The sequence below is a fragment of the Dendropsophus ebraccatus genome, chromosome 13 (genome assembly GCF_027789765.1).
Source record: "Dendropsophus ebraccatus isolate aDenEbr1 chromosome 13, aDenEbr1.pat, whole genome shotgun sequence".
Classification (NCBI taxonomy): domain Eukaryota; kingdom Metazoa; phylum Chordata; class Amphibia; order Anura; family Hylidae; genus Dendropsophus; species Dendropsophus ebraccatus.
This window is the reverse complement of record NC_091466.1, coordinates 72631197-72775375: the sequence shown is the minus strand read 5'-3', so window position 1 is coordinate 72775375 and position 144179 is coordinate 72631197. Positions and strand designations below refer to the sequence as shown.

Here is a 144179-nt window from a genome sequence, read left to right as displayed (position 1 = left end):
CGGGGAGGATGCTGTATACAGTGTATGGGGATGCTGTATACCGGGGCAGTGTACGGGGAGGATTCTGTATACAGTGTATGGGGATGCTGTATACCGGGGCAGTGTACGGGGAGGATGCTGTATACAGTGTATGGGGATGCTGTATACCGGGGCAGTCTATGGGGAGGAGGCTGTATACAGTGTATAGGGATGCTGTATACCGGGGCAGTGTACGGGGAGGATGCTGTATACAGTGTATAGGGACGCTGTATACCGGGGCAGTGTACGGGGAGGATGCTGTATACAGTGTATGGGGATGCTGTATACCGGGGCAGTGTACGGGGAGGATGCTGTATACAGTGTATCGGGATGCTGTATACCGGGGCAGTCTATGGGGAGGAGGCTGTATACAGTGTATAGGGATGCTGTATACCGGGGCAGTGTACGGGGAGGAGGCTGTATACAGTGTATAGGGACGCTGTATACCGGGGCAGTGTACGGGGAGGATGCTGTATACAGTGTATAGGGACGCTGTATACCGGGGCAGTGTACGGGGAGGATGCTGTATACAGTGTATAGGGACGCTGTATACCGGGGCAGTGTACGGGGAGGAGGCTGTATACAGTGTATCGGGATGCTGTATACCGGGGCAGTCTATGGGGAGGAGGCTGTATACAGTGTATGGGGATGCTGTATACCGGGGCAGTGTACGGGGAGGAGGCTGTATACAGTGTATGGGGATGCTGTATACAGTGTATGGGGATGCTGTATACAGTGTATGGGGATGCTGTATACAGTGTATGGGGATGCTGTATACCGGGGCAGTGTACGGGGAGGATGCTGTATACAGTGTATCGGGATGCTGTATACCGGGGCAGTCTATGGGGAGGAGGCTGTATACAGTGTATAGGGATGCTGTATACCGGGGCAGTGTACGGGGAGGATGCTGTATACAGTGTATAGGGACGCTGTATACCGGGGCAGTGTACGGGGAGGATGCTGTATACAGTGTATGGGGATGCTGTATACCGGGGCAGTGTACGGGGAGGATGCTGTATACAGTGTATGGGGATGCTGTATACTGGGGCAGTGTAGGGGAGGATGCTGTATACTGGGTCAGTGTATGCAGTATACAGGGTACGGAAAGGATGCTATATACTGGGTCAGTGTATGCTGTATACAGTGTATGGGGAGGATGCTATATACTGGGTCAGTGTATGCTGTATACAGGGTGGAAGGATGCTATATACTGGGTCAGTGTATGCTGTATACAGTGTACGGGGTGGATGCTATATACTGGGTCAGTGTATGCTGTATACAGTGTACGGGGAGGATGCTATATACAGTGTATGAGGATGCTGTATACTGGGTCAGTCTGTGCTGTATACAGTGTCCGGGGAGGATGCAGTATATAGTGTATCATGATGCTTTATACTGGGTCAGTCTATGCTGTATACAGTGTCCAGGGATGCGGTATATAGTGTATGATGATGCCGTATACTCGGTCAGTGTATGCTGTATACAGTGTCTGGGGATGTGGTATATAGTGTATGATGCTGCTGTATACAGTGTCCGGGGATGCTATATACTGGGTCAGTCTATGCTGTATACAGTGTCCAGGGATGCAGTATATAGTGTATGATGCTGCTGTATACAGTGTCCAGGGATGCAGTATACAGTGTATGATGCTGCTGTATACAGTGTCCGGGATGCCATAAACTGGGTCAGTCTATGCTGTATACAGTGTCTGGGGATGCAGTATATAGGTATGATGATGCTATATACTGGGTCAGTGTATGTTGTATACAGTGTCCGGGGATGCAGTATATAGTGTATGATGCTGCTGTATACAGTGTCCGGGGATGCAGTATATAGTGTATGATGCTGCTGTATACAGTGTCCGGGGATGGAGTATATAGTGTATGATGCTGCTGTATACTGGGTCAGTCTATGCTGTATACAGTGTATGATGCTGCTATATACTCGGTCAGTCTATGCTGTATACAGTGTCCGGGGATGCAGTATATAGTGTATGATGATGCCGTATACTCGGTCAGTGCTGTATCCAGTGTATGATGCTGCTGTATACTCGGTCAGTCTATGCTGTATACAGTGTCCGGGGATGCAGTATATAGTGTATGATGCTGCTGTATACTCGGTCAGTCTATGCTGTATACAGTGTATGATGCTGCTGTATACTCGGTCAGTCTATGCTGTATACAGTGTCCGGGGATGCAGTATATAGTGTATGATGCTGCTATATACTCGGTCAGTGTATGCTGTATACAGTGTCCGGGGATGCGGTATACAGTGTATGATGCTGCTGTATACAGTGTCCGGGGATGCAGTATATAGGTATGATGCTGCTGTATACTGGGTCAGTCTATGCTGTATCCAGTGTCGGGGGATGCGGTGCTGCAGGCTGCTGGGGCTCCGCTCCTCCGTGCTCTCTCCGTGCTCTCCCGGTGCCGCAGCTCTCTGTTACCTTTGGCTCCTGTGGTGGCGGCGGCTGCTCCTCCTGCAGGCTGCGCTCCCGTGCACACAATAATCCAGCAGGGGGCAGCACACGTCCCGCAGCCCACCCTCAGCAATCCTGGGGCGCTCCCGGAGCCCCGATACACCGCGCGGCCTCTCCCTCCCCAGCCGCTCTCCGCTCTCCGATCACACAAGTTGAGAACAAAGTTACTCCCCGCCCGCTCGCGCTGGGAGCCCCTGCGGCTGATTCTCGCGAGACTTCCCATTGGCCCAAAATGGCGACGGGCGGTACCGGGGGCGGCGCGGGTTACCATGGCAACAGCGCACGCCTCCTCGCTCTCATCACCGTGGAAGGAGCAACTTCTGCCTCTTACTTCCCAAGGAGAGACGGACCTCTGGCGACCCCGGAGCCTGCTCAGGCATCGTGCATGCAAAAAATCCTCTGTGCTGCTGTCACTGCCCCATTAACTGCTGCAGAACCATAACTCCCAGCATGCTCTAAAAGCCGGGACCGGCACCGGTTGGGTAATGTGAATATGGTCACATTGCAGCACTTAAAGGGAATCTGTCACTAGGTTTATTCCATCTAAATGAGAGCAGTATAAACTAGTGACAGAAATGCTGAACAGATCAGTGTATTACTTATATCATTCTGTTCAGCCGTTCTCCTAATATGCAGGAGAATAGGATTCTTGCCACACCCCTCCCCCCCCGCCCTCCAGCTGCTGATTGACAGGTGACTGCTTATACACAGCATGGATAGATAACTGCCAATCAGTAGCTGGTGGGTGGAGTTTTCTGCTGCTCATGAATATCCAGGACTACTGAGCTCATGCACACAGTGGAGAGGACTACTTATTGTCCATGTTATACAGGAGGAGATCTCTGGATCAGCTGCACAGAACAGTGTAGGTGATATATCATTCTGTTCAGCTTCTCTGCTGCCCTGAGATAGGACGCCATAAACCTACCGATAGAGTCTCTTTAAGATTCAGGCTACATGGCTGCTTTTGTCTCAATATCACACTATGACATCACAGAATAACACGACGGTGACACGACAGTCACCCACAATCGATATCTGATATTTTTTCAGTCATAAATCCAGTACTTATCAGCTGCTGTATGTGCTGCAGGAAGAGGTGTATTCTGTCCAGTCTGACACAGTGCTCTCTGCTGCCACCTCTGTCCATGTCAGGAACTGTCCAGAGCAGCAGCAAATCCTGGACAGTAGTCCTGGATATTCATGAGAAGTAGAAAACTCCGCCCACCAGCTGCTGATTGGCAGTTATCTATCCATGCTGTGTATAGGCAGTCACTTGTCAATCAGCAGCTGGAGGGCGGGGAAAGGGGTGTGGCAAGAATCCTATTCTCCTGCATATTAGGAGAACGGCTGAACATAATGATGTAAGTAATACACCGATCTGTTTAGCATTTCTATCACCCTTTTTCAGATTGACATTGATGACCTAATGACCTAGTCATTAAATGTGAGGATCAGCACCTGTGATCAGAGTAAGGGTCTAATTAAATAAAGGATGCTTTCTCCTCGTTCCCCGCTCGCTGCCTGTGCTATTACACTCGCTAACAGCAAGTGGGGGGGGGCACAGGTATCTGCGGGAGGGCCGGATGATCTCTAGTCTTACTGTATAGATACTCCACCAGACCCCGTTATAAGTCCATCACTACTGTCACGGCTTCCTCAGTCGTCTGGTGACGGACCCCGTGTGTCTGAATGTGACGTTAATAAGAAGTGCATGATGAGATCCAACGCTTATCTGACGTTTCACGAATTTGAGCACGCCGCTGACATTTCCCGTCCGATCACACGTAGATCATACATCTCATCCCACTCATCCTAGGCAGCTATCTGACGTATCCGCCACATACAAGCCTACTAGTCATCCAGCAATTCTGGGCATACATCCCACCTAGAGAGAGGGGGAAAGAATCCTCCTCCTTAGCATTGCAAATAGTCCGTCAGTTCTTAGCGCGTTGCTGAGAGGCGCTGTATGCAGCAGGAGATGGCTGGAAGTTTCTTACTTTCTGTCATCCGCAGCTCGGGCTCATTACACATCGTGTTGCTCTTGGGCCAATTCTGAAGAACTGGGAGATGGATGTGCAGGATTACAGTACAGGGGGACGCCGAGTCAGACCACCCTGACTGCAAGTGCCGGACTGGGCCACCGGAGAACCGGAAGATCCTCCTGTGGGCCCCCAGCTCAGAACCTGCAGTAACACTGACTGACAGGTTGTTTCTTACTGGCTCTTCAATGGTGGGCCCTCCAGGATCATTTCCTCTAGTGGGCCCCAGACAGGGCTGGTTCCAGTTCTTTGTGGGCCCTCGGGAAACAGAGCCTCAGCAGGCCCCTCATCCATCCACTATGCACCCATCATCCATCCACTATGCACCCATCATCCATACACTATACACCCATCATCCATACACTATGCACCCATCATCTATACACTATGCACCCATCATCCATACACTATGCACCCATCATCTATACACTATACACAATCACTTCAGACATCACTAATATACACAAACACACATTACTGACACAGACACTGACTGACACACACATTATTGATACAGACACAGAATTACTGACTGACACAGACACTGATAGACTGACACAGGCACTGACTGACACTGATAGACTGAACCAAACACTGACTGACTGACATTGACACACTCAGACACTAAGGGTGGTATTACACGAAGCGATTATCGTTCGAATAATCGTTCAATCGGTCGTATTTGAACGATTATCTTTAAGTGTAATAGTAGACAACGATTAAACGACGAACGATTGGTCGTTGGTCGTTTAATAGGTTTTGAATCTATTTTTATCGTTTGTCTTTTACACATCGTTCGCACATCGTTCGTTTGAATAAGATGTCGTTAGCCGTTCCCTGTTCATTCGCAAATTGAAAGGGGAGTGTTCTTGAATTTTGTTGCTCCAATATAACCGATAATCTTTCCGTGTAGTAAAACGAACGATTATTAGGCAACCGCTATTGCGATCGTTGGAGATCGTTTATCGTTAATTGAAAAAAATCGCTTCGTGTAATACCACCCTAACACACAGCACTTACAGCTCAGTCTTCTCCCTCTTACTCTCTGTCGGGCTGCTCTCCACATTGTAAGGTTGAGGACCTGTGGGTCATGTGATCAGGTCCTTCACCCTTTTTTTTCCTCTCTCCATCTGCAGGTCCTGCTCCATCCCCTGTGTCTTCCGATGTTCACCCCAGTCACCCTGCACTACAGCGAGCAGGCTGAACATTAGAACACCGGGCCCCTCTCCCTCTCTGGGCCCCTAGAGGTGCTGTGGGCCCCGCACAAGTTTTGACACCTGTGAATTAAAAGTCAAAGGTAGCAGGGCCGGTATTCTATCATCATGAGTAATTTGAGTAGTCAGAACTTTTCACTTTTACTTGAATGAGGTGTCACGTTTCCTCCAAATATGAGAGTGTTTCGCAGTCTTCCTGTATGACTGTGTTCAGACTTCTTCCTCTATATAACACCAGGCACTTCATAGATATGTAATTAGTGACACGTTCCAGACGCCAACACCCAAACCCACCTGGCTTCCTCTTTTCTATTCCACTTCCTTTTACTATTTCTTTTCTCTTCTTTCGGCAAATCTTATTGCTTTATGTTGAATTGGCCATTGGATAGCTAAAGGGGTTGTCCCATTGAGATGAATAGGTTCGAACCAATACAATATGAGAAATAAAGGAGGGTTGTGGGAAAGTGTGTGCGCTGTCATATGGCACAGTTCAGAAAGGATCAAAAAAGTGATTCATGGGGGAGAAAAACGGTACAGCGATGTATGTAATTTTGCTTGAAAACAACACATCCGTGCTCCTATCTATATATGTATGTGGTACATATCTGATTTTTATAAAATTGTGCTTTGTGGGACAACCCCTTTAAGGATCACAAATATTTAGTATTAAAGATATAGGATGGGTTCCCATTTTTGAAGTGAAGGGAAAAAATGCACTAGTTTACCATAGTATAGTACAATAGCGTAGACAGGAGGACATTGCTGTCAATAATATATTACTATTAGCTTTCCTTTCTTAAAGGGCTTGGAAAAACATGGCCGCTTTCTTCCAGAAACAGCACTTCTCCTGTCCCCAGTTTGGGTGTGGTTTTGCACGTTACTTAATACTGTAATGTTTTTTCTTCCCTGCTAATAGGACTTAGAAATCGACTTATTACACCATGATGCTGATCGTTTCACATCCGGTTTCCTATAAAAATATTTCTGGCTGCTGACGCCACACTCAGAGCATTTCCCGTGCCGGTATGTTGGATGTCACCTAGCGCTGTGTTATCTGTCATGTCACCTATGTATGTGGGATGAGGCAGCTATGGGGTTAGGATGCACAATAAGAGAAATCCAATACAAGTTTATAGAGTTATAGTAGACAGGGGCGTAGCTAGGATTCACGGGGTCCCAAAGCAAAAAACTGTAAGGGCCCCATAGCAGCTGCCTACCCTGCCCTACCACTGATAGTAGATTTGACCTCTGAAATTGATCCCAGTACTTGACTTGGCAGCAGTCAGTGACTTTCTGAACTTTAATGGAAATAAAATGTACTCACCCAGTTGTGGGATTTCTGTTCTCGGTTCCTGATACATGCCATGGAAACATCCTATGCAAACAACGATATAACGCTACAGATGCCAGGATGTTCGCCATACTGCAAAGCAACAGTGCCATCTATATGATGATCGGGTCATTTTACATAGTCCTGATAGTAATTCTAGTTACCAAAGCAGGCAGAAAATCAGGCATATCCCTATCCGCCCTGTTTTTTTTACTTTTCTAAATAAATATATATATATATAGTATATGCATTTTTTAAACTTTGTTTTTTTTGTTGGGAGTTGAGGCTTTTAGTAAGTGGAGAACCCCTTTAAGTACAACATGCATTGTGCCAGTATTCTTACATAAGAACACACACACATGCTTCTGTAATGAAGCACGCCATTACAGAGAACAATTTACAATATGGCTCTTTATATAGAAAAATAAGTTATGCTTTAGTGTCTTAGGGGCCTATTTAACAGGAGCAATAATCGGTCCCATTTGGCCGATTATCGCTCGGTGGAATAGAGAGAACGATCAGCCAGTGATCGTGTCATCAGCTGATTGTTCATTTAGGTTTAAACCTAAAATCATCGTTCGCCAACAGTGCATCGCTACGTGGAATAGCAGGTGCGGCGGGCAACTTTACCTGTTCAGGCTGCAGGTCTTCTTCGCGCGGCAGCAGCTCCGGAGCGGCCTGTCTGAACTGACAGACCGCTCAGCCAATCACTGGCCGTAGCGATGCACGGGGGCAACCAACGATTCAAGCAGAGCAGCATACATTACCTCCGCTCCGTCTTCCTCCCCGGGTCCCACGTGCAGCATCAGCAGCTCCGGAGCGGCCTGACTGAGTGGTCTGACAGCTCAGTCAGGCCGCACCGAAGCTGATGCTGCGAGCAGGACCCGGGGAGGAAGACGGAGCGGAGGAGAAGCCCAGACAGGTAATGTATTGCTGCAAGAGCTGCAAGGACATCAGTAATGATGTCCCTGCAGCCCTCGCTTAACGATCATCTGGGCCGTGGAATAGGCCCAGTAAACATCATTGCTTGGCCCATGGAATAGGGCCCTTAGAGGCAGGCCAGGCAGCTGCTATGGGGCCTGTGCAGCAGGGGGGCCCGTGGGAGAAGGTAAGAGCCGCCCGATGTCCTTCTGCTAAACCCCTTATGTACTGCAGTGTGTAAGTGACCCAATGTTCACTTACATGCTGCAGCACAATAAAAAAAAGGTTAAAAGCAAAAGACAAGGCGAACTCTGCTTCAATGCTCTGATAACCCCTGACCTCTGTTCTCCCGCTTCCGCAATCAAGTAGTAAAATGTGCAAAGCTCCGTGCAGAGGTCGAGGGTTATCAGTGCAGAAGTAGCGACGCAGAGATTTCCTTGTCTTCTGCTTTTTAACCCTTTTTGTGTTGCAGCATGTAAATGAACTTTGGGACACTTACACACCGCAGTATGTAAGGGGTTAAGCAAAAGGTAGTCTGCTCCTGCACCTATGTATTTAACTATAAGGGCTCCTAATGGGCCCTTTTGGTAAATACAGTGGACTGACAGAGCGAGCAGCCATTGGCTCTCTGCTCTGCCAGTCACTCTTAAGAAATTTAGTTTTATAGCCACATTTGGACGCTGTGCTGTAGGGACTAGAAGAGACTTACTTCACATATCTCAGGAAGGTATCTCTCACCCAGTCTATTCATGGACACCTGGAATAACTATATATATATATATATATATATATATATATATATATATATATATATATATATATATATAACCTTGTCCCTTTGAAATAAACTTCATTGGTTTGAGAAATCTGAAGTGTAGCTTTCCTGTGAGGTGAAAATACAGGAAGCTAAACAATCACCCACACACAATACAGCTAGGACTATAGCATCAAACATCCTGCGTGTTATTATACTGGAGACTGTATAGCACTGCCCCCAAAAAATATATGTTTCAATTACATATTTACATATTGCATGTTCACACATCACTTATGTGACTTATAGCTATGAGAATGCAATGCAGTACAATAATAATAAAAAATACAATAAGACCAGCATACAACTATGCCAGTGTTCACAAATGTCCTCCGATGTGTTTAGTTTCTTTTTTTTTAACCAGCACAAGACCAAAAAGCCGCCTTCAGGAGACTGGGCCTGGATACAGTAAGTATAGCTGGTATATAGCAGCCTTCAGGAGACTGGACCAGGATACAGTAAGTATAGCTGTTATATAGCTGCCTTCAGGAGACTGGACCTGGATACAGTAAGTATAACTGTTATATAGCAGCCTTCAGTAGACTGGACCTGGATACAGTAAGTATAGCTGTTATATAGCAGCCTTCAGGAGACTGGACCTGGATACAGTAAGTATAGCTGTTATATAGCAGCCTTCAGGAGACTGGACCTGGATACAAGTTAGTATAGCTGTTATATAGCTGCTTTCAGGAGACTGGACCTGGATACAGTAGGTATAGCTGTTATATAGCAGCCTTCAGGAGACTGGACCAGGATACAGTAAGTATAACTGTTATATAGCTGCCTTCAGGAGACTGGACTTGGATACAGTAAGTATAGCTGTTATATAGCTGCCTTTAGGAGACTGGACCTGGATACAGTAAGTATAGCTGTTATATAGCTTTCTTCAGGAGACTGGACCAGGATACAGTAAGTATAACTTATATAGCAGCCTTCAGGAGACTGGACCAGGATACAGTAAGTATAGCTGTTATATAGCTGCCTTCAGGAGACTGGACCAGGATACAGTAAGTATAGCGGTTATATAGCAACCTTCAGGAGACTGGACCTGGATACAGTAAGTATAGCGGTTATATAGCAACCTTCAGGAGACTGGACCTGGATACAGTAAGTATAGCTGTTATATAGCTGCCTTCAGGAGACTGGACCTGGATACAGTAAGTATAACTTATATAGCAGCCTTCAGGAGACTGGACCAGGATACAGTAAGTATAGCTGTTATATAGCTGCCTTCAGAAGACTGGACTTGGATAGAGTAAGTATAGCTGTTATATAGCTGCCTTCAGGAGACTGGACCAGGATACAGTAAGTATAGCGGTTATATAGCAACCTTCAGGAGACTGGACCTGGATACAGTAAGTATAGCTGTTATATAGCTGCCTTCAGGAGACTGGACCTGTATACAGTAAGTATAGCTGTTATATAGCTGGATACAGTAAGTATAGGTGTTATATAGCTGCCTTCCAGAGACTGATCCTGGATACAAGTAAGTATAGCGAATGGCCTTTCCTATGTACAGTGACACAAAATCTGCAGTTGCCATATGGATCTAAAATTTTTAATAAAAAACCTTGTACAATGTTGTTTTTTTTTAAATTGTAAAAACATTCATTGCAATTGTCGCTAATTTTGAAGAGTTTATTTACGTAAATGAGATCGGTTGTCACTGAATATCTACAGTCTATTACAAGTGAATACATTTATGGAACTAGAAAGGGCAGCATGTATTGTTTGTAGTCCCTAGAGAGTCCTTAGAGGAAAGGAGGAAAGATTGGATGTAAAGGGCAGGCACACGTCATGTAGCCATCTGTCATCTGATTTTAACGGTCAATAATTGAATCATTATTGTGGATTCACAAGTCGCTAGTTAAAGGGGAACTATCAGCAGGTTAGAAGAATTGAGTGCTGAGGATGAAGCTATATCATGGTGGAGGTCATAATGTAAGTTTTCAGAAGTCTCTTATTATAGTACACAACAACTAGAACACCCTCAAGGTGAACTCTTCCTGACTCCCCACCACCACCACCATTACCAGTGCTTCCCCCTTCCCTGCTTTAGCCGTGCATTGACTTTCTGTCTGTAGATGTCCTTGGATGTTGTTTCCTATAAGCTAAGGATATATATATATATATATATATATATATATATATATATATATATATATATTTATATCCCATACCTTAGCTTTTCTGTGTGTTTTCCCAGTTCTGCTCCCACACGCCTTTGGTAAGCCAATAAACCACGTCACTTATTACTAGCACAGGTCTCCTTCTTTGTTTATAGCACATTTATTGACATTCCTAATAGCACAAAATTGCCTAATAGATTTCCTGAATATATAGTTATGGGATCTAAGAGAGACGTCCGCACCCAGCCATTATAACGTGTGTGCAGACGTGAAGATTCATTCTTTTTCCCTAAGGGAAAACAACATGGCAGACAGGTCGGGTACACACATTAACATTTATTCAATGTCTTACAAATCTTCCCATAGACCTTGTCAGATGACATAAAGGTGTTGTGGCAGATCTATTCAGTGTATGCCAGCATGTCCACCCCAGATCATCATGGGCACGGCTGTCTGGGCATGATGGGAATTGTAGTTTTGCAACAGCTGGAGGGCCAAGGGTTCATCACCCCTATTTTAAGGGCTCAATGACCCGTACCGAGTGACTAGCTGTTGGTGTTTGAACCACTGACGTCATTGAGGCCCATGCCCATATGTGCACATATACATTGGCATCACGTTTTGACAGGTTGCCAACATGCACTTGCAATGTGTTGGCAAACAGTGATGTGAACACTGCCTTAAGCACAAGACCAATTATATAATGGCTGAAAGGATGCCCAAACATTTGCTCAATAAATACTATAGATATATATGGCTCTGACTCCTGACACCCTCACCGGACAGCTGTTTGAAGGGGCTTCTCTTACGGACCATGACAACTGAAAACTGTCTGTGGTTGTAAGACTGCACACGTACTGAAAATGTAGGGTCGCGTAGGAGTAAGAGCAAACTTCCTAAGCCAATATGGGAGACCCCTTCTTCTTAAAGGGGGATTGGTTCTATATGGGAGACCCTTTTTCTAACACCATCCTATGGCACATGGGAAGGATGATTCTTCCATATTCTAGGAACATTTAAAGGGGTATTCTGCTCAAACATAACTTTTCATAGGCTGCTGCCCATGGTGAGACTAATAATTCCTTCCATACTTATTATCTATTACTATCTGTTATTATCTATTTAGTCTCCTTCCCCCAGTTCTCTGCTGCTTTCTCCTTAAAGGGGAAATCCAGGTAGAGGTTAAAAAAAAAGAAACGCAATACTTACCTGTCTATTCCAGTTTTGAAACTATAAAAAAATCCATTTGTTTGGGGGGGGGGGGGGGTTGTTCTGTATTGTGTTTTTGTCCTTCCTGGCTGAGCAGTTCCCAGAATGCAATGCTTTCCCTCAGCTGATCATCACAGTCCCCCACCCATCACAATCAGTAAAATCAGTGCTGCACCTGCTTCTGGCTGGTCAGAGATGGTGAATCACTCAGGGGATTGGGGGATCCAGCCCCGCCTCCTGTGACATCACGCCCTGCCCCCTGTCTGCATCATCAGCCAAACAAACACAAAGTGAATTGGTACAGAGGCCATTTTTTTCACTTGCTGGATTTCTATCAGCTACCAGTGTACAGATACGGTAATACATTGTATAGACACATTTATATAACTTTTAATGTACTTCTAAAAGAAAACAAGTTTTTCTTATCCAGAGTTCCCCTTTAAGACACAAAAAGTGTGTGTGCGTGACCTTTTCTCTCTCTCCCCCCCCTTTCTGAGCCAGCTGATGTAAACAAGTCCCTATCTGCAACTTTTGTAACAACGTTCGTTGTTAATCACAGTGAATTCATCAGCAACTTGACCTCAGAATAACCCTCTCAGCATTACACAAAAGCTACAAAGTTTCAGATACAGCCTGCCAGTGACTTGTTTACATCAGCCGTCTCAGAAGGGAGGGGGAGACAGAGAGAAAAGCTCACATATAATTTTTTGTGTCTTCAGCAGAAAGCAGGAGCTCAGAACTGAGGGAAGTAGACTGAATAGATAATAACAAGTATGGAAGGAATTGTCAGTCTCACCATGGGCAGAAACATATCAAAAGTAATCTTTCAGTGAAATACCCCTTTAACACTTAATGCAAATATCTCATATCTGCTATCTCATGCAGAGTTACATAACCATCCCCAGTTTGTGACAAATGGCGTGGAGAGTACACGGATGTCTCTTTTGCTGACTTGGCCTCTTCTCTGACACCTGACAATGCCGAAGCTTTCTACATTCCGGAGATGAAAATAGAGATAAACATATTCAGAAAATAAGGTTCGGAACGCAGTGTGGGAGGGATGTTGCTAAGCAACCAGAATATGTGAATGAAAAGGACACTGGCATCATTGAAAGACTCTTCATCGACCAGGAAGCAGGATCTGCTGGGAACAGGAATGGTCTGTGTACACTCGGGTCCCACAGGGAAACAAGACTCCAGCGGCACAGAATGCCCGCTCACTAGTCACTAAAGCAGTGTTTAGGAGGACTAGACGGAGTGCTACATGGCACGTGTAGGAGGACATATCTCCGGCTAAATACGGGAACTTCACATCACTGTTCTAGCTAATACACGCAGGCATCCACTGACTTCCTATTGGGTTTCCTACCTCAAGTCTGCATGGCTGCTTGGAGGGGAAAAAGTTGTAAAGTTTTAAAAGTTTAAAATGTTTAAAAAAAAATGCAACTTTCTTTTAAGCCAGTTTTCTAGTTTAAAGCGATTTAACCATTTCCTAAGTGAATAATTTGTTTTCCACTACCTGGTCGGCGTTGGCGCGGTCCATTTTCTGGCACTCAGCAGCTCTCTCTTTTGTGCACTTCTGCCCGCACTGTGCACCGGAGGTGGGCAGTGCACATGAAGAGACCGGCCTTGAGCGCGGAAACTGGGCGGCAATCTAAAAAATGGACCGCACCGGCAGCATCTCTGTGCCATCCCCACCCCCCATTGTCTCCAAAGTCAGCTCCAGATGGGGCCACCTTAGGTCCTAGGTTCCTTGGACCAGGGTTTAGGTCTAGTAATTATGATGCAAGGAGAAGAAAAGATTCCCATCCAAGCCAAAACAAAATATTTCCATCTACTGGGACGTTGACATTGTGTTTGATGACTAGAATTTTCCAGAACTAAGAGGAATCCCTTTAAATTATTTTGATCCGAACCCGAACGTTTGGTATTTGATTAGCTGGGGCTGCTGAACTTGGATAAAGCTCCAAGGTTGTCTGGAAAACATGGATACAACCAATGACTATATCCATGTTTTCCACATCGCCTTAGGGCTTTATCCAAGGTCAGCAGCCACCGCTAATCAAATGTCGAAAGTTCGGGTTCGGATCGACTCCAGCATGCTCCAGGTTCGCTCATCTCCTATCAGGATGTTTTTTCCGGTTCTGAAAGGAGCAGATCTGATGGTAGAAACAGATGACTTTTCTCGTGGCATTAGACGTGACCGCCAATGCTGAGAGCCAAATTACAAATTACATTTGTCTTATCGTTGGCCATTTTAATTAATATTAGTGGCTAAAGGAGTTGGATGCAACCCTAGGGAGTCCTGGAAGACATGTATATAGCCATAGGCCATAGGCTGTATCCATATTTTCTCGGGCTGCATACAGCTGCTTCAGCCAATAATATTCAGATGGCGAACGATCGGTGTAACGACTTTAGTCGTGTATCCACTGTACCACCACTAGTGATGATGTAACCCGCACCAGGGAGTGGAGTCTAAGGAGCCACTGGTCTTCACCAGTGCCCACTGCAAGGCGGAATGGACTTTGTAGGCAGGCGACCCCCACTTGCTAGCGGCGGTGGGCGAGGTGCAGCTGGAGACAGGTAGGCACAAGGAGAAGGTGCGGCGGCTCGCAGCCAATGCAGCCCTAACAATAGGACTCGAATGCTTGAGTTGCGCTAATTTTTTGTTTATAATATATATATATATATATATATATATATATATATATATATATTTACACTATTTAGATTAGAAAAAAAAAATAGAGAAAACAAAAATGAAAATATTGCAGCTGTTACTCTGGTCTCTGAACCCGATAATATACTGCCATTTCCCTCCCTGCTGAGATCACATTTCAGGGGTCATAGTAAAACTATTGCTACTCACAATCCAGGTCAATCTTAAATATCCATTTTTTCCCTATGACTCATGTGAAGATTAGAATGTGAGCTCAGCGGTCTGGACTAATGGGGGGATATGGCATTAATCACTGAAAACCATTCCTCATCTGATACTTTCCCATTGCTGGGGCCACTGGCCTCAGGGCTCTTGTGTTGTACCGCGCTGAGGCCAGCCATTGGCTACAGCAGTCACGTGGGTAAATGGGCATATCATTGGTGCAACCAAGTACACAAAGATAAGCAAGATGGGTTGAAGAAGTAGCACTGGAGTGGTGGGGGTAGTTACCAACTGAGAATTTTAGGATATTATTGCAGTTTCTTTCTTTATTTTTTTTTAACTTGGAATTTTTATTCTACATCTCTTTAATAAAGTTATACTACTTTGTAATATAACATTATTGATAATATTTTTTTTTACATTTTTATATTGAGTCGCAGCAGTAAGCGGCTGGTTGGAGAACTGCAGGACTGCTGAAGCCCTGATCCCAGCCCAGTTACATATTACTAACTGTATGCAGCATTAGCAATACTGAGCCTACCCTAATTACTATTCTAATGTCCAGCTTTCTCGGCTCTTCCTGGTGGCTCCACCCTCGGCTGTATTCATCAACAAAGAAGTCAACGGGGGCAGATACAGAGATCGGCGGGGGGTGGGGTATGTGATGTTGCGGGGGGTTGGGGTACGGCGGTTGGACCCCCGCAATCTCTTACTTGTTTCCTATCTTCTGGATAGGGGACAAGTTAATTTTGCACAGACAACCTCTTTAAAGAGACTCTTTCAGCAGGTTTATGGTGTCCTATCTCAGGGTAGCATAAACTAGTGACAGAGAAGCTGAACAGAATGATCTATCACTTACATTGTACTGTGCAGCTGATCCAGAGATCTCCTGAATAACATGGATAATAAGTAGTCCTCTCCATTATGTGCATGAGCTCAATAGTCCTGGATATTCATGAGAAGCAGAAAACTCCACCCACCAGCTGCTGATTGGCAGTTATCTATCCATGCTGTGTATAGGCAGTCAACTGTCAATCAGCAGCTGAGGGGGGAGAGAGGGGTGTGGCAAGAATCCCATTCTCCTGCATATTAGGAGAACGGCTGAACATCATGATGTAAGTAATACATTGATCTGTTCAGCATTTCTGTCACTAGTTTCTGCTGACCACATTTAAGGAGGGATAAACCTAGTGACAGATTCCCTTTAAGTGTATTTTTTATTTTAATGCATCAGGGGAGGCTCGGGATTTCTAGCACTGCATGTAGCTAGCAATATGTAACTTTGCTGGGATCTGGGCTTGAGCAGCCCTGCAGTTCCTGACACAGCCATCTTACTGCTGCTTTTCAATATTAAAACAAAACAAAAAAGTCTAAAAATATTTTTAGAATAGAAAATGTAAAATATATAGTTATATATTTCCACCAAGATATCCATTCAATGATTTCATTTCTGTATCAAATTCACACTATAGATTCAACCTAGAAACGTTTGATGCTGTTAGTCAATCTGATCAGACCCACAGTCAGTCTGGGCTTTTATGGCTGAAATATGGGTACAGAAATTACTGTAGGATACTGGATGAAGGCTGGGCCAGGCACCAGAGTATTCAGCACTACTAATTTGTTACTTAAAGAGAACCTGTCAACATGAAACATTCTACCTAAGCTATTGACATCCTGTTATAGAGCAGAAGGAGCTGAGCGGATTGATATATATCTTTAAAGGAAAAGATTCAGTATAACTTGTAATTTATTATTTGAAATCTCTGATGTTTCCATGACAAAGAGTCCAGTACATTGAGTAACTCCGCCCACTGGACTCCTTATCACAGAATGAGCAGGGATTTCCATTAACATGTAACAAGTTATACTAAATCTTTCCCTATAAAGATATATATCAATCCGATCAGTTCTTCCTGCTCTATAACATGACGCCGATAGATTAGACAGCATTGTCTTGGTGAGAAATTCCCTTTAAGCCATCAACTGGCTTGCTTCAGATGTCCGCAATGCATCTGTATACTGTAGCTGCAATACAGATGCAAAAATATGGCTGTATTCCAGCTGTGTGCAACCGACCTTATTGTAATCACGATTTGTGAAAGAATATTATGTTTTTTTTCTTCTTCAAATTTCGGATAAAAAGTCGAGTTAACCGAAATTGTGTGCACACAGGCATACAGGAACCTGCCCTTCATGCCCTTTCTGCTAACGTTCTTAAATGGATTGTGCTCTCAGATGAGTAACTGAGGATACGTTAAGACACCGCATTAGCTGCCTAGTGGACTGGAGATTGGGAAAGATCTATTCTGAACTTAAAGTTTCTGCCTGAGGAGTTCTGCTCTGTAAGTTTTGACCTTTGAGAGAGTGTTGGCAATGGGATCGCTGAAACCCACAAATAAGCGGTAAGATGTTCATTCCCACTGAATGACATTGTAATTATTCTGCTCATAAATCTCATTAGAACTTTATTAAACCGCCGACTGACGTTGATCTTTTTGCTGCCAAGATCCCCTTCTGTCGTTTCTCTTCTTCATGGTATTAGATTGTTTTGCCATGTATCCCGAAGTGGACTCTGAATGCCGCCGCAAACTCTCTCTATTCAACCCTCTTTTTTTTTTTCCAGACAACCCCTTTAAGTCAAAGAAAACCACTATAAAAAAATTGCCTATACTTCAGTGTGCCAAAAATAAAAATAATAATAATAAAGCCACATCCCTATGGGAATCTATAATTTCCAGTTTACTCACACGTAACGTCTAACCGCTGCAGCAAAAACAGACGTTCATCTGGCTAAAGACCCTTTAAGACATAATGATAGCAGATCTCAGTGATCAAGGCTTGAGAGGGCTCAACAAATAAAAACTGATCGATCGTGTACGAAAGTTGTGATCAGCCAATGAACAGGTGTTTTGCCTGATCGCTGGCAGTTTTACATTATCGCCAATGAGCATTCCTACGACCGTCTATTTACCCAATTATCAGCTTGTGTATGTCGCTCTTAAAGGGGTAGTCTGGGGAGCAGAAGACGGCTGAAGCCTTCTGCTCCCCGGCACTCACTTTCTGAGATTTCATGTCTCGGAGGTAAGCCTTCCGAGATGTGGAGGGATGGGGCTAAGTCACAACCATCGTATACGGGCACAACTACGCACAGTGGTTCCAATGCTCCAATACACCCCCACATGTTGATTGTGACCCTTTAGGGCCCTATTACATGGAGCAATAATCGCCTGAATTATCGATCATCGACCGCTGATCGCTAATGATTGAATAAACTGTTATACATTACCTCTCCAAGCTCCCGGTCTTCTCCTGCCTTCTGCTCTCTCTCTATATATATATATACAGCCCTTGCTAAATGACCATCGAGCTGTGTAATAGGCTCAACAGAGCGCTGATCTAGCAGATTGTCCCTTGTTTACATTATTGATCGGGCCCTCATCGGAATACCCCTTTAAGTTTGCGCCTCTGCTATACATTTACATTGTTCTTCTCCATCACTGGAGTAGAACAATGAAAAAACTGTGTTGGATCCTCTCTAAGCCAAAGGTGAGCGTAACAGACTCCATTGACTTAAATGGTTCCTGTCATGGTGTCCAGCAATTTACCAAAAAGAATAGTTATCTGGCCTAGCGTAATAGAGATGGAATAAATTATAAGATTATAGGTGGTATACTATAATAACCACCTCCATAGAACATACTCCATAGAAAATCATGCAATACATAAATAATTGTGAGAATAATTTGAAGTTTCTCTGGAAGCTGCAGGAGCACCTGGTGATCCCATCAGTACATTGCAGACTGTGTCTCACTCACGACATCAGGTCCGATAGGATCTGGGAACGCTGTCTGCACTGTCTCCAGAACGTATCTGCCGGAAACTGACGGGTTTGTAGAGTTAACACTTCCCACCACACGCCGGCCCACCCACGCCATTGTCATCGACTACCTTTACAGTAAATGCCACGTAAAATCACAATAGCTGCCAGGGCCAGAATTGCCGGTAGGTAGGCACAAATACTCCGAACAGTGTATGATCCAACACCGGGACACAGTGCCAGGTCTACTGTGAGTAAGAAAAAGCATTTTATTAATAGCCAAAAAATGTATCCTGACCAATTCCAAAGAATTTCTTACAGGAGCTTTTACCTGGCGAGTTAAATGAAAGACTAATTCTCCAATTACTGTTTTCGAGATAAGGAGCTATCCACTAGGATGTGCTTCATGAACCGTGAAGTATGCCCTGATAGTCTAGTCAGGGTGTTTAGGAAAGGGTAACCGCTCCTCAGGTTATCTGCGTCAGCATCTTCACTTTCACTCCATCATAGGGGTGAGAGACAGAAGAGCTATCAGTAATCGTATGGGTCTGGGGCTCTGTGTCCACATGAACATTGTACTATTGAATGGTTTCCATTAAAGGAACGGGAAGCATAGAAAATAAATAACATTTAAGTATAAAATCCATCTTCCGCTATACCATTTTGTCTCCAACTGCAAATACAACCAAGAAATATTCAGTATGATGATCTGATATCCTGAGGATTTGCCTCTTCTGACCATTTTGCTGTTAGAAAACCTCATTTAGCAGAAGCCCCCCCCCTTCTCATTTCATAGCCACAACCACTCCGACTTTTGCCAAAAATGGAAGAGAACAGAAGGGAATTGGACCCATTCACATTAGACAAAGTGAGCCAGATCCAAAACACGGACCAGAGGGGCTACCGATGATAGATTTCAGGAAAAGAAGGACTGATCATGTTAGAATTTCTGCACCTCTGCTCCCACGGAAGATAAGATGCTGCCAGACACAACTTATTTCTTTCATCCCACGGATGTAAAAGTTTTAAGGAAGGAATTTAATTTCAGAATCGGAACAACAAAACTGCTTGTACATGGTCTCATTATCTCCCGCTTGGACTACTGCAACATTCTCCTCTCTGGCTTCCATCTAATGTCCCCGCTAAGCTCCAGTCTGTGCTAATCCACCTCTCCCCTCGCTTTGCCTCTCCCGTCTGCCAGTCCCTTCACTGGCTCTCCATGCCCAACATATTCACTTTAAATTGTTGACCATGACATACAAGGGCATCCACAACCTGACCCCTGACCTGATAGCCTTCTACCGTCCGTTACGCAACCTCTGTTTGTGCTCCCTTCTTGTTTGTACCTCACACAATCGCCTCCAAGATTTTGACTCACCCTCCACCACACTGTGGAACTCACATCCGGCTCTAATCCACCTTCAATAGCAACCTGAGAACCCATCTCTTTAAACTAGGCTACAACCTCTATTATTTCTGCATGACACTTTGACTAGCTGCCCTCTACCTTCTGTCTCCATCCCCTTACCTTGTAGATGGTAAGCCCTCGCGGGCAGGATCTTCTTTTTCCATGTGCTAGTCTGCCCGTTATCGTTTGTATAGCGCTCTGGAATCAAGCATAACTTTCCTTCCCCTTCATGTACAGTGACCTTTGCACTGATCACAAAGCATGCCTAAAAAATTCTCCAGCAGGCCTAGTAAGTCCAGAAAGATTTACTATTGCAAAAGTGCCAGAATTCTGGTGAAATCTGCACCGGAAAACTCACTTGATTCTTTCATGAAGAATGTGACTTAGGATGTGCCAAAAAAACTGTCAGAATCCTGGAGCAAGGCTCTGGTCCAATTTAAGCCAACTAACGGTCTAAACTTAGACTAGACAGTCCAAGAATGTGACTGATTCATCAAATAGCCAAAGCTACTGCGATAAATCTGGTGCATTCTTAGACTGTCTAGTCTAAGTTTAAACTGTCTAAAAATTAGACAGTGATAGGAAGCAAGGGTATGAAGCTGATTCATTGGCAAAGTGCAGGAATAAGAATGACCTTGTTAGAAACATACAACCAAAGTGAATAGGTAGGGAAGACACGACAGTGAGCCCTAGATCTAGGCCCCCGACTACTTGCCCATTCGACCATAGGTGGTCAATCACAACTAGTCGGCATTCCCTTCCTACGCCAAAGTGTACACTTGGACAAGTCAAGACAAACACTTAGGAATGAGTCCGAAAATCAAGCGGACAAATACAATTTGGTTGGAAATGGGAAGTCAGAGAAGGGTAAGCCATAGATCAGAAGATCCAAAATAGCAATACAGGTAAACGACATCCAAATCAGACTTATAGCAAGTCTTAAAGGATGTTAGAGTCCCGGTCCAGGGCATGATTGGACCAGCCCTCTGACATCCAGGCCACATAGATCACAGACTGGTAAAGAAGAAGTATTAATGGTGAAGGAACTGTCAAACATAACTAGCTTAACCGTTTGATACCCAGCACAAAGTCAGCAGGAGAAATAGACGGGTTTGATGAAATTCAATGTTACAGACCTGATGAAGACGCTACTTGCAGCAGAACAGTAAAACATGGCGGAACACTTTAATGGTCCAGTTGTACCCATGATATAGTGTTATTACAGCATCCCTCATTTCCCTTATACAGCATAAGGAGTTCTGTTATAGCCATAGAATGTAAGGTTATAAGGGTAAAAGCTTTGTTATCTTTCTGATGTCATCTTCACATGTTTTGTTAGACGGCATGATGACAGATGATGAGGAATGAATGGTTTCACCAGTGCTATGTAGATGACTTATAATGTACCTATTGTATAAGAAAGCTCTAAGCATAAACATACCTGCTCATTTCCTGTTCTTCTTTTACAGTAGCCCTAAGGTGAGATGTATACATTACTGACGTATAGGTCACGTCTGCTTCTTTGAATGGATGTCGCCACCTTACTATACACCACTGGCGCCTTGTTGTAGTAGTAGTGTAACAGCATACGGCATGAACAGGCAGAATATGTCACGCGTGTCCGTGTTAACCAAGTGAAATGCTTAGCAGATGTTAGATGAAATAAGCTATAAGCCTAATAGATGTGGTTAGTAGTTAAATGACCTGGAACTGTGGATGCGTCCTGATGACTTTCTAGAGATGAATCCTTGTGGGAGTCTTGGGTTATCGCAGTCTTCCAAATATAGCAATCCATCTATTCCCGCTAAAAGGCTTTGCAAGTGTTCCCAGTATGTCAGGGCAAGAGCCAAACAGCCTTCAGCCACATGGCATAGTGGGGTCACCGCAGGTTTCCTCTAGTAATTGGATTCAGAGGAAGGCTCCCCCCCTTGTTGTCAGAAGAATTCCCCCATAGGATCTAACAGCGTCCTATTTAACACAATCTTGGACATTAAAGTAATAGACGAAAATGTGTATGTGTGTAGAACCAAAGGGATGATGTATCTCCTTGAGGAAAGACACGTGAAGGCCATTAATGCTCCATTGGAAATTAAAGGATGAAGCATACGCATCTGATGCCACCTTTTGGATTTAGCTTTACCTTCAAGTCTGTTTCTGACTCCCATAGGAAGCCTTAGACTGGGAATGTAAGCCGAGTTTACTCACATGTAGAGAGCAGTTTTGGGGTTATTGCCCTTCGTCAGTACAAAGCAGGGTGCTTGCCGGCTGCCCATTTGTCATCCTCAAGGAAAACATCATAAAGATATGTGGAGACTTATAGTTTGATCATGCTTTACTGCTTCAGTGTTTGACTACAATAATAAGCCTTAGGACATGACTGGGAATGTAAGCCAAGCCAGACAACTATCTAGAAGGAAAGTTTGCTTATATGTAGAGAACTGTTATGGGGTTATTGCCCCTCGTCAGAAGCCTTTTGTTGTGGAACCAAAGGTGTAATGTTTCTCCTTGAGGAAGACATGTGGAGACTTATAGGCCATTTATGCTTTACTGGAAGCAGATCCGAAGCAGCTAATGCCACTTTTTTGGGGTAGCTTTCCCTTCAAATCAATGTATGACTCCAAAAAGAAGCCTTAGGAAATGACCGGAAACTTAAGCCAAGCCATACAACTCTCCAGAAGGAAAGTTTACTCATTGATAGACCGTTGTTTTGGGCTTATTACCCCTCATCAGTACAAAAAAGTGCTTGCTGGCTGCATAGAGGCCTCTTGGATTAAAGGGGTAATTTTTCTACTCAAAGGGGTTCTCCAGCGTTAGAAAAATATGGCCACTTTCTTCCAGAGACAGCACAACTCTTGTCTCCAGGTCAGGTGTGGTTTGCAATTAAACTTCAGTCACTTCAATGGAACTGAGTTTCAATACCTGCCCCCAAACTGAAGACAAGTGGCCATGTTTTTTTTAATGCTGGAGAACCCATTTAAGGAGAGCATCATAATGATATGTGGACTTGTATAGACAAATTACATCCTGGGTTCTGGAGGAGTGGGATGTTTTACTGTAGCTTTAGCTCTGGCTGTCCAGGCATGATGGGAATTGTAGTTTTGCAACAGCTGGTGGGCCAAAGGTTCCCCATCCCTGATCTATAGCATGCAGACTGGCCCAGCTTGCAAGTACACAGTCCAGGCTCTCTACTGCACATAGCACATAGTAAACCCAACCCTTTGTTACTAATCTGTCTTGTTCTAGCTGCTGCTAGAGACAGATTTCCCCTAACGATTGGCAGTGGACAGCAGATTGCAGAAAATGCTTTAGCTTTGGCTATCCAGGCATGATGAGAATTGTAGTTTCGCAACAGCTGGAGTGCCGAAGGATCCCCATCCTTGGTTTACAGAATCTTTTGGCATCACTACTGTCTGTACGGTAACTGAAGTCCATACAATAACACCTATAAAGACTTCTCTCCAGATGTGCATTCACTTCCTATACAAGTCAGGAGCTCGGTGGGTGTTCTCTGTGTAAACGGTAAGGAAACTGTTATTTGTCATAATAAACAGAAAGTGACTTTTACATTGATAGCGCCGCTAACTATTCCAGAGATATATCTGAGCTCCAAGACTGTGACAGCTGAAGGTTTCTGGAAATGGTACAACTGAATCCCCGGGAGGCTGGCGGCTGCTTAGATACTCATGGTGTTAGCACTGAAAGCAAGCCTACATTCTGGTTACTAAGGCTCTTTTTTCCCTCATTTTCCTAAAAATACTAAAAAAAAAAGTATCTATGCAAACTCTAGACAGCTGGCACTTCAGAGTTTCATGTTTTTGGACTGAATGTATTAAAAGCCAAAAGGAGTGAATAAAAGGACTTTCCATGAAAATGATAAAAATCTGCATTGGGATACAAGTATATTTGCATTCAGTTGTTCAAACTTTTTGTTAGCGGTGACAGAAATTCTCGGGGGTTTGTATTGTTATTGGGTTTTTGTATGTTTCGACCATGTTGATGTCATGGACAGATTGGCCCCATTCAGTAGAGCTATTCAGCACCCAGCTATTCCAGGAGACATTTTTAATAGGGATTTGCTACTGCTCTGGACAGTTACTGACATGGACAGAGGTGGCGGCAGAGAGCACTGTGTCAGACTGGGAAAAATATACCACTTCCTGCAGGACATACAGCAGCTGATAAGTACTGGATCAATATCATATGATAAGTACAAATCAATATAACTTGCTGACCCCAGTTGATCCAACTATATCCTTTTTCCCAAATACTATGTCAGGAACAAGGAGTTATCAGCTCCCTTTCTATGATACATTCTCATAATGTGCCGGAAAAGTGAAAAGCCAAAGATATCTGGGTGGAAAAGTCTGCGGAGGCCAGTTGGAGGCTGGGGGAATACATAATGGCGGTTTAAGACAAATAAATAAGAAAAGGGACAGTGAATAACTGTTATCAGAGAAGACGTGGCCTGTAGTCACTGAATGTAACTGCACTGTAATCACTAATCAGGAAAACATACAGTACCTGGACTGGAGGCCCACTAAGGCCTTGGATGTACACAGTACTGAACCCACCCACAACAGAGGTCTCAAAAGGCAGCTCTATACTTCTTCTTCTTTACCAGTCTCCCTTAAACTTTAAAGACGCTCCTGTAAAAGCTGCACACTTTCTAGGCAAAAAACCTGAGCAGTAAATCTGCAACGTCTCCATTCTGTGTAGATGGGCCCCAAGGGTTCATTGCTATAATGTGGCAATTAAGAAGAGCTGCAAGGGTCACTGCTCCTACCCCTTACATTCTTGCATCTTGGATGGGTCTTTTAATAGAGATTTACATCATTTCCAAACCGGTACTAGCTATTTATGGTGCAGAAAAAAAAAAAAAGAAAAAGGTTTTTATGGTTTCTATTAACAGCTTGGAAGAAACCTTCTACCGCAGCCTTGTAAAAATATGTAGCAGGTTTACCACTGCTAAAAATATATAGTCTCTTTAAGTATTAAGAGACTGTGGCAGCTCAGGGCAGCAGTTTAGAGGATGGGAGGTTAAAGGGGTAGTTAAAAAAAATTCTTACGGATCATCTGGTCCCAACAAGAGATTTGTAATTTACTTCTATTAAATAAATCTCCAGTCTTCCAGTACTTATCAGCTGCTGTATGTCCTGAAGGAAGTGGTGTATTCATCCCAGTCTGGAGCAGTGCTCTCTGCTGCAACCTCTGTCCATGTCAGGAACTGTCCAGAGCATTAGCAAATCTGCATAGAAAACCTGATATGGACAGAGGTGGCAGCAGAGAGCACTGTGTCAGACTGGAAAGAATACACCACTTCTTGCAGGACATACAGCAGCTGATAAGTACTGGAAAACTGGAGATTTTTTTTTTAATAGAAGTAAATTACAAATCTCAGGCACTTTCTGGCACCAGTTCATTTAAAAGATTTTTTTTTTTTTTTTCCGTGAACTACCCCTTTAAGGAGGCCATTCTATGAGAACTCATCTGCCAGGACATAATTATGTCTTATACACAGAGCTCAGGGAAAAAAAAAGACACCAGATCAGATTACAAGTCTTCCCAGTAATTACACATCCCTTAAGTGATTTACCGCACATAACATCTGAATAAAGACCTGATCCTTCTGATTGCAATTTAAAGGAAAACCTAGGAGAAGAGAATGTAGGAGCCCTAACCCGTCTTTATCCCGTTTCCCCACCCAGCGGCTGATTACTAGAACAATCTGTGTGCGTTCTGCTCATCAGCTATTCTGAGAGGTCCGTGTATAGGTAGACTATGCCTCCCCCTCCCTCTAATCGCAGCGTGTCAACGCCGAAGATGTAAGCTGTCCTAGCCGCACGTCGCTTTAGTAACCTTCATCGCCTTCTCTCCACTTCTAGGACATATTGTTGTGACATGTTGTCCACAAACTGAGCTGCACGGTCAAGTTTAATCCAACATAATGTTCAGTGACAAGATTAAGACTCCGATGCTGCTATAAAAATCTCTACTGTGGAGAAGCACTTGATTGTCTAGGGATGGGGAACCTTCCAAAACTACAATTCCCATCATGCCTGGACAGCCAAAGCTAAAGCAATCTCTGAAATCTGCTGTCCACTGCCAATCGTTGGGGGAAATCTGTCTCTAGCAGCAGCTAGAACAAGACAGATTAGTAAAAGAGGGTTGGGAATTGTAGTTTTGCACCAGCCGTGTGTGGAGAGGTACGTGTAAACGTTATTAATTTCTTTACACCCTAATAGCCGCGTATTGCTATAAGGGCGTGTTCACACTACGGAATCTGCGCAAATAACATCCTGTGGATTCCGCTGCTCGCCCCCACATGACCCTCCGCCCATGTCATAGACTCCATTCTATGCTTGGTCAGACCTTTGTAACCCCTGCCAATAAAGCTGTACGCACGGCGCCTGACCCGCGGCTCTATTCATTTCTATGGAGCGACGGAAAAAGCTGAGTAAGCTGGAAGAGCACTGTACTCGGCTCTTTCCGTCGGCTCCATAGAGAATGAATGAAGCCAACAGTGGCAGCCAGATACAGAGATTGGCAGGGATTACAGAGGTCGGACATGAAAAGTTATTTTTTCCTGTAATACTTCTTTAAAGAAGCATTCCATCTTTATTTTTTTAATTGTCCCCCGGCAACAGACAGGTTCGTATACATATACAATGATGATCGGTGTCCGGCACGCAGCACGTCACAGCTCTTCTGACCCCTCTTCTGTCTCCAGGGCTATTGAAGGCCATAAGACACCCTGTCCCATACATCTCTATGAGAGAGCTCTGGGAGGGTAGGTTCACACTACGGAATCGGCGCAGATAAGTTCCTGCGGATTCTGAGGCTCGTACCCGTTCTTGGCGGCGCGCATATAGATACCACTCTATGACCAGGCGGATTCCACTGTCCGCCGAAAAGAATAGACATGTCAGTTCTCTCAGCGAAAGGCAGAATCTGCCAGTCCATAGAATGGTGTCTATGGCATGGATGGATAGGCGCACCGCCGCGAACAGGTACGAGCCACGGAATCCACCGGAACTTATCCGCGCGGATTCCGTAGTGTGAACCTACCCATAGAGATGCATTAGAGATCCTGACTTTCATGTTCCTTCGCTTCAGGGCAGTTGGCGAATAGGTCTCGCGGGCACCTGTGTATTTTGAATGGCCATGCAGGACCGGAATGAAACTGAACCACAGGACACCTATCATCATGTAATTTTTAGTTAGTACAGACGACTTTAAGAAACTTTGTAATTGGGTTTATTAGCCAAAAAATTTTTTATCATGAAAAAGCAGTTTGAAGCTCTCCCTCCTGTCTTCATGGTTCTCTATGGAGAGGGGAGGGGTGGAGGGAGATGAGGCACCAAAACAGGAAGACAAAGAGTTAATTTACAGCTACATCACCGGGCTATCTCCTCTGAAGTCAGCACTGACCTCTCTGACCTCTGAATACCGGCTTTTACACAGGTTCCGCTGTGTAATCCTTTGTTCTCTGCTGGCGACTAATCTCCCTCCTCCCCTCTCCATAGATTACACAGGGCTCGACTAATGTAAAAGAGTCGAGATTTCCTGATAATGAGCAGTGATTGAGAGAGAGGAGAGGGGGGGGGGGGACCTGGAAAAGTCTTTTTGAATGCAGATAATGGCATATTTGCTTAATAAACCCACTTACAAAGTTTCTTAAAATCGCCTGGACTATTGATTTCTGCAAAAAAAAAAAAAAGAAAGATAAAATAAAATAATAAAATACAACAGTGACAGTTTAAACTATGATTAAAAAAATGTTAAAAATGGCACTATGCTTGGCTGCTGTGAGTAGCAAGGTCAGTCTCACTATTTGAATATTCTGCAGTGTGAACGTAGTCCAAGTATTTGTCTAGTTTATCCTCTCCTATCACTCCCTCCTAAAGAAGCAGACCTTGGCCTTTCTCCTCTTATCTCCGCAGCTTAATCCCCCATGTCAAAACAGTTTATAAATTCAGAGCTGGCAGAACATTTTCTTCATGTCGTCTATAGGAGAACTCGTCAACAGTGCCGTGAATATTTCGACATCTACAAGCGAGGCCGTCACAAGGTAAACCGGCAAGAACGAGAATAATAATAAAAAAAAAAAAAAACAAATCAATTCTTCCTTTAGGCAAAATAAATAAATGCATATGAAGCAGAATCACAGGCGGCTTTCATGTGTTTGGCGTTTATCCTGCTCAGTGATTCGTGCTGGACTCTCCGCGTTCTCTCCGTAAGAGGAGCCCGGCGGGAGGTATCACCGTTACGCTCCACGTTTTGATATTCACATCTGCAATTAGAAGTCCAGAGTCTTTTTTTATCTCAAGGATGTTATTCTTTGAATAGAAACTTGTCAATGGTTTCCCACACACAGCGCCTCCTGGAAGGATTTTATCTTGGAAGCATTCGCCTCTTTCTGCCAAAGTGCTTTTAACTCGAAAAAAAAAAAAAAATCCCAACCAGCCCCCCCCCGGTCATGATACCATGGCATACTTTAAATTCCCCCATGCACATACAGCAAAACACTGGCAGTATTATAGACAGCGACGTTCTACCCTGAGGTGGAGTAGGCGCATTTGGTGCTAGCGTTCTGAGTCGTTACCCTAATCCCATTATAAGCAGATATATGATCATTTATGGGGCTACTAAATCTAAGTTTAAAGGGAATCTGTCACCAAGACAATGGTATCTAATCTATCAGCATCATGTTATAGAGCAGGAAGAGCTGAGCGGATTGATATATATCATTGTGAGAAAAGATTCAGTATAACCTGATTAAAATTCCTGCTCATTCTGTGATAAGGAGTCCAGTGGGCGGAGTTAGTCAATGCACTGGACTCTTTAGCCTGGAAACATCAGATTACTATCAATAAATTATAAGTTATACTGAATCTTTTCCCATAAAGATATATATCAATCCGCTCAGCTCTTCCTGCTCTATAACATGGCAGTGATAGATTAGGTAGCATTTTATGGTGACGGGTTCCCTTTAAGGTAGACATTTATTATGTCACTGATACATGTGTAATTTTCTACTTTTTTTTTTAATTTAAAATGGATCCACAAAATTGTAAAGGCTGTTTACGTGTCAGGTTTGGCCTTTACATTGGAGATATATGTCTAAATACTAATAAAAAAGGTATGCCCGCGTTTACCATAATGGGTTTGGCTCTTTCCGGTGGCTCCATAGACAATGAATAGAGTCATGGTGACAGTATTCATAACAAAGGAGCTGGGGGCCGATATGCAGATTGGCGGGGGGTATGGCGGTAACACACCCTCTTGCAATCTCTTACTGTCCCCTAACCAAGTTAGTTTTATCTTGGAATACCCCTTTAATGTCCTCCACATCAGCTCAGGCTGTCTGCTGACCAGACTGCAAAATATCCAAGATCTTTATGTCATTTAAAGGGGTTGTTTACCCAAATTTTTGTCTTCCAGTACTTATCAGCTGCTGTATGTACTGCAAGATGTGGTGTATTCTCTTCAGTCTGACACAGCGCTCTCTGCTGCCACCTCTGTCCATGTCAGGAACTGTCCAGAGCAGCAGCTAATCCACATAGAAAACCTCTCTTGCTCTGCACAGTTCCTGGCATGGACAGAGGTGGCAGCAGAGAGCACTGTGTCAGACCGGAAAAATTACACCACTTCCTGCAGGACACACAGCAGCTGATAAGTACTAGAGACTTGAGATTTTATAGAAGTAAATTACAAACCTCTGGCACTTTCTGGCGTCAGTTAATTTAAAATAAGCTGGAATACAGGAATTTTCACACTTTCTCCAATTCACATTGAGATCAAACCAGGCAGGGAGGTTAAGGTCAGCCCATTGATATCACTGTATTAATGATTAGACGTTCCCCATGCTGACCCCCCACCTCACTCCATTCCCCCCCACCCGGACTCTCTCGCACCTCCACCTACGTGTCGCTCGCTGATCGGCTTTATGTAAGTGTTTGTAATTATTTTAGAAAGGCTTAAAATTAAAACAAGTGAGAAGCGACACATCCTACCCTGCTGCTATGCATCACAATGTGAAGCCAGAGGTGAATCTCATCACACTAAGATAAGCTAACGCTAGGCAATAATGCATTCTGCACGGCCGAATTAACGTCCTTCAGCCAGTCAAGCAGGAAATACATTCACAATGAATTCCATTTCTTTTCGGACCGGGTAGGTACCAACACTGGATTTCTGCCAAAAAAAAAAAATCCCTGTTAGCTCATGCACCAAACCAGAGCCAGCAAGAAGCCGAGCAATTGAAATTCTTGGGACGGACTGGGGACGTTGCGTTGCTTGACACCGTCCTCTCAGCTGCAGACTACCCCGTCATTCCATTCATGTACTTGATCTAGTCGTGTGCATTCCTTCCCAGGAAATCATCAGAGGAGCTTTGTTCCAAAATGACTGTATGTAAATGAAGCCGTACATATAATACACGTGAACGGACAGGAAAGCATTTAAGGGGAACTCCGGACAAAGAGAACTGTATTCAAATCAACTGGTGTCAGAGTTATATAGATTTGTAGACTACTTCTAGATAAGAAACTCAAGTCGTCCAGGACTTATCAGCAGCTGTATGCCCTGCAGGAAGTGGTGTATTCTTTCTAGCTTGACACAGTGCTCTCTGCTGCCACCTCTGTCCATGTCAGGAACTGCCCAGAGCAGCAGCAAATCCCCACAGAAAACCTTTCCTTTTCAGGACAGTTCCTGTCTCGGACAGAGGTGGCAGCAGAGAGTACTTTGTCAGGCCGCACAGCGGACTGTTGCTGTCGTTATCCTGATTTTTCAAACGATTATTAGCTGCAATGGCCATGTACGGCTGATAATCGTTTCGGGTAATAGGGTCTTTAGTGTAAACATCACCTATTAAATCCCTACTGGAAGCTAGCAGATTACTCCCTACCCAGCTTCACTACTCTTGTTTCTCCATGTTCCTCCATCCATAGAGTGCTGATGAAGGAGATTTCTGCCTTAAGAGACCAGGACTGCAGTGGTGTAGTAGAGGAGTCCCTACAGTTATAAAACTCTCCTGACTTACAATGCTTGTCCCTTCTGTGTGCAGATAATCTTCTGTGTCCTATGAGATACAGCTTAACCAGTTGTGGTACTGAACATAAAGGTAACAGGTGTAGACCTGCTGTGCCATCTGCCCATTTTGGCCTCTCCCAAAGGCATTGTCTTAGTAGCCCCCTGATTTTCACCCTTTAATCCTCTATTAAGATGATCCAGTCTTTGCTGCAGATGGCTACTAGGTTGCTATTTGGATGTTTTCAACACTGTGAAAGTGTTTTCTGGCCCAACCAACCTGCAACCTGGAGCATCCATCTCCCTCCAGCCTCTTTAGAGACAAGATGAGGGGGTGGGGGGGCACTATATTCTTATCATTACATGGTGGCAAAACCATACTGGCAGGAGGATAACAATAGGCACAATGTAGCCACAGGATCGTGTAGCTATTGGACATTGCATACAGCTGTGGTTTGCCTCCATGCCATGATGGAGATATGTAGCCTGTCCCCTTTTGTCTTATAAGATATATTTAAGATGAGCAGAGTGAGTACAGTACAACCTTTTTTGTTACCCCTTTACAGTATATTTACATGGTGCATTCAAATGACATTTGTGTATTCATTAAAACATCCAAGACAACAAGGCATTGTATAACATATGCTTAAAGGAATTTCAAGGTAAATCCTAAAGCACCACAGTATGCCTCCCAATCTATAAAAGGCCCCTGTATATTATTAACCACAAGTCCCAAACATTTCCCTCCCCATACTGCTCACACTGAATAGGTTTCATTATCATTGGAGGACGACTATCTGTCTGAGTGATGCTGCCACCTGCTGGCCATCTTAGTGATGTCTGCACTAGACGCAGTGAACATAACTAGTTTTATCGTTGGTGGAAGGACTAAGATCTGATGGTTTTCCTGACACTGAAGACCACTGAGACTTGGGGTCAGGTCCTCTGGAACTGTACTAGAAATACCCTCCCCCCCTCTTACCTCTGTTTGCATGTACTGTATGCGCCATGAAATAAACTTGGTGAATGCCGCTATCTTTTATACCTAGTGTTTCTCCAACTCTGGATCCATTTAGAAGATAAAAACTTGGCTTCCATTACAAAATCTGTTAAAATATAGGTAAAGGTAATCCCTATTATTTAGTGTTCAATGCTTTCCAATTGTAAAATAAGAATATAAAAAAATAAAAAGTAATTTAATGCCATACTACCACCTGGTGGAAAATACTGGGAAACAGTAAAAATAAATATATACCGTATATGTTATCAAGTTATATCAATCACGTAAATTATGAGAGGTGTGGTCTGGGCAGACACAGTATCCTTCCACAAGAGGGCGTAAAAGTGCTCCCCCCTCCCTATAAAAAGGCTCTCGGAGGCTACTTTTGCATAGTGTTGGTAAGAGAGGTGGCAGACTTTGAGAGAGGAGGGGTAGGACTGGAGAAACAGAACTGCCTACCATCTAGTCTGTTCTGACCAAGCTGTTGGGAGCGGTGGTTGTGTGAGGACACATGTGAACCGGCTCTGGAAGACCTAGACAGATCACCAGGAGGATCAGTTTCCTTGTCCAGTATCCAGACACACACTCTTCTCCGCCAGGACCATTTCGAGATCCTTACCGTTTCGTCTGATCTCGGCTGATCGTGCTCTTTTAACATGCTGAAACAAAACGATCAGCACAGTGACGGTCTGCTGCATGTCACCCTGTGCAATAGGATCGGCGGCCACAGACCAACGCCCTCCCCATCTGCGCCCAATTTTACGTGTATTCTGCTTGAAATTCAACCTATAAAATATCTACAGAGCAATGTCCTACTGTGTTCAATGGGATTTCCGCTCTGTTGCTCACATGGCGGAATTTACGTGCAGAATATTCCGCCGTGGATCCGCTTTCCAACCAAAGAATCGACATGTCATTTTTATGGGCGGATTCCACTAGAGAAATCTCATAGAAGTCATTTCAACTTTCCACTCTAAGGGTGGGTTCAGACTATGGAATTTGCGTGGATAAATTCTGGCGGATTCCGTCGCTAGTACACACTCGCGGCTGCGTGCTTTTCCACCGACTCCATAGACACCATTCTTTTGGTGGAATGCGGAATCTGCCAATGCATGGTTGCGCGTCCGTGAGCGCGCACTAGCACCGGAATACGACGGAATTTATCCATACGGATTCCGTAGTCTGAACCCACCCAAATTCCGCCAGAGCTGAAGAGGAGGAAATGAAAGGGTCTGTGGCGCCTTAGTAGCCAGAATAGCCTCCTAGTGGGGGCAACCCTTAAAGGGATTATCCAGCGCTACAAAAACATGGCCACTTTTTCCTCTCTCTTACTGTATCTCCAGTTCAAGCGCGGTTTGCAATTAAGCTCCATTTACTTCAATGGAACAGAGTTTGAAACCCTACCCAATCTGGAGACAAGAGAGGGGGAAAAGTGGCCATGTTTTTGTTGAGACTCGCAACTGAGGCGCCACAGACCCTGTTTTTATATGTTCAAATTTTATAGGGGGCAATTTATCAATGATGACTCCTGGGTGAGTACACATTGGATTTTTTTTGCTATGATTATTATGTAATTTCAAGCAGAAAACTTTCCTCTTTAATTCCACAGTGTGAACATACCCTAAAAGTCTTCTTTAGAGTACATTCACACTTACCGGATCCGCAGCAGATTTCATTTAATTAACTGAACACAGCATCAAATCTGCTGCGGATCCTGTAGGTGTGAACGCACCCTTAAAATGAGCAAAGAGTGCGAGCCTTCCCACAGACGCAGGCGGTATTTTGCCAAATTTGCTCAGTGTGAACTGGCCCTAAAAAGTCATATTTATCCTTTTTTTTGTACCATTATTCTAGTGTATATTGTGTTTTTGCGCCGGCAGTAAAATTTTACGCATCATTTTTATCAGTTTGGGCTATTTTTAGGCAGTTACGCAATACTCCAGTAATCCTGGCATAGTTTTCTTATTTGTTTTTTTTTTTGCCAATTTTTAAGCCAAAGAAACTGCTAAAAAAAGGCACGCATCTGTGAGTCTGTGATCACGCTCTGTGAGTTTTTGCAAAACACAAAAAAAATGTGCAAATAATAAATAGGCCCCTAAGTTTATACAAAACAGTGAGACACACACTAAAGCATAGAATATTGATATGATCACAACTCAATGTATACGGCCTATGGCTGTATCCTTGTTTTCCCAGACTCCCTAGGGCTGCATCCAACTTCTTCAGCCATCGGTAATGAAATAACAAACAAACGGACTCGAGCGTGCTTGGGTTGTGCTCATCTCTAGTAAATTGGTGTTAGCTTACATTCATTTTAACCCAGTCATCAGTGTGGTCCCCAAAAGCTTCTCCCCACCCCATCATTGTTCTCTACACACAAACAGGAAGAGAGCTATCAGTGAAGAGCATAGGAAGAAAAGCGTCAATCAGAGGCAGCATGACACAGATCACAAGTTCCCATTGCAAATAACATTGAGTAGATTCCAGGCCATGCCTTTGTTATATTTTTTTCACTTTTGAAGGCAATTTTGGGTGGGAAGATGTTAAATTATGTACAGAACAGAGTGTTGAACTATGGACTTGACTGGTTCATTAACACCACAGCACCCCCTGCCATCTGGGAAATTAGCACATCAATACCTCTGGGTGGATATTGTTTTTGCATGAGCTCTATCTATATTTATAGCCAAAGAGAAGATCAAATCTAAAAAAAATCTTAGGTTTGATTTAAAGGAGAACTCCAGTGAATTTTTTTTAAATTAAAGTATTGGATTGCCCCCCAAATCCCCAATATACACTTATTACAGGAAATGTTTCTAAAGTGCTTTTTCCCTGCACTTACTACTGCATCAACGCTTCACTTCCGTCACTTCCTGGATAACCTGGTGATGTCACTTCCTGGATAACCTGGTGATGTCACTTCCTGGATAACATGGTGATGTCACTTCCTTGATAACATGGTGATGTCACAATCCGATTCCCAGAGCTGTGCGGGCTGTGGCTGCTAGAGAGGATGATGGCAGAGGGACAAAGGGCACTGGAGGGACACTGAGCATCCCTCTGCCATCATCCTCTCCAGCAGCCACGGCCCGCACAGCTCTGGGAATCGGATTGTGACATCACCATGTAATCCCGGAAGTGACATCACCATGTTATCCCGGAAGTGACATCACCATGTTATCCAGGAAGTGACATCACCATGTTATCCAGGAAGTGACCTCACCATGTTATCCAGGAAGTGAAGCCATGATGCAGTAGTAAGTGCAGGGAAAAAGCACTTTATAAGCATTGCCCGTAATAAGTCTATATTGGTTATTTGTATGACTTTTGAGGGGCAATACATTACTTCGATAACATTTTTCGCTGGGCTTCTCCTTTAAGGGATCTTGCAGCATATGTAGGGATCACATTACAGGTCATTGCAGATTATTTCATTTGTGATGAACTAAAGGAGGTTGTCAGGCCATTAACAATTATCCCCAGGATATGTGTATCATTGGTGTGTGTCTGACTGATGGGACCCAGACTGTAACCTTTATAACAGGAATGGAGCCATGGATGTGTGTTTGCACTGCTGCTCCATTAAGAGTCTATAGAAGTTGCTGGAGACAGCGGAGGACAGCTCTGAGATCCTACAACTAGAGAAGGGCAAACTTACCGCAAGATTGGGTTTGTGCAAACATGAACACTCGGCCTTTGTATCGCAGTGGCTGGAGAAGATGGATGCCGCCCTACAGCGGGCTGGAAAACATAGTCCTAACTATAGGTGCACAAACCTGAACTTACTGTAAGTCTGCTCATAACTATCACAGCTACTGGGACTCCCGTATGGATAGAGAATAAGTGTTACAACCCTTTTTGTCTGGACAACCTGTGTGTATGAATAGAGATTACAAGGGAGTTTGCTTCCATGGTTTAGAGCCATATTCATAGTAACCACCCTCTTAAAGGGCGACTCAGGCAAAATTCTTTAAAATCAACTGGTTTCAGAAAGGTTTAGAGATTTGTAAGTTACTTCTATTTAAAAATCTTCAGTCTTCCAGTACTCATGAGCTGCTGTATGTCCTGCAGGAAGTGGTGTATTTGCTCTCCAGTCTGACACACTACTCTCTGCTGCCACCTCTGTCCATGTCAGGAACAGTCCAGAGCAGGAGATGTTTTCTATGGGGATTTGCTGCTGCTCTGGACAATTCCTGACATGAACAGAGGTGGCAGCAGAGAGCACTGTGTCAGACTGGAAAGAATACACCACTTCCTGCAGTACATACAGCAGCTGATAAGTACTGGAAGACTGGAGTTTTTTTTTAAATAGAAGTAAATTACAAATCTCGTTTTTTTATTTTTAAATATTAGTAATTTGAATATATATATAACTTTCTGACACTAGTTAATTTTAATGAAATTTTACATAACGCCCTATATAAACAGGGCAGGTGAGCCCATACATAGAGTGTCCCCTATACATGAATGGGCTGATATATGTAAGACAGTCTCCTGCAACAGATCACACTCCAACAAATACCAGATCTTTTAAAGGATGCTTTATACGGTATAGATATGTTGCAGATTTGACCCAGTGTTCAGCTATTGATTTACACAGGACAAAGGCTGCGGCAGATACGCTGTGTGTGAATCTACCCATATGTAATTATACCCATGCACTGCAGATAATCACCTATAGGATAATTCATGGTTACCATCAGGGACAATTGTTTTGAACCCGCTAGGAATACTACGGCAAAAATCTTAGGTTTTTTTTTTCCAGATCGACAGGTTTCACAAAGTTATATAGATTTGTAATTTACTTCTATTTGAAAATCTTCAGTCTTCCAGTACTTATCATCTGCTGTATGTCCTACAGGAAGTGGTGTATTCTCTCCAGTCTGACACACTGCTCTCTGCTGCCACCTCTGTCCATGTCAGGAACTGTCCAGAGCAGGAGAGGTTTTCTATGGGGATTTGCTGCTGCTCTGGACAGTTCCTGACATGGACAGAGGTGGCAGCAGAGAGCACTGTGTCAGACTGAAAAAAATATACCACTTCCTGCAGGACAAACAACAGCTGCTAAGTACTGGAAGACTTGAGATTTTTAAATAGAAGTAAATTACGAATCTATATAACTTTTTAACATTAGTTTATTTAAAAGAAATATTTTCTCCAGAAAACCCCTTTAAAAAGGGTTTGTCCATGAATACAAGCTATGCCTTATCCTTGGGATCTGATTGTGACGGAATCCAACTACTAGGACCCCTGTAATATCCAGAACAGTAAAACAAGCCTCCTCCGAGAGTGGTGGCCATGACAGTGTATCCCATTTCCATTCATTCTTTTTTGGGAGCTGCGGAGTGCAGCATTTAATCCAAACCATCAACACTATGTAACAAGTCTGAACCTCTGCCGGCTCGGTAACGATATCATCCAGGCAATGTGATGTCATCAGGTAACAGAGGTCACGGTTCATGGCAGATTTCAATGGCAATATAATTTTGTATCTATAGCACTTTGAACAAATTTAAAACAGATTTATAAAATTATATAAAAAAAAAAAAAAAACAATAAAAAACACAAGCATGAAATTAAATAAATATTAAACTCACGGTTTGTTCAGGTTTTTTTTTTTTGTTTGCTTTTTTTTTTAAATTAAATTATTTTGTAATCAACTGATAACATTCCAATATTCGGCAATGTCGCCCAAGTTTCTAAACAGCACAAGAAACATATAGCAAAATGATCAATACACACAGCTTTTCCTGAGCTTCTATACCTAATTGAATACAAAATGAAAATGGTTCAAATAAATAAGAATAATATTTCCAGAAATTTTTTTTTTTTTAAAGGAAAGTAAAGGCAATGCAAAAGAAACAAAAAAAAATAATTTTTTTTTGGAAAAAAATCCAGAACATTCATATTAAAATGGGCTGTTCTTGCAAGTGTCCATCACACTTCCTAGAGGCCAGGTAACTCAAATAATGCATCAATTTCTAAAGAAAAATTGAGGCGGGCGTGGGGGAATCGTATTAAAAGACACAGCTACAAGGTATTCTCACATCCTGAAAATGCATCGATATCAATCTAATAAACCAACATATTGGACAACACATATGTATAATTCATTGTCACAGTTATAAATACTCAAAACGTCCATTTTATATAGAAGGGAGTTACAAGGAGGAGGGGGATGGGGAAGGGGAAATCGTCTGGATAGGATTACACTGCCACAGAAGCTTTCATCTATTTTTAGGTAAATCCCTATATTTTTTTAAAAAAATTTGTTTTTATCAGGAACCGATGCGCCTGGTGTCAAAATACTATAGAATGCTAGGAATAGATGAACATTAACAAGCGTGGAGGAATGGAATCATTTGCTGTTTTTATGATATACCCAAGAAAGTGAGAATAAAATATAAAAATCTGACAATGACCTGACTTAAAGGGGTTCTCAAGCGTTAGTAAAACATGGCTGCTTTCTTCCAGAAACAGCTGGTCTCCACTTCAATGGAACTCAAAACTGCAATCAAACTGGAGACGAGAGAGGTGCTGTTTCTGGAAGAAAGCGGATGTGTTTTTCTAAGCCTGGATAAGCCCTAACTCCATATAACCTAAACCAAGATGTAAATTCTAGGTCATACCCACAGGGGTTCGGGATGCTTAGGCATTAGGGAGAGGATCCTCACTGGGATAGACTGAACAAAATACAGCAGTGCTGCACCATTCACATGAATGGGACAGCACTGCAATATGCTGCACCTCACTTTTAACACCACTTGAAAGTATGAGCGTATCTAACAGGCTGCAATGCTCGCACAAGTGTCACAGCCCCTTAAAACTGCTGACTGGATGAGAGTTGGACCCCACCAATCTAATATTGATAACAATTTTGGACAAATCCTTTAAAGCCATGTTCACACACGGTCTTGTTTTTTTCCTCCTATGTTTAAATGAACATTATACATTCGGCCATGCTGATACCAGGAGACAATGCTCTGTGTTATGTAACAATTCAGTCACTGTGTGGTTACAGAGGTTATGGTCAGGAGAGCTGACCGTACAATGCGAGCACCCCCAGGGTTCTCTGCTACTGAATGTGAACGCGCAGCAACTGTAAACATGCGCAGTGAAGGGAGAAACCTAGTGGCCAAATGTATAACATTGACCTAAACATGGAAAACAGGGAATTTATTGCAAAAAAATGTTTGTTATCACAACCTGTGGACTTATTTTTAAAAAGTGACAGTGTCTTTAACAGTGACTGTCATCTTTCCAGTGGGATCATCCTTCCCAACTACTCCCCATCTCCCCCTAATATGGAGAAATCAGCACATCAGGGTTATATAGCACTTTTGGGATTTAGAGGATGACTGTATACGGGACACACGGATATGTAATATGTGAACGCTTTCCAGAAAGTAAGATACACACATACAATGTGATGCAGGAGATTACGAGCAGGCATTGTCTGGGGAATACTGCATTTTATTTGTTAGGAAATCTGAATGAATGGCTACCTCTCTATAGACCGGGGATAGGAAGGGGGTCGAGGGAATGAAAGGGGGGAGGGGATTTTTAAATTCCATAAAAATCAATTTAAATTATGTTATTTCTGTATATTTATATATATTTATATATTTATAAATAAACACTCTGACCAATATCAGATTTTTTTTTTTCTCTTAGTGCACTGTTGTAGGAAAAATGGTTTAGTGCCATTTCCTAAATAAAAAAAAAAACAATGGGGAAAAACATAAATAAAAAAAAAAAAAGAAATACAATGCAGCGTATAAAATAAATTGAAAACAATCTGAAGGAAATGTAATGAGAAAAAAAAAAAAATAGACAACATGCTACAGTAGGACATGGCAACTGTTTTTGGCAAATAAATTAGAAAAATATGAAGATCATATTGTGCATGGAGAAATTCAATAGGTTTTCCGTCTTAAAGCATATGAAATGCATAGCATTATTTCATTGTACATATAAGATAATGGTCTTATAGGTTTTTTTTTTTCGGTTTATACTCTGTATGTAGGTGAACATATGTAGATTATTAAAACAAACGCAGAAAAATAATAAATTTTACAGGTTTTGGGGCTACGGCGGAGCCCTGTCTCCGTCTTGAACTCTGTCCCCAAATACAGATAAAAGTTCATTCCTGTCTGAAAGCTTCATAAAGGACGACTCAACTGCAGAAATCACACTTCGGCCCCAAGCTCAAGCACCCCAGTCTCAATCACAGCAACATATTTGTCCTCAATCTTAATCAGCAGGATAGTTTTGTCAATGTGGGACCTATTACAAGGGTCTCTGCTGCAAGGCACCCAGCGGTGAATTACCTGTGGAGAGCGACACAAAAAGAGCAGAGCGAGAGAGAAGAGAGAGGGGGAGGGAAGAGATCAAGAGAGAGAGACTAGCGTTAGATGTCTGGCTTGTCAAGTTGCTCGCATTTTATTTGGTCCTTCTGACACGGCGGTGACTTCAACATCATTCTCTTATTGTACATTGCTAGCTATACATTGTTATAGGGGTACTCCGGAGGTAAAAAACAAACAAACTGGTGTCAGATTTGTAAGGTACTTCTATTTAAAAAACTAAAAATCTCCAGTCTTCCAGTACTTATCAGCTGCTGTATGTCCTGCAGGAAGTGGTTTATTTTTTTCAGTCTGCCACCTCTGTCCATGTCAGGAACTGTCCAGAGCAGTAGCAAAACCATAGAAAACTTCTACTGTTCTGGACAGAGGTGGCAGCAGAGAGCATTGTGTCAGACTGAAAAGATAACACCACTTCCTGCAGGGCACACATCAGCTGATAAGTAATGGAAGATTTAAATTGTCACTGTCGAAACCTTAATCAATGGGAGATGTGATATAAAGCATATTTGCAATTTTCTTACATTATTTTTTTAAGTTATCATGTTAAACCCAAAACTAAAAATTTTAAGGAGACTGGACCTGGATACAGTAAGTATAGCTGGTATATAGCTGCCTTCAGGAGACTGGACCAGGATACAGTAAGTATAGCTGGTATATAGCTGCCTTCAGGCGACTGGACCTGGATACAGTAAGTATAGCTGTTATATAGCTGCCTTCAGGAGACTGGGCCTGGATACAGCAAGTATAGCTGTTATATAGCAGCCTTCAGGAGACTGGACCTGGATACAGTAAGTATAGCTGTTATATAGCTGCCTTCAGGAGACTGGAGCTGGATACAGTAAGTATAGCTGTTATATAGCAGCCTTCAGGAGACTGGACCAGGATACAGTAAGTATAGCTGTTATATAGCTGCCTTCAGGAGACTGGAGCTGGATACAGTAAGTATAGCTGTTATGTAGCAGCATTCAGGAGACTGGACCTGGATTTCTGGTAAGTATAGCTGCTATATAGCTGCCTTCAGGAGACTGGACCTGGATACAGTAAGTATAGCTGATATATAGAAGCCTTCAGGAGACTGGACCTGGATACAGTAAGTATAGCTGTTATATGGCAGCATTAAGGAGACTGGACCTGGATTTCTGGTAAGTATAGCTTTTTAACAGCATGAGAACAAGAATAAATAATGAAAGTAAATTGCAAACTCACTTTATATCACATGATGATTGATTTAGACTTTGAAAGTTATAACGACAGCGACACCAAGATTATTTAGTAGTAGTAATGTACATCTGTATAACTTTCTGCCACCAATTGATTTGAAACTTTTAAGAGTACCCCTTAAATAACATAAAATACTGGAATAAATGTAATACTAATAATAGGATTTAAAAAAAAAAAAAGGAAGAAAAAAAAAAGTCAAAAACAGGCACTGTAATGGGGTGCCTCACAGGGAGACGCAGATCCACAATGTACACATTGCCTTTACTTTCCCTTTTCTAACCTAAATTGGGAGATAGCAGTTATGAAACCAAAATGGTGTCAAAAGTTTATGCAAATTATAGGGACCGAGGTCAAAGTGTGGCTTTAGGAGGAGGATGTATTTGCACAGGGCGGATGGTGTGTAATACAGCTGCCGTAATACTACCGCACCCTGGCAATACTAATAACTGTTAATGCTTTTGTGGGCAATGGTGGTATATGCACTCTCCCATTTACATGTGGTGTTGCCAGGGTGCAGAACCCCAAGGGAATACATCCCTAAGGGTATCCACACACAATGCTGTATCCACATGCAGTAACTCTGTGCTTTATCGGTACTTGTTAACTATGAGGCCTTATAGAGTCAATGTATAATGATTCCAAGTTCCCATATACAGTGTTAAAGTGTAAATTTCTTTGCAGAAATCAATAGCACAGACGATTTTAAGAAACTTTGCAATTGGGTTTATTAGCAGAAAAATGCATTTTTATCATGAAAAAGCAGTTTGAAGCTCTCCCCCGGTCTTCATTGTTTTCTATGGAGAGGGGAGGGGTGGAGGGAGATGAGGCACCAAAACAGGACAGCAAAGAGTTAATTTATAGCTACATCACAGGGCTATCTCCTCTGAAGTCATCACTGACCTCTCTGACCTCTGAATACTGGCTTTCACACAGCTCCCGCTGTGTAATCCTTTGTTCTCTGCTGGTGACTAATCTCCCCCCCCCCCCTCTCCATAGATTACACAGGGCCCGACTAATGTAAAAGAGTCGAGATTTCCTGATAATGAGCAGTGAATGAGAGAGAGGAGGGGGGGGGGGACCTGGGGAAAGTCTTTTTGAATGCAGATAATGGCATATTTGCCTAATAAACCCAATTACAAAGTTTTTTTAAACTTGCCTGTACTATTGATTTCTGCAAAATGGCAGGCAACCATAAATGTGTACATACACACACACACACACACACACACACACACACAAAACCTTGACCAGCAAAGACATAGGATTTTAGTATATATGACGGACAGAAACAGAAATGGCGGAGGGACATGGAGGAACACATGGACCACCATCAACCGCAGTCACACGATGTATGATGAGGGGAACAGACAAAACCCAGAGGTAGAGATTGACAAGTACAGATGGTCCCATTCAAGTGACACCAAGAGACAAGGGGCAGGGTCAATGCTGATAGATTTTTCTTGGAATGCAAAAAGAAAAAAAAAAAAATTTTTAAATATTTTAAAGAAATTCATTGTCCTTCTACAACAATTTGGTGCAAAACAAAAATATTTAATTTTTTAATGAGCATTTTACATTTGGAGGAATAATGGACTTAATTTTATGCAGTTTACCAAGAATTGCCGGTCATTCATGGCAAGTACAGAGCAAGCAGAGTTATTGCATGCAGAGCCCGCAACGTGTACGAGCACCCTAAAAATAGGGGACTAGAGTAATGTCTGACCTGTTTAAATCTTGTATACACAAGAATGATGGTATCATGACCCTCCAGCTGTTGCAAAACTACAATTCCCATCATGCCTGGACAGCCAAAGCTTTAGCTTTGGCTGTCCAGGCATGATGGGAATTGTAGTTTTGCAACAGCTGGAGGGCCGCAATGCCGCCATTCTAGTGTATACAAGATTTCTAGCAGCCTGTAAACAATATAATGGGACCATACCAATAGATAAAATAAAAATAAAAAAAACGGAAAACTCATAGGTAGAAGTAATCCCTGTTTATTAAAGCAGCAGTGCAACAATCTGTCCCACCAGAGACAGATATAAGTGATACCCAGTATATGTGGAACAGGAATTAAGTGTTTGATGAGCAAAAACTTGCGTCCTTAGCGACGACCATCAACAAACAAAAAAGAAAAAAAAATACTTTATTAATTTAAAATATCCCAACAGATGGAACAATGTAAATTTGTCATGGAGGATAAGGACAAAAAGAAAAAAAAAAAGTATATATATAAGCGTTTCTCCCTTGGAGATATTAATAGTAATCACAATGACTGCAGCAACCTACATGGCCTTCCATGCCTTCCTGAGGGCTCCAGTCTTTCCAGCTGTTTTTCCCGGCTTTTAGCCGCACTAGCTCATCTGGCCATTGCAGCTCTTTTCTTTTGGATATATTAACCCCTTCAAGCACCTGGCTTGGATCCACAATCTAGGAAGGGTAAAAACAGAGATGTTAATTTTACGTTTGTAAACAGTAAATTGGAAAAAGCAATAGACAACGGTGGCTCTAAAAGTAAAAATGGCAAATATGGTGGACGGTTCATAGGGACGGTGCCATGCATCCATTAGAGCCTATGGGGCAATGGATGTAAAAGATGCAGCCTGTGGCATCCAGCATCCCCGGATAACTAGATATACACCAAACCTAAGAAATACAGAGGTTGGAGGAGGCAAGTGGCCAATACTCCACTAACCTAATGGCCCTATTACATGGAGCAATAATCGGCTGAAGCAGGACGATTATCACGGAAAGATTATCTGACAGATTATCTGCCAAAGATTTGAAGCCAAAGCCAGGAATGGATTTGAAAAGAGGAGAAATCTCAGTCTTTCCTTTATGACCTGTTCTCTGTGTATAGCCTGTTTCGGACTTTGGCTTCAAATCTTTAGCAGATAATCTTTCTGTGTAAATGGACCACAATAGACAACGATCAGCCGATGAAACGGTCATCAGCTGATTGTTTCTTTAAAGTGTCACTGTCATTTTTTTCTGCAGAAATCAATAGTCCAGGCGATTTTAAGAAGCTTTGTAATTGGGTTTATTACCTGAAAAATGCATTTTTTTTCATTAAAAAGCAGTTTGAAGCTCTCCCCTCGTCTTCATGGTTCTCTATGGAGAGGGGAGAGATGAGGCACCAAAACAGGACAACAAAGAGTTAAATTTACAGCTACATCACCGGGCTCTCTCCTCTGACATCAGCACTGACCTCTCTGACCTCTGAATACTGGTTCTCAGCGGCTCCCTGTTGTGTAATCCTTTGTTCTCTGCTGCCGACTAATCTCCCTCCTCCCCTCTCCATAGCACAGACAGGATACGACTGATGTAAAACAGTCAAGATTTCCTGATAATGAGCAGTGAATGAGAGAGAGGAGGGAGGGGGGGGGCCTGGGGAAAGTCTTTTTAAATGCAGATAATGGCATATTTGCCTAATAAACCCAATTACAAGGTTTCTTAAAATCGCCTGTACTATTGATTTCTGCAAAAACAAATTTAACGGCAGTGACACTTTAAGTCCAGGCCTAAAATCATCCAGCGCGCATTGCCTTTAATTGGCTGGGCGGCCCTGTTAGCTTAGAAAAAACTGCAGCGCGCAGTGCCAAGAAGCAAGCAGAGGGCAGGAGAAAGCTAGGAGTGTGGAGAGGTAATGTATGAATAGTTTAGGGCAAGGGCTGCACGGACATCCCTAACAATGTCCAGGTAGCATTGCTAAACGATAATTGTGCCATGTAAAGCTGGGTTCACACTACGTTTATTTCATCCGTTTAAAAAAAAAAAAAAAAAAAAAAAAAAACTGATAGAAAAAACAGATGCATGTGTGCGCATCCACTTTGATACGTTTTTCCATTGAATTCCATTATAATTTAAAAAAAAAAGGATCTTTTTTTTTTTTAAACGGACACAAAAATTAAACTGACCACGTTTTTGTGCAAGTTAAAAAAAAATTATCCGTTTTGATCCTTCTTTTTTATAATGGAATTCAATGGAAAAACTGATCAAAACAGATGCACACACACGCATCCGTTTTTTGCAAAGAAGGATGAAAAAAAAAACGGATTGCAAAAATGTAGCGTGAACCCGGTAGAAAAAAGCACTGATCTAGCAAATCAGCAAACGTTTAGATTATTGATCGGGCCCGTCTAATAGGACCTTAAAAGTCATCACAGACTTTAATAGCTGCACCCTCCGCATTTGATTTCCAGTGGCTAAAGTTGTTGGATACAGCCCTAAGGCTGTATCCATGTTTTCCAGGACTCCCTATGGCCGCATACAACTTCTTCAGCCACCTGTAATCAAATTTGTTCGGGTTTGGACGAACAGAAGCATGCTCAAGATTCACTCATCTCTACTAACAGTGCACTAACACTCTGGTTAGGTTGGAGAGATATTTAGGGGTCCCATCGATATTACACTAAAAATTAAAAGGAGTTATCTAGGATTAGAAAAAAAAACACAGCTACTTTCTTTCTAAAACAGCGCCACTGTTGTCCTCAGGCTGTGTGTGGCATTAAAATTCAGCTCACTTCAATGGAACTGAGCTGCAAAAATGCCGCACCTGAACTAAGGAACAGGTAGAGGTGATGTTTCTGGAAGAAAGCGGCCATGTTTTTCTAAGCGTGGACAACCTCTTAAAGACACATTTAAGTTACAGTAGTAATGTACTTCAGGAATTCTCCACTTGTTAACAGGAAAAATGTCACAGGGTTACAAAAATATACAAAAAAAAAAAAACACTTAAAGTGTACCTGTCCTTTAATTTTTTTGCAGAATAGTACAGGTGATTTTAAAGGGGTATTCCCCCCAAAATTATTTTTGCATTAATACGCTGCCCACCCGTAGCTTTTCATCTTTCCAATATACAGTTATTATGGATTCTGCACAGTTTTGCTGTTATCCAGCTGCCTTCACCCCCACGGATTGCAGAGAATCATCAGACCTCAGTCCACACCGACACGCTCCCTGCTCCTGGCCCCCACCCTCCGTGTCGGCATCACGTGTCCTCGGTCCCAGCACAGTGAAGTGACTGGGAACACTGATGCGGTGGCTGCTGTTACAGAGGGAGACGGTGATCAGCGCAGCTGTGACTGCATCCCTCTCTAACAGCAGCCGCCCGGTCACCCCCAGCCCAGAGCTCACCCTGTGTCCAGAGCCTCCCGGCAGCACAGTCCAGCACTCACCCACAGCACACAGCCCCCCGCCCCACAAACGACCGCCCCCCCATCACCCGTGGCATCCCTCAATCGCCCGCGGCAAGCTCCGCCCCCCACAATCGCGCCGTCACCGCCAACTCAGCTCTGCTACGCCGTCACCGCCAACTCAGCTCTGCTACGCCGTCACCGCCAACTCAGCTCTGCTACGCCGTCACCGCCAACTCAGCTCTGCTACGCCGTCACCGCCAACTCAGCTCTGCTACGCCGTCACCGCCAACTCAGCTCTGCTACGCCGTCACCGCCAACTCAGCTCTGCTACGCCGTCACCGCCAACTCAGCTCTGCTACGCCGTCACCGCCAACTCAGCTCTGCTACGCCGTCAGCGCCAACGCAGCTCTGCTACGCCGTCACCGACAACGCAGCTCTGCTACGCCGTCACCGACAACGCAGCTCTGCTACGCCGTCACCGCCAACTCAGCTCTGCTACGCCGTCATCCCCAACTCAGCTCTGCTACGCCGTCATCCCCAACTCAGCTCTGCTACGCCGTCATCCCCAACTCAGCTCTGCTACGCCGTCATCCCCAACTCAGCTCTGCTACGCCGTCATCCCCAACTCAGCTCTGCTACGCCGTCATCCCCAACTCAGCTCTGCTACGCCGTCATCCCCAACTCAGCTCTGCTACGCCGTCATCCCCAACTCAGCTCTGCTACGCCGTCATCCCCAACTCAGCTCTGCTACGCCGACACCGTCATCTCAGCTCTGCTACACTGTCATCATCTCCTTCATTGTCTCAGCTCTGCTACTTCACCATCATCAGGCAGAAGCATTGCATGATGGGAAATGTAGTTTCCTATCTTGGATATAGATCGGCTTTTAGAAAAACTTGTAACTCAGGAACGGCAGCAGCTAGAAAGATGGGAGACATATCAAAATACTCAGGGGGACATGTTGAGTAAGGCCAGCTAGGTTTGGGAGCATTTCATTTTTTTAGCTCTTGGGGGGAATACCCCTTTAAGAAACTTTGTAATTGAGTTTATTAGCAGAAAAATGCATTTTTATCATGAAAAAGCAGTTTGAGGCTCTCCCCCCTGTCTTCATGGTTGTCTACAGAGGGGAGGGGTGGAGGGAGATTAGGCACCAAAACCGGACAACAAAAAAGTTAATTTACAGCTACATTACCGGGCTATCTCCTCTGAAGTCAGCACTGACCTCTCTGACCTCTGAATACCGGCTTTCACACAGGTCCTGCTGTGTAATCCTTTGTTCTCTGCTGGCGACTAATCTCCCTTCCCTTACGTCCACAGCGGCACAATTGGGGTTTATTGCCCCTGTGAGGCTTGGCAGGACAAAATAATATTTAATAGTAAAATAACTTTAATAACATAACTGAGTTGGCCCCTCCTCCCTCAGGTATAAGAGGAGGCCGGCCCTCAACGCCCGTGAGTTATTTTTTGTCCTGAGACAAGGCAGGACGCGCTCCCCCTTCACCCTTACCCCCCTCCAATCTTACCTTAGCCTGCTGCGCGGGCATCGGTCAGTTCGGCGGTGGAACGCAAGTGCGTTCCACGGACCGCGCGACCGGAAGTGACGCGCATTTCGTCACTTCCGCTTTCGGCGGCACCGGTCTCTGTCTGGGAGCCGTGCTCCGTTCTGTCAGGCAGGATCAACCAGGTATGTGGGTGGCTGTAGAGCAGAGATGCTCTGGTCCACGGCAGGACTGACCGGGTTTCTGTGCGCGCGGGTGGAGGGGGGAGGGCGGAGGGTGGGCGGACCATTGGTTTGGCGCCGTTTACCATTTAAAAGGAGCTCAGAGACACCACAGTCTTGCTGTCTCTCTTGGGAGCCAGCTTCTGTCTCTCTGGGGCATATTTTTATTTCCCTTAGATTCAGTATGGAGCCTGCAGGGGGAAAATCATCTGCTAAAAGACACCACCTGACTTGCAGGCATTGTGGTGTGTATGTTTATTTCCTCTACTAGTATAGTTTATATACTAAACTACAATTAATTTTCCAGATATTCCCTTGCCTGATGACAGCGAGTTTACTACTTGCCTAGCTTGCAGACCTAGGATCCAGGATAAGGAGGAACCCTCCATCCAGGACGTTGTGATTTGGGTCAGTGATTTAGTGAAGTCCTCAGTGGATGACCTCAGGGATTCCCTCACTCAATCAAGGTAGTGTGGCTCCTGCAGAGGTACGGTTTCCCTCTTCATAGTACTGATAACCCTCTTTTCCTTAGGAAAAGACCCAGGAGGGAGGAGGGCGCTTCCCCTTCACTGACTGAGGAGGGCTACAGGATCCTGGACGAAGTATATTCTTCGGATTCTGAAGCTGAGAAAAAGAAAAAAGAGAAATTTCTCTTTAATCCAGATAGGATCTCCAAACTTGTGAAATATGTGCAGACAGTTACACAACCGTCTGAGGCTTCCTCTAGCGAGACTAGAGCATTTAAGATGGACGACTTTATTTCGGACCTAATAAAGTCCGAATGGAAGAAACCAGACAAAGCCCCGGCCATAGGTAAAAGATTCTGGGCCCTGTTTCCCATTGATGAGGAACAGTCCTGTTCCTGGATGGAACCACCCAAGGTGGATGTTGCCATCTCTAAGTTGTCAAGAAACATACTGGTCCCAGGAGATGACGGATCAAGCTTAAAAGATCCGATGGATCGCCGCATTGAGGCAACTTTAAAAAGAAGTTACACTACTGCGGCTGGACAAAGCGCAATTGCTATTGCTAATCATGAAGTCTCAATAGCCCTCAGGAAATGGCTACAGAAAATCCAAGAGGATATTGATTCAGGAGTCAACCGTGATGAGATCCTTGACTCCTTTAAGGAGGTAAATCTAGCCATGCAATATGTCGCGGACTCAGCCACTCACCAGGCCAGATTAGCAGCCAGATCTATAGCGCTGTCCACTGCCGCTAGAAGAGCCTTATGGCTCCGTCCATGGTCGGCGGATAACCCGTCTAAATTTAACTTATGCAACATCCAGTATTCTCCAGGCAAATTATTCGGTCCAGAATTGGACTCCTTAATGGAAGAACTCTCAGATCGTAAAGGCAAGTCTTTGCCTACTACTAAGAAGTCTTCCTTTCGAAGATATCGGGACAGGTCCCCTCCAAGGGGCAGACAGTACCGATACAGAGGAAGAGGAAGAGGGTCCGGTTACTCCAGACGAGGAGGTACTTCCAGGGGGAATAAGTCTCCCCCTAGGAAGAAAGACTTCTGACGCCAGTCTACCGGTCGGAGGCCGCCTCTCCTATTTCCTTCCAGCCTGGGAAAGGTTGATCAGGGACAATTGGGTCCTAAACATAATCAGGAGAGGATATGCCCTATCCTTAGAGCCACTGCCACCAGGAAGGTTCGTGATTTCATCGCGACTTTCTCCAGACAAACAGAAAATAATGCAGGACTCCATATTAGACCTCATAAGGAATTCTGCATTAGAACCGGTTCCTATGGAGGAAAGAGGGCAGGGGGTATACTCTCCAGTATTCCTCGTCCCGAAACCTTCAGGGGAAAACAGACTGATCATAGATCTACGGTTTCTCAACCATTACATGCCCAAAAACAGATTCCGTATGGAAACAATAAAATCGGTGAAATCCGTCTTGAACAGGGGAGACTTTCTAGCATCCTTGGATCTAAAGGATGCTTACTTCCATATTCCAATTTTTCAGGATCACAGGAAGTACCTGCGCATAGCGGTCCAGGTGGGGAAGAGGACGTTACATCTTCAGTTCAAAGTTCTCCCCTTCGGAATTTCGTCGGCACCATTTGTTTTCACAAAAGTCATAGCTTCGGTGGTAGCGGTCCTCAGGCTGCAGGGCATTACAATCGTCCCATATCTGGACGATTGGCTGTTGATGGCCAAATCCCAAGACCTTCTCAGCCGGAACGTCTCTCAGACTCTAGATCTCCTCTCCAACCTAGGCTGGCTGGTAAATTGGGAGAAATCAGACTTGACTCCCTCTACCCAGAAGACCTACCTGGGGTTTATCATAAACACCCAGGAGATGAAATTATTCCTCACTCCAGAGAGGAAAACAAGAATCCTAGAAGGATACCGCTTTCTGAGAGCTCCCCGACAGGTCTCTCTGAGGACCCTGATGAAGTATTTGGGACTTCTAACATCTACAGCGGAGGCTGTGCCTTGGGCATTATTTCACATGAGGGCTCTCCAGATGGAGGTACTACAGCGGTGGAACAGATCAACTATGGACCTAGACAGAAGGATCAGACTTCCGCTGCCTATAAGGCAGTCTCTAAGATGGTGGTCGAATATAAGAGACGGAGCAGACATAGAAGAACTAGACTGGGTAGTCTTGACCACAGACGCATCCGGCCTCGGCTGGGGAGCCCATCTAGCTCAGAGGACAGCGCAGGGCAGGTGGTCCTCATCAGAAAGAACCCTCTCTTCCAACGAGCTGGAGTTAAGGGCCATATTCAATGCGCTCAGACATTTCGCACCACTTCTTCAGGGTCAAGCGGTGAAGGTAAGAACAGACAACATTGCTTCTGTATATTACCTAAGAAAACAGGGTGGCACCCGGTCCAGACCTCTCCTCCACGAAGTGGAGAAAATCCTACGCTGGGCAGAACAGAATCTCTCCAACATCACAGCAGTCCACATCAGGGGAACTCTGAATGTCCTGGCAGATCATCTAAGCCGGGATATGACGACTCCGGGGGAATGGTCCCTGAACCGGGTGATTTTCAGCCAGATCACAGCCAGATGGGGCCAACCGGAGATAGATCTCATGGCGACACGCCAGAACGCGAAGCTGCAGAGATTTTGCTCGCTTTACCAGGAGGACGACCCAGAGATAGTGGATGCGATGTCCATCACTTGGAACTACAACCTAGCATATATATTCCCACCAGTAGCCATGATTCCAAAGGTCCTAATCAAGATCAGACAAGACAAAGTCCCGGTCATCGCAATAATCCCATTCTGGCCAAAGAGGTCGTGGTTCTCCCAGTTAATGACCATGAGTCGGGGAGATTATTGGAGGTTGCCACCCTGGCAGAACCTGGTGTCTCAGGGCACGCAGCACTGCCAGAACCTGGGGTCTCTACATCTGACTGCCTGGAACCTAACCAGTCCCTATTGAAAGCCAAAGGCTTCTCTACCAGGGTCATGGATACACTTACTCATTCAAGAAGTGAGGCCACTAATAAATCGTATGCCAGGATCAGAAGAATCTTCCACACTTGGTGTTGCTCTCAGAAGGTAGACCCCAGTAATCCAGCTGTTCCCCAAATCTTGGAGTTCTTGCAAGACGGCTTTGATAAAGGTCTATCACCCAGCACGCTTAAGGTTCAACTAGCCACCTTATCAGCCTCCCTTCATCAGAGACTTCTTCAGATTCCAGAGATAAAGGACTTCATAAGAGCAGTCTCCAGACTCCGACCTAGGAGATGCCGGCCAGCGAGCCCATGGGATCTCTCCTTAGTTTTGAAATCCTTAAGTAAGGAGCCCTTTGAACCAATTTCTCAGATTTCTTTGAAATTGTTGACATTAAAAACAACCTTTTTACTGGCCATAACCTCGGCCAAGCGAGTAGGTGAGTTGCAGGCCTTATCATCAAAGGAACCATACACCACCTTTTTACAAGATAAGGTCCTGATGAGATTTCTTCCGATGTTTTCTCCCAAGTGTCCTACATTCTCTAACCTAAACCAACTAATAACCATTCCAGTTCTCGCCCCAGAACTTACTGCAGAAGATCCGGAACTTGGGAGCCTGGATGTGGTAAGATGCCTAAGGACCTACCTCTTGAGGACTCAGGATTTCAGGAAATCAGAGAACCTGTTTGTTTTGTTTTCTGGACAAAACAGGGGTTTAAAAGCATCCAAACCCTCAATCTCCAGGTGGATTTCTGAGTGCATCAACTACTGTTATCAGCTGGAGGAGAAGGATCCACCCGAGTTCACTAAGGCCCACTCAACTAGAGCAGTGGCAACATCGTGGGCTGAGAAGGCTCTCATCCCGCTTGAACAGATATGTCAGTCAGCGTCTTGGTCCACTCCAAGAACATTTTTTAAAAATTACAGAATAGGGGGATCTGCATCCTCCATGGACTTCTCCTCTACAGTTGTTAGCCAGGCCTTTAAGTTACCCAACCCTAGGGATTAATGTACTTGCTAAATCCCCAATTGTGCCGCTGTGGACGTAAGGGAAGCTTACATTTGATTGATAATGTGTTTTCCCTTAGTCCAACAGCGGCACAACGCTCCCTCCCTTTGTTATATTGATATTTGTTGTCTTTATAATTAACTCACGGGCGTTGAGGGCCGGCCTCCTCTTATACCCGAGGGAGGAGGGGCCAACTCAGTTATGTTATTAAAGTTATTTTACTATTAAATATTCTTTTGTCCTGCCAAGCCTCACAGGGGCAATAAACCCCAATTGTGCCGCTGTTGGACTAAGGGAAAACACATTATCAATCAAATGTAAGCTTCTCCCCTCTCCATAGGTTACACAGGGCTCGACTAATGTAAAAGAGTCGAGATTTTGTGATAATGAGCAGTGATTGAGAGAGAGGAGAAGGGGGGGGGGGACCTGGGAAAAGTCTTTTTGAATGCAGATAATGGCATATTTGCCTAAGAAGCCCAATTACAAAGTTTCTTAAAATCGCCTGGACTAATGGTTTCTGCAAAAAAATAAAACGAGGTTGACACTTTAAGTGTAACTTCAGCTATATAGAAAAACTATCCATCGTAATGAGCAGCGCGACAGTGCCCTGTGCTGCTGCCGCTTCTTACGGATAGGGTAGGAGACTGCTTTATGGCAGCTAGCCCTGAAGCATGTAATGTGCCATTGGAAGCAGCCGCCCGCAGCGTGGATCAAGGCCAGTTCTGCTCATTAGAAGGCTCATCAAGTTTTATAGAAAAACAATTATTATGGCAATAGTATTTCTCCATGATAATTATGTCCAACATCTTCTAGTTAAAAATTCATGCAGTCCTGGAATAGCTAAGACAATGTACCATGCTAGAAAAATTGTCAGGGAAATAATTCCAGAGAAAAGTGCCAGACTCTGGTGTAAGGACCAGCACAGGGTGAGGGAATATTGGCCTTCCAGCTGTTGCAAAACTACAACTCCCATCATGCCTGGACAGCCAAAGCTTCGCTTTGGCTGTCCAGGCATGATGGGAGTAGTAGTTTTGCAACAGCTGGAGAGCCAATGTTCCTTACCTCTGGACCGGCAGGAGACCCGGAGGCTCCCACCACTGAAGGCAGCACGATATATATACATATGGGAGTATTGTATACAGCAGACATACTACACCAAGAGTGTCCTAACCTGTACTCTGTACATGACGTCTTCCTTTTTGGCTCTTGAGTGTGTTGCTGGACTAGAATTGCCACATGACTGCGTTTCAATGAGATTTCCCCCTTCAGTTCCCAAAAACCCCACTAAAGTGTGCCGCTTGCATGCAGGTATACTCTGGCTGGAGCTGCTAGAGGAAGGAAGGCCAATCACTACGGACTGGCTGGTGGGGTCTGCTTGGTTTGCCATGGACAAACGGGACTGGATGGATGTTGGGAGATTTCGGAGAGAGATCTGGCTGGTAGAGGATCGCCTGCAAGGCACAAATCCTGTGTTGGACGTCCGGAGGGATGAGTGACGGCTGTTGTAGCAATAAGATGATTGACTGGCTACAGAGCCACGAGCGGGGGAATGTCTGACAAGGCTTGATTGCATGGAGTGAGAACTGTGGCTGGTTCCTAAAATGAGAAAGAGACCAGGTGTAAATACAAACTTCTTCCGAGAGCGATATACAATTTACAATGTCCACTGCAAAACCATACGTGATATATCGTATATCTCAATAACTAAAAGTGCATGTAAAAAGAAAAGCAATATCCTCAGAAATGGGCCTACACAACTCATGCCTCTTAAAGTGTCACTGTCTTTGTTTTTTTTGCAGAAATCAATAGTCCAGGCGATTGTAAGAAACTTTGTAGTTAGGTTTATTAGGCAAATATGCCATTATCTGCATTCAAAAAGACTTTCCCCAGGTGCCCCCCCCCCCTCCTCTCTCTCATTCACTGCTCATCAGGAAATCTTGACTCTTTTACATCAGTCGAGCCCTGTCTGTTCTATAGAGAGGGGAGGGGGGGGAGGGAGATTAGTCAGCAGCAGAGAACAAAGGATTACACAGTGGGAGCTGTGTGAAAGCCGATATTCAGAGGTCAGAGCTGATGTCAGAGGAGACAGCCCGGTGATGTATCTGTAAATTAACCTCTTTGTTGTCCTGTTTTGGTGCCTCATCTCTCTCCACCCCTCCCTTCTCCATAATCTTGAAGACAGGGGGGAGAGCTTGAAACTGCTTTTTCATGATAAAAATGCATATTTCGGCTAATAAACCCCAAATACAAAGTTTCTTAAAATCGCCTGGACTATTGATTTCTGCAAAAAAACACTTTAATAAATATGCCACATTATAGTCTGTTATAAAACCAGGAAATGAAATCTTGCCCTACTATGTGCATGTCTACTAAAACTCGCACAATTTTTTGGACTCCAGATTTTGCAAATACTTTAGAAAGTTGTCGATCATCATCCATCGCACTTTTGAATATGGGCAAATATTGGAAAAGTTGTACTGTCTCCCTGCCCTAGGCCTGTAAGCAAAAAGGTCTGTGGTGCCTTAGTTACGAGTCTCAAAAGACGGGACTAGCCAGATTTCCCCTTCAGGGAAGGACCTAGCAAAGGGACGGCTCCTGTTTGGAAACCACCAATATCATATTAAGTGACCCTTCTGTCAATATCCAACTCAATTACTAGTCTGATGATATGACCAGGGAAATACCAAAGCCAGGTGTCCATCCACAGACAGCTGTTTTGGGGTGTTGCCCCTCATCAGTGTGGAGCAGGACTGTGGCTAGGTGGGAGCTATGCCTAGTAGACCAATACAGCAGATTCCTGATCTCAGGGACACCAGCCAAAAAAGACATTGCCGACAGGGTTTTCTTTGACTGGTCTCCCTGAGATCAGTGATCTGTTTGCCGTACTAGACCTGTAAGCGCACATTTTCACGTTCCGTGAATACAGCCAGTGCACGGAAGATGTGCAACAGATAGTATTCATGAACTTCTGGTTACGTCCCAGGGGCTTGGAGGGCAGATAACAAGAAGAGAGGCGCAGCAGGCTTACAGCATACATGCTCTACTGTGCAGACAAAAGAAAAGTTTTTTTTCCCCAGGAATAAAGGCACGAAGAGGCACACGGATCCCAGCACCAGGAGTGGAGTCATGCTGTGGAACGGTACCAACGAGTTGGCAAGACAGGGACAGATTTGCTTTAAACAAGCTGGTAAAGCATCTTTATCTTGTATCGTCACAGAGTAAGAATTGACTTCTGGCACTGTCATACGGGACACTTGCTCTCTTAAATATATGAATAGAAATGTAATGCTGGCCATTTATTTCTTCTTTTCTTTCAATATGGAACGGCATAAAATGAACGTACATTAACTAGGCAAAGGATATAAAAGGGACTGGATGCACTGACCTGTGTCACAGTCATACTAAAATGGTGTTGCTCCTTACCTAGTGTTGATAGATGAGGGACTCCTGGAGGTTGGAGGCGTGAAGTCTGTACATGTCCTGTACCCCCAGGAATTCCCCCCTGTGATACACTGATCTGAGCTTCGTTTGCATTAGAAGGGTTGTTGCTGTTTATGGAGGTCCCGCCTCCAGCGTCAGAGTCCTCGATGTTTCCACCACTATTACATCCTGCTCCACAGCCTTTCCTTAACCTAGAAGTCAATAAAAACATAGGAGTCAGGAGAAAAGAAACCAAACGTGCTTAAAGGGGAACATGCTGGCTCTATGGCATGGTCCGAGCTCAAGTGTCAAGAAGGTGCTGCCGAGCCTCAGCATGTGTGACTATTTCATAGACTAAGGTCAGGTCAGCGCTCGCTTGCTCCTCATTCCTTGCTTGCTGCCTGTGCTATTACACGTGCAGACAGCGAGAGGGTAAGAGCTGGGGGAGCCGCGGGTATGGAAGCTGCCCGTGTGATAGCTTGATTGCCCGGGCAGCCCAAGGAAGATAGCGGCGGTCTACTGTATATGTTAATCATATACTGATTCCCCCCCCCCCCCCCCCTTTCAAATCAACTGCTGTTAGAAAGTTATGTAGATTTGTAATTTACTGCTATTTAAAAGTCTCCAGTCTTCCAGTACTTATCAGCTGCTGTATGTCCTGCAGGAAGTGGTGTATTCTTTCCAGTCAGACACAGTGTTCTCTCTGCCACCTCTGTCCATGTCAGGAACTGTCCGGAGCAGGAGAGGTTTTCTATTAGAATTTGCTGCTGCTCTGGACAGTTCCTGACATGGACAGAGGCGGCAGCAGAGAGCACTGGAAAGAATACACCACTTCCTGCAGGACATAAAGCAGCTGATAAGTATTGGAAGACTGGAGAATATTATATAGAAGTAAATTACAAATCTATATAAAACTTTCTGACACCAGTTGATTAGAGATGAGCGAACCTGGAGCATGCTCGAGTCGATCCGAACCCAAACGTTTGGCATTTGATTAGCGGTGGCTGCTGAACTTGGATAAAGCCCTAAGGCTATGTGGAAAACATGGATATAGTCATTGGCTGTATCCATATTTTCCAGACAACCTTAGAGCTTTATCCAAGTTCAGCAGCCGCCGCTAATCAAATACCAAACGTTCGGGTTCGGATGGACGAACCCGGTTCGCTCATCTCTACAGCTGATTTGAAAGAAAAAAAAAAAAAATCCTTTCTCCAGAGCACTTCTTTAAGAAAAATTCTAAGACAATAAGCTTAAAGAGACTAGTCATCTAAAATACTATGCTTTCTCTGGATTAAGCCCATAAAGCAGACTCTCTTTACCTGTGCCATGTAGAGACAATAAAATTCCTGATATTTGCCAAACTTATTGGCCCTCCAAGAATTTCCTTGAGCTGATCATGGCTGTCAGAGTAAGAAGTGGTTAGTGGAGACACGTAGATGGGATATCCAATGGGCTGGTCACAAGAAGAGTTGATCATGTTCCTGAGAGCCTGTTTAGCATTTTGTATGCTTCCTCTCTCTGGATTTCGGTTCCGGAGGAAAACTAGTTCCTGTTGTTGACCAGCCCACAATCCACGGACACATTCTTTGTTTACCTATAAGAAAAAAAATACACCAAATAAGTTATTCTTTTTGTTTTCTGCTGAAAAGGGGTATAGAAGAAAAAAAAAAAAAAAACAGCTGGTCACCTTGATAACCCGGAAGCTAAGATAACGCTTATTTAGCATAATAATCTTGTACTCGTTGGTTCCGTCATCCATGACATGGCGCAGGGCCAGCAGTGAAGGAGAGTTGGAGAGGACCGCACTTCTCCATGCTGGATCACCTTCATGGGCAATGACTAAATTTTGCTCATGGGACATGATGGCTTCATACAACACCGCAGGGTCATCATACTCGTCCGGAGACGTAAAATGATCCTAAAGTGGAGAGTTGGAGGCGACAATATAAAATGGCAGCAGTGAGCAAAAGACAACAGACCTACCTTGGAGTGAGGATGGGGGAACCTTTGGCTCTCCAGCTGCTGCAAAACTACAATTCCCATCATGCCTGGACAGCCAAAGCTTTAGCTGTAGTTTTGCTACAGCTGGATGGCCGAAGGTTTCCAATGGGGGCCTATGGATATATTCAATATACACGCATATAGCAATGGTACACAGCGGGACAGAGGCTTTATTCCAGCGCTTTCAATACATTACAGAATATTGTGAACAAACCTGGTGAAGCTTTAGTGACATCCGGATTCCAGGGACTACTACTTTTCTAAGTAATTCCATATCTGCAAAAATCCACTCGTCACGAATGGAGGAGATGCGGAAATCTCCTTTGAACAAGGCATGCAGACCATAGAGAAAAGACTCCAGGTTACTAAAAAATAGATATATAAAAAAAAAAAAAAATCATCAATCCCAAGTTCACAGCAAATAATAGCCTAAAATTGTAGCTATCCAGTAGTCTTTATACAATACAGCAATAAGGCTTTAAAGGGGTCGTTCACCAAAATTCTTTAAAATCAACTGGTGGCAGAAAGTGCCAGAGATTAGTAATTTGCTTCTATTAAAAAATCTCAAGTTTTTCAGTACTTATCCGCTGCTGTATGTCCCGCAGTAAGTGGTGTATTACAGTGCTTCTCAATTCCAGCCCTCAGGCCTCACCAACAGGTCATGTTTTGAGGATTTCCCATACAAAGAACAGCTGTGCTAATACCTGATGCACTGAGTATAATTATATCATCTGTGAAATATCCTCAAAACATGGCCTGTTGGTGAGGCCTGAGGACTGGAATTGAGAAGCACTGGTGTATTCTATACAGTCTGACACAGTGCTCTCTGCTGCCACCTCTGTCCATGTCAGGAACTGTCCAGAGCAGCAGCAAATCCCCATAGAAAACCTCTTCAGCTCTCCAGTCTGGAAATACTACCACTTCCTGCAGGACATACAGCAGCTGATAAGTACTAGAAGATTTGAATTTTTTAATAGAAGTAAATAACAAATCTTTGACACTTCCTGCCACCAGTTGATCTGAGAGTGTTTTATTTTTTGGTGAACTACCTCTTTAATACAGCGCCAGCAACAATGAACTTGGAAAAGAGCCAACCAAGCCAGTGACTAAACCACATAAGAAAGACATACCAAGCTGTTCTAGGAAATAAAGCAGCATAGGAACAAGGGGAAAGCAGACTTAATATGTAACAATGACATCATACACTAAACTAAAAATCACCAATTATGGGTAAGTAACACAGCAAGTCTGGAATCTGCACAATACTATAGTAACCGGCCCCTTTGTACCTTGACATATGATGGGAAGCCGTCCCCAGTGCTCTTCTCCCCAAAATACAAAGTCCATAGCACAGTGTTACCAGAGGGGAATCTTTCTCTGCTTCGATAGGCTGTAAGAAAAAAAAAAAAAAAGGTTCAGGTACTCCAGTAACCATAAAAATGGGGGCTGCTGCACCTGTAAGCTACTGCTCCATACAAGGTCCAGGCTGTGTCCATCATTCCTAGACGCTGAATGAAGAGCCAAGCACATGCATGCTCCCCAACTCTCCTGAAAACGGAGGGAACATGGCACCACCAAATGAACAGACCCTTCCATCTTCTAGATTTGGAGAAAACACTTTTAGGCTATGTTCACACTACGTAAGTTACGTCATAATCACTGCCGTTGTCGCCGATTTGTAACAACGGACGTGATTACTACGTACCTTACGTAGCGCTGCCTTCTATGGAATCCCAGCAGGAGTGTATACACATAGTATACCAGCCGGGTTGCAAAGAACTGACATGTCAGCTTTCTGTGGCCGCTATCCATTGAATAGTGAATGCAGAAAACCTGTCAGTACAAACAATAGAGCGTGCGGCTCCATTGTGAGCAGCGGGGAATTCGGATGCAGGCGCTCACTGATGTGCCCGCATCCGAATTCAGCGGAAGTGAAGATCCTCTGGCCGGTACTGTAGTCTGCCGGGTCACGGAACGGCCATTGTCTTACTACATGGAAACATGGCCTCAGGGTGCGTTCACACGTACAGGATCCACAGATGATTTGATGTGAATGCACTCTTAGGGTTGGTTCACACATACCGTATCTATAGCGGATTTCACACTGCGCGTTTGTAAAGAAATCCACTGTGGATACCTTCACTGTCACTTCAGTGAGATTCCATACTGACAGCAGAATTGTCATAAAAGTCTGCCCCCTTAGCCTGGTACATACATTACCGGGTCCACGCTCTGGCTTGCTTCGGGGCTCCCGGCGCTCAGCCAATCAGTGCTCTGTGGCAGGGCAGCGCACTGATTGGCTGAGTGCTGGAGCCCCCAAAGCAAGCCAGGGCACGGACCTGGTAATGTATACACCGGGCTGCGGGGGGTTAAGAGGGCTGACTTTTACATACTCGCATAGGGATGACAATTCCGCTGTGAGTATGCAATCTGACTGAAGAGACAGTGAAGGTATCTGATTTTTTCACGAACTTGCAGCATCAAATCCGCTGTGGATACGGCATGGGTGAAACAACCCTAATCTCAGTAAAATGTTGTTTTTTTTAATATCCTATAGATATACAACTGTAAAAGGATAGTCAGCAAACTAAGGACTAAAGTAATAATGGACTCTAAGTTATCATGGCGGTGGTTGGGAGTGTTTATCCGCACTCACTTTCTCTCTGCGGGAGGAGCAGTACTTGATCCAGTTCAGATAGCTTGCACAGAAGCTCTCTCTGGAAATGCCAGCTAAGCGGAGGTCATAGTCTTCATCAATGTTTGGGTTAAATGTAGGGTCCACATCCACATAGCAGTGATCTGAACATGGTCGGAGTCCTTCCTGCATAGTTTCATTGGCCAACCACTCCTCCAGTTTAGCAGAGGTTGTCACATAGTAGATAATGCCCTGGTAAGAGATACACACACCGCTTATTAGAAATAACTGTATGAGAGGCAAAAACAGACAATGCTCTATAAACATAGACAGTCCAGGACATAGCTACATATTAAGGAAACGGCAAGACAATAAGATTGGAATAGTAATCAGATGCTTGCATCACTATTATAAACTTATAACAATACACATTCAGGGGTGAAATGTCCTATCCCTTAAAGAGACTATGTCAGTAGGTTTATGTACTATAAACTAGTGATAAAGCTGGCTACAGTAATGTATAATGTTGTTGTGTGTAACTGAAAAGCAAAGACTAAGCACCGCATACCAGTCCTCTCCATTATGTGCAGGTGCTCAGTAGTCCTCCATATTTGTGAGCACCAGCTCCTTCTGCTCACCAGCCGCTGATTGGCAGTTGTCTGTATATACACACACAGTACAGACAGACAGCTGTCAATCAGCAGCCAAAGGGTGGACAGAGTGCGGTGGCACAAAGCCCATTGTACACATCAGGAAAAAGCCCCAAGAGAATAATGTAATACTCTGATCTGTTCAGCATATCTGTCACTACTTTATATTCTGCCGTTATTTTAGGCAGCATAAATCTAGTGGCAGCTTACTTTAAATTAAGTGGAATGGCGACAGCGTTCACCTAGTCCTCGTTCTATACATCACAATAGTCACTAATAAAGTCCATGTCCCTTTTAGTGAGTTTTTTTCAATGAAGTGAAGCTATACATTTCACCACCATCTACATACTCCATACCTTAACATAGTAGGTGGTTAGAATCCGACGAAGGTCAAAAACCTGAAGCATGGAGGCGGCGCTGTTATCCGTAATGCTGTAGCCCTCTAAAACATACTTGGTCACCAAGACTTCCCAAGCAAGCCACCGCTGTCCAAAGGCGGCATTGAAAGACAGCATATGGGGGACATGTCCAGGTTCGCAGCAACAAAATCCTTCATCCTCTTCAACCCCCTCTGTGATGGCCTCTACTTCACGTTGCTGACAGTAGGTGCCTGATTTTTAAGTTGAAGAAAGAAACAGTAAATGCATGTGTTTATTGTAGAACACCCCCCATTAGGTCACTGTAATGTTAAGCGAACACAGACACTTTTCGGCACAGGCATATGGATGAAAGCCAACAGTAACAGGATCATGGCAATGCTGCAACCAGAAATTGGCAAGAAATCTGCGTACCTCTGAATTCTAAGCCTCGAAGCTGAAAGGTGACAAGTCCGTTGCCAATTTCTATAAGGTGGACGAGAGCATTGAGATAATCGGAGGCGAGGATAAAACAGTCCCCTGTATTGTAATTGCCCCAGCGGCCAAGCAGGAGGTCCCCACAAAGACTGTGCTGTAGTGAGCGAGTCAGGTGCTCATAAAAGATGGAGTTCAGGTTGTTGTCATCTGACCCTATAAAGCAAGAAGAAAAAAAATATATAACACAAAGCCATAAATTAACAGATAATTCATTTTTTTGCCTGAATTTATTAGTAGCACTTTTTGGAAGGAGCCGATTCAGAAGGCATGAGAAGCTTTTCTTAATATTGTATTTATGGCACAGATGTGTGAAGGCTTTATAGTGGCCTTAGTATATAGCCCCTATTATACGGGGCGATCTCCCGGAGCAAGCGATGTCAGCTGATCATGGCCTTTTATTACACGAAGAGAATATCGTAATGTCTGATAATTGGCCAAATACGTCCGATAATAGCTTCGTGTAACAGGGCCTTAACAGCTTTTAGGGGATTAAAAAGCGAAGCACAAAACTTTGGTAAACCTAGGCCACTGTTCGCATAATTACTTTTACTGTGATATATTAGGACTAGCTATGAGCAAACTTGCAGAACTTTTGGGTTTGTCCAAATGCTCAGCATTTGGCAGCGGAAGTCAAATGCCAAACATTGGACGAACCTGAATGTGTCACTGTGTACTATGCCGGTATTGTAAGGTCACTGTGTACTATCCCGGTATTGTGAGGTCACTGTGTACTATGCCGGTATTGTGAGGTCACTGTGTACTATCCCGGTATTGTGAGGTCACTGTGTACTATGCCGGTATTGTGAGGTCACTGTGTACTATCCCGGTATTGTGAGGTCACTGTGTACTATGCCGGTATTGTGAGGTCACTGTGTACTATGCCGGTATTGTGAGGTCACTGTGTACTATGCCGGTATTGTGAGGTCACTGTGTACTATGCCGGTATTGTGAGGTCACTGTGTACTATGCCGGTATTGTGAGGTCACTGTGTACTATGCCGGTATTGTGAGGTCACTGTGTACTATGCCGGTATTGTGAGGTCACTGTGTACTATGCCGGTATTGTGAGGTCACTGTGTACTATGCCGGTATTGTGAGGTCACTGTGTACTATGCCGGTATTGTGAGGTCACTGTGTACTATGCCGGTATTGTGAGGTCACTGTGTACTATGCCGGTATTGTGAGGTCACTGTGTACTATGCCGGTATTGTGAGGTCACTGTGTACTATGCCGGTATTGTGAGGTCACTGTGTACTATCCCGGTATTGTGACGTCACTGTGTACTATGCCGGTATCGAGACGTCACTGTGTACCATACAGGTTCTGTGAGGTCACTGTGTACTATGCCGGTATTGTGAGGTCACTGTGTACTATCCAGTATTGTGAGGTCACTGTGTACTATGCCGGTATCGAGACATCACTGTGTACTATGCCGGTTCTGTGAGGTTACTGTGTACTATCCCGGTATTGTGAGGTCACTGTGTACTATCCCGGTATTGTGATGTCACTGTGTACTATGCCGGTATTGTGACGTCTAGTATTTTATGTACATGCTTTATTTCAATGTCCATGTGCTGCTACATCATTGTGGGCACTCATCCTTGCGTGCAGATATATCAGTATGCATTTTGACTGGCATATGAGTTGCAATAGAATCTGGAACCTGTGTCTGGGGAGACCCAATGAGGAACTGAGTACTGCATGGAACATGTAAAATAGTGGAATTGTGTCGCACTGTGTTACACCCCTTCTTTACCCATTTAGCTTTGATTTAGTTATGTCTGTGATATGGAAGTGCATACCTGGATTTCGATCGAGTTGAGAGGCTAGCCTTGTATTTGAGTGATCCACACGCTTTGTGCTGAAGAAAAAAAAAAACATACATTACTTATGAATCATGACTAGAATATATGATAATATATTTGGGCTTCATTCACTCTATAATATAGTGCTATCACACCTAACCATATCAGGGGTAGGGAAGCTCGGCTCTTCAGCTGTTGCAAAACTACAACTCCCATCATGCCTGGACAGCCAAAGTGTTAAGCTTTGACTGTCCAGGCATGATGGGAGTTGTAGTTTTGCAACAGCTAGAGAGCCAAGGTTCTCCACCGCGGCACTATATTCTACAAAAACAACAGGATAGGATCCCTTTCCGAAGATGATACTACTATGCTACTTTCAAAAGCAACTAGCAAAGTATTATACATTAAGTGACATTGTGACATTAGCCAACGATTATTAAAGTGTAATAGAGCATATTCTTCCATTACTTACTTGTAGTCTCTCTCCCAGAACTTTACAGGCCTGACATATGAAGTGATGAATATTGCACTACCAAGGAACGGGTTCAAAGGGGTTGAAAATAAAGCAGACACAATTGCCTGGACAAACAGCATAGCAGAATCTGAAGACGATGGTTAAGGAAGCAGATACTTTCTTGAGATATTGGGACCCCATATGGGACTAAGGGCCCTATTACACTGAGCAATAAACGGCCGATTCAGTAGATTATTGCTCTGTGTAATAGAGAAGGATCATCAGATGATTGTTTCTTTAGGTCCAGACCTAAAAACGTTGGGCGTGCATCGCTATGTGTAATAGCAATGTGAGGCTGACAGCTGGTGATTGTAGTATAAAATAAGACTTTACTTACCTTATCACGTTCCCTGGTGTCGTCTGACCTTGCCGGGTCTCTGCAACTCTGCCTTCTGTTCCAGTCTCTGCTCAGCCAATCACTGGGCGAGAAAGGACCGCGGACAGTGATTGGCTGAGTTGCCTGTCAGTGCAGAGACCAGAACAGAAAGCAGAGCTGCAGCTGCAGAGACCGGGGAAGGCCTGAGGGCACTGTGGACCATGGTAAGGCAAGTAAATACTTTATTGTTTTACATTAAAGTCAAGGGCTGCACGGACATCACTAACGACGTCCACGCAGCCCTTGATGCCTGATAGTTGGTCCGTGTAATTGCTCAGTAAACGAGTGCTGATCTAGCAGAATGGCGCTTGTTTACAAATTATGATCAGGCCGTGTAATATTCCACGGGCCAAAGGGGGCTCGATTAACAATGTAAACGAGCGCCGATCTGTTAGGCGGCCCAATAATCGTTTAGCGAGGGCTGCAGGGACATTGTTACCTATGTCCTTGCAGCCCTTGTTTAAACACCATACTTTACCTAAGCATGTTGCAGGTCTTCTCCTGCACGCTTTCTTCCTCCCGTTCCCGCGCGCAGCAGCTTCAGTCCTGGCCAGTGATTGGTCGAGCGGCCTATCAGATCAGACAGGCCGCACCGAAGCTGCTGCTGCCCGCGGGACCGGGAGGAAGAAGGAGCGCAGGAGAAGACCTGCAACATGCTTAGGTAAAGTATGGTGCTTGTGAAATCGGCGGTCGCCCGCCACGTATCGCTATTCCACACAGCGATGCGCAGTCTGTGCCCGATGATTTTAGGTTTGAATCTAAATAAACGATCAGCCGATGACACAATCATCAGCTGATCGTTGTCTCTATTCCACGGAGCGATAAATAGCCCGAATCGGGCCGATTTGGCCAATTATCGCTTCGTTGAATAGGCCCCTAAGAATGACGGGGATGACTAATGCAGATTAAGGCAACACGAGACAAAAAAAAAAAGAAGTTTGGTGCAAATTGTAACATCTTAAGGACTGTTAAAAGCCATAAAAGGATACGAGGTACGGCGAAGGGCTGGGCAAAGGCATGGAATGCTGATCCCCATGTAATCTGCCATGGAGCAATGTATGTGTAGACAAAGCGTAACTTGTAAAACAGCTCCCAAAGCTGAAACAAAAGTAAAGAAGTCATTATATTTTGTGAACAAGAAGTAGTGGACACTAACAGGCATGATGTGTTCTCATATTACTACAGACTATAGACCCACTGCTAGAAGATGCAGCGTGACAAGCGTACAAAAGCTAAGTCGTCACCATGAGGCTATGTTCAAACACCGATTTATAAAGTGAAAAATGATGATCCATGATGTACAGAGGCTATTACTAAAGAAAAAAAAAATGCAGTTTTTTCCCTTGTGAACATAGCCTTAAATGGCTTATTAAACATAGAAAAAGGCTGGGTGTTCCCCTTCTAGAAAATAACCCAGTAAGAAATTACAGGATCGTCCTCAGCTAATATATTGTGGGTGACAATTTTGCTTTACACTTAGGTTATGTTATACACATCCACGCAAACCTTGATAAGACATGCTGTATACATAGAGGATGTAACCATTGTAACATGTAGTGGATAGGATAAAACGTACCTTGCTGAAGAGGATGGACATAAAGAACAGGTCTAGTAGGAGTTTCTCTGAGCAATCCTTATAATCAAATGTGAAGAAGAGTACAGTGAAGATGAAGGTGGCATACTGACAGGTAGGGCTACTGTAAGACGACCTTAGCAGCTTCATTCCAGCAATAGTGATTAACAATGCCCCGACCCTGTTGATGAAAATACATAGTGTGTTAGACTTTAAGTGTCACTGTCGTATTTTTTTTCCAGGAATCAATAGTACAGGCGATTTTAAGAAACTTTGTAATTGTGTATATCAGGCAAATCTGCCATTATCTGCATTCAAAAAGACTTTTCCCAGGTCCCCCCCCCCCTTCTCTCTCTCATTCACTGCTCATTATCAGGAAATCATGTCTTGTTGCATCAGACGTGCCCTGTCTGTTCTATGGAGAGGGGAGGGGGGATGGGGGAGATAAGTCGCCAGCAGAGAGCAGAGAACAAAGGATTACACAGCGTGACCTGTGTGAAATCAGTATTCAGAGGTCAGTGCTGACTTCAGGAGGAGATAGCCTGGTGATGTAGCTGTAAATTAACTCTTTGTTATCCTGTTTTGGTGCCTCATCTCCCTCCACCTCTCCATAGACAACCATGAAGACAGTGGGGAACTTTTTCATGAGAAAAATGCATTTTTCAGCTAATAAACCCAATTACAAAGTTTCTTACAATCGCCTGTACTATTGATTTCTGAAAAAAAAAAAAAAAAAAATTAAACAGTGACACTTTAACATAAAGAGAAAAGCAAAAACCAGGCAGAGCGCCTGATCGGGTAGTACGCTCAAGACCACGGTAAGGCAATAATGTGACACCAATTGAAGGCTCACCTGATGAGGTTGTGTATAGCCACAACCACTTCAGCACATATATGTGAGTCGAGTGAAGTATAGATACAAGCCGCCACTCCACAGTAGTACATCCACGCATGGGGGGAATGTCAAGACAATCCAAACTTCAAAAACACATCAACCGTAAGCGCAGGCTTAGTATCCAAGCCTGCGCTTACGGTTGATGTGTCTTTGAAGTTTAGAAATTTTAAGGGCCATCAATTATGCCAGCCACACCAAATTCATCTGGTCAGGAGACATGAACCTTTCTGATTATCCATTTCCTTATCCATATGAATACATTTATATACTGTTTATTTATAAAATACAGCGTTTCAGTATACTCACTCTGCACCCAGTTTCTTAGGGCTACCGATATCCTTGGCACCATTGCTGAGTTCATTAAGAACTATGAGTGGGTAAATAACATTCTTTTCCACAAAGAGCAGCCAGACGTGAGCCTTTTCAAACCACATCATATGAGCAGCATCTATGATTTGGGGGGGGGGGGGGGACAAGAAAGAGTTATTTTTAATAGATACGCTTCACTGAGAACAAACCTGAACACACCATTCATGTAGTTCAATAACTGGGCAAACCTTATAATGATCAGGCTGCCTATAATGATCTTTTTTCCAGGCCATACAGAAATACAATCTGATGCGACTGCGTGATATCATGCTTACAATAAAGCCACTGGTTGTATGTATGTGCTAAGGTAAATACATGAACATAAAATGTCACAAAGACATCCCCAGCTACAATGCGATTTTCATCACCCGACCCTATTGTTCTCAGAGAAATAAGCCTGGGCCCAAGCTGTATGGCTGGTTATTACCCCCGCCCCTTATAAGAACATGTTAACGTTCGACCATGCGAAACCTTTATGCATATGGAGAAACTGGGAGAGAATGATCGTTCGGATGACAGTTACTGAAAACGTTTGTCCGTCTTAAGTGACATCTTTAAAGTTACATTCCCTTTAAATGACTTACTTCGAACTTCAAACTGATAATATTCCTTTGTTTTTAGCAGCGGGTGTGAGAAGCAGTGCCAGGGAAGCTGTTTGCGTACTTGTGGTAAAACGTAGTGAGTAAGGAAACCGACTGAACCGACTACTGCATAGAGAACGTAACTCAGAACAGGCTGCAAGACACAATGAGTTAAACGCATCAGAAGAGAGTCAATACAAAGCAGAGAGCAGCACTTAGCTATTGCTTAAAGGAAACATATCACTAGCTTCATGCCACCCAAGGCAGGGGGCAGCATATAACACTGACAGTATTCCCTATTACAACCGTCTCCAATTCACTCTAAACAGCAATGCCCTTTCAGATTAGTCATAGTTATATCTTCAGAACAGGACTCCGAGTCATTGAGGTGGTCCCCAGCCCCGACTGTAAATCTCTACCTAGTCTAAGTTCCCCTTAAAGTTAAAGATTTTTTTTCCTTTCAAATCAACTTGTTTCAGAAAGTTCTATAGATTTGTAAATTAAATCAATTTAAAAATTCTCAAACTCTCAAGACTTTTAGTACTAATCAGCTGCTGTATGTCCTGCAGGAAGTGGTGTATTCTTTCCAGTCTGACCCAGTGCAGTCAAAGCGTTCGACAGTGTGGAGTGGCAGTACCTATGGAATGTACTGAGTAAATTCGGTGTGGGGGAGAGTTTTGTGAACTGGGTTAAGTTAATATATTTAAAACCACGGGCAAGGGTGTGTCTTAATGGGGAGTATTTTGCGTTACAGAGGGGCACAAGGCAGGGGTGTCCTCTCTCCCCCTTACTCTTTGCCCTGGCGGTGGAACCTTTGGCCCATAAGATTAGGAAGAACTCAATGATAGAGGGGTTTGGAGCAAGGGGGACAGAGGACAAAATCACTCTTTATGCAGATGATTTGCTTTTATTTTTAAAGGAAACGGTGGTGGCGGTAAGAGAGGTCATAAAAGAAATTGACCAGATTGGATCATACTCAGGGTTCAGTATAAACTGGAATAAATCGTCTTGTCTGGCATTGAATAAGCAGGAAGAGGGTATACAGGGAGTGCCAGTGGTGGAGGAAGGGGGCGCTATGAAATATTTAGGAATCTGGATATCTGCAGACCCTAAGAGATATGCAGAACTGAATATTTCTCCATTATTGAGTAAAATGAAGCAACAAATTAATATCTGGAATAAACTTTCTATTAATCGGGCAGATAAGATTAGGTTAATAAAAATGATATTACTACCGCAGGTGCTCTATGTAATTACTAATTCCCCAATATGGATTGCGGAGGGTATTTTTAAAAAAATGGATAGACTCTTAAATGAACTGGTGTGGAATCGAAAAAGGGTCAGAATGAAACTGGAAATTCTCACACTACCCCCAGAAAAGGGTGGGTTATCTATACCAAATTTGTTTGGTTATTTCCTTGCAAATGGCCTGGCATGGATGGTTAAATGGAGGGATTCAGATTATTTGAAGTATGTGGTGGAAATGCAGAAAGGAGGAATAAAGGACATCTTTGAGTTAATGGAGTTAAGAAAGGCGGATAATATCCCAGGGGACTCGTTGCTGGGGAGGTTGGTAAGAGGTTGGAGGCGGATAAGGAAAATAATGGGAGTGATTGGGGCCCTAGAACGTACACCATTAATACAGAATGCCAACCTGCCGGAAGTCCAGAAGATAGAGGAGTTGGAATATTGGATAAGTGTGGGATTGACAAAAATCTCTCAAGTTTGTGAGGCTGGAAGTATTAAAAAAACTGGAAGAATTAAATGAAATAGCAGGAAAAGAGATCATGTGGTTGAGATACAGACAGCTGAGGACAGCACTAGATGCCTCCAGAGGAAGCCAGGAGTTAGTGGTGGAGCAATCATATGCACTTTCACGGGTTATGAATATGAATATTCCCTTAAGGTCTAGTTTAAGGGAATTAAGAAGTCAGAAGGTATATGGACAAAGGAATTAAAGCAAGGTTAAAGTGATAGATGTGAACAGAAGGCAGGATTGGTGGAACCGGATTTATATTAATACAAATGATGGGAAATTAATTAGGAGACATAAGCCCCAGAAAATAGTAGGAAGTAGCAATAGGTAGGCAAGGGAAAGAGAGGGCCGGAGTGGTGAACAGGGTAGAATGTGAATGACAGGATGTATGAATGATGGATGGTAGTATCTGATGATGATTAAGAGTGGGTACGCAATAACCTAATCTAAAAACAAAGATAGGGAAGCCTCAGAATGTATGGACTGGGGGACCTGCTCAGCTCATGGGGTTCCATTATATATGGACCTATAGAGTCGAATGGGAATTCCAGTTAGGTACCCTACGCGGGCCGCAATTAGGCGGAGAACGGTGGGGTCCTTTTGGATGTGGACTGGGAAGAGTTGGGGGTACTCATCATGATTGCCCGTCGATAGGTCGAGGAGGGTCCAGGTGGGAGGCCTGTAACTTTGACCTGGGTCAAGAATGTGAAATATGAATGGGAGGCTAAAAGTTATATAGGAAAAAGGGAAGAAAATTAAAAAAAAGTATATAACTATATCATACACACACACACACATATATATACATACATACACATATTATATATATATATATATATATATATATATATATATATATATATATATATATATATATATATGTTTATATATATATATGTATATGTATGTGTATATAATGGGATGCGGAGGAATGAATCTATAGAATGGATGGTGATGACTCTGTTTTGGTAATTTCGTTTCTTCCCTTCTTGTAATCTGATAGATAAAAAGGGGCTCCCTTTAAGAGTTAAAGTAGAATATGGCAAGGTGCAGGGTGGCAGAATAAAGTTGGTATAGAGTCCAGTAATATAATAAAGGGTGGGTAGGACCGGTGAAACCAGACCTGCCTTCTGGGAACTGTTGAATGGAAATTGTTGGATAGCTTTGCCTAGGTTCTCAAACAAATGAATATACTGAAAAGGAGGTAACACCAACTAGAGAGGGTGTGGATGATAGTATATGTTACTTCCTCTGACTTCTTTATTTAATGTGTTAATGTATTTGTGGGTGATTTTGATTTTGGAAAAATAAAAGAAATTTGAACAATAAAAAAAAAAAAAAATCTCAAAATCTCAAGACTTTTAGTACTTATTAGCTGCTGTATGTCCTGCAGGAAGTGGTGTATTCTTTCCAGTCTGACCCAGTGCTCTCTGCAGTAGCAAATCCCCATAGAAAACCTCTACTGCTCTGGACAGTTCCTGACATGGACAGAGGTGTCAGCAGGGAGCACTGTGTTAGACTGGAGATTTTTAAATAGAAGTAAATTACAAATCTCTGGCACTTTTTGATATCACTTGGTTTAAAGAAATAAAAAATCACTGGAGTACCCTTTTAGGGAATGTGCACACGGAACCCTGGCAGATCACCATAGACTCCATTCTATGCACAGGCAGATTCTGTCGTACGTGCGAAGAATGAATCCGGTCATTCTTCAGGCAAACGGCGGAATCTGCCTGACCATAGAGTGGAGTCTATGGCACAGGCGGAGATGCCTGTGGGGGCGAGCTTGCAGAGTCCGCTGCAGGTGATCCACCCGGGTTCCGTAGTGTGCACATACCCCAAAGCATATCTGTCAATATAAAAAAAAAAACTTTTGGCACGTGAAAAGTTTTGATCAGTGCCGCTCCACCCTGGATGCTGGGAAAAGCTGAATCCAGTTCTGGGAAACTGGGAGAAGTTCCCCAGGAGTGGATCTGAGCACTCTGAGCGGATCTGCAGTCAGCCGGCTGATGAGCGGATTACTATAAATTCATCTCACATGCATACATAAGGCAAAACACTCAAAATACCGGGTAACTATATTACCTGTAATGCTGTAAACACAGTGCTGACATGAATTGCAAAATAGAGAACCGCTATGACCACACAGACAACTAGGTCAGACTGAAGCCGTTCGTTCTGGGAAAAAGGAAAGAAAAAAAGTTTATTCAAAAGCAGTGCTGCATTTAAGACTGGTAAGTGTACTATAGAAAAAGGGAAAGGCTTAAGTTAAAAAGTCACTGTCGTTAAATTTTTGGCAGAAACTTTGTAATTCGGTTTGTTAGCCGGAAAATGCATTTTTAATCATGAAAAAGCAGTTTGAAGCTCTCCCCCCAGTCTTCCTGGTTTTCTATGGAGAGGGGAGGGGTGGAGGGAGATGATGCACCAAAACAGGACAACAAAGAAGTTAATTTAAAGCTACATCACTGGGCTATCTCCTCTGACAACAGCACGGACCTCTCTGACCTCTGAATACCGGCTTTCACACAGCTCTCACTGTGTAATCCTTTGTTCTCTGCTCTCTACTGGTGACTAATCTCCCTCCTCCCCTCTTCATAGAACAGACAGGGGCATGTCTGATGTAAACAAGATGAGATCTCCTGATAATGAGCAGTGAAGGAGAGAGAGGAGGGAGGGGAGGAACCTGGGAAAAGGCTTTTTGAATGCAGATAATGGCATATTTGCCTTAAAATACAATTACAAGGTTTCTTAAAATCGCCAGGACTATTGATTTCTGCAAAAAAAAAAAAAAAAAAAAAAAAAAAAACCCATATAAATAAATAAAAACGACAGTGACACTAACCCCTTAGCGACACATGACGTATCTGATATGTCATGGTGCCTAAGGGGGTTTTCAGAGAGGGGTCCCGCTGGGACCCCGCTCTGAACGGTGCCGCTCCCGGCTGATATGTGCAGCCGGGCAGTGGCTCTATTAGCTGGCGCGGGTCCAAAGTGTAAAATTGCGCATTTTTGGTCGCATCAAATCCAGAGAAAAAGTAATAAAAAGCGATTAAAAAGTTGCATATGCGCAATCAAGGTACCGATAGAAAGAACACATCATGGCGCAAAAAATGACACCTGACACAGCCCCATAGACCAAAGGATAAAAGCGCTATAAGCCTGGGAATGGAGCGGTTTTAAGGAACATATATTTGTTAAAAATGGTTTGAATTTTTTAAAAGCCATCAGGTAATATAAAAGTTATACATGTTACATATCGTTGTAATCTTAACGACTTGAGGGGTTAAAGAGGATATTTTCAACCTCTGTGACTTGTTCCAATAAGGGGGGTAGAGGGTCCTATAAATTAACACCTTTCTATGTGAATTCAGGAGACACATGTGTCTCAGGTGCTCTAGGTGCTGGTCCTAGATTTGGGCCTGTGGATATGCAGTAAATAGCCCTTTTAACACGCCACAAACTCTGAGAAGTCTAACATGATTTGTCCGGGGGAACACTCCTATACCGTGCAATTTACTTAAAACAAGAATTAAAATCCACTTACAACAGAGTTTCTTAGTTTCTCAGGAAGAGGGTCTTTCACTTCTGACAGAGGGTCCTCTGGATTTTTATCCTCATTGTTTGGAAAAAGTTTTGATTGCACCAATGAGCTAAAAAGGCCAAGACAATACAGCATGAGAATGCATAAGAATACATCAGGAAAATCACACTTCTTCCATCAGCATGCCTCCTACCTATACTGCATCCTGGTCTCTGTCCCAAGTGCTCAGGCACCTGGGCTATTCTCTTGAGAAAGGAAGCCGCAGCTTATCCCTCTACAGACATGCTAGTAGCGCTGTGACGTCACACCCTACCTGAACTGTTCAAACTTACAGAGCAAGCGGTGTCCACTCTACCAGTGGGAGCTCACACCTTGCAGAAAAAGGATTACCACCATCATCCACTCCTGACCATCTGGAAGATCTCGCCCACTACCTTGAGGACGGACTTCTGCTGAAAGACTAACGGTATGGACACAGCTCCAGTGAGGCTCTATTGGATACTAGATCCCAGTGCAGTTGCCCATACCGCAAGCTGTTGTTCTGCCGTCATTCAGATCTGTTTCTATAGGGGTGTATTGTCCAGTTAATCAATATAGCTGAGTACTAAAGTACAAATTTTACAAAGCTAAGGATTTCTGCTGGAATAGAGTACAGCAGTGCCCCTACTAGTCACAAATAATGGCAATAGCACGGACTGGGAACACATTGTATATACATTTAAGTTGAGACCAGCAGGTGGTCTTTCTTGTTTTGCTTTCTTCCCCAGTACGCTGCTCAGCCATAGGTAACACTTAGGGTATATTCACACGAACGGACTCGCAGGGAGACTCTCGCTGCGAGTCCGGCAGGTCCTGGCAGTTCCCACACACTATATACTCGCTTCGGTCTGAACGACCGCAGCGAGTATGTAATTCTACCGCCCTTAACCCCTTCTGTTCCCGCCTGGCTCCCCCGCTGTAAGCATACATTACCTCTCTCCTTGCTGCATGGGTCCGGCGTCCTGCTCTTCCGTCCAGCCAATCAGTGGTTGCGGCTGGGAAACACACTGATTGGCCGGACAGGAGAGCAGGGCGCTGGACCCGTGCATCGAGGAGAAGTAATGTATGCTTACAGAGGGGGAGCCGGCCGGGAGCAGAAGGGGTTAAGGGCGGTGGAATTACATACTCTGAACGACCGCAGCGAGTATATAGTGTGTACGAACTGCCAGGACCTGCCGGACTCGCAGCAAGTCCGTTCGTGTGAATATACCCTAAGAGATACCATTCATATTGTGAGTGGTTATGTATCCCATAACCTGCTCTCCGTGTGTAATCACACTAGATACTGCTTAGCTTGCATATGGTAGTCTTTAAGGGGTTGTCCAGGCTTTAAAAAACAAGGCTGCTTTCTTCCAGAAACATCACCTCTCTTGTCCTCATATTAGGTGTAGGGGTTTTGCACCTTAGTTCCATTGACGTGAACAGCGCTGAATAGCAATAACACACACAACTTGAGGACAGGAGTTTTCTAATTCTAGATAACGTCTTTAGCAAATATTAAGATTAAAATCACAGCCATTTGTCTTCTTGACCTGTATACAGTGTAAACAATACGTTCACTAACTTACATGAGGACAGAGGGATCGCTGCTCTGTCTGCTGAGATGGTAAGAAACTGCCACTAGTACGCCACAAAAAATGGAGAACAATACAGGAACATGCGGGGCGTCCCAGGGATCCTAAAAAGGAATAGAATACAGCAATGTGTACTGGTGATATACCTACATACATGTAATACAGTCTCACAGTTCTATACACCATAACATAAGCAGCTCAAAGAAATACCTGACGAAAGGTGATAAATGAAGGCAAAAAAAAAGCCAATGGCGATAGAAACCATAGATGAAATGCTATACTGACAGACAAGGTGTAGAAATCTGAAGCACATCAGCCATTTAATATTTATTATGTGCCTTCCGAAAGGATCACTTAACCACTGAGGCCCCAAAGGGAGGAAGGTCTAACAAATGTAAAGAGATGGCACCTGACTTGCTGTAAAATGAGGAGTTCTTTTTAAAATACATTAACTTTTGAGATCACACCAGGTCTCAATCCCGACATCTAACCAGGTGAAGAGCAAAGCAGCAGCACTTCACTCCCCGACTATCAAATCAGATTTTTTCTCTCGGGGGTTTCCTCCCACTGGGGGCAGCCCAGCCCACCTCCAGAGCTTAAGCCCCGGCTCGGTACCCGTAGATAGAACGGCGCTGTACACGGGAATCGGCACGCGGTTCAAAAAACATACTGCGGCACCGGCTTCCCCGTGACAGCGCCGTTCTATCCGTGGGTTATATTAAAGAGAAAGTACCTGATGGTACATCCTCTTTAAAAGAAAACTATCACCAGGTTAGAAGACACTAACCTGCTGATATTTTGTACTGTGCGCAGGGAACTCAAGATGAAGTTAAGTTTCCATTCTGTTTGGCTCAGTTTCCGTGCTATTAGGAGTTTAATTCCTATGCTAATTAGACAGTTTTGTGCACTGGGACTACCACCCGCAGTGCACTGATCCACCCCCTGGCCACTTTGCTGATAGCCCTTCTGATTTTCATTAGAGGAAGAGAATTGGTGCAATGGGGGAGATAGACCCACCCCCCAGCACCAAACCACCTAATTAGCATAGGGATTAAACTCCTAATATCCCAGAAACTGTGCAGAGGATGAAGATATGAAACATACCTTCACCCTGAGTGCCCTGTGCGCTACTGGAAAATATCAGCAGGTTAGATTCTTGTAACCTGCTGATAATTTAAAGGGAAATCAACTTTTTTCTTCCTTTGCTGACTGACGTCATCTGATAAGTAGTGCCTTAGGTTGTGCCGCTCATCTTAGGGTCCATTTACACAGAAAGATTATCTACAAAAGATCTGAAGCCAATGCCAGAAATAGACTAAAAATCGAGCTCAGGAAAGCCTGAGATTTTTCCTCTTTTCAAATCCATTCCTGGCTTTGGCTTCAAATCTTTGGCAGATAATGTCAGATAATCTTTCTGTGTAAATGGACCCTTAGTGATGTTTCTGACTTCGGACTTTGCCAATTTTATATCCATGGCAAAGACAATGGTTCTTGTTTTGAGTTATAATGATGTTTAGAAAGTAACCATGGGTGGACAGATCACCTGATAAACGGATAACCATTTGCTAGAACAGGGATAGGGAATCTTGGCTCTTCAGCTGTTGCAAAACTACAACTCCTATCATGCCTGGACAGCCAAAGCTTTAGCTTTGGCTGCCCAGGCATGATGGGAGTTGTAGTTTTGCAACAGCTGTAGAGCCAAGGTTCTCTATCTCTGTGCTAGAACAATCACTCCTGACTGCATAAAAAAGGACATATTGAGGTCTCACATATTGGTTGATTCATTTTATTGCACATGAAACAAGACCATCTTCATGCACTTACCTTAAGAGCACCATAACACAGTCCATAGAGTAAAGCTACTGCCACAATGCTACGAATAAAGCTGTAAAGTGCTGCAAGCAGGCTGGTGGTAGCTGGAAAACAACAGTCAAAGTTTAACATTTTGTAACATGTAGAAACGTTCCCTAAGTCATTTTATGACCATGAGAAGAACGGAGATCCAACGCTGGCTTCACACAGACGTATCTTGGTCAGGTATACACCTCTGTATTACAGCAGCAATAACTTTCACTATGATACAAGCTGTTAGGGCCCCACAGCTGACTGCACAGGGATTCCCTAGCTATAATTTGTTTCAGTCCCATCATACTTGACAAAGCTATAGTTGTGTCCACATTTTGCATTAACTGGCCGTTTAACCCTTTAGACCACAGGTCTCAAACCCATGGCCCTTCAGCCATTGCAAAACTACAATACCCACTATGCCTGTCCAGGCATGATGGGAATTGTAGTTTTGCCACAGCTGAAGGGCCATGACTTTGACAATGCAATAGGTGGATACAATCATATTCAAGTATGATCGGAACTTCCACCTTCGTTCTTGGTGACATGAGTTATGTAAACATACCATAAAACGGGGAAAAAAATGTGACTTTTACAGATAAGAGATAACACTAAGCTGCGTAACAGTCACAAATAAGCGACTCTTACCATTTCCACCAAATACATGTATATCCACTTGTTCACATAGGTACATAACGAATGTGTTCACCTGAGGCAGAAGACCAATAAAAAACACAACTGGGAAACAGAGAGTGAACACTGTGGAGAGAAGAAAAAAAAGTGAAGGAAAATCAACACAAGCATATTAATAGTGCCATAAATAAACAGCATAAGCATGTCCAATCTGAGGGAGGAGAACAAGTATAAAAGCTTTAGCAAAAGGCATAGCACATAGCAACTATATTTGAGCTTCCCTTTAAAGAGCCCTCGACCTCCACTTAAGAATTGTTGGTTTATATGTCTGAACAGAACCCAACGCCCCACACAATCACTGACTGGCACACTTACCAATGACTAAGTCCCTTGCTGAGATGAGGAGCACAGGATTGGTGAAGGCCATTCCATATAATTTGTATTTGGTGGCAGACAGGTTTTTGCTTCCATAGTCCAGTAACCAAATAAGGCCACAACAGGCACAGAAGTAAACAGGCCTACTATAGGCTATGATACGGTTATGGCCCTGGAATAAAACGACAATGCTGACTTTGCAAGAAAATTATTCTTCTTTTTTTTTCATGCTATCAATAAGGACCACTGTGGTCTAAAACAGCCTAGGTTTTATATTTTACTTATTTTTTTATCTGACAGCTGAATACTTACATGTCTAGGGGAAGAAGAATCAGGTTGAACGCTCTAAAATAAAAACAGAGGGGAAAATAAAAAAATCAACAGGAGAAAAAAAAGAAATCACATTAGGGTAGTTTCACACACACCGTATCACAGCAGATTTTCTGCTGCGGATCCGCAGCAGATTTGATCCAAATAGCTGAACACAGCACCAAATCTGCACCATCAAATCTGTACAGATCCTGTACATGTGAATGAACCCTTAAAGGGGATCTGTCACTACGTTTATGCCGCCTTAAATGAGGGGAGCACAAACTAGTCAGAGAAATGCTGAACAGAACAATTACTTATATCATTTTGTTTAGCCATTCTTCTAATATGCAGGAGAATAGGATTCTGGCCACACCCCTCCCCGCCCTCCAGCTGCTGAGTGACAGGTGACACAGCATGGATAGATAACTGCCAATCAGCAGCTGGTGGGCGGAGTTTTCGGTTTCTCATAAATAATGAGGACTACTAACGCACATAATGGAGAGGACTACATGTTGTCCATGTTATACAGGAGGATATCTCTGGATCAGCTACACAGAGCAGTGTAAGGGATACATAATTCTGTTTAGCTTCTCTGTCACTAGTTTATGCTTTAGGACGGCATAAACCTACTGAGTCTTTTTGTGTATACTATTGTATAATAGTTGCAGCCCTGGGGTTATATTGTCTGACACAAACTAAATTGAATGAAAGTGCTTTGAAAGGATTATAGCCGGCAACTTTTATATGGGCCGATTATCAGCAACGACTATAGTCAGCGACCAGCTGAGGAGGAGAGGGAAATGCCCCCGACAAAGCCTAATGATCTCTCCCTTCTTTTGTCTTGTGCAAGCCATAAGGAACAGCCCATGTGACTGTAAGTCTCTGTAACTACAATAGATGTCGTCGGCCTAAATTTGCAAACAATTTAAAAGAAAAGAAAAAATTTAGGTTATCACTTACCTTGAGGAGGGAGTACTGACAGCTGGCAATAACAAGACAAAACTGGAAGACCCAGATATCTTTGAAGAAGCCTTCTGTGAGAAGAATGGAGCCCAAAAAGGCAACGAGAATTGCAAGGATGATGGACAGGACGTTTTCTAGGATCTCTCTATTCCTGAAAGGTATTAGAACGTAAGAGCGTTACTAGATTATACCTTAAATGTCACGGACAATGTCGGCTAGTCGTTGTCTTTCAACCTGTTTTATTAAAACAATAATGATAGCAACGGCCTGCTGCTCGCCGCTCTGTGTAATAGGAGCAACGGCAGCAGACCACCATTCTCTTCAATATCAGGCCGATTATCGTTCCGTGGAATAGGACCCCAAGTCTATGGAGCCTGTCCCCTGTCCGAGCAACAGGCCAAGGAGTAAACGGCTCAGTCTTTCAATGTATCGTTGCTATTCTACTGCTACTACCGGTATACAGTCGAGAAGAACAGTTATACGACCATTGTCCCATGCACCACCCTGCTGCTCTTACCTGTCAAACAAGGCCAAGAGTGTCAACCTGTCAAAGTTGATGCCAACCCAGAGATTGGGCAGTACCCAGAAGCGGTAGTAGTGTTTTACTTTGTGGGACGCCTGCTCCTGGGGCTGCATCTGGTCCTGCAGGTCGGGGCTTAGATCTATATCGGGCTGCTCTAACAAGTCTGTGTCTATGGTCAGCAGCCGGTTTAATCGAATCTGAGGAAGAGAGAGCTACCAGAGTGTTAGGAGGAGACACCTCACGTGCAAACATCACAAAGACATAAGGAGACCAATAATACAAGAATAGCTAAGTCTGGCACCGAACAAGGGAAGAGATTTCTGCTGTCACTTTAAGCAGCGAGGTCGGAAGACATTTCCTCGGAGCCTCGGTTTTATTGCACTGTATAAATCTTAGTCAGGGGAAAGTATTTTCCATGTAACGGTGCAAAAGATTACATATAAATAATTGATGCCCTTTGTTACTACTTATACGTGCTAACAGCAAACAATGTTTGTCATCATAAATCATCTGCTTGGCTCCAGAGCTCGGCCATTATGCAGGAAGGCCAGAAAGTATAAATACACAGGGTGGAGAACACGGCTACCCTACTGTAACCGAACAAGCGCCTTCTGATGGGCACAAGCGGCTTGGCCGGACAGATCAAGGCTGTCAAACTCAGGCTAAAGCTAAAGCTTTGGCTGTCCAGGCATGATGGGAATTGTAGTTTTGCAACAGCTGGAGGGCCACAAGTTTGACACCTACGATGACAGAGCTGTGGAGCAGAACAGAACTGGAAAATGTTACAGATGGGAAAGAACCGCAAATAATCTTACTAGATCATGTGGGTAGAATCGAACTGAGGTAGAACTTGATACATGGGAATCTGTGTCACTGTAAAAGAAACAAAGCGTACATTTATAATAAAATACTAAGAGCTAATCTTAAATCTAGTGAATATAAAAAGGTCAATTCCTATTAAAATGAAACAACATGGCACACTGTACAGAAATCGGCATCAGAATTATCCCAAGAATAAAAGTTAAAGGGGTATTTCAGAGAAAGAAATAGTGTTCAAATCAGTTAGTGCAATAAAGCTATACAGATTTGAAAATTACTTCTATTTAAAAATCTCCAGTCTTCCAGCTGCTGTATGTCCTGCAGGAAGTAGTGTATTCTTTCCAGTCTGACATAATGCTCTCTGCTGCCACCTCTGTCAATGTCAGGAACTGTCCAGAGCAGGAGAGGTTTTCTATGGGGATTTGGTGCTGCTCTGGGGGGAGGTGGCAGCAAAAAGCACTGCGTCAGACTGGAAAGAGTACACCACTTCCTGCAGGACATACAGCAGCTCATAAATACTGGAAGACGAGATTTTTAAATACAAAATTTGTCTAACTTTATTGCACCAGTTAGTTTGAATTTTTTTCCCCTCCAGAGAACCCAATTAGCACCTATTCCCAGGATAGGGGGGGGGGGGTTTAAAGGTAATGTATCACCTCAAAGACAGGGACTGAAAGACATTTTTTTTTTATATGATTTTTCTTTTAATTTAGGTTTAGTGCATTATTATGGGGAGCCGTTTTCACGACATTTAGAGATTTGCTTTACATCAAGCCCCATAGACAAATAGACAGGACCTGGGAAAGGCTTGTGGGCATGCTCGGTGACCTTTATAGAGGTCATTCTACAGGGAGCAGCTATTGTGTGTACTTCTATTATCTACAGAACTGATAGACATAAGTAACTTTGTAGGTACATTAAGTCTATGTTCACATTCTGTATAAACAACTGCCGCCGTATGACATGTTCGTGTGGCCGATACTACCATAATGGCAACAGAAACTTTTTTTTTTTTTAGTTGCCGGCACCTTTGGGTGTCTGCAATTCAGTTAATCATTGAACTCTAAGCAATGTATGGCCGACAGTCAGAGCAGAACAACGGCTGTCGTTCGCACTCTAGCAGCCGGAAACAACTGACGTCAATTATTTCCGCAGCCCTACCGAACAACAGCCCTTGTTCAATACGGTGTGTAAACAACGGCCGTTGTTCCCATAGAGTTCAATGCAGTGAATTACTATAAGGCAAGAACGGCCGTTGTTTTAATTGCCAACAACGGCTGCTTCTGTCTTCGAAAATACTCTGTGTGGACATGGCCTTAATCTGTATCGCTACAGTACGGATCCAAAATCCCCATGCACTTTATAATTTTGTCAGCTGTATCCAACGCCAGTAGTATAAGGTGTAGGGGGTTCTCCCGACAGATGTCGTTGGTGGAGAAAACAGCACCCCAACCTCTTTGTTCTCAGAGAGATAAACCACCACCAAAGCAGTCTGGCTGCAGCTTCCCCCTTCCCCCTAAATAAATACAGAAAATTCTAATACAAACCAGAGGTTATTGGATGTTCTCCTTGCAGCTGGCTCAAAGTTCACCAGTGACATGTCACAGCCGCCTGTTTCATAGAGGGATGGGGTGAATTTACCTGGAGGTGATGGAGAAAGTGAGAGCAGACCGGACTGGTTAAACAACCTGACACCATTCAACACAGGAATAATGCAGCCAATAATGACATCTACTAATGCACAAATCCCACCTTAGGTTATGCTACGAGATGCCCTCAGACACAAAGACCAATAGACAGACTAGGTGAATGCGCTCTTATAGCGGCCATGACGGTATTAGAGAGCCAAACTGAAGACACCCATTGACCAAACAAGAGCCGCATGAAAAGCATACAGTCTATTATTCTGTCTATGGCTTAGTGAGTGTGGGCACCTTTACATGTAAAAATAACACAAGCACTGAAATCTTACAATGTGAGGAAGGAACAGAGTCATTCTTAAAGTGTCACTGTTGTTTAAATTTTTTTGCAGAAATGAATAGTCCAGGCGATTTTAAGGAACTTTGTAATTGGGTTTATTAGCCGAAAAAAGCATTTTTATTATGAAAAAGCAGTTTGAAGCTCTCCCCCCTGTCTCCATGGTTGTCTATGGAGAGGGGAGGGGTGGAGGAAGAACCAAAACAGGGCAACAAAGAGTTAATTTACAGCTACATCACCGGGCTATCTTTCTGACATCTGAATACCGGCTTTCACACAGCTCCCACTGTGTAATCCTTTGTTCTCTGCTGGCGACTAATCTCCCTTCTTCCCCCCTCCCCTCTCCATAGGTTACACAGGGCCCGACTGATGTAAAAGAGTGGAGATTTCCTGATAATGAGCAGTGAATGAGAGAGAGGAGGAGGGGAGGGGGGGCCACCTGGAGAAAGGCTTTTCGAGTGCACATAATGGCATATTTGCCTAATAAACCCAATTACAAAATTTCTTAAAATCGCCTGGACTATTAATCTCTGGGGGGGGGGGGGGGGGGGGGGAATACGACAGTGACACTTTAACCTTTCCAGGACTGTCATACTTCATGGTAAATATCACATACAGAACACGACAAAGCAGAAGGTACAGGAGGAAGTGGGAGAGAAGCTGCAGTGCACATGTTATGGATTACTCAGAAGGAACTAAGGTGATATCTAGGAGGAGGAAGGGGGCAGGAAGTAGGAGTTGCTAGAAATCAATCCGCTAGGGCAGATGTATAGGCTGCACCCCTGGCTAAACACTCAGACCCCAACCAGGCCACACTTTAGACTCTGCTTCTCTCCGAGCTGTCAAAGCTGAGCTACAAAGCAACATAAAACACGATGCCGAGCTGCACACAGACTATGGTTGTGCCGTTCTTCGGTCACGTTTTTATAACTTGGGTGAAAATTACTTCCATTATCACTTCATATAGCATTAACCTGCCCATAGAATAAAGTCAGATCAGCCCATGCATTTCAGTAGGATCATCTAATGCAAGGAGGGGGGGGGGGGGTCTAACGCATGATGCTTCGGCCGTCCAGGCATGATGGGAACTGTAGTTTTGCAACAGCTGGAGGGCTGTGAGTTTGATGTAATGTATATGGCGGCCTCCTCATCCTTCTCTGACAACAGGTGTAAGGCATGTATTCTGATATTTAACAAGATACAAGGAACCAGCGTTTGCAGGTGAATCAGAATTTATTCCAAGACCCATAAGACCATGGAGACATCAGCGTACTTCTCACAAAAGCCTCTACGGGTTTCTGGTGCTAGCCGCTCCCTTGATCACGACAAATACTGTTTCCCATGAGCCAACATGTAAACATCTTGCTTCTCCTACTGATGACATCATAATATGGTTCACCTTACAGGTGACATGTGATTATAATAACACCAAAGTTTCGCTCAGTTAAAAACAATGCACGGGGTATATACATTCTATGCAAGTTACAGAGTATAGGCAGATTCACTATTGTTATATAGTATTATTATTCCTGAATGGAGAGGACATGAATACAATGATGGTAAAGCATCTCATAAGTGTGAGCACATTGGTGTCTGTGCACACTGTTTACAACCTAATCGTATTGGTGCTTATATACACTATGTTTACAACCTAATCGCATTGGTGCTTGTGCACACTATGTTTACAACCTAATCGCATTGGTGCTTATATACACTATGTTTACAACCTAATCGCATTGGTGCTTATATACACTATGTTTACAACCTAATCGCATTGGTACTTGTGCACACTATGTTTACAATCTAATCGCATTGGTACTTGTGCACACTATGTTTACAACCTAATAGCATTGGTGTTTATATACACTGTTTACAACCTAATCGCATTGGTGCTTATATACACTATGTTTACAACCTAATCGCATTGGTACTTGTGCATACTATGTTTACAACCTAATCGCATTGGTACTTGTGCACACTATGTTTACAACCTAATCGCATTGGTGCTTATATACACTATGTTTACAACCTAATCGCATTGGTACTTGTGCACACTATGTTTACAATCTAATCGCATTGGTGCTTGTATACACTGTTTACAACATAAAAGCATTGGTGGCTGTGCACACTATGTTTACAATCTAATCGCATTGGTGCTTGTATACACTATGTTTACAACATAAAAGCATTGGTGCCTGTGCACACTATGTTTACAACCTAATCGCATTGGTGCTTGTGCACACTATGTTTACAACCTAATCGCATTGGTGCCTGTGCACACTATGTTTACAACATAAAAGCATTGGTGCCTGTGCACACTATGTTTACAATCTAATTGCATTGGTACTTGTGCACACTGGTTACAACATATTCGCATTGGTGCTTGTGCACACTATGTTACTTGTGCACACTATGTTTACAACACAATCGCATTGGTGCCCTTACACAGTTTTTAACCGAGCAAAACTTTGGTGTTATTATAATCACATGTCACCTGTAAGGTGGACCATATTATGATGTCATCATCATCAGAAGGAGCAAGATTTTTAAATGTTGGCTCATGTAAAACAGTATTTGTCGCGATCAAGGGAGCGGTTGTCACTAGAAACCCGTAGACGTTTTGTGAGACGTATGCTGATGTGTCAATGGTATCTTGTAGGACTATTGGAGCACCTGTTGGAGTAGCGGACCGAGTGTAGCATCATTAACTCATGAAAGCAGAAACCCCTCTGTCCAGAAAAGTCCTAACCTTACCTTAAAGTTAAAGGGGCACTGTATGTCGATTTTTTTATTTTTTTTTTAAACAATCAACAGGGGTTGTGACCACAAACAGTTTTGCAATATATTCTATCATGTTTTCTACATTTATATCAACATTATACAAATGGCCACTAGGTGTCTCCCTCCAATGTGCATGTGTACAGCTGCTGCATGTTCACATTCAGTAGCAGAGGGTGCTCACATTGTACGGTCATCTCTCCTGTCACACAGCACCAAAACCTCTGCAACCACACAGCGACATGTGGTGACAGGTTCACTTTAAATACATTTTAGGGTTAGTAGAAATAATCCATATATAGTATATTTAATTGTATGTGCACTAAAAAGTTTAGAAAAAGGACCAGATCCAAAGAGGGCACAGATGACAGACATACAGCATTACAGAAGAAATACATGAATTCCATTCCTATTTCCCCAACCAGATTTTCTCTCATCATTACAATGATATTTAGGTAATACACGCATTCTGCAAATGTTTATATGGCACCAACATAGTTAGCAAGACATGAAATGAAGCCAAAAAAAGACGACTATGTACTGTAAATACGGAAAACTAGTGACTTTTTAGGCTGAGGAAAAATGATGGCATTAAGTAGAGGTTAAAATAGCCAATAAAGGGTAAAACTGTTAAGAGTATATAATATACAAAGAACCTGTAAACTAAGAAGATCTGTAATGTATTATTGTTAGAAACAAACAGTAATTCCAAATCTGTTAGAATAAAATACGCAGGGGGATCAGTCAGTCCTGTGGGGATAAAATTGATTAAGTGTACAATCCTGCCAATTGGCGGCAAGATAAACTGAGAAGAAAGCCGATGTATATAGATAAGAAGCAGGGTGAGTATAGATTTGGAAAAAATCTATATATATGGGAAAGCAAGTTTAAAGGCATTATCCAAAATTAGATAAAGCACCGCGACTTTCTAGCAAAAACAGCGCCGCCCCTGTCCTTAGGTTGTATGTGGTATTACAATTCAGCTCTAACAGAGCCAAATACACACCTAAAGTGAGCGTAGGAGAGGTGCTGATTCTGGAAAAAAGCAGCCATGTTTTTCTAGAACTGGACAACTCTGTTAAGTGTAAAACTAAATAGGGGTCATGTATAAAAGAACAAAAAAAATAAATAAATAAATATATATATATATATATATTTTTTTTTTTTTTTTACTTTTGCTAATAAATATAATATGTAAATTAACTTGTGCTAATTCTTAAGTTTAAAATATAAATATATATATTTTACATATTACCTTTTTTGTCTCAGAATATTGCAAATCGATATAATCCGTGCAACTATGGCGTCTACAATGCTGCAGAAGGCTATAACGTTTCTGATTCCTTTGTAATGTATGTACAATGACGGACTCTGCTTTAAGCCTTGGGGTACGTTCACACCGAAGAATAGTCTGCACTTACATTTACATGTATTCGACTAGAAATTCTGCCTGTAAGATATGTACGGGGCAACATCCTATTGTGTTCAATGGGATTTAAACCCCGATGGCAGAATTTACGTGTCGAATGTTTTGCACCGGATCCGCTTTCCGCCCAATGTCAATTCTTTGGGCAGATTCATTGGAGCTTTGAATTTCCGCTTTCTGCTCTAATTCCGCAACAACTCAAAGGGAGGAAATTCCACATTGTGAACATACCCTTGATGTCATTCGAAGAATTTTTTATTTTTTAAAGGTCAAAAGTTTTGATCGATCAAGGATCCCAGTGCTGAGACCTCCATGGCATTGTATATACAGCCAGGAGAAGGACGTGGCTGTGCGCTTCACTCTCCAGCTTATGGCTACACAGCAGAGGTGTATAGTGCATAGCCACCTACTTCATGGGCTGGAGTTTAGCACTGGAACTGGGTTATCCCACCATTAACACTTCTCCCCTATCCACATTTATTGCGATCTTGACAACAAGTGTCCTGTGGGAATAACGTAGCGGACACACATGCTCACTGCTGCTCTTATGATGGAATAACTTGGGAATGTCCCTTTAAGAGTTTTGACCTATGGCCAACATGCATTAAGTTAACACTTTTATACATGATCCCCATGGTATATGTTAGTAGAGGTGCACTTAAGATCAATGAGCTGTCAGGAGAGAGATAATCAGTAAATATTATTATATATATATATATATATTATAATAATAATAATAAAAAAAATCAAGTTATCAACAAGAAAATCTCCACATTCACACAGGGTTCTGGAATGGAAAAAAGAATAGAAGTGAACTGCATCATTACCCAAAATGTGCTGCATTAAAACTTCCATGTCCCCAAGGTTACATAAGGCCTGCATACCAAGTTCATCGTGCAAACTGCTATTGCCTACGGCAGATGCATTGTCATGTGATGCCTCTAAGTGGACACTCCCATTTCTCACCAGCAAGGAGGCGCTAGCGCTGAGCACTGCAGCCTGGGAAGGGGGACGGGACTGGACTTGGACCTGGGTTGATGGCTGCTGGCCTTGATGACCATCTTGAAGGCTACAAGAAAACAGTCATTGGGTAGACATTAAAGGGGGAAGTGAAACAAGTGAAACCTATGCGAAAAGTTACCTGACCAGATCCTAAGATTACCATGAAGATGTATAACCAATGAGGAACTCTATTTTGTCGTCTATTTCCCACATCTGTGGATGGAACCAGAGGCTAAAAAACAAACCTAGTACTAATACGGGTGAGCTAAGGTCAGATGTCATGGTACAGCCACATGTGGCAAAGCTAAAAAATACAATGCGAATCGTGTGGATTTACTGCTGCAAAAACTGGAAAAAAAAAAAAAATTCTGGTCGCTATTTTTCCTAAATAAAAAAAAAAATCCTTCCTCCCCGCCACCACTGTTCTCACAGAGGGGCTCCCGCTAGTGCCTGGGATTCTGCTGTCAGTACAAGGAACTGACCCCGCCCCCAGTCAGTGATTGGCTGGGCAGGCAAATCCTTGTACTGACTCGGGTGGCAAGAATTTAAAAAAAAAAAAAAGTAAAAAATGACCATAATGCATTTCTGCAAAAATAGGATTGTAAGATAATTAAAAAAAAAAAAAAAAAAAAACCTAAAGAGATTTTTGAAAGAGATTTTTGAAACATTTATAACCTCTCTTGCCAATCTATTTTATGTGGCAGGGGTAGGGAACCTTGGCTCTCCAGCGGTTGCAAAACTACAACTCCCATCATGCCTGGACAGCCAAAGCTAAAGCTTTGGCTGTCCAGGCATGATGGGAGTTGTAGTTTTGCAACCACTGGAGAGATAAGGTTCCCTACTCCAGCAGTATGGTAAAATACCAACCAAAAGGGACTGCAGTCATAGCACCACTAATATGCTTTGCTGGATCAGTATTGACTCCCACACATTTACCTTTCTCAAAAAAAAATTTTTTTACGCCTCTGGATGTAATCAATTAAAAAAAACAAAAAAAAAACCACTTACATAATAGAGGCCTACACAGTGACAAAATCTTTGGTTGTGAACAATAGAGGTAGTCCATGCTCCTCTTCTGCCATCTTTTCACGTTTATGAACAATTACTGAAATTTGAGCTATAACTGAAATAAAATCTTAAAAAAAAACAAAAAACCAACCTAGCACCCGCTATTAGAGCCGTGCTGGCGGTCAGTGATGTCACTGCTATATATATATATATATATATATATATATATATATATATATATATATATATATATATATATATATATAATTATTTGTTATTGCCTCCTGTAAATAGCGGCTGGTGTGGATGTGTATGACTGTGATCCCAGCTCCCCATTACTATGGATCAGTGCTATGTATTAGGTTTTAGTCCACAGGGGAGAAAACTTATACGTCTTACTATCCCGGATGGACCATGAGGTGGGGTTGTGGTAGTCTGACCCGAACACTTACTTCAGTGGCTCAATATAATAATAGTTCTTGAAAAACTGTGCTGTCTAATCCTAAAAAAGCCAATGTCTAGATATAAGAGGAAACATTTCATCAGCTGCTAAAACTCTTATTTCTAGCAAAGAGAACAGCCCAGAAGTGCAGAAAAATGCGTTTAGGGTGCGTCCGGGAATCTGTCAGCTGTATAGCGTAATAACGGCAGATCACGGACAGGTAGAGAAAACAAAATGATACCTGTCTTTTAGGAAGGTTATAAAATTATGTTTCCGTCTCAGGCTCAAGTGTCATAGGCCGGGCTAAGCTGCAGCATCCACGACATCTCACTCTGCCTGCTCTGGATGATTGGAAGCCAAGCACGGAGGAAGGAGGTATGCATGCAGCAGCTCAGCCCGGCCTCTCTGATTCCCGAGCTTAGAAGTAAAACATAATTTTATAGCTTTGCAAACAGTTATCAGCTGAGAGACAGGTGTGATTTGCTCTCTCTCTCTCTCTCCCTAACAGCCCGTTTCTGCAGCTCTGAGCATGATATAGAGCTGACAGATTCCCTTTAACTTTAGCACAGCATGAATAATTTAACAATGGCAAAACTGCAAGTGGTGCAAAGCTAGACATGGATAAGAAGAGGAGCAGCAGAGCTCTGCACATATAATGTAATGTGAGACACCGGCTGAAGCAGGCTGGAGATTATTTACCATTCTGGGGACTGCTTGTTAGTGTTAAAAAGGTTATCCTGCTCACAAAAATGTATATATATATATATATATATATATATATATATATATATATATATATATATATTATATATATTATATATAGTGTGTGTGTATAAGCATGTAAATAAATACATATAAAAATATGGGCCTGGATAACCCCTTTAAATTGTGTATCTGTTTTATTAGTCTAGTATTGAAAGTCTGCACTAAAAAAAAAAAAATTTATTAAATATTACAGCGGATTTGTCAGCTAAATATGTTGCCAGATGCAAATGCAGGTTATTACAGCTAAAGGCCCATACTGCTAGTGGCCAAAGTGGCCATTGACATAGTACAAACCCATATACATGAGTCCGCTATATTCCCCCAGCACGCCAATTACCCAATTTGCACAATTTTTTGGGCAATGTTCTGCCTACAAAGGGTACGGACCTGTAACTGCAATATGCTGCCCTTACATAGCACATTCAGCCGACAGATCCGCTCTGGGCCGGGTTCACACCAATGTGTGTTTATCTTACGGCTGCAGATCAGATGACCCTCAGATCAGCTCAGGTCACCAGACTTGCGGTCGTATTATAGACACATAAATGTGCCCAAATTATGCTGGTTTATGGTCTTTATTGTAAGGCCAACTGGAAGAGAAACCATCACTATTGCCCCACCACTAGAATAAAGTGGAAGTGATGCAAGGACCTATGGCCAACCACTGACTATGGAATAAGCCAAGTAAAGACAGGGTACTAGCACTAGCACCAATTGGTAGAAATCTCAGTGATCAGGATTACCAAATGATGGGATACTAGCCATATACCTGCAATATCTATACTAAAAGGAAAGAGCACCTTATCAAGGGTTGAGCAAACCACAAAGCAGCTAAAATCTTTACCAGCTAAACAGGAATGATTTTTTCTTTTATTTGTGATTTTTTTTTTAGGAAGAAACTGTAAAGTACTATATAGGTGTTTGACTACTTCTGCCTTGCAGCAGACCCATGCAGATCACATGCTGACAGTGTCATGCAGAGAAAGCCAATAGAGAGAGGGAGAAGGGATCAAAGCAAGACATAGATGTATTTTACTGTATTAGGATGACAGGTACGGGGAGTGGGAGGGATGGTTAGAAGCCTGCAGCATGCCATATGATGGAACTTGGAATACCATACCTGAGGGGTGATCCAATGAGCGATGCGGGAGGAGTGGGATTACTCCCTGCATTGTGCCTGCGCCGTACAGCCTGGCGCCTAAATGTGCTGCGTTCACGCCGAAATGTTACAGTCTCCTCACTGGTGTGCGCTGCAGCAGCAAGACAGAGACTTCAGGTGAAAAATGAGACAACTAGCCGATATAACTATCCAATATATTCAGTCTAGGACCCCCCCCCCCCACCTCCCCGATTTCAGAGACTCTTCCGTGTTGTGCACTACAGATAAAATGACACATATCATAAGAAATAAATAAAAATGAAGGGACAAAAACCATGAATGGCACCTATAGCGGAGACTTAGCAAATAAAGAAACCTCAGCTGATCAAACGTGCAGCGATACAAGACACATTATGACTGGTATACAGTAGGGGTGCAAAGCAAGCAGGGTGGTCATGTGGGGGTCTTCTACTGAAAGGCTTCCCATCTTATAAAGCAGAAGCGGCCCTCCAGCTGTTGCAAAACTACAATTCCCATCATGCCTGGACAGCCAAGGCTTTAGCCTTGGCTGTCCAGGCATGATGGGAATTGTAGTTTTGCAACAGCTGGAGAGCCAAGGTTCCCCATCCCTGCTTTATACAGTCTTTCCTTACAATGTGGAACTTCATACAAATCCAATGGGTCTGGGAATGGGGCTCCATGTCATCAGGACGGTCCCCTGAAGCTGCCCCCCACCCCACCAGTCCTCAGTGATAGGTCTGCGATTCCTCTGAAATGCCATAGTGTTTCTGGGCACGTCATACATCACTGTAATAATTAAGCCTGCCCTTGGTTTAATGCTGTCCATAACTCTGTCAGTGTGAAACTGATGACAGGTATCATTTAAAGGCAAAGTCCCTTTAAATGGGAATAACCACTTAGTAATGACATAGGGGAAGGATCAGACATATAGGATTATAACACACTCAATACACATAAGCTTGAAGGGGTTCTTCAGCATTGGAAAAACATGGGCACTTTCTACCAGAGACAGCACCACTCTTATCTCCAGTTTGGATACAGGTTTCGCAACTCAGTTCAAAATATGCGTTTCATTGCAGACAACACCTGAACCGGAGACAAGAGCGGTGCTGTCTCTGGAAGAAAGCGGACTTGTTTTTCTAAAGCTGGAGAACCCCTTTAAACACTATGTTGTTCAGTATTACATAATTCTGTGCAGATTTTTTTCATAACATATACTTGGATTGGCTAAAGCTCAGTTTTGCTCCAGCTATAGCTAGTGGAAGCATAGGAGATTAATTAAGATATAGACATGATTTCTAGGGGTCCAAACACTATCCCCCCCCCCACTCCTGGACACCTCAAGAATTGTGTCAAAATGTTTAGCGTTCAGCAATGTTAAACGAACCTGTATTCTCTGCGTTGACTCCGCGCAGGTGCCGAAGTTGGATGTAGCCCTTTGGCTGCCAGGAAAACATTGACACAGCCTATGGCCTTGGGCTGCATCCAACTTTGGCAGCTGCGGGGAGTCAAAGGCAGAGAATACAAGTTTAGTTAACGTTCCTGAACCCGAACATTTCTACAGGTTTACGTGCCCCTCGTGAACGAAGCGGCAGTGTACTTGCACGACCACCGTAGCATTTCATTGCTATGGTACTGATGGAGATCATAGTCCGCAATCTTGGTTAATCCTATGGCAGTAAGTGGAGCAGTGGTCACACAGGCACACAAGGAGGACTACTGGGAGGAACCAATAACTGGGACCTGTGGATGGGTGTTAAATGGTTGTATTGATAAATCACCTTTAAAAAACAAAAACAAAAAAAAAACAGAAGATGCTTTACGTGTCATTTTAGTGAAAGGACCCATTCACTGTAACCCACTGCAGAACGCAGCAAAGAACAAAGAACTACCTGACCACAAGGAAAGTATAGAAAGCAAATAGAGTAATGACAATGCGGAGTACTCAGTAATAAAAAAAAAAAAAATAATATATACATAAATATAATATAATATATATATATATATATATATATATATATATATATATATATAATTATTTTTTTCACATGTATATAAGTTGCCGTTTTCTCACGAGGAAATCGACAATGTAGATCAGCGAGTTTCTCTGAATCTGTACCCAATGCTCTGTTATTTAAGTGGTGTCCAATGACTGAAAGGCTTAAAGGGATTATTCAGAATTAAAGCATGGCAACTTTCTGTAGTCCGGTTGTGTGTGGTATTACAATTCAGCTCCATTTAAAGAAGCAGTTCACCAAAAATTATTATTGGCCTCGCCCAGTAGAAGCTGGCACGTTCCGTCAAATCCGGCACGCGCTAACGTCAGCCTCTGCTGTGACTCCTCTTCTGTGTCCTGTGATTGAATGCCGGAAGTCACACGCTTCCATAGAGAATGCAGTAAAGCGCCTGAGTCCCGGCATACAATCACAGGAGAGGCTGACGTGAGCGCACGCCGGATTTGAATGGCACCACAGGACCGGAACAAAGCCGCGCTGTGGGACACCGATCAGCTGTGGTGAGTATATGTGCCAGCGCCCACCAAGGGGGCAATAATAATTTTTTGTTAACTGCTTCTTTAAGCCCCTATAACACGGTCAGCGCTGTCAGCTGTCACTTGCTCCTCGTTTCCCGCTTGCTGCTGGCGTTCTTAAACATGAGCAGGGACTGCACGGCTGATGGCTAGATTGTGCAGGCAGCCCATGGGAGATAGCAGCAGTCTGCTGCCGCCGCTCCTGTTTTACGGAGCGACGATCTAAGTCATTTGGCTTTCAACAAAGAGAAAGATCAGCCGACATTGTTCATGTCGGCTAATCGTTGTCTTCTATTATGACGATTATGGGCTGTAACGGCCGATAATAGTTTTGTGTAATAGGGCCTTTACTTTAATGGAACAGAGTTGCAAACCCAACACCCAAACCGAGGACAAGAGAGATGGCAATTCTGGAAGAAAGCAGACATTTTTTTTTTAAGTCTGGATGATCCCTTTAAGTGAATATAAAACTTGCTGAAGATTTTATCTACGGATTGCCTTATGTGAGATCTGCAGTGTATACACTACCCGAGTATGAAACCAGGGTCAGGCTATGTTCACACACAGATTTTCTACGGCTGTTATCTACGGCCAGGTATTCAAAAAGCAGATGGAAAAAAAGTCACTTCAATGAGAGGCTTCTCATTCTGCTGCGAGTATGTTTAAGGGTGGTATTACACGAAGCGATTATCGTTCGAATAATCGTTCAATCGGTCGTATTTGAACGATTATCTTTAAGTGTAATAGTAGACAACGATTAAACGACGAACGATTGGTCGCTGGTCGTTTAATAGGTTTTGAATCTATTTTTATCGTTTGTCTTTTACACATCGTTCGCACATCGTTCGTTTGAATAAGATGTCGTTAGCCGTTCCCTGTTCATTCGCAAATTGAAAGGGGAGTGTTCTTGAATTTTGTTGCTCCAATATAACCGATAATCTTTCCGTGTAGTAAAACGAACGATTATTAGGCAACCGCTATTGCGATTGTTGGAGATCGTTTATCGTTAATCGTTAATTGAAAAAAATCGCTTCGTGTAATACCACCCTAAGTCAGCCCCCTTAACCCGGGAACATACATTGCCAGGTCCGCGCTCTGCCTTGCTTTGGGCCTTCCGTCGCTCAGCCAATCAGTGTGCTGCGGTGGGACTGTGAAGCAAGCTGATTGCGCACCCAGTAATGTTTGTACCCGGGACGCGGGGGGTTAAGGGGGCAGACTTTAAGTGACTGTGAAGGTATGCGCAGCGGATTTTACTGCGGATACAGTATGTGTGAACCCACCCTTAGGCTTTGTTCACACAGGATTTTTTTCTTTTTTTGGCAGTGTTTTTTCAAGAAAATCAAGAGGGGAACTGACAGCGCAAAATTATAAAATGGGAAGATTTGCTCAGTTTCCTGGTTTTGGTTGAAAAAAAGACTGACGGAAATACTATGTGCGAACATGGATTTAAAGAGATGGCAATATTACTCAAGCTCAGGGCAGAAGGAAACCAAGCAAGCAAAACTTCAGATTGGGCAAATCTCCAGAAAACGCACCTACACCTTATACAGACATCTTTGATTATTCTAATGAATATTATGGCTTTAATATGTTAAATAATTTTTATAGTACTGCTGCTGATTTAATTCTACTAAAATATCTGTAATACTAGTGCATTTAAAGGGATATTCCTATCTCAACTAATATAGGTGAACTTTAGTCTTTAGTGGACTTGTCAAATTGTTCGGGTTCAGCAACGTTCTTTAAACCGACTCTGTACCCGCAATTTGACCCCCCTCCAAACCACTTGTACCTTCAGATAGCTGCTTTAAATCCAAGATCTGTCCTGGGGTTCGTTCGGCAGGTGATGCAGTGATTATGCTAAAAAAAGACTTTTAAACTTGCAGCCCTATGTCAAATTGGCGTGGCCTAGAGTACCCATGCCCTAGGCTTGCACCGCCCCTCCTCATCATTAGGAATGCCCCTGGAACATTTTCTCCTATTTATCACCTGTGTGAACACTGCACATGAGCTGGATCGTTAAGAAACCTGTGCAGTGTTCAGACAGGTGAGGAATAGGAAAAATGGTGAAGAGGGACAGATGGGCGTCGCAATCCTAGGGCATGGGTACTCTAAGTCACGGTTGTTTGGCACAGGGCTGCAAGTTTAAAAGTTGTTTTTCAGGACAATAACTGCAGCACCTGCCGAACGGACCCCAGGACAGATCTTGGATTAAAAAAAAGCTATCCGAAGGTACAAGTGATTTTGGGGGGGGACTGATTGTGGGTACTGTCGCTTTAAACCTGAATGCTCAGAATCTGATTCCCAGTAGCTGCAAAAGTTGGATGCCGTTGCCTCCTGGCCCTGGCCCCCATGTTATCCTGGCAGTCCTTGGGCTGCATCAAACTTCTGCCGCCACAGGGAATCAAATGGGGAGCATTCAGGTTTGGAGAACGTCGCTGAACCAGAACAGTTTGAAAGGTCCGTAAATAAACATTTCTGCTAAACACTTGCCTCCTTCTCCTGATATGCTGCTCTTTCGCTCTCATTGTTAAGAGTTTATTGTGTATATAGACAGTATAATCTCACACACATAAGGTCCCTTTTACACGGCCTAATATTAAGAGGCAGGCTGTCAGGCCAGTGCTCCCTTGCTCCTCATTCCCTGCTCGCTGTTGGAGCTATTACACACACACAGACAGCAAGCGGGGCGGAGTGGGGAGCAGCTGGAGGGTCTGCCCGCATGATCTTTAGATCGTCCAGGTGGCCCGCATGAAGATAGCTACGGTCTGCTGCCGCCGCTCTAACGGCCCTATTCCACAGTAACAATAATTGGCCGGATCGGCCCCATTTGGCCCGATTCGGCCGATTATCGTTCGGTGAAATAGAGAGAAGGATCAGCCCATGATCGTGCCATCGGCAGATCTTTCATTTAGAGCCAGACCTAAAATCGATTTGACAAGCAGCAGCATCATACATTACCTGTCCAGGTTTACATCGTTGATCGGGCCCTCCTCGGCCCGTGGAATAGGACCCTTAAGTTGTGGCTCCTTCTGAACATGTTCAAAGACAAGGATCAGTCACCATCGTGCATGACCGCTGATCAATGCCTTTGAACATAAGCAGTTACTCCAAATGAATATCGGCTGGAGCTGCTGGTAAGCGGCCAAATACAGCCGATAATCGCCATCTAGGCCCCTGGGGCCTAGACCTCTAAGCGGCCCATTCCAAAGGTGGTATTCGTATCACTTTAAGATAGAGAGGTAGGTCAGGTGAGAAGAGTCAACAATAAGAAAGAGCCGCATATCAGTAGAAGGAAAGTAGCCGCAGGGTACGTTCACATGTATATAATCTGCTGCAGATCATTTATACGGTTTAAACTTACGGCATCAAATCCACAAAATAATCTGCAGATTGGCGCAGATTCTAAGTATACGTGACTGTACCCCGGGCCGGCTTCAGCCCTCTGTTCCTGCTTATGGTTTGTTTGGTACAATCTGAGATAATCCCATCGATTACTAAGAGACACATCAAATCCAGCTTGGCTCTACTCTGTTCACAGGCCCAAAAGCTCGGACGAAGACGTTCCCCCTCACCTAAGAGAACCTTCTAGAAAATAATAATCACTGATCCCAAGAAAAAGAGGATTGCAGATGGAAACATACAAGCTGAATGATTTACAGAATCCTCGGGGTAAACCACGTACAAATAATACGAACGGGACTGAGAGGGGACACCCACCAAGCATGCGACCATCAGAGAGACAAAAACTACAATCACAGTCCATCAATAAGTCTATGTTGGTGCCATGTAAACAGAACATATAATTTAATCTGAAAAAATACAGTACGTGCCACGCTTTTCTTTCCCAATGTGCTACAGGCTTTTTTTTTCTTCTTCTAGAAGCGTTTAAGATGTGGTCACCACCGTCACATGGTGGATTTGCTGACCGCCAGCAGAACGGAGGAAGTGCCGTTGTTCCATACACACACACTTTCCATTTGTTTCTATACGGACCTGGTTGTTTGTGGTAAACCGAAGTAGGATGACACATATCCCGTGGGGAAATAGAAATTGTTTCACAAAATTTTTTATAAAGAAAAAAAAAAAAAAAAAACCTGCTGCACATCATAGCATTAAATTACAATGCAAAGGTAAGAGGTCCTAAGCGAATGAATGCAAAGCGTCACGTGGACATAATTACAATCTTAAAGGGGTTGTCCAGGCTTAGAAAAACATGGCTGCTTTCTTCTAGAAACAGCACCAGTCCTGTTCTCAGTTTTTGCAGGTCAATCCCATTGAAGTGAATGGAGCTGAATTAGAATACTACACACAACCAGAGGGCAGGGGTGGTGCTGTTTTTGCAAAAAAAAGAAAAAGGTAGCCGTATTTTTTCTAATCCTGGAGAACCCCCTTAATAAGATACAACTGCTACAGTGTATGAAACCTAAGGAGTGCTCTCCTCTACTTTGGAAATCCTATTTAAAGTCATTCCCTAAAATGATCTGTAGCAGAACGATTTTTCCTGAAAGCAACCTCAGGAAAAGGCAACATGCGCCCCACAGGCTGCCGCACACCGTTCTGTGTCAGTCTGGACTCCAAAGATACTTGATGGACATCTATATACAGCAGACTAGTTTGGGGGGGGGGGGCATGAGGAATCCATTTTCCCTGCAGTAGCAGTTCTCCTACAGAAAGTAAGTAGGGAATGACAGCAATGCAAATACTAAACATAACAAACCCATCATAGCTGTTCATATGGAATAGAGCAAGAGCAACTCATTCATGATCAAGTCTGATCGTTTGGCATTTGATTACCGGTGGCTGAAAAAGTTGGATGAATCCCAAGGAAGTCAGGGAAAACATGGATGCTGCCATAGGCCGTAAGTTGTGTCCATGTGTTCCCAGACTCCCTAGGACCGCATCCAACTTCTTCAACCACAGGTAATCAAACGCCCAACGTTGGGACTAGAGCTTGCTCAAGTTACGCTCATCTCTACTGGTAACTCACAACCCATGGTAGCTGTTCATTCCGACAAAACAAACCAATGAGGATTTTATAGAGTGTGACACATACCTGCAACGGCAGATTCTCTTTCTTCTACGTCCTGAAACGTAACCTGACTGGGCAAACTATTTCTGGAACGAGTGACAGATTCTAATTGTGAGGCCCGACCTAGCAAAGACAACTGATCTAGAACTTCCCCCTCTTTGGCCTCTAGATCTGACTTTGAAGTGGTTAATGGTTTGATACTCTCAGGGGCTGCCAGTCTGTTTGGGTCACCCAAGCTAACTACAGTGCCACTGTCCAGACTTAATACCCTGGCACGACTTTTTGTACCGCTCGTACTTGAAGTCCTACGGTTGGAGCGCTTTTTGCCACTTCCTTCACAGCTTAAGTGAGTTCGATGGGAATCGGCTCCTTTTTCTTTGATGTGATATTTTGTCCTTAGAGCGGTGTATCGGGCCTCGGGAGACTGGCAAGAGTGCGAAGTAGTGCTGGAAGAGCTATCGCTACTAAAACGGTGGGCCGACTGCACGCTTGAGGTCCTGCTCAAGTCGCTTTGGTCGCTAGAATCCTCGTCGTGACAAAAACCAGTGCTGTGAGGTTTGGTATCAGCTATGCCTTGAAACGAGACGTATTCTTTGTGTCTACTGGCGTCAAAACTGCTGGCTCTTTTTTTACCTGTCCGCCTCCTGCACGATTTATGAGAGGAGGACGTTCTGTGTATTAAACTGGATGATTTGGGTCGCACATCGCTATCCCGATGCTTCATACCCGTTTCCTTAAAGGATCTTAAGTCTACTAGAATCACTGGTTTCTCGCCCGGGTCGTCGTGATTAACCGAAAGCTTCCCAGGCAGCCAGTCTACTTGCGCGGTTAGTTCATTTGCATGGGGGTTCTTGTTTGTTTCTTCAGATGCCGACGAGCTAAGACCCCTTGGACTTTGCACATCATCGGATGTGTTGGCATCCTTGGCTTCCTGAGCTGAATTTCGTTCTACAGCAGTCCTTACACTACTAGTCCTTTTATCAGTAGCTGAACTATGCTCCTCCTCGGGGTCACTACAAAGGCCTCTCTTTACAGCACTTGCCTCCTCATGTTCAGATAAGATGCTCTCTACATGAGTTGAGCTGGTCTGCTCACTTTTATAGCTGCTCACGGTGCTATTTGTGTCCCTGTCTGTCCCGCTACAGTAGCTTTCTGTAGAACCGCTACTCCTCGTGCTAAGGCTCCTCAAGCTATCCATGCTCTTGTCGGACTTCATGTGTTTCACGCTACCGTTCCTTGAAAGCTGCTGGGCTCCTTTGCTTTTGAGACAGTCTAATTGAAAAATCCCTGAAGCGCAAGCGTTTTCTACGAGAGAATCTTTGGACCCAGAATGTGGTTTGGAAGCTTCAAGTTCACTAACAGGATCCAGCCCGCGCCTTTGTTGATAGAGTGGAAAGTCGGTGAGGGAAGTGTCTGGAAAAGCGACAGCGGAGCTTGAAGTCCTCGGGACACCTCTTGGTCTATGTTCTTTTCTATATGAATGCGAATGCAATGGAACGAGTGAAGCCATTTCTGTGTCACATGCGTTAGACAGAGACAGGTCCACGTGGTGATGGTGGCTGTGTGTTGCGATTGAACCTTTGTCGCTGAAGTCCCTATTTAAGTCCTTGCCTCCAGATGATATAGAAGGCTGGATGGAGACAAAGGAGTCGTTGGAGACCAGACGAAAAAGTTTCTGATCCACGGTTAGATCTGCAAAAAAAAAAAAAAAACATGAAAATTTTGCAAAAGTATAGATAGGAAACAGAGAGTAAGCAGCTGTCTACAAAGAACACTCTTCAGTATGCATGTTCTGTAGTAGTGCCGAAGTGGACAGCATATGACTCCCGGCGACTGGAGAAGTTGGATACAGCCCTAGGGAATCCTGGAATACATGATACAGCCCAAGGAGTCCTGGAATAGATGATACAGCCATAGGCTATGTGCACACATTGTAAGAGACTGGCCTGGTCATGGAACGGCCGGTCTCTGAAAAGATCTTCCCAACAGGTACTCTTTAGCCCTGCAGAGTTCTGATGCGGGCGCATCCCTGCGCGCCTGCATCAGAACTCTCCACTGCTCCGTCCGCTTGCTCCATAGTGTGCACTGACATGGTTTTCTGTGGCTGCTATTCAATGAATAGCAGCCGCAGAAAACTGACATGTCAGTTGTTTTTGGTGCCGCTGGGGGTCCCAGGTGGAGCATATACTATGTGTATACGCTCAAGTTGCGATCCCATACATGGCAAGGTAACGTATCTTTTCGTAATAATCATGGCCGACTGTGGTTTTACAAAAAGATACATTGTCTGAACATAGCCATAAGCCGTATCCAGGTTTTCCTGTCAGTCTTAAAGTGTCACTGTCGTGAAATTTTTTTTTTGCAGAAATCAATAGTCCAGGCGATTTTAAGAAACTTTGTAATTGGGTTTATTATCCGAAAAATGCATTTTTATCATGAAAAAGCAGTTTGAAGCTCTCCCCCCTGTCTTCATTGTTCTCCTATGGAGAGAGCTAAAGAAAAGACCAAAACAGGACAACAAAGAGTTAATCTACAAATCCCTCACCAGTTATCTGTTCTGACCATCACCAGTGACCTGTCTGAGCTCGGATTACAGCTGTCACCCAGCTCTGTGCCTGTAATCCTCTGTTATCTGCTTTCTGCTGCCGGCTAACTCCCTCCTTCCTCCTCCCCCCTCCCCTCTCCCTAGAACAGACAGGGTACGACTCCTGCAACAAGTCACAATTTTCAGATTTTTTGGAGTGGATGAAAAAGAGGAAGGAGGGGGGGACCTGGGAAAAGGCTTTTTACATGCAGATAATGGCAGATTTGGCTAATAAACCCAATTACAAAGTTTCTTAAAATCGCCTGGACTATTGATTTCTGCAAAAAAAATAAAAAAAATACGACATTGACTCTTTAAGGCTGCATGCAATTTTTCCAGCCGCCGGGTGTCATTTGCCAAACATTCGGGTTTGCAGAACGTTTACAAACCTCAACAGTCCTAATACTGAATTAAATTGTAGATAAAATATATTGTATTTCTATGAAGGTGACCCTTGAAGGGGAACTCCAGGTAGAGGTAAAAAAAAAAAAAAAAAAAAAAAAGAAAGAAAGAAACCTGCTGCAGAAGCATATAACATCCCTTACCTATCTATCTACAAAACACAACAAATCACTGAACTCAGGGACAACAGCAAAAAAAAAAAAAAAAAAAAAAATCTATCTATCCCAGTTTTGAAACTACCAAAAATCCATTTGCTTTGTGCGGCTGCACTTCCTGGTTGAGCAGTTGTACACAGTACTACAGGTTACAGAATGCATTGCTTTCCCTCAGCTATTTCATCACAGTCCCCCACACTGCCCATTACCCGCCCAAATCAATTGCAGAACATCTAGGTTGTGTTCACACATTGCAGTGTGCCGGCTCTGATCCTCTGTGTCGGTTACCATGATTTTTGTAAAGACGCTGCAGTACTGCAATGAAACTCCAACATGTGTGAACACAGCCTTAATTTCACTGCACACTTCTGCACAATCATTGAAGTTGCAGCAGCTGCTTCTGGCCGGTCAGAGATGGTGATCACATTAGCCTGTGCTCAGCAAACACACACAATGTGAGACAGAGGCATGGAATAGCAGGAGCTGTATACCCGACAAAAAGGACTTTAATCCCCCGGGCGCGTGACAGGCAGCTGCGGGGAAGTAGTCATCTGGGCGGCTTGGAGGCATGATTGACAGGCAGAGGCCAGTAAAAGGACCTCTCTGCCTGTCATTCATCCCCTCGGAGCGCGCTGACAGGCAGAGCGTGGTGACTAGATACGGGCGGGGAGCTGCCCAGATGGATACTTCTCCGCCTCTACCTGTCACGTGCCGTGGCTGCTGCAGGAGCTGTATGCAGCAGTAATGGGGCTGATATGGTCCCCTTTAAGTAAACTACTGTCAAGTATTAAAGGGGCTGTCCAGGATTAGAAAACACCGATACACCACAGCTTGATGGAATGAAATGGGGCTGTGCTGCAAGGTCATGGTGCGGCCAGCTTTTAATAATCGTGGACGACTCCTTTTAAAATCAAAATACACCGGAGACGTTCTTATATTCGACCACCTCATACACATGCAATGCTTGGCTGGGGGTGCATGAGTTTTTAATATTAAAGGGTACTTGTGTAGCCATCTGTCAGGCAACTCTGGTTGCAGCCTATGTTACCAAGACCTACGATGAGAAACATGAAACCCAATTGACTTTGTATTGACTGAAACGGTTAACAGCCTGCCGAAAAAAAACTCACAGTCCTCAACAGAAAACCCCAAAAGTGTGACAAGCCCAGGGTTCCATATCTGTATCTGCAATGAGGATGAACTATCACTACTATAGCTTGGTTCATGCAACAGGTGGAAAAAACATAGCAAAGGCATCTAGCATGGTCAGGCTATTTGATTTTACCTTGGTCTTCACTTCCTTCTTTGCACAAACTATAGCTCTGTCCAAGGCTCAGACTGATATCATCTGACGTCTTTGCATCTGTATCCCCTGCAGGGAAAAGAAGTCTCCCGTATCAGCGATCACAATGACACTGTTCACATTTGAAGGAAATATTCACACATTGCAGCTGTTTTTTTTTTTACTGCAGAGTTTACAACTGAAATCCATCCTATTTATGTCAATGCGCTGGCAAAGTCTACCGTACTGATTTCTATTGTAGACATCGGAGTAAGAAATCTGCCATGGATGAATGAACAAACAATAAAAATAACAAGAAAGGACGGCAATATATAGTTTTAAAGGGACATAGCACCCCCTTTAAGGCAGACCCTTTACTGATTTTACCTGTACACCGTCAGTTGTTCCCCATTCACATGAATAAAGTTGTACCGATGTCCTTGCAGCCCTTGCTTTAAACATCATACATTACCTATCCATGGTCCAGGGCTACTCTTGCGGTCCCGCACGCTGCAGCTTCAGAGCGGCCTGTCTTAGCTGAGAGGCCGCGGCGGTCCTAGTCAGTGATTGGCTGAGCGGCCAGTCAGCTAAGACAGGCCATCTGAAGCTGCAGCACGCAGGACCCGGGGAGAAGCAGAGCGCAGGAGCAGCTCTGGACCATGGATAGGTAATGTATTTACTTTGCAAATCGTCAGCCGCCAGCCGTGCACCGCTATTACACGTAACGATGCGCGGTTGGTGGCGGACAATTATAGGTCCAAACCTAAATCAACGATCAGCAGATGATCGTTGACATCGGCTGATCGTTGTGTTTATTACACGGAGCGATAATCGGCCGGATAGGGCCGATCCCAACTCGACCTAGATAGGGCCGACCCTAACTCGACATGTGCCTAAGGTTATGTTCACATGTTCAGGTTTTTTAACTGCAATTATTGAAAAAAAAATCCCAGAAAAAAGGATGTGAAAAAGAAGTCTCAGTCTTTCCTCTGTATTATTATTTTATATTGCTAGAGAAATTTATGGCAATAGTTGGCTACAAAAAAATTTTTTTTTTTCCTTATGTCAGATAATTTTCATGGTCTTATTCTTACAGACATTAGAAAATTTAAAGACCAGCATTATGCATCCGTCCGACCATAGATTTACATTATGCCTCCTGGTCAACTGACACAGAGAGAGCCAAGAGAGAATGTGCTAAAGGCAACTAGTTTTCACGATTGGTCACGGTCTGAACCCTCAGACTTCAATTGATCTAAACTTGTGTCTGACAGAGTGACTGGGCCTCAAGGGTGTAAATTTTTCATAGAGAATGGCCAGCACGCCTTATATACAGTGAAAAAAAAAAAATCTATCAAAGGCAATTAGGTCTCTATAAAAGGTTGGTCTTCTCAAACATGGATGCTTTAAAGCGTAATAATAATATATGCTAGGATTCAAACGTGCAAAGTTTTTCCAAAGAGTTGTAAAATGTCAACATCAAAATGTATGCTGGTATGCACCTAATAACTCTGGAGTGGGTTACACATACCTTTACTTGTTGATGCAGCTCCATATCTAGACATTCCAACCTGTGGAGGGGAGTGAGAAAATCTGGTTTTAGAATGTATCATAAAAGGTTAACACAACATGGATGTATACCCCCGCCCCACCAAATTTCATAAGCAAATTATGCAAATGAATGTGGCTCGGTGTAATTGTCTGCAGACCGCAAGGTGGGTGGTCTCCAGTAGTTGTGTGACCATCTGCAGTTGTAAGGCTCTGTCCAGGGGGAAACATCATTCAAATCAGGGGTAGGGAACCTTGGCTCTCCAGCTGTTGCAAAACTACAACTCCCATCATGTATGGACATGTGAGATAAGCTTTAGCTTTGGCTGTCCAGGCATGATAGGAGTTGTAGTTTTTCAACAGCTGGCGAGCCAAAGTTCCCTACCCCTGATTTAGATGAAGCATAACACGGCTTAGAACACCAATAGAAATAGCCATGTGGTATGCCAGGTGGTTATACTAAGCATAACTGTATTGGTAAACAACCTCCATGGCTTTACCCAGACAATGTTTTATTGTTTATAGTTTTTTTTTTTTGCCGATATAGCAGAAGTTTGTTCACATGACAAATACACCCTTTCAGGACAGGGCTGTTTTGCTTGACAGTATATAGTTGTATACCTGGTTACTTGGATCCAATCCAGAATAGGAATTGCGAGAACTACATCCGACAGGAGGTGTGGCTTCTCTTACAAACTCCGACATCTCAATCCCTCCACCGGGGTCACTGACAAGGAGGAGAAAAGATTTATTACAAGAATAACCCAGATAAATGTGAGCATGATCAATAAGTAATAAAAAGGCGCTACCATAAATTCTGCATAACAGACACTTCTGCATTGTATGATGGGAAATGTTGTGAAATGTACCCACCGTCTAAGCTCAAACCACCAATATTGATAGAACCAGCTAACCCTATCATTTGTATACATGCCTCCCAACCCTCCTCAGATCTCAATGGGAGAGAAGGCCGGGGGATGCTGAATTTCAGATGCCTGGTATATGGGAAACCTCCAAAAGGAGTTTGACATGGGGTCACACCTCCTCTATTTCATACGAGCCTTTATGTGTGTACTGTTAGGCCCTCAGCTGCCTTATGTGTATGTCTACCTACATGGTGCTCACAGGGCTACTACTGCCTTAGATACCACGCATTGCCTCGTCTTCCAGCATTTGATTAAAAGCCTCTGTGCTCTAGAGGATGGAAATTTGGGCACCTGAGTTTATGGGCCCCGCCCTGTAGGCACCCAAGTCTATGGGCCCTGCCCCATAGACACCCGAGGCTATGGGCTCAGCCCTGTAGGCAACTTCTGCTCATTTGCATAAATGAAGACCTGCAAACTAATCAGCTTACAAGCAGAAGTTCTCAAACCTAATAGCTACATGGGAATTGTGATGAATCATTTATGACTCAGCAATATATGGAGTATCAGCAAAAGTGCCCACTCACCCAGGTCCATTGCTGTCCTCTCTTCTGGCCGAGCTGTCACTACGTTCCGCCTTTGCCACCCTTTCCGTCAACTCGCTGGCACTCCTCTCCACAATTTCTCCTTCATCCAGGGCCCTGTGCAGTCGGTAGTTCACAAGCTTTAACACTATGAAAACAGCTGCAACCACGGGGCAGTACACAGCTACAATCACCAGTGAGGAGGGAAGTGCCTGGGAGGAAAAAAAATAGATAAATAAAAGTTAACCTGTTAAGCATATTTATTAAAATGAAAGCTACATATCAAATCAAAATAAATTTATAGAGAGCGCGAGCGCAAAAGAAAGAAAGGAAGAAAGAGCAAGCAAGTGAGCGCGAAAGAAAGAGCGCAAGCAAAAGAGAGTGAAAGACAGGTAGGTTAGCAATCTGGGAGAGACCATATACATGCTGTTAGAGCCAGCCATAATAAATATAATATTTACAACAAAATAATAATAATAATAATAATAATAATAATAATAAATAACAACAACAACAACAAAACACCAAAAAAAAATGATTACGTATCCACAGAACGAGTGACTGAACACCGGACAGACCCCATTAAAGTCCATGGGATATACCGGAATCCGTTGTTGTCCATTGTGCAACCAAATGCCTGGCTACATTGTTCTCTGCCCTTAACATGGACTCTCTGACACATACTGTATGTAAACAAGGCCTTAAATATACGATCACCAGAACTCCAACGCTCAGTAGTGTCCAGTAAGCTTTATTGCACAATTGAAGTATGAACAGAGGAGTGGACTTTCACTGAGGTGTTTGTCCAAAACTATTGTGTATGGACAATAATCTCATCGGTATGAGCCTTGTCTGTGCCCTGGTCTGGGATGCACATAAGTTCTGGGATGCACATAAGTTGACAAGAACTTCATATAAGTAAAAATAAAAAAAAAATGCTAAAAAAGGCCCACTGACTTTTCCTCAGATGTCTGCCTAGGTCGGCATCTTTCATGCTCATCCCAGTCATGTCAGAAAATGTCCATAATCGCCCTTTGCGGCCTCTCCACAATCTCTGGTGCAGGGGTCCTTAACTGGCAGACCGTGGTCTGAACGTGGACCGTGGAGGCCAGCTGTCCGGACCCCTGCTGTAGCTCAGTATACCTGTATACTGAGCTGCGCTCTGCTTGTAACGAGCGCTTATAGTTACCGTGCGGCAGCACTGAGCCATTGGCTCCCTCCCTGTCATTCACCCCTCTCTGGCCGCAGCGGTCACAAGGCCTTTGGTGCTAGCGCTCAAGTGACATCACTTGAGTGCCAAGACAAGGGGAGAGCGGAAGAGAAGAGGAGACCCCTGGACCCAGGTGAGTATAAGTGATTGTTTGTTTTTTATGTTATATGCTATATGGGAGGGGGGGGGGTACAGCAAATCTTTATAATTAAGGGAGTGCACAAGGGGGCTATATACACTACTGGGGGAGGGCACAGGGGGGCTATATACTACTAGGGGAGCGCACACAGGGGCTATATACTATTAGGGGAGCACACAGGGGGGCTATATACTACTGGGGATGCGCACAGGGGGGCTATATACTACTGGGGATGCGCACAGGGGGACTATATACTACTGGGGATGCGCACAGGGGGACTATATACTACTGGGGATGCGCACAGGGGGACTATATACTACTGGGGATGCGCACAGGGGGGCTATATACTACTGGGGGCAGTCATCCCCTTTGTACCTAATTTCAAAAGGGCCGGTGAGAGAAAAAAAATGCCAGTTTTCCCATTAATAAGCAGCAATTCTGTATGTAAATAGTTCAACAACGTTTGTGAAAAGTAACAAAACACGTTTGCTACTGATGTTCAGCTTGGACCTTCACCTGACAATAGACCCTGGTAAGTGGACCTTCACTAAAAGTTGTAGAGTACCCCTGGTCTAGTGTATGACCCAAAATCTTTGTTGTTTTCAGCTTCCAGAAGGGACGTGTCAGCAATACAACATGCATGAGAAAAGAGAACAGACTGTGCACTTAGAAAATGCCATAAAATATTTGTTTACAAGCAAAGGAGACAGCGATTTTACTAGCGAGACTGAACCTTTCACCCGGCGCGCGGCAGACGCTTCTTCATTATTTACACCCATTGCATTAAGATTTCCTATACATCTCCTTTCCCTTCTATCTCCCCAGAGCACCTGAGAAGAATAGGTGTTACGGAAAAATGAACTGAGTCATAGTGATGGCACAGTCGTGGATGTGATGGAGGCCGGGGCGGTGAGCACAGCAGAGTCATAGTGATGGCACAGTCGTGGATGTGATGGAGGCCGGGGCGGTGAGCAGAGCCTAGTCATAGTGATGGTACAGTCCTGGATGTGATGGAGGCCGGGGCGGTGAGCACAGCAGAGTCATAGTGATGGTACAGTCCTGGATGTGATGGAGGCCGGGGCGGTGAGCACAGCAGAGTCATAGTGATGGCACAGTCCTGGATGTGATGGAGGCCGGGGCGGTGAGCAGAGCCTAGTCATAGTGATGGCACAGTCGTGGATGTGATGGAGGCCGGGGCGGTGAGCAGAGCCTAGTCATAGTGATGGTACAGTCCTGGATGTGATGGAGGCCGGGGCGGTGAGCACAGCAGAGTCATAGTGATGGCACAGTCGTGGATGTGATGGAGGCCGGGGCGGTGAGCACAGCCGAGTCATAGTGATGGCACAGTCGTGGATGTGATGGAGGCCGGGGCGGTGAGCACAGCAGAGTCATAGTGATGGCACAGTCCTGGATGTGATGGAGGCCGGGGCGGTGAGCACAGCAGAGTCATAGTGATGGCACAGTCCTCGATGTAATGGAGGCCGGGGCGGTGAGCACAGCAGAGTCATAGTGATGGCACAGTCCTGGATGTGATGGAGGCCGGGGCGGTGAGCACAGCAGAGTCATAGTGATGGCACAGTCCTGGATGTGATGGAGGCCGGGGCGGTGAGCACAGCCGAGTCATAGTGATGGCACAGTCCTGGATGTGATGGAGGCCGGGGCGGTCAGCACAGCAGAGTCATAGTGATGGTACAGTCCTGGATGTGATGGAGGCCGGGGCGGTCAGCACAGCAGAGTCATAGTGATGGTACAGTCCTGGATGTGATGGAGGCCGGGGCGGTGAGCAGAGCCTAGTCATAGTGATGGTACAGTCCTGGATGTGATGGAGGCCGGGGCGGTGAGCAGAGCCGAGTCATAGTGATGGCACAGTCCTGGATGTGATGGAGGCCGGGGCGGTGAGCACAGCAGAGTCATAGTGATGGCACAGTCGTGGATGTGATGGAGGCCGGGGCGGTGAGCAGAGCCTAGTCATAGTGATGGTACAGTCCTGGATGTGATGGAGGCCGGGGCGGTGAGCAGAGCCGAGTCATAGTGATGGCACAGTCCTGGATGTGATGGAGGCCGGGGCGGTGAGCACAGCAGAGTCATAGTGATGGCACAGTCGTGGATGTGATGGAGGCCGGGGCGGTGAGCAGAGCCTAGTCATAGTGATGGCACAGTCCTGGATGTGATGGAGGCCGGGGCGGTGAGCACAGCAGAGTCATAGTGATGGCACAGTCCTGGATGTGATGGAGGCCGGGGCGGTGAGCACAGCCGAGTCATAGTGATGGTACAGTCCTGGATGTGATGGAGGCCGGGGCGGTGAGCACAGCAGAGTCATAGTGATGGCACAGTCCTGGATGTGATGGAGGCCGGGGCGGTGAGCAGAGCCTAGTCATAGTGATGGTACAGTCCTGGATGTGATGGAGGCCGGGGCGGTGAGCACAGCAGAGTCATAGTGATGGTACAGTCCTCGATGTGATGGAGGCCGGGGCGGTGAGCACAGCAGAGTCATAGTGATGGCACAGTCCTGGATGTGATGGAGGCCGGGGCGGTGAGCAGAGCCTAGTCATAGTGATGGCACAGTCGTGGATGTGATGGAGGCCGGGGCGGTGAGCACAGCCGAGTCATAGTGATGGTACAGTCCTGGATGTGATGGAGGCCGGGGCGGTGAGCACAGCAGAGTCATAGTGATGGCACAGTCCTGGATGTGATGGAGGCCGGGGCGGTGAGCAGAGCCTAGTCATAGTGATGGTACAGTCCTGGATGTGATGGAGGCCGGGGCGGTGAGCACAGCAGAGTCATAGTGATGGCACAGTCGTGGATGTGATGGAGGCCGGGGCAGTGAGCACAGCAGAGTCATAGTGATGGTACAGTCCTGGATGTGATGGAGGCCGGGGCGGTGAGCAGAGCCTAGTCATAGTGATGGTACAGTCCTGGATGTGATGGAGGCCGGGGCGGTGAGCACAGCAGAGTCATAGTGATGGTACAGTCCTGGATGTGATGGAGGCCGGGGCGGTGAGCACAGCAGAGTCATAGTGATGGCACAGTCGTGGATGTGATGGAGGCCGGGGCGGTGAGCACAGCCGAGTCATAGTGATGGTACAGTCCTGGATGTGATGGAGGCCGGGGCGGTGAGCACAGCAGAGTCATAGTGATGGCACAGTCCTGGATGTGATGGAGGCCGGGGCGGTGAGCACAGCCGAGTCATAGTGATGGTACAGTCCTGGATGTGATGGAGGCCGGGGCGGTGAGCACAGCCGAGTCATAGTGATGGTACAGTCCTGGATGTGATGGAGGCCGGGGCGGTGAGCACAGCAGAGTCATAGTGATGGTACAGTCCTGGATGTGATGGAGGCCAGGGCGGTGAGCACAGCAGAATCATAGTGATGGCACAGTCCTGGATGTGATGGAGGCCGGGGCGGTGAGCAGAGCCTAGTCATAGTGATGGTACAGTCCTGGATGTGATGGAGGCCGGGGCGGTGAGCACAGCAGAGTCATAGTGATGGCACAGGCCTGGATGTGAAGGAGGCCGGGGCGGTGAGCACAGCAGAATCATAGTGATGGCACAGTCCTGGATGTGATGGAGGCCGGGGCGGTGAGCACAGCCAGGCGTGTGCATCAGTAATCTGCACAGTCAGTCCCCTCCGGCACATGATGAAGCCAATGCTTACACAAGACGCCGCGTTGTGCAAAACCACACATTCATTTCTGTCTAAGAACAACCACTAACTAGATCATTCTGTTATGACTGACTCATTTCCTTTCCAGGCAAAGAAGAAGAACAGTGTGACACACACTCCTGGACAAAATCATAACTCACCACCTAAAAACAATCTCAATACACCTCAATGAGCGACGCATTAAAGTTATTCACAAAGAAATCAAGACTTACAACCAGGCGAGGACATAGAATGAGGCCTAAGGGGCCTATTCCACGGAGCGATAATCGGCTGAAGCGGCCCAGTTTGGCAGATTATCCCTCCGTGGAATAGAGACAACAATCAGCCAATGATCGTGTCATCGGCTGATCATTTATTTAGGTTTAAACCTAAAGTCATCAGGCACCAACAGCGCATCGCTGCGTGTAATAGCGATGTGCGGCGGACGACTAACGATTTCACAAGCATCATACTTTACCTAAGAATGTTGCAGGTCTTCCCCCCCGTTCCCGCGCACAGCAGCAGCTTTGGTGCTGCCTGTCTTAGCTGACAGACCGCTAAGCCAATCACTGGCAAGGAGCGCGGTCTGAGCAAGACAGGCCGCACCAAAGCTGCTGTGCGCGGGACTGGGATGAAGAAGGAGCGCAGGAGAAGACCTGCAACATGTTTAGGCAGAGTATGATGACAAGGGCTGCAAGGACATTGGTAACGATGTCCCTGCAGCCCTCGCTAAACGATTATCGGGCCGTGTAATAGGCCCTGTAAACGAGCGCCGATGTAGCAGATCGGCACTTGTTTACATTATTGATTGGGCCCCCATCGGCCCGTGGAACAGGACCCTAGAAGTAAAGCAAAGTAGTCATGGGCAGAGTCCTCGAAAAACATGGCTGCTTTTTTCCAGCTCCTCTTCTGTCCTCAGTTTGTGTGTGCGTTTTGCACCTGAAGTGAATAGGAATGAATTGTAATACCACACGAAACCTGAGGATAGGGCTGGTGCTGTTTTTGCAAAAATCTACCTTCTTAAATTACTGCTGCCTAGTAGGGCACTGCCACCTAAAAAAAAACTTATTTTTTTTTTGTCCCATGTGAAGAGTTGGATAAGCGCTTCACTTCCAGGCGTCTCAGTCTCCCTGCAGGAGACAGTCTCCATTGTGAAGACCGTATTACCCAGCACGATCAGACAGCAAGCGGGAGGAACGGGGGGATCCTTCGATCGGTCGGGCTGCCCACTGAACTGCTGCCACTCCTATTCCACGGAACGACGAGCAGCAAACCGTCGCAGACATGAACATTGAAAGGCCACAATCAGCCGACATTGTGTATGATGGTGGATCAAGGTCTTTTAACGTGTCCTACACCAAACAATTGTCCTGAACGGCAAAGTATGGCTGATAATCGTTTGGTGTAATAGGGCCTTAAGTCTACGACAACCATCTCCTATAGTGAGACAGAGGTTGCAACGAGCTGGAGAGAAGAGCTCAGCTGAGCGCTTCTCTCAGCTTTAACACCCAGACCAAGTAAAGATGTTTATACATGTTCTTGAACAGGGATGGGGAACCTTCTGCTCTCCAGCTGTTGCAAAACTACAACTCCCATCATGCCAACTTCAGATTTGGCTGCCCGGGCATTATGGGAGTTTTAGTTTTGCAACAGCTGGAGGGCCGAAGGTTCCCCATCCGTGCTGTAGAAGCTAGGGACCCATGGCCACCATTCCAATGACAGGTGTAAACTTAAAGTGTCACTGTTGTATGTATTTTTATTTATTTTATTTTTTTTTGCAGAAATCAATAGTCCAGGCGATTTTAAGAAACTTTGAAATTGGGTTTATTAGGCAAATCTGCCATTATCTGCATTCAAAAAGACTTTCCCCAGGTCTCCCCCCCCCCCCCTCACTCTCATTCACTGCTCATTATCAGGAAATCTCGATTTTTACATCAGTCGAGCCCTGTGTAACCTATGGTGAGTGGAGAGGAGGGAGATTGGTCACCAGCAGAGAGCAGAAAACAAAGGATTACACAGCGGGAGCTATGTGAAAGACGGTATTGAGAGGGGTCAGTGCTGGCTTCAGAGGAGATAACCCAGTGATGTAGCTGTAAATTAACTCTTTGTTGTCCTGTTTTGGTGCCTCATCTCTCTCCACTAGAGATGAGCGAACCGGGTTTGAGTCGATCCGAACCTGAACGTTCGGTATTTGATTAGCTGGGGCTGCTGAACTTGGATAAAGCTCTATGGTTGTCTGGAAAACATGGATATAGTCATTGGCTGTATCCATGATTTCCACATAGCCTTAGGGCTTTATCCAACTTCAGCAGCCACTGCTAATTAAATGCCGAAAGTTCAGGTTCGGATCGACTCGAGCATGCTCCAGGTTCGCTCATCTCTACTCTCCACCCCTCCCCTCTCCATAGAAAACCATGAAGACGGGGGGGAGAGCTTCAAACTGCTTTTTCATGATAAAAATGCATTTTCAGCTTATAAACCCAATTACAAAAAGTTTCTTAAAATCGCCTGTACTATTGATTTCTGCAAAAAAATAAAAAATAAAAAAAAAATTAAAACGACAGTGACACTTTAAAGGTAATCTCTCAGCTGCAATTCACATTCCAAACAGCTGAGGCTGTTATGTCAAGGAGACACATGGTACCTTTCATATATCTGTCTGTTCTTAGTCCATACTAATACTACATCAAAAAAAATTTCCGCTTTTCAAAAAATGTTTTGTTTTTAGCATCCTGCAATAAAATTTCCCTCCTTCATGGAAGTTGGAGGAACTTTTTTTTCCTCTGGGAAACAAAACCAATTTCACAAGAAGCAACTGGTTTCTGAGAAGCTTCCTGGCGACTGGATTTAACAATGGCCTGTTATGAATGGAGCTTAGAAACAATGGCTACAGCTGTTCAGACTGCTAGGAAATCTACACAGTAACACGGCCTGTGCTTCGGGAAAAGGGACGGAGGAAAAACACGACGCTCGGTTTGTTTGTTACACAGACGCGGTAAGGAAACCTCAAGACTCTTTACATTCCAGACAACAATATAACCTCCGAGTACACAAACTAGTTCTATGGTAGACATCATGAAAATATGAAAATACCAGAGGGATGCTAAATCGACCTCCAGATATATATACAGTATATATATATATATACACACACACACACACACACACACACCCCGCGTTTCCACCATATTTTCAGGCACCAGGAATAACGATCAAGGAGAAGTAGTCAGAGGAGGAAGCATTCTGGTTGGTTGCACAGCTCTAGAAGAGCCAGAAGGTTTCTGCGTTGTAAGTATGACTGTGCAACCAAACCAGGCAGAAAAAGCCACAAGTATTATCAGAAGTTAACTTTTATAATTCATACCAGATTTGATTCACTTTCATCTATTATAGCTTTCCCACAATGCATATGAGGAACTACGTGAAAAAAGATATTGTAATAGATGCCAAGTGCTAAACTACAGCCAGAAATTAAAAGCTGGCTGTAAAATGACTGTGAACGGACTCATATCCAAGTATTTGTTGGTTACAGGCCAGACCCCTGCCTCCTACTTTAAGGTTCTGGTACATCAGCTAGCAATCTGATCAACATCCTGTCAGCCATATTGGTTCTAGGGGTCATCTTCATGCCCCCTCCCAATGGAAAAATAGATCGCTGCTCGTCCCTCTCTTTGTGTGCTTGGCTTGATCAAATCTAGGGGTCTCAACAAGTATTTGGAGGCAGAGTATATGCCTTGGATTATTAGCATATTGCCCCAAACTGCTGCTCAGGGGTTATCCAGGCTTAAAGAACATGGCCGCTTTCTTCCAGAAACAGCGCCACTCCTGTCCTTAGTTTAGTTGTGGGTTTTGCAGCTCAGTTCAATTAAAGTGAATGGAGCTGAACTGTAATACCAAACACAAACTGAGGACAGGGGTGGCGCCGTTTTGGTAAGAAAGAAGCTGCGCTTTTTTTTAACTCCTGTATAATCTCTTTAAACTAAACATTAACACACACCCAGCATGGCATACAGACGTATTCCTTTACATCCACCCTCCCTAGTCTTCCTTCCGAAGCGTCACCAGAAAATTTGTTCTCCGGCAATTTACAAATTAACACTAAACCCAGGGGCGTAGCACTTTTATTGCACATTTATATGAATAGATGTGTATATACCTACTCATTTGTATCTACTAAAACCGGATTTTGAGGACACCATTGAAAATACATTTTTTATTCTTGTTTTGTATTTAATATGGTGCAAAAAAATATGTATTGATCTTTACTTAGTTTCTTTTCTACAGTTTACTGTGTGAGCTCTATTTTCTCTCTTCACAGTACACAGCTTACACAACTCTCCCCATCAGACTGTCTTATATTTGCTCTTCTCGCTAGCTATAGTCTGTACGAGCTGCACTCCCAATACCCACTCCCACATTCTGAGTGGGTATTTAGCCTGAGAGAAGTGAGAGCCCATCTGCTCTATACTGTGTACCTGCAAGATGTGAGCGGGTTTACCAGCTAAAGATGATCCACACTGTGCCTGACAAGCAAACCAAGGATTTCCTCTACTCACCACCCATAAACCTGTCTTTAGATCAGAACAGGCTACAAGTAGTAAGAGTGGAGCATTCCCTATGTCCAAGAGAGCGCGCCTAAGCTGTGGACCTGCATGACGCCTTGTCGAGATGATCCACACTGTACCTAAAAGGTATATGAAGGCTTTCCTACCTCTCACAACTTAAAGCTCAGGGCAGCTGTCCCTTGTATAAATAGCATTGTACCTAGTGCTCTATGTCCACATTGCCTACCCTACTTTTAGCTTTTCAGGACTGTATTAGTGATTAGTGTAACCCCTTCCTTGCCTCTCTGCTCATATAGCACCTTGCAAACCCAATAAATTAGTAATCCCTTCTCCCTCCACATGCCATCTGTAGTAATGTACTGTAAATCATCTCCCAGCACAGTGCCAGCCAATAGCATTTAATAAATCTTAAAACTGAAAGTGAGGCACTACACGGCTTACATGGCGAGCATCGTTGACAGAAGTTATTAATTCAGGAGCAATCCGCATCATGGTTGAAAACTTTTGATATAGTGCTATCCTTCTATAAAACATAATAAACATCTTATCCTTAGGCCCCGTTCACACAGAGCAAGAACGGCGTAATTGTCCGCCACGGAATGCCGCCAGCCTCCGTGTCATAACGACACTCTATGGGAGGCTCCTCTCCCTGCGCTGAAGAGTTCATTCTTCAGCCCCGAGAGATGCAGCGCGCGAGCCTCCCATAGAGTGTCATTATGACACGGAGGCTGGCGGCATTCTGCGGCGGACAATTATTCCGCTCTTGCTCCGTGTGAACGGAGCCCTACCTCTTCTGCCCAGTGTTCTGCAGTCAAACTCCCTAGGCAGTGACAGCCTGCTCAGCCAATCACTGACTGAGATGGGGCAGCCCCACAGCCAGTGATTGGGTAAACAGGCTGTCACTCCTTGGTCAAGTTAGACTGCAAAAGTGGCGGCAGTCAACAGGGGACGCAAAGACGACACCATGGGGAGCATGAAGAGGACTGCACTATATCAAAAATTTTTGACCCCTTTAACCCTTTTTGGCACAGTAGTGAAGAGTAGTAGCTGTATTATACCTGGCCAGACAAGTAAGGGAAAGGAGTCCCTGTGTGGGTAGTATTGGCAGAAAGCACAGCCAAGTTCTTGCCCAGAAATTAGAATTATTTGTGCAATATGAAAAAACCACGGCGGCATCCCCAGGGCACCACTCCGAAGAGAGCCTGCCGCATAAAAAGTTTAAGAAATCAAAAAGGGTTGTGATGTCAAGCAGTTTTTCAACACACTCTTTTTTCGCTATAAGTTTATTATGGTTAAAATCAATGTTATACACACGGCCAAACTGTGCTCCATGCTGCCTCCGTGCAAAAATTTGGTCTTTTCTCTATTAAAAAACAGAGACCAAACACAGGCAGTCCTGGTCCTTTGCACGCTCACGCAAGGAATGACCCCTGTTCATCAAGCAGGTTCTATATTAACTGAGGGCAATTAATTTAGGCTACTTCTATAAACTTTTGTTAATTTTTTTATCAGCTCTGTAACAACTTAGGGTCCATTTACACAGAAAGATTATCTGCAAAGATTTGAAGCCAAAGCAAGGAACAGACTATAAACAGAGATCAGGTCATAAAGGAAAGCCTGAGATCTCTCCTCTTTTCAAATCCTTTTCTGGCTTTGGCTTCAAATCTTTGTCAGATAATCTGTGTAAATGGACCCTTATGCTACGTTTACACAAAGCGATAATTCGCCCAATCGATCATTTAACGATTTTGAAGAAACAATTTGGTCTTTATAACAATCAGCGTTTAGACGAATAAATAGTTAGAAAAATCGTAAGAAAATTCGTAAGAAAAATCGTTAATGCGATCGTTTTTAAGATCGCTTAAGCCCATCTTTTAAATAGGGTGAATCTTTGAAAGTCTGTTTACACGAAACGAACTGCAAATTTTTAGCGAACGATGAACGACGATTTGAGAACATGTTGAAAGATCAAAATGAATGATTTTTCGCTCATCGCTTGCTGTGTTTACACGGAACGATTATCGCTCAAATGCCATCGTTATTGCGAAAATTCTAACAATAATCGTTCCATGTAAACGCAGCATTAGTCAGTATAATTTTACTGTGTGGCTACAGATGTTTTAGTGATGTGTGACAGGAGAGCTGAACATACAATGCAAGCAGCCCCAGCTACTGAATGAGGGCACACAGTGATGACTTGTCCTGCTCAGTGCGCACTCAGTAATAGCGGTTATTCAGTAACAAAGCCATGTCTGTGAGTGTACAAAGGACTGGGCTCTTTTCATGACCAGAGAAAAGACCAAATACCGGCACGGAAGGAGCATGGAACACAGTTTGACAAGAAGGGTGACACCTAGTGGTATGACGCTGCTTTAAACATAAAAAAAAACAAAAAAACACAACAGATATATTGTTAAACCGCTTGTGATCACAACCCCTGTTAATTTCTTTAAAAAAAAATTCAGGGCAGTGCCTCTTTAATTCTGAAATGACTGGTACGCTTTATTAAAAAACATTTAAAAAGTTCATCATTCTGCATTTAGGAAGTAAATGAATAATATAAATTCAGTGTAAAAGGTGTCCACAAGCTTAAATTAAAAGATAAAACCCTTTACCCTGACTGAAACAATGATAAGAGTGATAGCAGACTGTGCCCTCTGTATCTGAGCGCACGCTGCCTGGGTTTATTACACCAGAGGAATGACTCAACTGGTTTTACTGTTTGTTAGGTAAATGCATTGTAAGCGATTCTCAGACGCCTACCAAGTAAGGAAACACAAACCGGACAGGAACTAACCCATATCTGCATGGAGATTCCTGTGATATCTACCATACTCAATGAAGGATGCAGACGTCCTGTGCTCTCTTCTCTCTCAAAGCTTTAAGGCCCTATTACACAAAATGATTATAGGCCGTTACGGCCAATAAATGCTTTGTGTAATAGCATATGTTGATAGGCAACGATCAGCCGACAGCCATGATGTTGACTGATCATGGTCTGTCAACATGCTGAAAGATCCCAATCGTGTCAGTGACCACCGATGACTTCAATGGGCAGCCTGAACGATCTAAGGGTCGTTTGGACAGCCCCTCCCAGCTTGCTGTCTGTGCGGGTGTAATAGCACAGGCAGTGAGCGGGGAACGAGTTGGAAGCAATTGCTGACCTGACAGGTCTCCGCTTGCTTCTCCCGGAAAATCTTGCTTTGGCTGTCCGGGCATGTTGAGAACTGGAGATTTTCAATAGCTGGAAGGTCGAATATTCCCCACCCCTGGACTATACATCCTGTATGGGCAATTCTTTGATATCTAGATGCTGAGATATACAACTGCTTTGTACACACGGTGGTGGAGCAATATATATATATATATATATATTAATATATCTCACAACTATGCGTGCAGCCCTGTAGTGAGACAGCTAGGCATGTCCCAAAGGGCACTGTGGTGCGTGTCAGGAACTGCTCAGTAACTGGCCATTTGTTTGTCTTATTCTGTTCGGCATCAAACGCTCTCAGTGGCCTTGATGGAAATGTGACAATATAACATACATACTATGCTTCCGCTTGTGCCATTAAAAAAAAATACATACACATATATATATATATTCTTTTTTTTCCTGCCCCTAAATTTACCCTACCCCAGAGTAAGCAATATAAATAACTCCCTTTAGAGTAGAGTCTATTTACATAGAGATGGATTCCTTGTCCCCGCTGACTATCCAGTTACTCTGCCCATGATTTTACATGTTAAAGTGTCACTATAGTTTGTTTGGGTTTTTTGCAGAAATCAATAGTCCAGGCGATTTAAAAAAAAACTTTATAATTGGGTTTATTAGGCAAATCTGCCATTATCTGCATTCAAAAAGACTTTCCCCAGGTTCCCCCCTCCTCCTCCTCTCTCTCAGTCACTGCTCATTATCAGGAAATCTCAACTCTTTTACATCAGTCGAGCCCTATCTAATCTATGGAGAGGGGAGGGGGGAGATTAGTCGCCAGCACAGAACAAAGGATTACACAGCGGGAGCTGTGTGAAAACCGTTTAGAGAGGTCAGTGCTGACTTCAGAGGAGATAGCCCAGTGATGTAGCTGTAAATGAACTCTGTTGTCCTGTTTCCACCCCTCCTCTCTCCATAGAAAACTATGAAGACAGGGAGGAGAGCTTCAAACTGCTTTTTCATGATAAAAATACATTTTTTGGCTAATAAACCCAATTACAACTTTTCTTAAAATCACCTGTACTAAAAAAAAATTTAAAACAGTGACACTTTGAAGTCTTCAATCCTACAACTCCCATGATGCAGAGTGTCACAGGAAAAATGCTTTATATCAAGTAGAAAGGATCCCAGTAAATGAAAGGTGGAAGGAACATGATCGGGCTGGGTTCTGCATTGGAGGCTCCGTTTGCTGGCATCAATGATACCAGACACAGTAGCACAGCACACCAGAAACCCGCCGGACCCCATTAAAGTCAATGAGGTCCATTAGGCGTTGTTCATGTTCCAGCATGTAACAGATCCGCCAGCGTCGGATGACGGAGCAGGACAGACATGTGTGAAACCAGTCTTGGAATAGCAGGGAGTGACTGGCCGTAGAGATAGATTACAGTCAGGGACATCAGAGGAGACTGACCTCTGGATAACACAGTGCATCATACTGATAGTCAAGCTCTCTGTCACGTGATACAACGGTCGCAAGTTCAGGGACCAAAAAAAGCACTCTCAGAGAAAAAACGTACAGCTACACTGTATGGAGAGAGAATGGGTTTGTTATATGGGTGAAATAAAAAAAAAAATAAAAAACGAACAACTCGCGGCTGCCAACTCTTTTCCAGATTAAAGTATTTATAAAGCTTAACATTCTTCTGGCCTCGTATGACCACTAAACTCTCGCCCTCCTTCCAAATTTCAATGACGTATCTTTATTACAAAGCAACAATACAATATAAAAAAAACCCCACAAAGATGGCTGTGTACGGCTCTGTTCTATAAAGGACCTCTTTATTTGCTGTTCTGATGACTGTACAGAATAGGGCAGCAGGCCTAGGACCCCTGCGTTCCCCTTTAACATATACATAGAGTTATTCCCTACAAGTTTCGATAGTTGGAAACATCCATAGACGGGGTTCTTGTTTTTGCACATTGTCTCCGTGCAACAAACATCAGTTCTCATTTCTGCTTTCTAGTGAATAGCGAGCGACCTACGGAGAGCAGGTCCCGTCAGTCAGGGCCTCGCAAACAGAAAATCAACACGGCTAGCCACTTCTTATTAAGAGCAAGAGCGCATGTGATGGAGCAGGGGACAGGAAGGAGGCAGCGGCCACGTATAATATCGCTGCATCTCTATGGCAGGGCTAGGGAACCTTGGCTCTCCAGCTGTTGCAAAACTACAACTCCCATCATGCCTGGACAGCCAACGCTAAAGCTTTGGCTGTCCAGGCATGATGGGAGTTGTAGTTTTGTAACAGCTGGAGAGCCAAGGTTCCCCACCCCTGCTGTATGGTATAATCCATGACTACAACACATCCACAATACAATCCGACTGCCACCAGTCCAGCAGAATATTCCAGCAGTGTAAAAGCTCCCACATCGCTTCCCTGTAACTAGTCGCAGCTTGCCTGTTTGATTACATAATTCTAGTCATTCTTTGAAACTCCAGAAAAATAGGGTTGAAGGTTTTTGTTTTTTGTTTTCCTGTTTTACAACATTCTCGTATAACCCTCAAAATGCCACTTATGTGGTTGGCTCCAACACCGGAGGCCACAAGGTAACCCGGACATACCCAAAGCCATTTCACACTGATCTCAATGGAAATGGCCTCTCAAGGCTTCTAGTATTTATCAGCTGCTGTAAGTCCTGCAGGAAGTGGTGCATTCTTTCCAGTCTGACACAGTGCTCTCTGCTGCCACCTCTGTCCAGAGCAGGAGAGGTTTTCTATGGGGATTTGCTGCTGCTCTTGACAGTTCCTGACATGGACAGAGGTGGCAGCAGAGAGCACCGTGTCAGACTGGAGAGAACACATCACTTCCTGCAGGACATACAGCAGCTGATAAGTACTGGAAGACTGGAGTTTTGTTTTTTTTTTTAAAGAGAAGTCATTTACAAATTTGTATAACTTTCTGACAACAGACGATTTAAAAATATTTTTCCCCGACGGAATAGCTCTAGGGTGCGTTCACACGTACAGGATACGCAGCAGATTTGATGCTGTGTTCAGTTATTTAGATGAAATCCGCTGCAGATCCTGTACGTGGGAACGCACCCTTAAAGTGATTTATGATAAAAAAAATTTCCACGGCTTCCCCTTTAACTTAGCCCGGACACGCAGTTGACCACATTTACTTGTTTGTTCCATATAAGAATCAGCATTGATGCAGAGCACACATATATTGACCCGTATTAAGTATTGTTACATGGAATTTACAATAACCGAGGAGCCTGGTCTATTGATCAGTGGGTTTTGGGTTCACATTCTCTAAAGCTGGAACAATTGACTGACACAGTCTGCTTCTAGTGCAAACGGCATATATACGGAAACACAAGCCAACAAGGCTCTAGTGCTTGAAAAATCTATTTTATTGTAACTTTAGCTGTAAATGTATCCAAGATATAATTATAGCAAATACGTAAGAGCAGATCATAGAGTATATAAGCCAGTTCTTTCCTGGTACTGAGTCACAGTGATGTCGTTATTCCAGAGGCGCGACAGAACGATAAACTGGCATATGTGAGAAACTCAAGCGTGGTAGGTGCCACACTAAAGGTGGTATTACACGAAGCGATTATCGTTCGAATAATCGTTCAATCGGTCGTATTTGAACGATTATCTTTAAGTGTAATAGTAGACAACGATTAAACGACGAACGTTAATCGTTCGTCGTTTAATAGGTTTTGGATCTATTTTTATCGTTTGTCTTTTACACATCGTTCGCTTGAATAAGATGTCGTATAGTCGTTCCCTGTTCATTCGCAAATTGAAAGGGGAGTGTTCTTGAACTTTGTTGCTCCAATTCAACCGATAATCTTTCCGTGTAGTAAAACGAACGATTATTAGGCAACCGCTATTGCGATCGTTGGAGATCGTTTATCGTTAATCGTTAATTGAAAAAAATCGCTTCGTGTAATACCACCCTAAGAGTGACCAACGGCAGCCTTTATACTTAGGGCCCTAACACACGGAGCGATAATCTACCGAAGCGTCAGCAAGGAACACAGGCAAAGGCTGCAGGACAATGGGGGAGGCAAGTATAATCTATTAGATTTCATGTTAAAAAAAAAAAAAAAACAAGGGCTGCCCAATATTCGAGCCATGTATGGGCTCAATAAGCGAGCGCCGATCTAGCAGATTTGCGCTTGCTTACTGTGAGGGGTCGGGCCATGTAATATGGCCTTAGGGTACTATAACATGATGCAATTTTTCAATGATTAACGATAAACGATCTCAAACGACCGCTATAGCGAACAACCTGAAATCGTTCACCCAATTACACAGAACGATGATCGTTATTTAAGATCGTTCTTGCGATCGTCTTGTCGTTGCTATTGCGTTCATCGCTACTGCGAACGACAGAACGTCTTATTCCATGCGAACGATTAATGATAAAAATAGGTCCAAAATCTATCAAACGACCAATGATTTCTCATTGGTCGTTTAATCGTTGTCTGCTCTCTGCTACACTAAACGATTATCGTTCAAATACAAACGATCTAACAATTTTTCGAAGGATAATCGTCCTGTGTAATAGGGCCCTTAGTATAGGGCAGTGTTTCTCAACTTCAGCACTGAAGACCCATTAACAGGTCATGTTTGAAGGATATATCATACAAACACAAGAACACCTGTGATTATACCTGATGTATAATTATATCACTTGGAAAATACTAAGGAAATCCTCAAAACATGGCCTGTTGGTGGCCATGAGGACTGGAGCTGGGGGACCCTGGTCTAGGGGCTGACCATAGGCAAATGTACACTAGACTAAGGGGCCTATTCCACGGGAGCGATAATCGGCCCAATTCGGCCGATAATCGTTCGGTGGAATAGAGAGAACGATTAGCCGATGATCGGGTTATCGGCTAAACGTTTATTTAGGGCCAGACTTAAAATCATCAGGTGGGCGCATAGCTAAGGTAGAATAGCAGTGTGCAGCGGGCGACCGACGATTTGAGAAGCACCATACATTACCTAGCAGGGCTTCTCCTCCACTCCGTTTTCCTGCCTGGGACCCGCGGCGCAGCATCAGCAGCTCCGGAGTGGGCTGACTAAACTGTCAGACCGCTCAGCTAATCACTGGCCAGAACCGCCGTGGCCAGTGATTGGCTGAGTGGTCTGACAGCTCAGAGAGGCCGCGCCGGAGTTGATGTTGCGCCGTGGGACCCAGGGAGGAAGACGGAGCAGAGGAGAAGTCCTGCCAGGTAATGTATGCTGCAAGGACATCAGTAACGATGTACATCTCTATTGTTATACATCTTTAAAGCAAGCAGACGAAGAAGTGCTCGCTTATTAATAGTTTATTTTCATTCAAATCCTCGCTGGTTGAACAGCTCCAAGTGCAGTAGAGGACTGGTAACCGCGGAGTGATGGCAGCAATGGGCCCACATAAACAATCGTCCTTCCCACTGAGCATTGTACTAGGCTCTGGAAACAGGCGCCAATCTATGTTTGTAGCAATCACTGAGCAATCTAGTAGGGCTACACTACAATGCAAACTGAGCACGTGAAGGGATTACTATACATCAAGCCCCATAACACAATACATAGAAAGCTTCCTCTAACTGCAATGTTATGGGTTCTGGCTAGGTAAAATGCCCAGGATTAGGGGATTAAAGGAAAAGCCTGGTTCTGACATTTTTTCAGAAGAGCCCAGTAGGAAGTGGCTTGCCATAACATGTACCTACCTCCGCAGCTCCACCCGCTTCCTGGTCTAAGCAGGGACCCGGGTCACAACGCGTCAGGCCTGCTTAGCCAGTCAGTGGTCGAGACAGGATCAGGAAGTGGCCGGGGGACAAGGAACCGGAGCTGGGGACAGCAGACCCTTGTGCCGGAGCACTTTTGAAAAAGAATATGTCTGACACCAGACTTCTCCTTTAAGTCCCAGTTATACACTGAATAGTCAACACTGCAAATATACTATAGGTTTTATATAGTCTATTATTTATTGTGTGGTTAGATTCCACGTGAATCAGTCTCGTTCCCGTCTCCACATTCTTGTGGTTGGTATCTGACCGTGATGCTTATTTCCATGCTGACGCAGCTCATTCCCCCCCCCTCGCTATACGTCTATAACAATCAGCAGTGATCTCTTATGTACGTTATATTTCCAGAGAACCTCAAGCAGAAAGTCAGGGCACCATTAATCCAAATATATCTTTGTTCCCTATGTGAAAAAAAAACAAAAACACCATTACAATACTTACAAGATCATATAAGCTCCTTTTGGATAAATCCCCGGATTTAGTTCCAGTTCTCACACATCATATAAATGGCTTTTTCCTCCATGTTAGCATTGGCTTCTAAAGTGGGTTAAGCCGTAACACAACTCTATGAAGGTGCCTTATACTTAGGGCCAAGAACGCGATTGGATCCAGTCAGAACAAAAAGCAAGAAAACCTTCCCCTAGGCCTCCGCCCATACACTCATTTTCTAGAATTTTACACAATACCACGCATTTCAAGAAGGTTCTTGTCATTTTTCGCATTGTCCCTTTAAGAGGGTAACTACTACAAGGGCTGAAAGGCTGTAAGAAGAAAAGGATAATGGTATATAAGTAAAGATCACTCAGTAACCGTACCAGTCTGTTGAACAATTCACAGTCCTGAATCGGCCCATGATGATCTCTATGATTCCCGTCCTCTCATTAGCACGACCCCGCAGGCCATGGGAAAAGACAATAACTGGATGTGACAGCAATCTGCCCATAGGTCAAGCAGGGGGAAAAATTACCAATGGAAACGTCAGCAGGTCATGGAACATGGTTAGCCATTGTCTATAGGTAATGACCACTCAGGTGCTGGCTTATAAAACATGACTATACACGTCTGATAGCCGTCCAAGGTGAGTGTGCAAGCCGCTGCAAGACGATTCATCTCTATGCAGAATAAACCCGCATGAACGTCACCCCTGACATGTCAAGACCCCGAAGTCAAAAGACCCTATAAAAAGAGAACGCCTGCATCTGCCTTGATTCCTATAAACTGCTAAAACTGGCTGCAATGGCCACGTGAGCATCAGAAATGGACCATGGAGCGATGGAAGGCGGCGGCCTAGTCTGATGAATCCCATCTGCTATTACATCACATGGACAGCTGGGTGCATATGCATCACTAGCCTATCAATGAGGGGGCATAAGGGGGCACTATGGGAGAAAAACAAGCCACCCGGGCAGTGTGAGGCTCTGGGCAATACTTATCGCCCTGTCGATGCTTTGGCACGCACTGGATACCTAAACATTTCCACCCTTTATGGCAGCGATATTCCTGAATAGCAATGGCCTCCTTAAGTAGGATACTACTAAAACTTGTTCTTTTATTCTAATTGGTTTCTATTTTCTGACTTTAACCTTTATTTATTTAACTATTTTTACATTGTTATGGAAGCTGCCATCTTGCCTGGCCTATTTTTAACAGCATTTAGTGAGATGCTTTACAGCAAGACTCATGGACATAGACGAGAATAGACAGACTCTGCCCCATTGTTAAAGAGGTACTCTGGGCTGGGGTCAATTTCAGTGTACGGCTGGGGAGGGAGTGGATATAAAAGCCGCAGGTCACTTACCTCCCTGGTTCCAGTGCCGGGTCCTGGATTGCACCGCCCCGTTCTCCCGTCCAGCTGCCACTTCCTGGTCTCAAGACGTGACATCTTAAGGCAGCTCAGCCATTTAGCGCCCAAGGTGGGATTACACTACGACCGCTAAATCGCTGAGCTGCCTTGAGACATCACAGCTCAAGCCACAGCCAGACAGGAGAACGGGGCGGTGCAATCCAGGACCCTGCGCTGGAATGGGGAGGTAAGTCATCGGCGGCTTCTATATCCACCCCCTCCCCGGACGTACACTGAAAATGACCCCAGCCCTCAGTACCTCTTAAATTCCCAGGGGAGCTGCTATTGTCTTGTATTGATGCTATCTTCCTACTGATGTCACATGATGCTACAATGCTGTACAGATCACTTTACAGCAGCCTAATCTTATCACTACAGACAGAACAGGAAGCCTCAGTTTAGTTTTAGCCCCAGTGGTGAGAATGAAAACTGCAAGATCTCAGGATTATTTCATAAAATAGATAGAAAAATTTAAAATTTAAAATAAAATATGTTTAACATAAAAGCATTATTGAAACAATAAGTCATTTACTGATCACACATTCCCTCTAAGAGTTCCAGATCTCTCTCTATACAGGCAATTACTACTGGATGTCAAGACAGATGGCACAAAACACTGAAATGCCCAGCAAAAAAAAAAAAACCCATAGTAGCTGAAATGTCATTGTGTCACCGCGGTTCCATAGACACAAAACAATCCGACTCCCAACAAACAGCCGCAAGCAACCTGAAGAGCGTCTCCTTGGTCTATTATCAGGTGCATTTCTACAGAAAGGCCTAAGGGCCGTATTACACCGAGCAACTAATAGCCACAGCAACCAGCCGACAAACAATGAAACGCTAGTGTTCAGCAGAGAGGCCAAACTGTTCAGGTCCGGCAGGTTTCTCAGAACACAAACCTTCAAACATTCAGCGTCTGACTCCCAACTTCTACAGCCGCAGGAAGTCAATGCCGAGTGTTGGGGTTCAAAGAATGTTACTGAACTCAAGCTTTTCAGCCCAACCACCCAACATTATCCTTTAACCCAGGGGTGGGCAACCTCCAGCCCACAGGCCACATCTGCTTGTGGTACTGACTACCAAGGGCATCACTAGGGGGGGGGTTAACTACAGATACCAGGGGCATCACTGGGGGGTTAACTACAGCTACCAGGGACATCACTGGGGGGGTTAACTACAGCTACCAGGGGCATCACTGCGGGGGTTAACTACAGCTACCAGGGGCATCACTGGGGGGGTTAACTACAGCTACCAGGGGCATCACTGGGGGGGTTAACTACAGCTACCAGGGGCATCACTGGGGAGAGGGCAGAGGGGGGGTTAACTACAGCTACCAGGGGCATCACTGGGGGGAGGGCAGAGGGGGGGTTAACTACAGCTACCAAGGGCACCACCAGGGGTTAATATGGCAAAATAATGTGTGATGAATATGTGATCCGCCATGTTGGATTTTTTTATGTTTATTATGTTATTGTTGATGTATAGATAACCAAAAGCTATGCATTTTTATAAAAAGTTAATCAATAAATTCTATGTACCCCAAAATGGCATCATTAAAAGATACGAAGCCCTAAACAAAACAAAATGATGGCATGATGTAAAAAAAAAACCACAAGCCCTGATACACTTATGTTGATCGTAAAAATAGTCTGACACAGTGCTCTCTGCTGCCACCTCTGTCCATGTCAGGAACTGCCCAGAGCAGCAGCAAATCCACATAGAAAACCTCTCCTGCTCTGGACAGTTCCTGACATGGACAGAGGTGGCAGCAGAGAGTACTGTGTCAGACCGGAAAGAATACACCACTTCCTGCAGGACATACAGCAGCTGATAAGTACTGGAAGAATTGAGATTTTTTTAAATAGAAGAAAATCACAAATATCTGGTACTTTCTGACACCAATCGATTTGAAATTTTTTTTTTTTTTTTGCTGATTTACCCCCTAAAGGATTCTAAATACTCATTAATCCTGCTGGTTTGGCTTGTGCCACCGCAGGTGCCATGAAGCAGAACTCTCTAGCTGGTAACGTATCAGATGGTGCCAAGTAACAATACATCCACTGCTAACAGACCACCACAAGTAATAACCATCACGTCAATGTTCTACTGTAGAAAGTACAATCTGATAACGTAATCCGTGGAACAAAGAAGGAAAAAAAACCCCATGAGCACATGTCTGGGGGAGGCATTTTCGGCGTGGCAATGCCCCCGGGCACAAATTGTCTGGTATGTCTGACGTCGTAAAATATCCCTGACCTAAACCCCAGCAAATACCTTTGGGATGAATAAGAAGAGCAAATGCCAACCATACGCCATCATCCAACCTCCCTGATACTGTAGCTGAACAGACCTGTACACACAGCAGTGTTATTACATATAGACAGAGTGTAAGATACAGGGAGATACAATGTATACTGACACTGTATCCACCTCACATGCAGCTCACTATATGCCGCCTCAGGATCAGCTTTCTTATAGGCCGAGGTTATTCTGTAGTTCTACCAGGCAGAAATTCATCTCTTTTCCTTTCCTTGGCTAATCCCTGGTTTTAGAGATCTGCTCTCTATTCTGTCCCTATGTTATACCATCACTTAGAAGAGCTCTCTATACTAGCCCTATGTTATACCATCACTCAGGAGAGCTCTCTATACTACCCCATGTTATACCATCACTCAGGAGAGCTCTCTATACTAGCCCTATGTTATACCATCACTCAGGAGAGCTCTCTATACTACCCCATGTTATACCATCACTCAGGAGAGCTCTCTATACTAGCCCTATGTTATACCATCACTCAGGAGACCTCTCTATACTAGCCCTATGTTATACCATCACTCAGGAGAGCTCTCTATACTACCCCTATGTTATACCATCACTCAGGAGAGCTCTCTATACTACCCCATGTTATACCATCACTCAGGAGAGCTCTCTATACTACCCCTATGTTATACCATCACACAGGAGATGTCTCTATCCTAGCCCTATGTTATACCATCACACATAAGACCTCTCTATACTACCCCTATGTTATACCATCACACAGGAGACCTCTCTATTCTGTCCCTATGTTATACCATCACTCAGGAGACCTCTCTATTCTGTCCCTATGTTATACCATCACTCAGGAGACCTCTCTATTCTATTCCTACATTATACCATCACACAGGAGGCCTCTCTATTCTATCCCTATGTTATACCATCACACAGGAGAGCTCTCTAATCTATTCCTATGTTATACCATTACTCAGGAGAGCTCTCTATTCTACCACTATGTTATAACCTTGGTTCCTTTCATTATCCCTACGTTATTGCTTGTTCTCTCTCTATATATTATCCTGGCTCTGGTGACCTCTCTCTTTTATCCCTATGTTATACATTGGTCCTGGACATCTCTATTGTGCCCCTATGTTATTCCCTGGTTCAGAAGAGCAGTTCTTTCCTCTATGCCCATATTATAGCTTGGTTGGCATTAGCTATACACACACAGAGTATGTGCCCCGATTATATAGGAAGCCCTGTCTACATTTCTGTATTATTATACAGATCACACCCTGAAGGAGACACCAATAACTAGAGAGGTGCCCACCTCCCAGCACTGCCTACCACAGCCGCGTAGTGCTCTACAATAAGGGGGTTTAAGAGCAGTGCCATAGAGATGCCGCCACAGCATGGCAGTGCCCTATAGTAAGGGATTTATGGCAGGGTCCTATAAAAAAGGGACTAGCTGGCAGGGCCTATAAGTGAGGAATGGATAACAGTGCCTTAGAGATGCCCACCACAGCCCGGCAGCGCCCCACACTCAGGGACGCCCGGCAGCGCCCCACACTCAGGGACGCCCGGCAGCGCCCCACACTCAGGGACGCCCGGCAGCGCCCCACACTCAGGGACGCCCGGCAGCGCCCCACACTCAGGGACGCCCGGCAGCGCCCCACACTCAGGGACGCCCGGCAGCGCCCCACACTCAGGGATGGCCGGCAGGGCCTATAAGTGAGGAATGGATAACAGTGCCTTAGAGATGCCCACCACAGGCCGGCAGCGCCCCACACTCAGGGATGGCCGGCAGCGCCCCACACTCAGGGATGGCCGGCAGCGCCCCACACTCAGGGATGGCCGGCAGCGCCCCACACTCAGGGATGGCCGGCAGCGCCCCACACTCAGGGATGGCCGGCAGCGCCCCACACTCAGGGATGGCCGGCAGCGCCCCACACTCAGGGATGGCCGGCAGCGCCCCACACTCAGGGATGGCCGGCAGCGCCCCACACTCAGGGATGGCCGGCAGCGCCCCACACTCAGGGATGGCCGGCAGCGCCCCACACTCAGGGATGGCCGGCAGCGCCCTATTCTAATGGATGGCTGGCAGCGCCCTATACTAATGGATGGCTGGCAGTGCCCTACACTCAGGGATGGCTGGCAGCGCCCCACACTCAGGGATGGCTGGCAGCGCCCCACACTCAGGGATGGCTGGCAGCGCCCCACACTCAGGGATGGCTGGCAGCGCCCCACACTCAGGGATGGCTGGCAGTGCCCCACACTCAGGGATGGCTGGCACTGCCCTATACTAATGGATGGCTGGCAGTGCCCTACACTCAGGGATGGCTGGCAGTGCCCCACACTCAGGGATGGCTGGCAGTGCCCCACACTCAGGGATGGCTGGCAGTGCCCCACACTCAGGGATGGCTGGCACTGCCCCACACTCAGGGATGCCCGGCAGTGCCCTACACTCAGGGATGGCTGGCAGTGCCCTACACTCAGGGATGCCCGGCACTGCCCAGCAGTGAGGGTTCCTGGCAGCCCCAGTATAAGGCCAGGCCTGCTCAGCACACAAGATGGAGGAGGCAGCAGACACATACTCACCATGTACAGGGTGAAGGGGAAGCAGAGCAGGAATAGCCATATGTAGAGGTGCAGGGTGTTCACGAAGGTGCTCTGATGAGGGTCGTAGTACCAGCCCCCGGTGATGGAAGCCCAGACTCCCTGCCGGAGGATCTGCAGCGTCTGAGACCCCATGGTCCTCCGTCAAACCCCCCTCCTCCTCCGGGCCGCCGCCGCCGCCTTCACCTTCCCGTCCTCACAAGGATAGGGACACAACGACTGGAGACAGGCCCGGGCGGCCTCACGGCGGCCATTTTATCCCCTCTCACCCCCGGAGGAAGCTCGGGTCCTCCAGCGACGAGCGGCCTGCCTTCTACGTTCGTTCTCCCCTCAGTACAACCATAAAGTGGCGTGTAGAACGTCTCCTACAGCTGCTGGCGGAACTGCTATCGCCACCCAGCGGCCGCTCCTAGAATTGCAGCTAGCACATCTGTATCATTGCCCAGCAGTGTGGCTCTCCAGCTCTCCTCAGTGCATGATGGGAGTTGTAGTTTTGCAACAGCTGAAAAGTGACATGACCGGAGACATTGTTCTAGTGTATATATGCACAGGTGGATTGAATGGACCATTTAGACAACTTGTATAATGTAAGCTTTGAGGAAAAACTTTTTGTAAATTTTTGAATTTTAATATTTTAATTTATTCATTGTATAATTTAATATAAATACAACCTGTAATGTATTTATATATTTAAATAAGCGTTGCAGAATCTGTTGGCACTATACAAATACTTATTATTATTATTTTTATTATTATTATTATTAGAAACAAAAATAAACGCCTACATGTTTGTCATGTTTTTTAATGCTGTTTTTGTTTCTTTTTTGTGCATAGTTTTTTAAAGTTGCAGCAGGCCATTTTGTTTTTACTGTTTTCATGCCTTATTTTTCCCATAGACCTCTATAGGTTGGAAAAACAAAACACTTGAGTGTTGCATATAGCTTTTTTTTAATTTAGAGTAACCATTTACTTCCATCAGGCCTAAGTACTATACAGAGGGACCTACCTACTATATAGGGGCATAGAGAGGGCCTAAGTACTGTACAGAGGGATCTACCTACTATACAGGGGCATAGAGAGGGCCTAAGTACTGTACAGAGGGCCCTACCTACTATACAGAGGCATAGAGAGGGCCTAAGTACTATACAGAGGGGCCTACCTACTATACAGAGGCATAGAGAGGGCCTAAGTACTATACAGAGGGCCCTACCTACTATACAGGGCATAGAGAGGGCCTAAGTACTATACAGAGGGGCCTACCTACTATACAGGGGCATAGAGAGGGCCTAAGTACTATACAGAGGGCCCTACCTACTATACAGGGGCATAGAGAAGGCCTAAGTACTATACAGAGGGACCTACCTACTATACAGGGGCATAGAGAGGCCTAAGTACTGTACAGAGGGCCCTACCTACTATACAGGGGCATAGAGAGGGCCTAAGTACTATACAGAGGGGCCTACCTACTATACAGGGGCATAGAGAGGGCCTAAGTACTAAACAGAGGGGCCTACCTACTATACAGGGGCATAGAGAAGGCCCAAGTACTATACAGAGGGACATACCTACTATACAGGGGCATAGAGAGGGCCTAAGTACTGTACAGAGGGCCCTACCTACTATACAGGGGCATAGAGAGGGCCTAAGTACTATACAGAGGGCCCTACCTACTATACAGAGGCATAGAGAAGGCCTATGTACTATACAGAGGGGCCTACTTACTATACAGTGGGACAGAGGAGCTTACCTACTACACAGAGGGACAGATTCAGTCTAATAGTATACATGGGGCACATAAACAGAAGCTAACTTCTACAGAGGGGGGTCCAACTACAATAGAGGGGTAACAGAGAAGGCCTAAGTACTATACAGAGGGGCCTACCTACTATACAGGGGCATAGAGAGGGCCTAAGTACTAAACAGAGGGGCCTACCTACTATACAGGGGCATAGAGAAGGCCCAAGTACTATACAGAGGGACATACCTACTATACAGGGGCATAGAGAGGGCCTAAGTACTGTACAGAGGGCCCTACCTACTATACAGGGGCATAGAGAGGGCCTAAGTACTATACAGAGGGCCCTACCTACTATACAGAGGCATAGAGAAGGCCTATGTACTATACAGAGGGGCCTACTTACTATACAGTGGGACAGAGGAGCTTACCTACTACACAGAGGGACAGATTCAGTCTAATAGTATACATGGGGCACATAAGCAGAAGCTAACTTCTACAGAGGGGGGTCCAACTACAATAGAGGGGTAACAGAGAAGGCCTAAGTACTATACAGAGGGGCCTACTTACTATACAGGGGGACAGAGAGGGCATAAGTACTATAAATGGGAACAGAGGACCTTACCTACTATATAGGGCTGGTTCCTGTGTATGGCGCAGTGCCATTCACAGGAACCTGGCCAGCGGTGAAGAGCTGGAGGTGGGAGGCTTGCCCCCAGTGGGAGGAAACCCCTGCCCCTTTATGACGCGGCTCCATTGATTCTAATGTTATACAGAAGCCAGGGGGGTCTAATACTGTATGAGGGGACAGTGTGGAGACAGTACTGTGTATTACTACTGTATGGGGGCACAGAGGGGCCTAACTACTATATGTGGCACAAAGCAGGCACTGTTACTGTGGGGGCAATATAGATGGGGAGTTTGTATAGAGGTGAGGATGGTGATGGAGCGAAGAGTCTAAAATATTTGTCTGGGAGATGCTGTGGAGTCATGTCATTGCCAGGAGAAGCCTTCATAATAGCAGACACAGGCTGAATGGAGAGGAAAAGTAAAGGACTCCAATCTGAGAAGACTCCCCCTATTAATCACTGGATGTAACCGCACTGTAATCCCTGTAATACCATATACATTTGGTATTTACCTATGGCAGGGAATATTAGTATTTATATTGTGGATTTTACTCTGTAACTGCATGATGATGTTAGTTATGTGGGGGTAATGGTCATGGTGTGGCGGTATTATTTTTCCCATGTATGGTATATTGGATTTGCTCAGTAACAGTATGGTAGCATAGTTGCCAACATTTTAAAAATGTTTCCAGGGTGGGGGTGGGGGTGGGGCTTCACAGGACATGGTTTTGCTGGGACTGTCTCCTCAAAATCGGGACTATTGGCAACTATGTGGTGGTAATATGTATGGGAATGATATTTGCTCCTTGTACACTGTACCTTGTACAAGTATATGATCTTGCAAGTGGTTTAGGAGCTGGTAGCTAAAGGAAGAGTGAGGGTACTTTGCAGAAAGAAGTGCTTTGCAGTTGAGAAAGAGTGGAAGTATTGCCAGAGGGGCCTTGTCCAAGGTAGAAGTGTACTCTGCTAGAACAGTAGAGGTGTGTAGAAGAAGAGATAGAGAATACTCGTCTTCATGGATGACTTGTAGTCTGACCACCTTATGCCCCCTAGTTGCGAGCTACCTGTCCTAAGTGGCCTAATATGAGCCCCAGGCCTTGTTATCTGGGCCAAGCAGACTCCCGAGACTTTCCAGTTGTCCTGTGCTGCGCAGTGAAATACGTACACTTCCCGTACCTTTGTTCTACTGGGGTCAGTTGCTATGACTCCTACGGTAACTGACCTGCACTTTGTAGAGAGGTTCCTGGCGTAGACAAGATGATCCCTAGTTGGCTTTTCTCCCCCTGTGGAGTTCTAGCACTGCATAGCGGTTCTGAATAGGTTAGAGAAAGGAGGGAAAGCACCTGCACCTGTGTGTGGACAAAAGGCAACATGTGACATACAATGGTTAACCTTTGGAGCTCAAGCTGTGCATAGAAACAGGTTACTAGCAAACACAGTAGTGAGATCTAGTGGGAAAACACTAACTGCAGTGGATACCCGAGGGAGCTACTCAGGTGCAATAAGACTTAGGGGCCCGTACTGGGTCACTACAATAACACCATTGATTTTTGAGAATATTGGAGAAGAAATAAAAAAAAACTAAGCAAGTGCACCCATATGATGTTTTTAGCCAACAGATGACTTGTATTGGTCCATATAAAACAGCTCAGGTTTTATATCTGAATAATCTGTGATAAAATTACATTGGAGCCGCCATTGGTTGATGAGGGGAAACACCAGACAGTGGGAGTGTTAGGCAGCTTGATAAATCTGGGCCATTGTGTCAGACGTCGTCGCCTCCCATGCCGCCAGGCTGCTTATCCAGTTCAGCCACCACTCAACAGGAATCTGATAGAAAGATAAAGGAGAGGAAGAGGGAAGGGTAAACAAAGAAGAGTAAGGACAATCAGAAACTATATCCGACAAGTGGCTACCAATCTGACATTGTGTGGAACATGATCCCATAGGGTGACATTGAGTGGAACAGACAGTGAGTGTGGACCCTCTATGGTATTGAGCATTACTTGGCCGATTATCGGCTGCTCAGGCCGATAGTCGTTTGGTGTAATAGCGCGTGTCGAAAGGGAATGATCAGCTGATATGCACGATGTCGGCTGATCGTAGTGTTTCAACATGTTGAAAAATCCCGACTTGTGCCGTAACGGTCTGATGCTCGCCTTTGAGTAATATGAACGGCTGCAGCAGACCACCACTCACTTCAATGGGGAGCTAAGAATTGCAGATCTAAAAATTGTTGGTGTGGCCCCTCCTGCTGCTTCCCGCTCGTTGTTTGTATGGTTATAGTAAGCGGGAATGAGGGGGAAGAGAGCACTAACAGGTTTGTGCTCGCTTCCCCTGTGTTACTTCCTTTAGTGCCCTCTTGGTTTTCACCCGTTATCCGGCTCCAGGATGTGGAAGCTGGAGTTCTGTGGCTAGAGAACACCAGGTCGCTCCACCATTGTGGTCTGGTTTGACGGGTAGCTGGTTGCCAAGAACCAGAAGAAGCGGGTGCAACGCACCAGGGTACAGGCTGTGTATATATGGTCAGCGGGAGAGTCAGTGCAGTACCAGGGACAGGACAGGAATCGTAGTCAGAGGGGCGGGGCAGGCGGCTTCAGAGACAACAGGAGAGGCCGACACTACAGACAGGGGTCAGGCAATAAGCGTAATTGGAAGGTAATGCACATAGAGCACCAAGAATAGGATTGGGCCCTAGGGGGGTAGAGTGAACCTGGATTGGGAAAGACGCCTTTCGTCAGGGTGGCGTCTGCCAACAGGAGCCTTGAGAAGAGTCTTCTTGTGGCAGCCTGTGCATTGACAAGCAGGGACAGGAGGCAGAGGTGGAGGGATAGACTCCAAGCTTAGTAATTTCAGGATGGAAAGGTCCAGGGTCAGGGGGTCAGTATGAGTGACGGTGCGGCCATCTATACCAGCCTGAAAGAAAAACCCTATACAAATACTATGTGATGGTGTAAGTAGGACCCGAAGATGCCTCTGTTTTTCAGGGTTACCCAAGAAAAGTGCTATAAAAGGGGCCTACTAAGTTATATTGTGCTAAATGGGCTTAGCCAGGAAGAAAAGATAACAAAAACCGTAACCTCGTACGAGCGCTCATATCTACTGTGCGGCAGCACTGACAGAGAGAAAGCTATCGGCTCTCTCTCTGTCAGTCACCCCTTACTGACCACTGCAGTGATCACAAGAGGCCGCACTCTGCCCCTGGTGTCAGCACTCGAGTGACATCACTGTGCCGGCACCAGGACAAGGGGGGAGAGGCCTCTTGTGATCACTGCAGTGCAGCCACAAGAGGGAAGAGAAGAGGAAACGCCGGACCCAGGTGAGTATAGGTGTTTTTTTTTATGTTATATGGGAGGGGAAGAGTGCACGGGGCCTATATACTAAAGGGGGAGAGCACACAGGGGGGGCTATATAATACTGAGGGAGCTCACAAGGGGGCTATATACTACAGGGGGAGAGCGCGCAGAAGCCTATATACCACAGGGGGAGAGAGCACAAGGGGGCTATATACTACAGGGGGAGAGTGCACAAGGGGGCTATATACTACTAGGAAAGAGAGCACAGGGGGGCTGTATACTACAGGGGGAGAGTGCACAGGGGGCTGTATACTACAGGGGGAGAGCGCACAGGGGGGCTATATACTACAGGGGGAGAGAGCACAGGGGGGCTATATACTACTGGGGGAGTGCACACAGGGGGGGCTATATACTACAAGGGGAGAGCGCACAGGGGGGCTATATACTACTGGGGGAGAGCGCACAGAGGGGCTATATACTACAGGGGGAGAGCGCACAGGGGGGCTATATACTACAGGGGGAGAGCGCACTGGGGACTATATACTACTGGGGGAGAGCGCACAGGGGGGCTATATACTACAGGGGGAGAGAGCAAAGGGGGGCTATATACTACTTTGGGAGAGCTCACAGGGGGGCTATATACTACTGGGGGAGAGAGCGCACAGGGAGATATATACTACTTTGGGAGAGCTCACAGGGGGGCTATATACTACTGGAGGAGCGCACAGGGGGGGCTATATACTACTGGGGGAGAGCGCACAGGGGGGCTATATACTACTGGGGGAGAGCGCACAGGGGGGCTATATACTACTGGGGGAGAGCGCACAGGGGGGGCTATATACTACAGGGGGAGAGCACAAAGGGGGGCTATATACTACTGGGGGGAGCCCACAGGGGGGCTATATACACTACTGGGGGAGCAACAGAGGGGTAATATACTACTGGGGAAGAGCGCACAGGGTGGGCTATATACTAATGGGGGAGAGAGCACACAGAGGGGGCTATATACTAATGGGGGAGAGCGCACAGGGGGGCTATATACTACTGGGGGAGAGCGCACAGGGGGGGCTATATACTACAGGGGGAGAGAGCAAAGGGGGGCTATATACTACAGGGGGAGAGAGCAAAGGGGGGCTATATACTACTTTGGGAGAGCTCACAGGGGGGCTATATACTACTGGGGGAGAGCGCACAGGGGGATATATACTACTTTGGGAGAGCTCACAGGGGGCTATATACTACTGGAGGAGCGCACAGGGGGGGCTATATACTACTGGGGGAGAGCGCACAGGGGGGCTATATACTACTGGGGGAGAGCGCACAGGGGGGCTATATACTACAGGGGGAGAGCACAAAGGGGGGCTATATACTACTGGGGGGAGCCCACAGGGGGGGTATATACACTACTGGGGGAGCAACAGAGGGGTAATATACTACTGGGGAAGAGCGCACAGAGGGGGCTATATACTAATGGGGGAGAGCGCACAGGGTCATCAATTTTGTATGTAAATAGTTTGACAACCTTTGTGAAAAGTAACAAAACATGTTTCCTACTGATGTTCAGCTTAGACCTTCACCTGACAATAGACCCCGGTAAGTGGACCCTCACTAAAAATTGTTGAGTACCCCTGCCCTAGAGCAATATAAACATTTTATTAATGGAAATCTAAATCTAAAAAAAAAGTGCAAAGAGGGACAGAGGGACTCAAAAGTAGGGACTGTCCCTCCAAAAGAGGGACAGTTGGGAGGTATGTGATTGTGCTCGCACAGCTTTATTCACTACTACACACACGTAGGTACAAAATACACTCCAAAATATTTCTGTGTAAATGGATCAAAGACATGGCCAACATTACATGTATTTAACCAGATGCACATTGGTCTTTAGCTTGTAATTCACTTACTAATAGCTCATGCAGTTTGTCGAGATACTTGTGGAACCACAGAAGCTGGGCACATAGGTAGGACCTACCGGGACAGGGAGAACTTTACCCGAATGGAGACTTATGCGATTGTTCATCATTATGGAGGGATAATTTAGGACCAGTATCTAGATAAATGTTCCCCCTTATGATTAAAGTGAATGTACCATCAGGTACATTGCTTGGTGTTTTTCACATGAACAGGACCGGCGCGGGGATGCTGGTGGCGCTGTCCTTTTTTTTGAACCTGCGCACAGCGCCGGTCTATTCCCGAGCACCAGCTGGGCACGAAGCACTGGGGTCAGGCCCACCAGCCCCCAGTGTGACAAAACCTCCTCCTCTCTGTGTCTTCATTAGAATCAACGGAGTCACATAACATAGGGGAGATCGTCATACTGACTGACCGCGGTGCTGTCCCGAGTTTGTCCGGGAAGTGGACGCGGCTGCAGTTAGCAAGGGACACCGGAGATGCCATAACAGCGGAGGAGCAGGGAGAGGTAAGCACAAGATGTTTATTATGTCCCCCAACAGGGCAGAATTATATATAACAACATTTCTAACGTTGGATAACCCCTTTAAAAACATGTAAGGACTTGCAGTTTATGTAATTTCCCTTGTATGCACACACAGCGCCCTGACAGGTGAGGTGACAATAGTAATAATTATCACGTGACAATGACACCTGTCAGGAGGAGGATATATTAGGCTACAAGCCACTGCCGCTTCTTGAAGTTGATGTGTTGGAAACAGGAAAGTCAAGTAGGGTGAGGTGGGACTGTGCTATATACTCTGTATAACAGCCATAGAAATGTGCTATATTATCTGTATAACAGCCATAGAAACGTGCTATATACTCTGTATAACAGCCATAGGCATGTGCTATATACTCTGTATAACAGCCATAGGAACGTGCTATATACTCTGTATCAGGGGCGGATTAACTTTACCATAGGCCCCGGGCTGTTCACCAAGCCTGCCCCCCCCCCCACACACTGTAACTATGGAAGCACTAGCCTGGTGTTCATAGTACGGGACAGATAATGTCATGTTGTCCTGATTTGTGCAAAATTGCTATAAAAAAAAAAAACAGTGATTTTTTGCAAATCATGGCGGAAGTGTAGCCAGGAGACAGTACACCATTGAAAGTATAAGTCTTTTTGGGTGGTCATGGGCCCCCCAGGAGCTCAGGGCCCCGGGCTGCCGCCCAAAAAGCCCCTATTGTAATCCACTACTGCTCTGTATAACAGACATAGGAACGTGCTATATACTCTGTATAACAGCCATGGAAATGTGCTATATATACTCTGTATAACAGCCATAGGCACGTGCTATATACTCTGTATACTCTGTATATCAGCCATAGGACTGTGCTATATACTCTGTATAACAGCCATAGGTACATGCTATATACTCTGTATACTCTGTATATCAGCCATAGGACTGTGCTATATACTCTGTATAACAGACATAGGAACGTGCTATATACTCTGTATAACAGCCATGGAAATGTGCTATATATACTCTGTATAACAGCCATAGGCACGTGCTATATACTCTGTATATCAGCCATAGGACTGTGCTATATACTCTGTATAACAGCCATAGGACTGTGCTATATACTCTGTATAACAGCCATAGGACTGTGCTATATACTCTGTATAACTGCCATAGGACTGTGCTATATACTCTGTATACTCTGTGTAACAGGGAGTCTGGTTACAATAAAAAAGCCAATATGATCTCTAAAGAAAGAGCAGAGAAATAAAGGGAATAAAACAACAAACCATGGGAAAGAGAAGACTAATGTGTGTGAGAGGACAATGCACGGCCTGTTCTCCGTCCAGCTCCACGTAGGTGCAAAGTAAGTGTGAGAAAAGGATAGAGGAGACACCTGATCCCCCGGCTCACACTTTCCTTGACCCCCAGAAAGAGCAGGTGTTTACACCCCGCTACCATCTGTTCATGTCTTGGGAAGGAGAGACTATCCAGACCATGTTGCATTATGATTATCGCTCGAATTTTCGCATAAACGATCGCAATCGTACCGTGTAAACACAGCAAACGATCAAACGACGAGCGAGAAATCCTTCATTGTAATCTTTCAATATATTCTTAAATCGTCGTTCGTCGTTCACTGAAAATTCGCAGACCGCTTTGTGTAAACAGTCTTTCACCGATTTACCCTATGTAAAAGATCTTAAAAATGATCGCAATAACGATTTTTCTTACGAATTTTCAAATGATTTTTCAAACAATTTATTCGTCTAAACGCTGATCGTTATTAAAACCAAATTGTTGCTTCAAAATCGTTAATCATTCGATTGGGCGAATTATCGCTCTGTGTAAATGTAGCATTACTCTTCTGGTTGTATTTCTAATGCTGAAAATATATGCTGGGTTTATGCTGCGTTTACACGGAACGATTATCGTGCAAATTTGCACGATAACGATCAAATTCGTGTAAACGCTGCAAATGATGAAACGACGAACGAGAAATCGTTCATTTTGATCTGACAACATGTTTTAAAATCGTCCTTCGCAAAAAATTTGCAGATCGTTCCGTGTAAACAGTCGTTCGCTGATTTAACCAATGTGTGAGATACGCTTAAGCGATCGCAAAACGAATTTCTGTACGATGTATCGTACCGTCTAAACGCTGACCGTTATGAAAAAAAATCGTTACTCGACATCGTTAATCGTACGATCGGGCCAATTATCGTTTCGTGTAAACGCAGCATTACACGGAAGGATAATCGAATGAGTAACGATTTTGAAGCAACGATTTGGTTTTTATAACGATCAGCGTTTAGGAGGAGAAAAATCGTTAGAAGATTCGTTAGAAAAATCGTTATTGCGATCGTTTAAGCCCATCTTTCACATAGGGGGAATCTTTGAAAGACTGTTTACACAAAGCGATCTGCGAATATTTAGCGAACGACGAACGACGATTTAGAACATGTTCAAAGATCAAAATGAACGATTTTTCGCTCATTGCTTGATCGTTCGCTGTGCTGACATAAGCCAATTATCGCTCAAATGCGATCGTTATTGCGAAAATTCGTTCCGTGTAAACCCAGCAATATTCTACAAAATTAATGATTAATGATAATTTATTTGTAACCATTATTAGTGATTTTTCATTAATTAATTTATTATTTTTTATCATATTAATTTTATTTATTTATTTTACTTTATTTTCATTGTTAATTTAATGTATTTATTTATTATATTAATTAATTTTACTTTATTTTTTATTTATTTATTTATTTAACTATATTTATTTATTTATTTATTTATTGAATTGATTTATTTTATTTATTTATTTAGATAGTTAATTATCTATCATATTTATTATTATGCTAACAAGAGCATACATATTCATATAGATATATATAAACACCTAACAAGCGAGAGGAGTTCTCTTACCACCAGTCAGAGCATTGGTTAGTATGGAGGTTGGGAGTGGGATGCCATATATCACAGTGTTCCATTCATCCTCCATAGGACTTCCTAACCACACCGAGCACTTCCTACCCTGTGGAATCATTTGACATTGAAAATGAAGGCCAAAGCGCGGTGCATCTGCGGAGTGCCACCGGGTGATGTTATAACTGGTGAAGAGTTTGTTGAGGGAGCCCTGCCCCAATGTAGCAATGTACTCTGACGGAACTTTAAAGTGACCCTGCCCCCCACCCCCCTTTGTGCATTCTGACTTCTCTACGCAGGTGTAAGGGGTAAATTTTGCAGTTTTTATACCTTATATTATATCATAGGTCATGGTGCTTCTTCCAGTAAAAAGTCATCTTTTATCATATGCGGATTGCCCTACTTAGCCCCCTTATCACCACCATATGCCCCGCCCCCTTACATCATCGCCACATAGGCCCCTCCCCCTCAACGGCCATTGGAACAGGCCAGCCTAAAGGTCTAGGCCCCAACCCCTCTAGGTCGGCCCATACAATGGCTGCAGAGGGGGCGGGGCCTATGCGCCGATTACGTCATGGGGCGGGGCATACAGTGGCAATGTGGGCGAGGCCAAGTGGTGCTTTGGCCATGAAGCCCCGCCCAGGTAGCACTGTCCGCAGGTGATAAAAGATCTCTTTTTACTGGAACAAGCCCCATGATGTATGATATAGAATAAGGTAGGAAAACCGCTAAATTTACCCTTTACACCTGTGTAGAGAAGTCAGAATGCAAAAAGGGGGGGGGGGGGTTGGGGACAGTGTCATTTTTAAGATGTAAAGTATGAAGTTTACTTTTACCTGTATGCAGAAGAAGGAATAAGAGTAGCACTCACCAGAGACGTCTTCATAAACTTTTATTTCTTCATATCAAGAAGTAAAAAATGGACATAGTGCACACTGTGGACAGCGGCAGACGCTAACCAAGCAAGACCGCCTGGTTTGGTTAGAATCTGCCGTTGTCCACAATGTCTATTTTTTACTTCTTGATATGAACAAATAAAAGTTGGTGAAGACATAGTGAGTGCTAACACCAAGTAACTACTTTTTATAGGGGCTAAGTAACCTTAGCTACCCTAAGAGTGGCGACAACGAACATATTTAGGGTATCTAGAAATGTTAAAGGGATTATCCAGAATTAGACAAAAACATTGCTGCTTTCTTCCAG

The 144179-nt window shown here is 44.4% G+C and overlaps 2 protein-coding genes across 10 annotated transcripts in view; both read right to left on the bottom strand.

Moving 5' to 3' along the window:
- Positions 1–2686, bottom strand: part of SIPA1L1 (signal induced proliferation associated 1 like 1) — a 185697-nt gene extending 183011 nt beyond the window's left edge. For all 5 annotated transcript variants that reach the window (XM_069951189.1, XM_069951192.1, XM_069951193.1 and 2 more), the window contains exon 1: positions 2465–2686. The gene's annotated coding sequence lies outside the window, so the exon portion shown is untranslated. The remainder of the gene's footprint in view (positions 1–2464) is intronic.
- Positions 2687–37893: 35207 nt separating this feature from the next.
- On the bottom strand, positions 37894–132318 carry PCNX1 (pecanex 1). Of its 5 annotated transcripts, none has more exons than XM_069950329.1 (36): positions 131951–132318; positions 106731–106939; positions 105902–106007; positions 105264–105303; positions 103736–103822; positions 99334–101001; positions 91748–91877; positions 88238–88479; positions 82777–82870; positions 81226–81283; positions 80405–80622; positions 79885–80038; positions 78925–78957; positions 78613–78784; positions 78253–78363; positions 77584–77675; positions 75754–75863; positions 74150–74255; positions 72691–72783; positions 68853–69003; positions 68206–68347; positions 67008–67185; positions 66421–66529; positions 65014–65143; positions 64539–64597; positions 62675–62890; positions 62240–62493; positions 61255–61485; positions 59888–59988; positions 58813–58963; positions 58285–58515; positions 57917–58191; positions 56601–56809; positions 54349–54773; positions 44173–44313; positions 37894–40626 (listed from the first exon to the last, which is right to left on the bottom strand). In XM_069950329.1, the coding sequence occupies exons 1-36, from the start codon at positions 132101–132103 to the stop codon at positions 40486–40488; spliced, it is 7020 nt and encodes a 2339-aa protein (XP_069806430.1). In that variant the 5' UTR covers positions 132104–132318; the 3' UTR covers positions 37894–40485. The 5 variants fall into 5 exon arrangements, with proteins under 5 accessions (XP_069806430.1, XP_069806431.1, XP_069806433.1 ...); XM_069950330.1 differs by having other exon boundaries at positions 80405–80607; XM_069950332.1 differs by having other exon boundaries at positions 88295–88479.
- Positions 132319–144179: the final 11861 nt, after the last annotated feature.

What these genes read in the sequence shown, in the direction of transcription:
- PCNX1 (XM_069950329.1), bottom strand. Translation starts at nt 132,103, where the DNA reads ATGGGGTCTCAGACGCTGCAGATCCTCCGGCAGGGAGTCTGGGCTTCC. An exon ending in TCAACTCGATCGAAATCCAG is followed by an intron (nt 62,891 to 64,538) that starts GTATGCACTTCC and finishes CTTGCTTTATAG; the next exon opens with GGTCAGATGACAACAACCTG. An exon ending in CCCTCATCTATCAACACTAG is followed by an intron (nt 54,774 to 56,600) that starts GTAAGGAGCAAC and finishes TTCTCATTTTAG; the next exon opens with GAACCAGCCACAGTTCTCAC.